Genomic DNA, 121,896 nt, shown 5'->3' with positions numbered 1-121,896 from the left:
GGTCAGTGTTATAGGTGCCCAGCTACACTTTATCATACAGTCTCCTTCAAACAGAACAATGTGCTCTAAAGACTCATTTTATTGAAGCATGTCGTTGTTTTAGATAGCCAATTCCCCCTAACAAATTGATGGTAATTATGTGATATGATCAACACTAGCATACATACATGTCCATGGAATGGAATTATACTCCCAAAAAGTGCTTTATCTCAACAGTGTTTGTTATATTCTTTCTTTCTTCTTGAGATATTAAGCCATTTAATTACCGTTAAGAGCATTAAGGAGCGATTTTAAGTATAATTTGCAGTTCATGAACTGTTTAAAAGAATTACACTTAATGTAATTAACTGCTGTCATTAGGCCTAATCCCAGTAGGATAGGAGTGAATGCTTGCTTTAAGAAATTACATATACGTAAAATTGCATTAATTTCAATCCAACAAAAAGGTTTGGGCTGCAAAGGTTTGGCTCCCTCAATGGCATAATTATCTATTTCCAGAGTGTGCAGTGTAAAAACAGTGTTAAGTCCATTAACTCAGGCGCTTATTCACCGTGCATACTGTAATCATATACCTACCATGTACTAACCTCATAAATTAATTGGCAATGGCCTCTTCAGAGCCAGCGCTAAATGTTGTACAGGGGTTAGAGAGCCCATACAAACATCTGAGCTTCAATCAGTCTAGCTATTAACAATACCCTGTTTACTATCATTCAGGCTGCGTACAAATCATAGCTTGACATCAGAAAGGAGGGCAAGCAGACAATGAGTCTTGCGAGAGTTAAATGACTACATGAACCGTACTTTGAATTACATCGTCCTTTTTTTGTCTGGTGGTGAAGTATCTAATTAAAATAGAGATATTTTCCTGTCAAAAATAGTGGGGACCATGTTTAATTAAGTCAAGAGGACAGTAACATATTAGTGACATGAACGTCTAGGCAGTCATCCACCATTTGCATGATGCCTTTCATAAAGAATGCATGTGCCCATCTTGAAAGGATCACTATAATTTGTGAAGGATTATTGTGCACCATTGAAATTAATATCCCTGGTAAAGTTTTGTACAGAAAACCCTGAAGGTGATCACTAGCTTTCAGAAACCAGGCTATAGCCTTATCACCCTATATGGATAGGGGATCATGTGGTTAACCGTCTCATTGATAAGGTTAAAGAAGTGTCGCTTTGTCTTGGCCAATGGTTTAATCACCTCGGAATCATCCCATCCTTCTATCCTATGGCATCGCAGATTATCATTGTCGTTGGCCGTAACTGACCAGTAATTTAAATAGATATGATTACACCTACACCGGCATGCTGGGCCTAGCACGAATTAAACTCCCCTAGAAATGTGTAATGAGTGATGTTCCCTGTACCCAGCTGAGGCCCTGCAGACACAGCCATGATCCAGCATTCTAATCACCCGTCAGCCAAAGCCGCTGTTGCTTCGCATTAGAATCTGTGTTTGTGCATATCAAAGATTCCACAAACGCATTGGCAAAACACATAATCACTTTCCCATCAGAGAGATGGAGAGAGAGGGGGGGGGGGGGGGTTATAAAGGGGTGAAAGTATGGATGGATAAACTGTGCAGACTGGTGTGCAAGAAAAGAAAAACAAACAAAAAGATAAAAGGAAGTCTTGGTAGAGAAACCATCATATCACAAGACCAACACAGTCTAAACAGCTTACTTACATACAACGCCTGCTGTTCCTGCCATGCCTCCTTTCCATACCACGTCAACTATGCTGCTAGGGGTTGTGAACAAGTGCATCAAATAATACATGCAAAATAATAAAAGTCTATGCATCGTTCTTTGCTCCACACAATGCCCAACCCCCTCCAATTTTGGAGAGCATTGTTGTCTTTGTGCCCTTTACTGCTCGCCTGCCTCCTCCCCGCTCTGCACCTGCTGCATTCATCAGAGTAGCGAATGCAGGCAGGGCAGGCTTGGACCTCTAGTACTCCCTCAACTGAGAGTGAAGGTATTCAGTCTGCTTGTTCTGACGCGTTACCTTGGAAATCAATACGTGAGATGACGTTTAAATAGATCCTAATTGTATTTTATTGGTAAAGAATGTATTGTGATCAACGCATACTAAACATTTACAGTTGAATATAGGTTGGTGTAGTTTTCTGTGTTACAGCCCTTTTGCTAAATCGAGTATTTTACATTATGGGGCAGAAATCCATGTGTGTTAGCATCTTTGTCGCAGATGGTGTAGCCTTTCATGATATGCAACACATTTAAATAGTTGAGAACTCCTTGGCTTGCCACCATTCTCAACAGTGCATTGGAGTACAAACTTCACGATACTCTGCCCTTCAATAAGGATATAGTTCTGGTTGGGTGATTTTCTTTTATTATTATTATCATCATTTATTTTGTCTGTTTTTGTCCCACCACTGGCACACTGGTGCACCACCTGCTCTGGGTCTCTTTCTGCTTGGGCCAGACTGAACAGCTAACAGCTGGCTGCTCTTCTGACACTCTGATTGGCTAATCCCTACTGGTCACTTGTGCTTCTCCTGCCTGCCTGTCATTGAACTTTCTCTCTCCCAGTGCCAGGTCTGGGCCTTCTTCACAGGGGCCGTCCTTCATACGCCCTGAGAATGATATGGGCAGCATATGGGGATATGTAAATAATTGAATGAGGTCAAAAGTCTGAGCTCTCCTCTCTACCTCTCTCACCCTGGATATATCCTGGATCCTATGTGAACCTCTTATTGTTTTTTTTTGCTAAATGTTTACTAAACGTTTTGGAAATAAGCTGCGTATCCTTTATTCAGAGTTAATTCTACTGAATGTACCTTTTATTCAGTTCAGTGGTACACACTTCTATACACACTTCTATTTGAATTTCCTTTTCATCTGAGAACTTGTGCATGCCAAGGGCCATAAAGTTTCCCTACATAATATGTCGGCCAGGTACAGTAGGTGTCGAGCCAATGGCAATATGAAGCAACGTCGCTATAGTAAGACTTGGAGATATGAATGGAAGCAATTGTGTACCCTGAAGGCAAAATCTACACTTAAAGTCTGAGTCTATACATAAAACCAGTGATGAATCATCCAAGTTCATACGTTCCAAACACACCACCAATCTGGCCAAAACATACGGCAATATGACATTATTAAGAGTCACTGTAACAGCATGGTGTCATTGGGTGTGTTTTCCTCCCAAACATTCGACCAGCTCGGTTAAGTATTTTCAAAGGACGTTTTAAAAGGAAATTGTTGTTTACTTCGAAATGATTGACTGGGGTAACAAATAACAATACTAACGTCATGATCTCCCTTATTGTGGCGCAGAAGGGTACTAGAATGTGTCAAATACATTTCACCTGGAGTGTTCTATCGTCCTTGAAGGTATCTTCTTCTCCTTTACCTCTGATCTCTGTGGAAGCGTTGCATTCTTAATCGTCCCGGACAGTTAACAGTACGTGGTTAAATTCAATGGCTAATCGTTTAAGACACTCCTCCCCCTTTTATCTGTGAGATAGCACCGAGTGATCAGATGGCATCAGGATCAATATGAAAATTGGAATATGCAAAGCATGTTCTGTGTTTGGCATTGCTCAACCTTTTCCCTTTCATCTTAGCCTTTTGATGCTGCTTTGAATCTGCATCTGCAGTGTGAGCGGTTAATAGCTATAAGTATCTTCACACAAAAGTACTTTAAGCTGGCATCCACCTTTCATTTGAATGACTTCATTTGTTTCTTTGCTTTTTTCTGTAATGGTAATATGACTGTCAATAATCATTAAGTCTATTGAATGTTATAAAACTTTTGAAAATAATGATAAAAATAATGAATTATTGTGTGATTCAGTGTGTGAAAAATGTAACTCGTACTAGGAAAACTACCAATTTTGGGGGAATGTGGGTCTTTTACTTTCAGACGACTCCTTTTCTGAGTGACAGGTGTAGTTATGTGGTTCTCTAGCACTGCTACAAAAGCATGAAAAAATGTTGAACATAAGGCATTTGTGTTCTGTAATTTGGCTACTTTTATTCGAGCATGGTCATTTCCAAGAGAAATTACAAATTAAAAATTCAATAATACTTTTACAAAGACATTTCAGGAAAGATTTTCTTCAGTCATGGTATCATACATTGTATCTTAACAGTCCCTCTTCATTTTTTTAGCAAAAAAAAAAAAGATGAAGAAAGTGGAATTTGTTTTGTTAAAAATACAGTGTTTTCACAATATTGTATAAAAGTTCCCAAATTTGGAATTTCCAGTAATTGGAAAATAAAGGAAATAAAACAAAATAATATAGTTGAAAATTCGCATTTCACAATTAATGTTTCAAAACACAATAAATGCTCTCTTTACGTAAAATTTGCCCCAATGATCAACGCCAAGTTCATTTTTACTAAAATATATCTATATATTGAAGAACTATAATACTGTACACTACAGTATGAAATAAATAAAATTAGGAAATATAAAATGGGCCACATAAATAAAATGTTATTCAACCTACAAACAAAATGAATGCAATTTTGTTGTTTCAAAAAATTGTTTGGTGTAATACTGACAAAAGTTAATGAAATAAACCTGAAAATTGCACAGACATATGTAAACTAAGGAACTGCTGCCTAGTGTACTAATACTGACATGGGTGCTTCAAAGATCAAGGTGAGCTATCTCTTAATACCGAAGCTGGTGAAGAGGTAACGTGTGTCACCCTCCTTTCACACAATACAAGGATGGCACTTGCAGAAACACACAGATTAAAAGGTTTGCATATAAGGCTTTTTCTTATCAAAAACACCTTACAAAGGCTTTCTCCTTAATTGTTCACACGATCCTTCCATCTACTGTACTGTACTGTCAAACCGTTTTCCCTTCATTTCAAGGTCTCTTTAAGACTTCATTATCTTAAAATCAAACAGGTAATATCTGTTAAGTTCCTTCACAGAGAAATGCTGAGGCCTAAAACTGTGTGGCTAGCTGGCCTGACGACAGGGCAAAACTATAGACAACACATTAAGTGAAAGATAAGTAATACAACTGATGGACTGTAGTGTGGAGACTACTTCTTTTTTCAACACTGTATAAATATATACATAGGCAATACTTTTTTATTATTTTTGTAGTGATTATAGAAGCGAAGTGCAATTTGTACAAGTCACTAGTTTGTGCTATAAAGACTATGGAACACAGAGTTTTTAGGATGTTAGCACCACACATATTTTTAGGCCTTAATACTGTACAATATTTTAAATGTATTAATTTATTCATTTTTCATTTTTGCATAATGCAGCCTCTTCTTCCACAATTCTCCCCCCCCACCCCACCCCACCCCAAAATCAAACTTCAAATCAATGTCTCCTTGGGCAGACATATACAACCACCACCCCTTGAGTCCTTCAATACAAAGCTTCCTAGAAGCTTCAGGCACGTGCATGTACAGCTTCAACAAAGCAGCGTTAAAAACCAAGCAGGTAACAATAATGAACAGAAAAGTAAGATGGGAAGCTTTTTAAATGCAGTAGTTTTATTACATGCCATCCCCCATATTGTCCTCGTGATCCGATTTGGTTTCTGTTTTCCCGTCCAACGAACTATCGTCCATCGAGTGCTCTCCGTTCTCCTCCTCATCCCTCAACGTGTCTGGATCTGTGTCCATGCTCTTGTTCTCGCTCTCCTCTTCCTCCTCCTCAAAATCCTCTTCCCTACGTCCTATTTTCACGTACGTTCCTTCAACTTCCTTCTGACGATCTCTCATTCCTCCGTTCATCCCTCCTTCCCTCAGAATGCCCTCGCGGTCCTCCAGGTCGGGGTAGCCCTGAGGAGTCATGCCCTGTAAGTAGGCCCGGCTCAATAGTAGCTCTGTGGGCTCTAGGTGGCCCTTCTCCCGGGCCTCTCTCTCGGCCGCCTCCCTCTCCTCGGCCTCCCTCTTGCAGTAAGAGTAACGGTGGTTCATGTGCTGGGAGTAAGAGCCCGAGTGAGAGAAGCGCTTCCCGCACTTGTCACACTGGTACGGTTTCTCGCCAGAGTGCAGTCGTGAATGTTCTATAAGGTGGTGCTTGTGTTTGAATGCCTTCTTGCAGATTTGACACTGGTGTGGCCGTTTACCTGAGGAGACACAAAAGGAGAGGAAAGCAGACATGAGTTTCCCAGCTCGCTACGTTGTTACTACATTTAACACAATTAAAAACATCAGGAGGAGAACAAACACAAACTAAAGGTACATTCAGATGATTCGAATGGTATGAAGCAACTTGAACTATCATTACAATATCAATGCTAACTTTGTCATTACTTATTTGTTTATTCTAAATGAGAAGATAAACAGCTTAAATAAACCACAGGGTCTGTCATGTGTTTACACTATGAAATTCCCTCCTATCGCTAAAGCATGGAGGAACAGAATCACAAACACTTAACAAACAGAAAGCTGTGACAAATAAAGAAACAAATAGGAGATGAAAATTGAACAAGAGACTCCTATGGCTACGCTGATAATCTCAGTAGAATAATTCAAGTGTCTAGACGCCTCTGTCCCTCAATTATTTTGGGACTCTACTCTACTCTGCTCACCATGTAAGATGGGATACCCTGAATGCAAAAGTGTGAGACGAGAAACTCGAGCCGCCCTACATTGATGGAGTGAAATTTCATTACATCATGCTACCAAATGATCTGGCTAAATAAAAACTCTCCCAGCAGCCAGCAATGGTGGCTGGTCGTGGTGTATATCATGGGGTGGGGAGTGTGGGACAGTTGCACCCCTTTTGAATTTACTACACCTCAGCACATCCGGAAATATAACAGTCTATCTGACACAAATCATAAGATAGAGTTTCTCCTTTGGCATTTCAATCTTCTTGTGACGCCACGTGTGCCACCAAGCACAGACACCAACACATCTGGCCAATTCCTAGACACAAATAGCCCTGGAATGCCTTCGACACCTTCCATAACTGCTATACTTGCAACACACACCCCCTAATACCACAACTAGATACACCTGCGAGCTACATAAAGCATGCGGTATTCTGCTACGTGCTGCATGTAGTCATGTGTGTAAAGAATGATGCAACTTAGTGAAAGCGTTTCATGGTGAGAAGTGTAAAAAAAAAAAAATGGCGTCAACACACACATGTTCAATGGGTTAAACCGACCTATCACTGATTAGAGTGATAGTCAATAAAGGACCGGTTTGGTCAAGTGCTACTTTCAGCAGTCTGTCTCTGTCTCTTTATTAGTTATATGTGGGTGCGCTTAGTGTGTTTTGTAAATAATAATAGGGTTAATAAAGGAGCATGTGATGGATATAATTAGAAATGGCCAAGGATGACATTTACCTCAGACAGTGCCCTCATGCATTATGCAAAGCAATGACACAACATTTAGTTAGGCTCTTTCTACCCCATTTTGATTTAAGTACGGAGCTTACATATTCAGAGAAAGGTATTTCTGGCATAACCCTAATAATGTAATGTTTTGCTCTACATATTTTAGTAAGTATATCTCCTCACCCCTGTCAATGAAGAAACAAGTTAGGTCTCGATTTACATACAACTGAAAAAGAACAAAGCAAGAAAGAAGTGGGGAATGAACAAAATGAAACAATCGAAAGGGTTTAGTAACACAAAACATTAGAAATAAAAGCAATGGGGTAAGATAAGTGTTCCAGAACAGTATATACCTGTGTGTTCATATTTGTGTCTTAGGAGGGAACTGCTCTTCTGGAATGTTTTGTCGCACAAGTCACACGCGTACATACCACTTTCTGTCTTCTTAATCTTCTTCCGGGACAGACAGGAGTCTGAATCGGTCATGTCATCCAGTCCTGACATATAATCTGCTGTTCCGTCTAGCAGCTCCCCCTAGAAAATGACACATTTATCAATCCACACATGTCAACTAAATTTAGTACCTCCTGATGTTTGCCTGAATGAAAGATTGAATGGAACTTACGTTTTTGACCTAATTACTAGCACTCCAATACAGAGCGCAGGTGTAAATATAAAAGGCAGACTACACTGTAATGGTTGACAATCTACCCTGAATGTTTAAAAAAAAATGTTTATCTGTCCTCCATATATTTGAATCAGTCTAATTTTATACTTGAAAGAGTTTTCATTCCATATGTATCTGTTCTTTATAAGGGAAGATTAACCCGATAGGCTTAAACTTAAATTAATGGCGGAACATATTATTACATTAGAAGGTCATAATAATAAGAGAAATCCCTTTGCGGGGCATATTGTCATATTCTTCTAATTTCCAACTCATAATGATTAAATCAAGAGGTGTTCTAAATGACCAATATTGAGAAGCACAATTGCTCTCATTAAGAAGTGCTCGCTCTGGTCTGACAATGACTCCTTTGGCAGGGACACTTTTTTTCTTACACTGTTTTTAAAGAACAGAGCTACTATCATTCCGCAATCAATTTGAGCTAAATGCCCGTAGCTGTATTTTTAAAATCTAATTTAATAACTTAGAATAGGAAACATTATTAATACTTTTTTTATCAAAATGGTTCCCTCTATGTTAAACAGCCTTCAGCATTCAGTGGGAATGAACATGGAGCCTTTGCATTATTAACCTGCGTGTAGAAACTCATTTTGGCTTTAGAGTGCAACTCTCTTTAAAATAAAATACAAGACAGTGGCAGAGAATTGGAGTTGGAGTCAGATCCTCTGTGCTGTGTGCAGCTCCAGGGCTTACCCTTTGCCTATTGCACAGATCACATACACTTTGTCCCTCACACAATTCACACAAAAAAAATACCTAAGGAATTTTTTTTTTAAAGAAACTAGGCTGAGACAGATTGATTTTAAAGGGTACGTAGTGTAGTCTATGTTTTACTCTGGAATAGACTACACTGAAGAGCTGGAGACGTGATGCTGCCTGCACTCTGTGGTAAGGACAATTGACGGTGGAGTCTGGCAACAACTGAATCCCCCACATCGTAACCTCCTCTGAAACAGCAATTATGTGCTGATATCGCTAATGACGTCTGCTTGGAGAACTGACTCCAGGCGCGTTTGACAGCTGGTTATCTACCTGACTGTGTTTTCTCCACGGTTCAATGTGCTGCAGGTGAGCATTTGAGCTCATTAGAGTACCTTTTAATTAGTGGCACAATGAGCAGATTATTTTTGAGAATTTGAGAGGAGACAGAGAGAGAGAGAGAGAGAGAGAGAGAGAGAGAGAGAGAGAGAGAGAGAGAGAGAGAGAGAGAGAGAGAGAGAGAGAGAGAGAGAGAGAGAGAGAGAGAGAGAGAGAGAGAGAGAGAGAGAGAGAGAGAGAGAGAGAGAGAGAGAGAGAGAGAGAGAGAGAGAGAGAGAGAGAGAGAGAGAGAGAGAGAGAGAGAGAGAGAGGGTAAAGATGGAGAGAGAGAGAGAGAGAGAGAGGGTAAAGATGGAGAGTGAGAGAGAGCGAGAGAGAGAGAGGGGGTAAAGATGGAGGGAGAGAGAGAGAGAGACAGAGAGACAGAGCGAGAGGATAAACCTGAGGCTTAAAAACTCAACCACAAGCGGCTTATCTATTTACCTGGAAACCTGGCTTTCGCTGGTATTTTCTCCTCTGCTGCTGCTGCATTTCAGCAAAGGTAGCTGCTCCTGTTGCATAAGTGTAGGCCATGTGTGGTAGGAAGCCCATCTGATCCAGACCTGGGTATGGCCTCAGCCCAGGCATGCTGGCCTGCATCGGAGACATGAAGGTGGCAGGTGGGAACGCGCTCTGTTGCGGAAGCGACGTGTACATAGGTTTGGCACCGAAGGGGTTCATCCCGAACAAGGGGCTGGTGCTTTTGTTGAGGTCTCCATTGTGGTGGTTCTGGCCTCTGGCTTCAAACTCCTTCTTGAGATAGGCCAGGTTAAGTGGCTCTTCGAAGTGTTCTCGTGGGGAGGGAACACTGGAGTGGTCATGGTGGTTAATACTGTTTAGTTTAGGCCTGCTCTTCACGGTCATGGCATGTTTGGGCTCCTTCATGAGCTTTGGCAGTGACAGGTCCAGTGGTTGTTCAGACAGGTTCATGTTGAGGTTCAGGTCCTCAGACATCAGGCTGTTTGGAGTATATGAGCTACTCTGGGAGTTTTTGGAAGATGTGGAGGAAAGGTTCAAAGGTGAAGGTGTGCTGCTCCTGGACTGGTGGTCCAATTTGGAGTGGTCACCCATGTGTTTGGTGTGTCCACTGAACGTGTTAGCTTTCATGAGTCTGAGCTGGTTCTCACAGCTGCTGACGTTGTTATGGAGCTCTGCAACGGAGGGGGACGTGATACGGTGGTCCCGGTTGCGGTCCCGGTCATTATACTTGATCAGGGACACTGGGGATCTAGCTGCCATTGAGTCTTTAGAGGGAGTGTGGTTGTGGTTGCTTGCGGCTAGAACCATATCTGCATGGTTGCTCCGTTGTTGTTCTAATGGTGGAGTTCTTGGGGTGCCGTACTGGTAAACTTTCCTCTGCTCGAACCACTCTTTGACGAATTCCTGAGGAAGGCCGACTGCTATGGAGATCTTCAGTAGTTCCTCTGAATTGGGCTCCATGTTCATAGCGAAGTAGGCCTTGAGCACTGACATGTGGTCCTTGTACGGGTTGATGGGGATTTTCTCAGACAGCATGGACGAGAGCAGGAGGGCATGCTTCTCTGTAAACATCCCCTGTTTTGTGGGCATAAGGTTCTCGCTAGTCTGGAGAACTGTCTTGATCTCCTCATTCATTTTACACAGGTAACGTTCATGCTGATGCAAGGGAATTGGACCTGGGAAGGCTTCTTTGCAGTATTGGCAAGCAAAGGGTGTAAACATAATGTTGTTCTCATGCATCTTATCCTCTGTACCTAAATCTAGCATGTGGTTGGATTTCTCGCGTTTGATAGTGCTAATTTGTCTCTTTGAGTCTGTGGTCAAGCTCTGGAGACAAGCTTTGGCTTCGTTCACTTTTTCTAATGTGTAGTCGATGATGCTTTTAGTGGCACCGTTATGGCTGACGACTGGAAGACCAACCTGGTGACCCCCCTGTGACGTCAGTCCCTGTTTCTGCTCCTCGATCTGGTTGCCGAGCTCCTTCATGTAAGCTTTGAGCCTGGAGATCTCCTCCGGTTTGCAGTCCATCTTCTGCCTGCACACAGTGTTGTCCACGATCTGGAGCACCTTCTGGACCTCGCTCAGGTTGTTGCTCAGGGACGGGTAGCCCAGGAGCTGTTGTTCGATCCCCATCCCCAGGTGCTGCATGGGGCTCTGGGCTGAGCAGTGGATCCCTAGCGGGCTGCTATTTCCCCCCATCCCTCCGTTCATGAAGGGCCCAGGTGCGCCGAAGCCATGGGAGGCCATCATGAGTTTGTAGTCGTTGAAGTCTAGTGGTTCTGTTTTGATGTTCAGGTGGTGGTTGTTCTGGTCCTGGTGGTGGCCCAGGAGCTTGCCGTTTCCGTTCCCGTTCTCTAGCTTGTGTCTCAGCTGGGTGATGGCGGTGTTAGTGGGGGAGGACGAGGCTGACGTAGGGGATGACCCTGTCTTCATGTTGTTGCGCATCCTCCCGTTGACTGCTATGAGGCCGATGCACTTCTTGCTGCTGATGTGAGAGCTGTAGGAGCCTGAGTGGGAGAAGCGCTTCTTGCAGTTTGGGCATTCGTATGGCTTCTCACCTGAAAAGAGACAACAATGTATACTTTAAAAAGAAATATCTGCCATGAGCGCATTTAGAATGTCATAAGGAACACACATATTCTCAATGATTAAATATAAGTGGGCTAAGGGGAAATGTATCAACAATGAACACCTTTAATGAATGCCAAACTAAAGTGTAAACACTGAACTGCTCAATTGTGAGATTGGCAGATAGAAGGAAACAAAGTAGCTCAAGTCATCCATTGGAACAGTGGGAGAGAGAAAAGAAAAACGCAATCGATTTTTGTACACCCTGTGAAGTTCACCACAGCCTTAAATCAAGGTTATGCATATTCAAAGTGGAGTGCACAGGCCCCCTTGCAACCCACCACTGTGAATCCGCAGGTGTTCCTTCAGATGGTGCTTGTATTTGAAGGCCTTGCCACATTCTGTGCATTTGAACTTGCGGTTGCCAGCCCCCTGGTTCAGCAGTTGGTGCTATAGAGAAAGAAGCAGGTATTTACATAAGTTCCACTAACAACATCACAGGGGGAAAAGAGTTCACTAAACAATCACTATCAGCCCTCGGTGCAATCGACCGACAAGCCAAATGTCTCACATTGCTACACAGCCCATCTTGCCTCTTAACACTTCCAACTCCAACGAGAGAGTACAAGAGTGGCGCTGATAACAGAGGGAATCACATACCTTTTAATTTCCTGCCTCTCGAGCCAAGGAAGCATGCCTTTAGAATTTGGCAGCCAATAAAATAAAATAAATGAAAGGGGCTCTTTTTTTTATATAGTTTCCCCCTCATTAGAAACAAGCAATCTGATCTGCTTTTATTAATTTGGGGTAATCACTCGAAAGATAGTCTGACTATTTCACAAGAAGTCCTTCCCTGTATTTCACATACCTGCAAACAACAGTAATTTTACATGAAGAAACAACACATTTCCCTAAATATTGAAATGTCTTAATTGGAACAGATTTCCCCTAATCATTTGAATCCTCAAACGTCTCTTTAATAATCTCAGACTATAGGATGGGACTAGGCCTCGATTCTCTGTTCAAAGGTAAACCCCAGTTGCGGCCCCTCAAATTTGCAATTCAAAAAGGGGGAGGCCTCTGCCTGTTTCAAAATCCAAATATAATAGTAACAACAACAACGATAATAGCGTACGTGTAAACGGGAGGCACACCAGACGTGCACAATTAATTCTGAGTAGGAGGTGAAACACGTTAAATGCTTAGGCAATACAAAAGATCTCTCAGCAACACACGCTACGCAGGCAGAGGCATAGCAGGAAGAAGCAGCCAGCGTCCTGATCCAGCCTGACAACTGCTGGAGTGTGCTGACTCTACCCACATTCCTGGGGAGACAGATGGCGTAAGGGAGGACACAGGGAGGGATTGTTCAAACGGCAGCAACCTTCAAAGATCGAGCAGGAGTGGGTCTGTCTGTCGGTGGGGCCGCCAAGCGCCAGTCAAGGACCCCACCGCTCGTATGTTGCTGAGTTGCATAAACAAACAGCAACAGCTGCTTTGGCTCCCCCTGCTTCCCTCTGAGGATGGCAGTAAACTTTAGTTGTGCCAATAAGATACAATCATTCTCTAATCCTAATTGTCAATGGCACCAACAACAGCAAATGTGTTTTTGGCAGAGGGGGACATGCTATCCTACATGACTCAGGGAAGGTTAGGGATTGGATGTTGGATGTTGTGGGCGGGGCGCATGGGCTGGGTATTCAAATATTATTGGCTCGTATTAATGACACATTTTCTCTTGATTGGTTAATTGGAAAAGGAGTGTTACAGGTTATTTTATATTTTTTGTGGTGTTTATGGCGAGGGCATATTTTCCTAGGTAGAGACAGTTCTCATGGGACATGGGATTAGGGCTTGCCTCTAAGCGATGACACAACGATTCACTAACTGCACAACACATTTTATTTATTTTTTCTTTCTTTTTTTACCCCAAGAGGACTTCAATTGTCACTACTGGTTTTGTTCAGATTCACTTCTTTTTTTAAACACGGATGGCAAGCAAATGTAACATCTATGAATAGAAGGTTGATTTCTTCCACACAGGGAGTTGGATGTGATGCATGCAAATTGTCAACAAATTCCCAGGTTAGTTTATCTAAAAGAAAAAACATTGAGAGTGAGTGAGACTCAATAATAAGTGTACATGTTGATTCTGACATAAACTCAGCAAAAAAAAAGAAACGTCCTCTCACTGTCAACTGCGTTTATTTTCAGCAAACTTAACATGTGTAAATATTTGTATGAACATAACAAGATTCAAAAACTGAGACATAAAGTGAACAAGTTCCACAGACATGTGACGAACAGACATGGAATACTGTGTCCCTGAACAAAGGGGGGTTCAAAATCAAAAGTAACAGTCAGTATCTGGTGTGGCCACCAGCTGCATTAAGTACTGCAGTGCATCTCCTCCTCATGGACTGCACCAGATTTGCCAGTTACCCCACTATTCCACCAAGGCACCTGCAAGTTTCTGGGGGGAATGGCCTTAGCCCTCACCCTCCGATCCAACAGGTCCCAGGCGTGCTCAATGGGATTGAGATCCGGGCTCTTTGCTGGCCATGGCAGAACACTGACATTCCTGTCTTGCAGGAAATCACACACAGAACGAGCAGTATGGCTGGTGGCATTGTCATGCTGTAGGGTCATATCAGGATGAGCATGCAGGAAGGGGACCACATGAGGGAAGAGGATGTCTTCCCTGTAACGCACAGCTTTGAGATTGCCTGCAATGACAACAAGCTCAGTCCGATGATGCTGTGATACACCGCCACAGACCATGATGGACCCTCCACCTCCAAATCGATCCCGCTCCAGAGTACAGGCCTCGGTGTAACGCCTGCCTTACAACAGGCCTACAAGCCCTCAGTCAAGCCTCTCTCAGCCTATTGCGGACAGTCTGAGCACTGATGGAGGGATTGTGCGTTTCTGGTGTAACTCGATCAGTTGTTGTTGACATCCTGTACCTGTCCCACAGGTGTGAAGTTCGGATGTACCGATCCTGTGCAGGTGTTGTTACACGTGGTCTGTCACTGCGAGGACAATCAGCTGTCCGTCCTGTCTCCCTGTAGCACTGTCTTAGACGTCTCACAGTACGGACATTGCAAGTTCTTGCACTAGCCACATCTGCAGTCCTCATGCATCCTTGCATCATGCCTAAGGCATGTTCACGCAGATGAGCAGGGACCCTGGGCATCTTTCTTTTGGTGTTTTTCAGAGTCAGTAGAAAGGCCTCTTTAGTGTCCTAAATTTTCATAACTGTGACCTTAATTGCCTACCGTCTGTAAGCTCTTAACGACCGTTCCACAGGTGCATGTTCATTAATTGTTTATGGTTCATTGAACAAGCATGGGAAACAGTGTTTAAACACTTTACAATGAAGATCTGTGAAGTTATTTGGATTTTTACGATTTATCTTTGAACGACAGGGTCCTGAAAAAGAGACATTTCTTTTTTTGCTGAGTTTAGTACTGCATAAAGGAAATGCTTGATTTTAAAGAACATAAAATCTACTAGTTGAAGTGAAATTAAGGAGCAGATAAAATGTCTAAATTGGAAATTAACATAATCATTTGATCGTGAACATAAGACTGCAAAATCATATCAGACGGGGCCATCAAAAAACCATTTAGGGCCTCAATTAAAGTTATTACCATTAAAAGATCTGCATCTCCAAAATGCCATGAAAAATTCATAATGATTGCCAATCAAAATGATATATTTTCCTCCAAGGGATCACAGCACATTAGAAACGAAGTAAGTGAGGGGAACGGGAAGGGGAGAGGAATAATAAAGTGATTGAGAGAAAAAAAGAAGGGAGAAGGGCCTACGATCCTGAAAGTGATTGAAAAACAGCAACAGCAACAAAAAAACGAGGGCACATGATCCTCACCTGATCTCTGTCGGGCTTGTGCGTGGCCATATGTCGCTCAAGCTGAGTGCGGTAAGCAAACGTGTAGTTACACAGGGGGCAGGCGAAGTTCTCCTCGTTCTTCTCGTGGCGGTACTTGATGTGCTCCTTGAGCGATGTCAAGCGCTTGTAACCCCGGTCGCAGTAGGGGCAGGTCAACAGTTGGGCGAAAGCATCTGGAGTTCCAGGTGGCAGGTCTGGGTAAGGGAGGTGGGGGGAGAAATGGAGGGGGGGGGGGGTTGGGGGAGAGAAAGCAGTCCAAAAGGTCAGCAAATCAATGACAGCTAATGGGCGTACTGCCCGGAATGGCATGGGAGGTATCACTGCAATCTGCTCTACAGAGTGCCGTCGTCTCAGGCTGGCATCCATGCCCTGACACGCACACACACACACACACACACACACACACACACACACACACACACACACACACACACACACACACACACACACACACACACACACACACACACACACACACACACACACACACACACACACACACACACACACAGACTCTGCCTCCCCCCTCTTTTTTTTTATATCACATACTAAGACACACGTGAAAATTCACACATACTAAATTGAATTAGCTTTTAATTGACCTATAGACTTTAGAATGTGTTGCATAACATACTTTTGGCTTGAGTAATTGTGTTGTTTCTTTGACTTTTGATTTAAGACAAAAATGAAACGTGCTATCTAATCTTACACGGTTTTACACTGATATCGTACAAATGTCAGTCTGAAATAAAGCACCTTGACCTGGTTTTTAAGAACACTACCTCACCCACCCTCCCCCCTCGTCCTTCCTTGCTCCCCTTAACCATAGTCCCCTCGCCTAATTGCTTTTAAGTGGCTTATTTAATACCATTTTTCCCACACTTTCATAATTTCTGAAGTACGTATCATAAATCCATTCTAATTCAATCCCTGTTCCCCCGGGGTTTGAGAGGTGTACTATCTTATTTCAGACCTCTGGCAGCTGCTGCTGCTCAAAGACTGAAGGACCGAAGGTAAACACAGAGGCATCCAGTGAAGAATCTGTGAGACCAACAGCTGCCCATGTCACTGAGCCACAGAGACCAAGAAGAGTCCAGCCACACCACTGCTGCTCTGTTCTCTTCTGGTGACGTACATAGCAAGAGTCTCAAAGGAGGAGTGCTGATCCAGGATCAGCTCCCCCATGTCTATGTAATCGTATTCATTGTGGTCTAAAAGGCAATACTGATCCTAGATCAGCACTCCTACTCGAAAACATTTCAAACATATGGCCCCAGCTCACCCTTGTCCATGTAGTCTTATTCATTGTGATCTAAATGTCAAAATGTATCCTAAATCAGCACTCCTACTCTGAGACGCTTCATACATACAGCCCCTGTCCCCTGGTTCTGTTCTCGCCCTCCCTGGCTGGTCTCTGGATTCTTACCATTTTCCTCCTGGCCGTTTGTTTCAGGCGCTTCGGGCGTGCCCAGACGGGACAGCTCCTCTCCCTCGGGTGCTTCTGGGTAAATGATGGCAGTGTCGCCCCGCTGCAGGTACTCAGCGATGCTGACCACGTGGCTGTGGCTCTCGCTCAGGCTCTCCTCCTGGAGCTTGCTGCGCTTAGCGAAGAACTCCTCAAACTCTGAAGTGCAATCAACAACATTCTTAACTGAAAAGAAGACGAGAAAGAGAGAAGGAGGAGGAGGGAGAGCGAGAGAAAGAGAGAGAGAGAGAGAGAGAGAGATGGGTTTTGAGAAATTGGATTCTTCACTCCCCAAGAGAAATGTGTGTTACAGCAATACTGAGAATGTGTCGGGTCTAAATGGGATGAAGAAACTCCACAACAGACATTAAGGTAGTGGTTGTGGGAGAATACATCTGAATTACTGTGTTATCTTGTCACGCAACAGCCACTAAAACAAGACATATGAGTTCATCTTAGAAAAGTACCACCTTATATCGTGGGAATGTATTTCAGATAAACATATTGTATTTACTTGCAATGTATTACCAGTTACACAATAAATGTGGGGAACACAATTTAAACTGGTCAAATGACTTCTAATTTTTCTTCATACGTGAAATGAAAATAATTTGTATTTTACAATTTTGGATCTTTGAGATTATATCTATTTAATTAAGCCTCGGTGTTTAAGCCTCTCGAAAACAACATTTTATTTTCACATTGTGTAGCAACAGTACAATCTAATTCCCTGTGTATTGACAAGGGGTCAACAAAATGGCTCTGGTTAGTGGATTGGCTGTGGAGCAGATTACAGAGGACAAACCACAATGTTGCACAAAAAAAGCTTTAACCATAGTCCTTAAAATACTTTCTGAAGCTGTCTTTCTGAAATTGCTGAAGTCACACATTGTGTGTTTTCTCATATTCTCCAGTCCCTTCTCTTTAGGGAATCCCAAAGCTGCAGAGTAGAGATAGCCGTGGCTCCAATAGCAAACAAAGCTAATCAAAAGCGGCAACCTTCATTAGTCAACAGCAGATGATAGACTCTCAAAGGTTCACGTTCATTCAAAGCTATACTATACGGCATTCCGACAACCTGAGGCAAGTCTATATTCTATTACCCCCTATCATATCACTGTCATAAAACTTGTCACGTATAACATTTTCGTGCTAAATGTTACAGAAAGTCACGCAAACTAGTTGATTTGACTGGATGTGGGTAGTTACTTATTTAATTAGACATGTCCAAGCCAAGATACATTTTTATATTTGTGATTTGTTTGGCAGTGATTATTTTATGGGTCCAATTTGTGAAAGGTCAAGGTAGTGTATTTGGTTGTCAAAAGTGGCATGGAAATGTCACTGGTGCCAAAGGATCTTGTATTAAATCGTATGAAACAACTGTTAACTGGGCAGCTCAATTTCCTGCATCCTCATTAGGACTTTGTGTGAACTATTTGAGAATCATCTAATGCATTTTAGAGACACAAAACTGTGAGGATGCTTGAGATCTCTATATTGGATTCACAACTCGCCGTTAAACAAATATGTATCTTCAGGTTATAAAAACACATCAAAAAGATCAAATTTAGACTAATTGGATTTTGCAAATGAAATGTCATTTTGGAAGTCACTGTATTGCCAACAAGCTACAAGCTCAACCTCGTGACGCCTCCCTTGAAATTACTTTCTTCTCTGTAATAGAGGAAATCACCTGGATAAAAGAGTTCTTAGGTGGCAAGACGTGATTGCAATTTTCCTTTCTTAAATGTAATCCCGTGGTGGGTTCTTTCTTCCAATGCAATGCCAACACATTGTTTCCATGGCCTTAACGGAAACATTTGCGATGTCTAAATTTCCACAAAAAATGTCACCACACATGCACAGGAATGCGTTTGCACGCACGCACGCACACACATAATCAACAAAATCTATAAATAAATAAAAAGAAGAAAAGAAGATTCCTAAGGAAGTATTCCCCTTGTGTGGTGAGTGTTTACTCAAACGGTGCCGAGGCCAGTTGTCAGCAGCGGTCAGGATGATATCATGGAGGGAAAACTTAATGCCCAAGAGGCTTGTGGGTGGAAATCAGCTTTGTTTACTTAATTAAAAATGGCAGGTAGGATTAGGTTCCACAGTTCTGTGTAGAAAGGACCATGCAGGGACACTAATGCTCTACACGGACACAGAGATACACAGCCACCCACACAGGGATTGGAAGGGCGGTTGGTCTCGGCCTCGTCTTTCAACACAATACAGGTGTAGGATCTTAATTTGAGCCAGTTTGCTACGGCAGGAACATAATCCTGCAGTAGCAGGAAATGTGAATTATTATGTGAATTACAATTAATTCTGGTCCAGGACTATGCTTAATCTGTGTCTGGGAAACCGACTCCACAAGTTTTACATTTCCTGCATTGCAGGAAAGTTCTTCTGCAACAGGCTTATCAAATTAAGATCCTACGTCTGTACATCAAATCTCCTCACAATGGATTAAATCAACTCACCTGTACCGTTTCCAACTGTCTGAAGAGTGGCGTCAGGCCCCAAAGTGTCATAATCATCTTTCATTTCATCTGTGGAGAAAAGAGGGGAGGGAGGAGGGAGTAGGGAAGAGAAGGAAAAGAGAAGTTCAGTTCAATGCTGCAGTGTACCAAGCAAACCCAAGCCTCACAATGAAGCCTTCAGAGGAAGGTACCGAGATATAAAGGGCTTGCTGTGTTGCACTGTGCCGAGGCTTTGTGTGGCATTCTTAATGAATGCTATCATCAGGACCAGACAGAGCCTTATTTACCTTAAAAACAACAACGAGCGGTGGGAAAGAAAGCTGCTCTGCCATTCCGGGGGTAGCGAGAGTCGCCAGAAAGAAAGATTAATTCAAGAAGCCAGCCCCATCCACCTGAACAATCAGAGAGGAGTAACTGGCACAAAAGGCCTTGCAGTTGTTATTCCCTCACTGTGACACTACTAACAATCTACATGCGGCAGAAAAAATGACAAACTATACAGGGGGTTTTCGCAGAAAATCCTGAATTGTGGGCTTAGAATCTATTACCAATCAACGTAATGCATAGTCTTAGGAACGCCAAGGGCAGACTTGCATTTTGTCCTGGCACAGGTAAGACAGCCATAAATAAAGGACCCCAGATTGACAGATTGACAGGCTCATAAACAAGGGAGAGAACAACTTTTGACATTGGTGGGTAAATTCTCTTGCCGTGCAGGCAGCGGCAAACAAGAGGACATTGTTGGTGTTCATGTCCACAGACAATTAACTTAAGGAGTCCTCTGTGACTCCTTCCTTCCGTCCTGTCTTTGAAAATTAAATCAAGGTACTTCCGAGAAGATAGTGGCTGGTAATAAAAATGGCTCCTGTCTCTCTCTGTTTCTCCTTGTTCTAGTCATGTGATTTCTATGGTCTCAAGGATACTGTGTTGCCATGAAGGGGTAAACAAACAAATCAGTGGATTAAGGGAATAGAGGAACTCTCTCCTTTACTGTCTCTTGCACCTTGGACTTAACAGAAAACATTTTGGAAATGAGTTTGAAAAGTACCTGACAAGTTGTGTGAAATCTTCAGAATAACAAGTTGGCTGAATATTTGTCATTGAATTAGTAATCACGAATCATATGCAGGAAAAACAAATATAATATATATCGTATATTTTGGTGCACAGTGAAAAATCTGGTGTTTTAATAGTTGGTCCATTTCAATAATTAGGAGAGGGTTTTTTCTGTTTCTTTCTTTTAAAGTGAGACTTTTTCCTTCTGCACCAAACAGATAAAAAAACTGCCAATAGCTTCAGAGAATAAAAAAATGGACTCTTTTGAACGAAAAGTACTCAACTTTCCCTTGACATGAAGCTTGACTGTGTGGTGGAGAAACATGCCAGACATTTTTCATTTGCATATGAGGGGGTTTGGAGTGCCGTTGTCTTCTCAGTAATGACATCAAACCAGGCTGCACTCTAAGGAAATGGCCCTTTAGCAATATTGTTGAAGATACACTGGAGTATTGTGAGCAATCAAAAAAAATCCTCCACCACAGCCACAAATATAATTCTGGTGTTTAAGAGACCAGCATATATGGATAGTTACTTTTTTTGTCATTTCTAATTTACTGAATGTTAATGAAGCTCTCTTTTCTTCTTTCCCACACGTTTCTTTTTCCTGGAAAGTGGGAGAGTTCGCATGGATGCAGCCATTTTGATTTTCGCAGCCTTTAGTAATCCAATTTCACTGCATATTTTCGATATGACTCAAGGAGCACAAGTGGGGATTTGCTTTTTGTCCCTTTTTGTCCCCTCTTTACCTTGAGCAGTCCCTATTATCTGTATGTGGTCAAGGAATGAGAGTGAGAGAACTTCCAGCAGGAGGTAGGCTAAGACCATTTACACCTACCTCACTCTATGGCCCTTTGCACAGATCCTTTTTGGGCCATTTCTATTGCTTCCGACAGCTACACATCCATTGGAGAGACAGTTTTTATAGTTGAAAGTATGATGTGAGTCAAAAGCCAGTCTGCTCTCTCTGCCTGTCTCTACCTGATAAATCATGTAAGGAGAGGGGGAGTGTGAGAGAAGGCCCGCACTTAACTGAAGGATGTTTAAGTTTCTGACTGCGACCTAGGAGGGGTCCAGAATACCACTCCCCTGCCATAAGTCCACCTATTTACTTAACGCCATTGATGCTGTTTGTTTTGAATACGTTCCTATTTTGTATGGCCAGTTAGCATTGGAACAGGGCGCAATAAAAACAAAGGTCCTCCTCCTCCTCTCTGTTAGTTCTCTGAACGGCCTTGAACAGAGGCCGGGTCAGGAGAAGAAAGAGACACGGGCAGAAAGGGGAGAACGCAGGTGATTTGTTTTAGAATGATAGTGATGTCATGTTTTCCAGCCCACCGCATCCACCGCCCCATTGTGGGATGAAAGAATGTCAAGGACCATTCTAGAACACAGAACTCTGATTGTGCTGGCACCGGAAAGGCACAGCTAAGAAACATGTGCAGTGCTCTTCAATTCAAAACATGTATCCTTTGGACAGAGTACTAAAGCTGACGTAGAAAAGGCAGGGAGAAAAGCACCGCTTATCTCAGGGGAAAGCTATGTGCTGAGGTATCATTGTAGACAGTTAGGCACCGTGAAAGAGGGAAAAAAGGCAGACAAACATTGTGCCCACAAGCTTGGGAAAGAGAAGACTCCCATCATCTACACTAATTAACTACACTAGGTCTCAGAAATATGGCCGGCTACGTTCCATCACGTGAGAAGCAGATTATCTGGGAATTGCAACGTAGTTGAATTACAGACATTAAGGCACCACAGACTTTTATCAAATAAACAATTACTGTACGCTTTGACTACTTGTTTATTTTTCTTTTATCTTGATTTATTTGAACATTTCTATTTTAGAAAGAATCGAACCCCATATGGACTGTTACGGGTGGGGGCAGAAATATAAACATCCGTAAACATCGCAAAATAATGCACCGATTGTCTACGACAGCTATGTTTTACAGTTGTTATGTCGATAATCAGTAACCACAAAGTGAACTTCCTCCTTTTCAATAGATTATCGTTTTTTTGGAGCGCAATAACATTTTAGATGGTGAAATATTTCCCCCCTTTTTTCAGCACTCTACAGAATCCAGTTCATTAGGAGAAATGAATAGCTAACACCGGCTCATGTAAATGGGGTGTCTTACATGAGTTCTCGCTACACTCTGTTTCTGTCACACCGCTGCAAGAATCATTGACTCTTATTATACATGTAAATGGCTATCATAAAAATAAAAATTTCATTTAAGATTGTTAATGACGTTTGCAGCAGTCTGGCTTCCTTTAATGATTATCCCCTAGCCCTAATTAAAAGTATTTATCTTTCAAGCATCCATGACTAGGCTCTCTGCTATCAGTGATGCTCCAAAGAAAAAAGTAAGGCGTCTCCAAAGTTGTATGTATCACCTGCCCAAAATGATCTAAACTAGATTATTAGCAAATTGACCTATATCAATCATATACTGAAGCTCTGATCATTTTGCGATTATAGAGACAATCAAAAGAGGTCATTCTAAGAAAATGTCATGTGCGCTCTTAATTTCATGATTGAAACGCTATCTGTTAACTTCTTGCAACTATAGGGGGTGCTGTTCTGCATTAGCATATTTGGGTCTCCAAATTAAACTGCCTCGTGCTAAATTCTTGATCGTACAATATGCATATTATTGTTATTATTGGATAGAAAACACCTTCTAGTTTCTATAGAAGTTGGAATTTTGTCTCTGAGTGGTACAGAACAATTTCTACAGCACTTTTCATGACAGGTGTCAGATTTCAGAATTTTTTACCCCTGATCTGGAGTCTGTTTTTAAGGCGACAGTGAATGCTATGAAGAAACCGACACTGCCTACGTCTTCCTCTGGGTGTCTGTACGTCATCACGTTTTGAATGGAGTCTATTGCACAATCCCAGCCCATATAAAACCACAAAACGTGGGAGCACCTCCCTCTCTTCTCCGCGCGCCACAAGCAAGATAGGCATCGGACCTGCCTCATTCCAAATCGTTGTTTAACTAGTTAGATTTCTCCGGTCATGTTTTCAGTCGTTATAGTTGTTAAAAACATCATAATGTAGTTAATTTGAACCGTTTTATAGCAATTTATATCCGTTTAGTGCGATTTTGAGGAATTTCTTTGTCGTGCCCTTTTTAGCTTTGGAAACGTTTCGGGGTGTCGGTCGTTGGTGGTGGACATTTCGAAGGACAGAGGACATCTATCGACCAAAAGACGTTTATAACATAGAAAGGATACATTGCCCAAGAATATGATGGAAGAACAGCTCAAAGTAAGCAATATTTAATATGATAAATTGTTGTTCTGTCGAAATATTTTAAACGCATATTTCGCCATTTTGTTTGTTATCGCGTCACTTGGCGAACCCTGTATTGAAAAGTAAGGATAATTTAAAAAATGTAAATCAGCGGTTGCATTAAGAACTAATTTGTCTTTCGATTCCTGTCAACCCTGTATTTTTTAGTCAAGTATATGATTAGCTTTCAATTAAACTAGATCACTCTGATAGATGACGTCAGACATATTGAGGCTTGATTTCCTAGTATTTTTATTGTGTAACCACGGTTTTGTATGGCTAAATATGCACCTTTTCGAACAAACTGTATATGTATGTTGTAAAATGATGTTACAGGAGTGTCATCTGAAGAATTCTGAGAAGGTTAGTGAAAAAATTAATATATTTTGGCGGTGATTACGTTATAGCGCTCTTTGGCTGGAATCGATGCTCTGGTAACGTTTGCACATGTGGTATGCTAACTTATCGATTTATTGTGTTTTCGCTGAAAAACGCTTAGAAAATCTGAAATATGGTCTGAAATCACAAGAACTGGGTCTTTCCATTGCTATGCTTTGTCTATTTTTATGAAATGTTTTATGATGAGTAAATTGGTCATACACGTTGCTCTATCTAGTAATTCTAGTCGATTTGTGATGGTCGGTGCAATTGTAAACTGTGATTTCTACCTGAAATATGCACTTTTTTCTAACAACACCTATCCTATACCATAAATATGTTATCAGACTGTCATCTGAAGAGGTTTTTTATAGGTTATTGGCTATCAATATCTTAGTTGAGCCGAATTGGTGATAGCACCTGAAGGAGTAAGAAACTGATGGAGTTAGAAAAGTGGTGTATTTTGCTAACGTGTTTAGCTAATAGATTTACATATTGTGTCTTCCCTGTAAAACATTTGAAAAATCTGAAATGGTGGCTTTATTCACAAGATCTGTATCTTTCATCTGGTGTCTTGGACTTGTGATTTAATGATATTTAGATGCTACTATCTACTTGTGAAGCTATGCTAGCTATGCTAATCAGTGTGTGGGGGGGGTGGGGGGTGATCCCGGACCCGGGGTAGAGGCTCGTGAAAGGTTAATATCATCTTATGTAATTCTGGTTGACTTTAGTGAGGGTAAAAATATGTTCGAGATTTAGCGCCCGGACAAGCCGAGTGAGTTTCAGTCATGCGGGGTGTAGGAATCTTCACCATACCTCTGCCATCTTAAGTGGCACATCATACGTTTCCTATTTATCGTCAAGTTACAGTAATGTCTCCTGACTCTGCTTGCCTCTGTCAACTCACTGCATGTCAAAACGTGGTTTGATCTCATCCCCTTCTTATGACTGCCATGCACGGTCAATCTCTGCCCCTGTTACTGTGGAGGTGGTGGTGGTGGAAGGGGGAGGAGTTGGCTAGCCTATCATCATTTAGGCCGTGTGTGACGCTCACCAGTACCGTCGACTGAGGCGTGCAGCATGTCGTTGTCATGCCAGACATGGTCTACTCCGCTGTCCCTCATGTCATCGTCCTCATCCTCTTTTGTCGTCAGGGCGTGGCCCACCCTCGGGGATCCAGCGTCGTGGTTATTCAGGCTGGCAGGGCTGCCCACCCCGTTAAGTAGGCCGTCCTCCTCTGATACCAGCAGCTTGTCCTCATCCTCTGTCTCTGAACCAGTATCCATCACGTTCTCATAATTCAACGCTGCAATGAGGGAGAACACAAAACAAAACAAGATGGGTCACTAGAGGAATTCACGTTTGGTGCTCATTGTACTGACCTTGAAATGGAAAAAAGGTCATCGAGGATTATGTCCTTAGATGAAGTCATGATTGCACTGCACTGTTAGGAGCTAGTAACACAATCATTTCGCTGCACCTGTTATAACATCTGCTAAACTGCTCGAGTGACCAATAAACTTTAATTTTATTTGATTACAGGTTAAACCCATTCCCGTTTGGGACATGGGCCCTTTCTTGTGGGGGTACATCCCAGTTACAAGAACACCCACAGCGACAGACTGGAATCTGTAACTTTACCCATCATGGTGTGTGGAGTCAGTCAGCTGCTACATAGACACGCCAAAATAGCCACAGATGTTCTCTCGCAGGTGACCGACTGCCTGAGATGCCAACCTAGCTACACCGTTCCGTTGGGCTCACAGATCTAAAGCATACACGACGTGGCTGAGATACTCTGCACTTCTGATATTTACAAATGTCAAATAGTCATACCGCCCTGCATTGAAACGTCTTAACCCCAAATCGTTTCATCACATTCACCACTCCTAAATAAGTGACGCACCAACTGTACTGCGTTTTTCCCCCCAGAACTTGACAGATATCAACCGTCAAGTCAAATCTTTACAGTGATAAATGAAATAAAACATACAGTGTGAAAAGAACCCTAACTTAACCAAAACAGGACCTGCGCCCCACTCCGTTCCCTCCGTTCCCTCTCCTCTTGTCTTTTTCAGGGAGTGTTTTCAATGAGTCGTGGTTTGCGGAGAGAAATACTGCGCAGTCGAGCCGCACATTAAAATAACTCACACAAGTAGCGGCCCGCTTGATTCCACAACACTTGGTCCCAGACACATGGCGGCTTCTCTTAAAATAGGCAGCCTGTAAATAAGAGCTGTGAACTCAATTGAAGGTGGCTGTTTGGGAATTAGTCTGCCCTCACAAGGCTGGTTCTCGAGCCTCTCCAGTCTACACACAAGGTCCATAAATTGTCTGTCCTACGAAGGAAGTCGAAAGACTTATTAGAGGAATAAACACAGGACATTAGCTCAGCGAGAGAAACAGGGCCGCTACATCACCGCATCGTACACAGACACACCTCACTGCTAGTTCCTAAAACATTATTCTAGAGAAACAGACTCAAAACAACCGCAGAGGGGAAATCATGACACCATGGGAACCAATTTCAAATGTGGCTAAGGGAAGGCGAGGAAAAAGCAGAGTGCAAACATTTTTAAGGTCCGTTTTAATTGCTGTACTGTAGCTGTGTATGACTACTAAATAAAACCTTAAAACCTTTGAAATTCCAAAACTGAGAAGGGAAAATACATCTGATATTTATTTGTTTATATACTATGGAGAGTAATAAGATTACGGTGAGCATATGCAGTATGTTCATGCATGATCTTTGTATAATCCACGGGCCTGCACTTGCCTTCCGAACAACAGGTGCAAATTCAAATGAAAACGGCTACGTAGACAGGGCCAGCAGAATCAGCTGACCTGGTTAGAATACCAATTGACGGGGGAAACAAAACCTTTTCAAGAGGTGTGACCACAAGGGTTTAGGCAAGTGCAGACTGGGTAATGCTCTCAGACACGAGAAAAGAGAAAGCCAAAGAAAAGCTCAAAAGAAAGTGAGACATTCAAACTCATGCTGTGTGGTCCCAGATATACCTTGGCACACAATTGATAACATGTTATTATTATTATTATTATTATGATTACAATTCCCCTTTGGTCCCTTCCCAACTTACCCCGACACCCCCATTTCTTAGCAACACAACGTGCTGTGGACTCCCTACTCCCCTTTCTCCCAGGCAGGTTTCTAAGGGTGGCCTAGCAGGCGGGCGGCAGGGAGTAACAAAGAAGCAGGAGGCCTGGGAAGCTATTACCCCGCCCCTGCAGACCTGATCTCTGGACTCAGCCTGAATACCGACGAATACCCAGGAGGAGTGAATTACATTATCTAAGGATGGACAGGTTTTAAAAGGCCTTTCTTTACACCCCAAACCTCTCATAGAGCATTTTTCAGTGTGCTATAGGTCCATGTATAGCGTATAGGTTCGCGCATAAAGAGAGGCGCTACAATGTGACATCTTCAATATTGAGCAATGGACCTGGAGACAATGGGCCTTGGACATAGAGGAGAGGTGAAGATCATCCCACTCATCCCATAATCCCACTGCAAACCTCTAGACATCTACAATTGTCCAAACCAAACCATAAAAGCTACTAAACTCCAGGTTGGGGGATCTGTGCTTCCATACAGGTCCACATGTTTTAGGGGAGTGGTAGGGAGTAGGAGAGGGGAGCTCACTGGATGTGATCTCCAAGCTAGAACATTGGCTATCAGACAGAACATTACTCACCAAAGAGCTTGGAGAAGACAGAAATGACAGTGTGCGACTTGTCAATCAAAGGAGCAATCAGCATTGACTTCAGAAAGCCGGCTTTGTCTCGGTGACATCTCTGACAGACGCCTCAGTATACTATAAGCACCAGCCTGACGTCGGGCATTGTACTCTGAAACAAAGTCATTTCGAAACCTACTAATGTTAGCCTACACTCTGCCATTATTTTGTTCTATACCTCACCACTAATCAATCTTTTGTGTTTCTAGACGAGATAGACAAAGAAATCATCATGTTTACTTTCTAGGGCTACGTTTTCTTTCAGATAACACTTTCTATTTTTCTCCTCCTTTATTTTAAGTGCCACCCTCAACAAAGGCAATTACAGCTGGCATTTTGACTGATGCTACCTGTTACCAGCTGATTTCACCAGCTCTCTTCTTTCTCCTGATTTGGAGGTAAATAAAGGGAACGACTTTTACAGATAATTAAAATGACACTTGTAATTGCTCGCTTGAGTCTTGCTTAATATCAGGCTTATTCGTGGCTGACATAACCCTTTCACAGCTCTGGTATTAGGCTGTCAGGCATACCAGTACAGAGGGCAGTTTCAAAAGTGCATTGATTATGATGTCTATAACCTTCCAAAATGACCGTTTTTTTCCCGTTGATGGATGAGAGAGCGAGTTATCCTTTCAATGTCTGTGACAAAAAGGAGTCTGATTTGAAATCTCAACATCTTTCTTAAAACAAATAAAGACGTTTGACAATCAATATTTCGACTGTGGCAGTTTCTCTGTACCCTTCTTATAAAAAAGGGCACATAATGTCATCAAAACCGAAAAGTGTTCTTCCAAAGAGAAAAGACAGCACGTTAAGAACCCAAAAATATAACTGTGTTTTACTGTTGAGCTGTTAAACAAACCATAACTCTCACACTACGAAATGTGCGTGTCATACATTCAGACATCAACCACGCAACCCTCGAGTCATACACTGACCCTCTGAACATACCCGAAACACACACTCAAATAAACATACCTTGGGTGAATTTGCTGCAAGCGTGCATCTGTGTGCCTACTCTTCCCCTTCCCCTACACTCTTCCACAAAGCCCTCTCAACAGGCTCCCGAGCTGGGAGGCGCTGGATCTGCACTCGATCCATAATGAACAACCCAGAAGAATATCCAAATAACCACTTCTGTCTCATGGAACAGGTGAGACAGAAGGCGTCAGAAAGATCTATTCCACCCAGTGGGTCTCTATGTCCATCACAGTACCCTCTATTTGGAGGCGGAGACTTTCCAGTTCCCAGCCAGCTTCCCGTGAGATGTGATGGGGAAAGGTGGTAGGTGACTCACACTGAAAGCCTGGCTAACTGGCCGTTGAGGCTTAGCTCCAGGTAATGTTGTGTTTTCTGTGGCTATCAGTGTCGGTAATGGGCAAGGACATTCACCCTATTGGAGGAAAACTGCCCTGTCTCATGAATGAGAAACATGCAGATCAGGTAGAGGTGGAGAACGGGGGAATAGGAGAGGTAGAGAGGCATTAAGGTAAAAAAAAATAGGTCAAAGCCTTGTGGCTACCCCACTGGGAGGGGATTTAACAAGGACCTTTTAACTTTCACAATTCCTTTTCACGACAGAGTTTAGGGCTCTGAGTAGGCCGTTTAGGGTAGGAAGCGTTTGGGGGTTGTAGGTGGGAGGAACGGCGGGAAGGTTTAAATATATTCTTCTGTCTTCGGAATTTGAAATATGTCTAACTTTGGCTTTTTACTCATTAGGAAAACTTGCTGTTTTACATTCATTACATACCGAAAATGCTTTTGACTGTCTGTATTCCAGTGAGATACACAAGAATGCTTGTGACTGACTGTCTGTATTCCAGTGAGATACACAAGAACGATTGAGATCTTGTGCACGTCTACTAGCCTGGTGTTTCACAGGGGCCAGAACAAGCAAGCCGTAAGCAGTAAAAGGACAGTGGCAGAGGGCAAACAAAGAGCTGAAAGGAGAGGGGCAGCTTTGTAGAGGCGATGAATGGTGAAAATTCAGCGATGTGTAAACCAACCTGGGAGTGGGGAGAGTGTGTGTGTGTGTGTGTGTGTGTGTGTGTGTGTGTGTGTGTGTGTGTGTGTGTGTGTGTGTGTGTGTGTGTGTGTGTGTGTGTGTGTGTGTGTGTGTGTGTGTGTGTGTGTGTGTGTGTGTGTGTGTGTGTGTGTGTGTGTGTGTGTGTGTGTGTGTGTGTGTGTGTGTGTGTGTGTGTGTTTGTGTCTCTCTCTCTGTGTCTGTGTGCATGGGAGTGAGTAGTGAGTGATTCTGAGTGTGTCAGGAATGGGTTGGTTATGTTCAATAATGTCTGCCATGAGGCACTCACAGTAGCCTGACTCTAATTGAATTAAACTCCCATTTATTTGCAGAGGCCTGAGCAACAGGCTGGAGAAAGAAAGCTTCAAGGTTTGCTCAACTGCTCAGAGGGCCCACCTTTACTCGCCCTGTACAGATCCACCATCTGTGCATCACCGCGCACATGTTCCTCCTCCTCGACAAATGTTCTGGGCCCCCGCCTCCCCAACGCAGGAGCCAAAAAAAAAGGGGGGGGGGGGGGGGGGGGGGAAGAGGCAAGGCACACAAAAGCTCCCTAGGCTGCCCTCAGGACTCGAGGCAGAAAGCTGGGGAGGAATAAAAAAATAATATTTATAAATAAAAATAACAATCTCCCAAGATCACCGGCTCAGGTGAGATCGATTTCCAGCTAAAGGTTCCTCTGGCTGCTGAGATACATCAAGCAAAGGAAAAGGTTAAAATTAGAAAATTTAATTTATTTGATAATTTCCCAGAATAATTAGTGTTAATATGGGTTAATTAATATGCAAATCTCTCAGCAGATGTTCTGCAGCGGGTCCTTGCTCCGAGAGTGTGTGTGTGTGCATGTGTGTGTGTGTTTGTGTGTGTGTGTGTGTGTGTGTGTGTGTGTGCCTTTGCAGCCTCTACTTTCTCCTGTCTGATTTTGGCTGTCACTTATTGGCTATAATTACTGTAACTAACCAAATACACACAAAACCTTTCGGAGGAGGAAGGATGAAACACTTTCCAGTTTGAGTCGTTCATCGTGGGCAAACTGGTACTTTGCTCACACAATTTCAAATTTTCTTTGACTATAGTATAAAAGCCCCTTTTAGGCTTCTTACCAATTTTCCCAATGAATGCAGCAAGCGGGTACTTAAACTATTCGAAATGTGTGTGCTTTTGTACGTAAATGTGTACAAATGTAAATTGTATAGTAATCACTACTGGGAATACCAAGGGAGCACCACCTGCACATCAATGTCGATGTTGGACTGTTGACAAATCACCTATGCCTGCTCCATTTATGCAGATATTTATAAGCAGATAAATAATGAAATGTCCTGGAATAGGAATAGGGGATCAAATAAGTAAATTAATGGTGCTTTATCAAGAAGAATCAGGTTTCCTATCAAATATTAATGTTACCCCAAAAAGCGCTCAGCTGGAAGTCTCCCCACAAACACACAAACCCTTGCTTTAGTTTTATTCACAATCAAAATATTACATATAAATCCAATGTATATGGCACAAGGAGAATTAATCTTACAGTGCGTATAAATGTAACAAACTTCTTTTGGAATCGTATTATTTATTGTTATTTTTTAGCTTCCTAGATGGTCTCAGCCTGCTAGCTGGGTACAGTGCTCTGCTCTGGAGGCCTGCTCACTCATGAAGAGAGTATCCATGTTCTGGATAGTGGAGTAGTGTGTTGCTATAAGCTGAGAATCTTATCTGGACCTGTCCTCTCTCTCTCTCGCTCTCTCTCTTTCTCTCTCTCTGTGGCCCTGTCTCTGTCGGGCCTCCCGTCTCTCCCTCTATCTCCCTCTCCCTCCCTCCCTCTCTCTCCAGCCCTCCTCACCAGTTGCAAAGGGACACCATGGCTCGCTGCCACAGGTTCACACCCCCCACCTCCACCTCCCCGCCCCAGTGTGCCCTCCCCCCTGAATGCTCTTTTATAAGAGAAATACACACACACACACACACACACACACACACACACACACACACACACACACACACACACACACACACACACACACACACACACACACACACACACACACACACACACACACACACACACACACACACACACACACACACACAGAGAGAGGGAGATACACACACACACACAGTTCCAGTTCCGTTCCAGGTAAAGTAATCTGCTGACGGGGCCAGAGCAGGGCCAGGGCCTGTTGTTGGCTTGATGTGGGGGAGTGGGGGGGGGGGGGGCGGTAGGCAGGCACCAAATTGATAGTCACAGCACAGTGTTATCAGCTAGCTGTTTAATATGACCTAACTCTGTTGCTCTGTCTGTTGTTGCCGTGAGTGAGCTCAGGCCCTCAGAGCGCCAGTGGGGCCTTGTCCCTTGTATACAGCCACCAGCATGATACCACTAGTTCTCCCTTTATGTATCCATGCATCACTGTCATCAATTACAGTCTACTGTACTACAAGTGAGTGAGTGAGTGCGTGCGTGCGTGCGTGCGTGCGTGCGTGCGTGGAGGGGTAAAGCCTGTGTGTGTGCACGTCAGAGAGAGAGACAGAGGGAGGGCAAGAGAGAAAGAGAGATGTGCTTCGGAAAATGTCTTCTATCCCATTTCTATTTATCAGGGACAAAGAAAGGAAAGGGGCATCACGAGGAGTATCATCTACTCTTACCAAGGCCACAGAGCATGACAGAGTGACTGCAGTAGATGTCAGAGACATGCCTCTTCACAATGGAAAGTCTCAACTCTATCAAACTGACAAAATAGAGCCTTTTGTTGTTGGATACGGGTCATATTGATAAGTCATAACCTCTTCATATAAGGCAAACCTAACAGGAAGACGTTTTAGCTGGAGATTTTGCTTGCATAAAAATTGACATGCTATTTAATGCAACTAAAGTGAGGATGTTCTGTGGAAAAAGCAGTGATGTTTTTTTTAGCTCAAGGGCCATATGCCCCATTTTAATAAAAAGGAATCCATGAAAATAAATTACTTGCACTAAGTATATGCAAATTCAAATGTAAGCAATCAGTACAAAATTAATTTAGCCAGAACTGATTAAAAGATTTAATAAATCTATATACAGTATTGCTTCAATCTGATATTGTAAATGTATTACACTTCCTGTAAGATTAATTAGTATGCTACAATAACATATTGCACTGCCAAAATGGATTACTCTAGGTTTTTGTTAATAACAGCTAAGCAGAACCTGAGTTGTAATTATACACTCTTACAAAGTCATTTGATGGTGATTTCCTTTACAATGAGAATAAAATATGTACAAAAAAAGTAACAAAATGTATAGGCCTGAGGTTATTTTTTATGTATTTTTGCTGGCCTGTGAGAAGCTAACAGCTCAAATCCTTTCACAAGTCTGACAAGTTGAGTTGTTTTGTGTTCCCACAAATACTTTTCACCTTTCCTAACTCGCCATAACTATTGTACAGACCCTGAGATAAGTAAATGGGTAAAAACAACAGTTTGATCTGGTCAAGGTTGTTATGCATTCCTGACCAGGCGGCTGTAGCCTACAGCTACATTTATCTCAGGAACACTGAGTTTGCACCTGAAGCCTAACACAGTCTGTCAGATACTCTATTCTCTCTCTCTCTCTCTCTCTCTCTCTCTCTCTCTCTCTCGCTCTCGCTCTCGCTCTCGCTCTCGCTCTCGCTCTCGCTCTCTCTCTCTCTCTCTCTCTCTCTCTCTCTCTCTCTCTCTCTCTCACCCACTCACTCACTCACTCACTCACTCACTCACTCACTCACTCACTCACTCACTCACTCTCTCTCTTCTCAATTCAATGGGGCATTATTGGCATGGGAAACATATGTTTACATTACCAAAGCAAGTGAAATAAACAATAAACAAAAGTGAGAAGAAAACTCTCTCTCTACTAGATTCCATTTCTCCCCCTCTCTTCTCTCACTCTCTCCCCCTCGCTCTCTCTCTCTCATTCTTTTCCCCTCCTATCTCGCTAATAGATTCTAATGGACAAAAACAAGAGAAACATTTGTATTCACACAGTTTTAAACACTGCAGGAGACAGCTTGTCAATCTGACTAAACCCATAAGAGAAACACTGAGCGAAGCCATTGTCATACAGCAAAGTTGATTTATTACCATTTCTTAACTAAAATAATTTACCGGCAGCCAAAACGATGACCACGTTTAATTCATGACCTTTTACCACATAAAATATTAGAGCTCTTTGTCGCCTATGAATGAAATGTATCCAACGTATGAAATAGAGGCTCACTGTCACAAGATAGCATCTTGGAAGACTTCCTAGCAAACCGGCATTGTTTGGGATTCATTGTTAGGGGCCGGGTTAGTAGAATTTTCCTGATGTGTATTAAACACAATGAACGAGGTAAAAAAAAAAACGAAATTGGTGTGAAGGCACACTTTCTGAATCGCATCTGTGCTCTGAGCTGGAGAGAGGAGAGAGACAGAGAGACAGAGAGAGAAAGAGAGAGAGTATAGAGAGGAGAATGAGAGAGCGAGAGGGAGAGAGAGAGAGGAGAGAGGAGAATGAGAGATAGAAGAGAAAGAGGTGAGAGAGGAGAGAGAGAGGTGAGAGAGGGGAGAGAGGAGAACGAGAGAGAGGAAAGGCCGCTCACTGTCATAAAACTCTGCTGGTCTGCCAGTATGTCACCAGCTGGGGGCCAGGGGGAAGGGAGATGGAAGGTAGGGGGGTTTAGAAGGTTGAAGGGATCAGGCCCCTCAGATGTGAAAAAGATCAGAGGGGAGAAGGGGAACCCATCCACCCATCCAGGTGAGGACCAAGCCAGGCGGTGGGAGTAGGCACGGTCCCCCCCATCCCCGGTCTAGTCTGCATAGCCCCCAATCTGATCTGATCCAGCCTGGGTCTCAGGCTTTTCATTCAGATGCTAATGAGTGTGTAAATCACATCTGGTCCCCCCTCTGTGCCTGAATCTTTGTCACCTGAATAGCATCCCCACCAGGTATCAAACGAGCTGCAGGAAATGGGCCTCTTTTCATCCCCTCATCCTCTCTTCATCCCCTCATCCTCTCTTCCCCGCCTCTCTTCCCCGCCTCTCTTCCCCGCCTCTCTTCTCTCCACCTCTCTCCAATCAGCAAATGAGCGGCGGGCGAACCCCCTGACAACAGGCCTCAGCAAGGCTCTGCGTCCTACAGGGAGGGAACAGCCTCGGGAGACTCAGAGGAACACAGACACAGAGCCTGATACTGTTACCACTTCCCAATTAGTCAGAGAGGCCAGGAGGACATGGCTTCCAAAGAGGACTCATCACCTGACACAGATGTAAACGAGGATACCAGGAAACACATTGGATGCAAAAGCTACGACGCTCTTATTTTAACAGAGACACTGTATGACGAGTCACATAGATTTCAGAACCATGTGTACTGTATAAGAGATGAGTTGCATTAGTCGATAGTTCTTTAAGGAGGCAGTCTCTCTCTCTCTCTCTCTCTCTCTCTCTCTCTCTCTCTCTCTCTCTCTCTCTCTCTCTCTCTCTCTTCAATTCAATTCAATTCAAGGGGCTTTATTGGCATGGGAAACATGTGTTAACATTGCCGAAGCAAGTGAGGTAGATAATATACAAAACTGAAATAAACAATAAAAATTAACAGTAAACATTACACATACAGAGGTTTCAAAACAATAAAGACATGACAAATGTCATATTATATATATACAGTGTTGTAACAATGTACAAATGGTTAAAGCACACAAGTTAAAATAAATAAACATAAATATGGGTTGTATTTACAATGGTGTTTGTTCTTCACTGGTTGCCCTTTTCTTGTGGCAACAGGTCACAAATCTTGCTGCTGTGATGGCACACTGTGGAATTTCACCCAGTAGATTTGGGAGTTTATCAAAATTGGATTTGTTTTCGAATTCTTTGTGGATCTGTGTAATCTGAGGGAAATATGTCTCTCTAATATGGTCATACATTGGGCAGGAGGTTAGGAAGTGCAGCTCAGTTTCCACCTCATTTTGTGGGCAGTGAGCACATAGCCTGTCTTCTCTTGAGAGCCATGTCTGCCTACGGCGGCCTTTCTCAATAGCAAGGCTATGCTCACTGAGTCTGTACATAGTCAAAGCTTTCCTTAAGTTTGGGTCAGTCACAGTGGTCAGGTATTCTGCCACTGTATACTCTCTGTTTAGGGCCAAATAGCATTCTAGTTTGCTCTGTTTTTTTGTTGATTCTTTCCAATGTGTCAAGTAATTATCTCTCTCTCTCTCTCTCTCTCTCTCTCTCTCTCTCTCTCTCTCTCTCTCTCTCTCTCTCTCTCTCTCTCTCTCTCTCTCTCTCTCTCTCTCTCTCTCTCTCTCTCTCTCTCTCTCTCTCTCTCTCTCTCTCTCTCTCTCTCTCTCTCTCTCTCTCTCTCTCTCTCTCTCTCTCTCTCTCTCTCTCTCTCTCTCTCTCTCTCTCTCTCTCAAACTAAATGAACAACATCATCACGCGTCCCAGCCCATAAGTTATGGATGATGTGCGTGTGTGTCAACACTATCAGAGACACATTTTCTCACATTTTCTGCCTCCCGCCTACTACTCCCATGTTCCACCGGCCTTTTCACCACCCAGAGCAGAGCAGAAACGACGCCTTTAATTACGTCACAGGAGGGTCTCCCCGTCCCCCCACCAGTCGGAGGAAACAGAGCTGCTTCTTCCAAGTCAATTATAAATCTGATTTCTGACCAACAGAGCGGACATTCCAAAGAAGGACCCACGTGACACTTGGGAACCATTTAAGTGTCTTTTGTCATGCTAAACACACCTTTGTAAGACCTCACCTTTAACCAGGATGCTTAGACAAAACACACCAGCCTCTAGTTTATTACGCAACAGAGAGGTTTTAACATAACAAATAGCCACCTATACCCATCTACATCTGTTTCTTCGTCATTGGAACGAAGAACATCATGGCTTACTGATGTTGCGGTTTCAACACATTGGAATTTCATAAAAAAAAAAATATATAATTATATCACAAATTTACATTTACATTTAAGTCATTTAGCAGACGCTCTTATCCAGAGCGACTTACAAATTGGAAAGTTCATACATACAAATCATAGTTTCAAGTCACACTGTGACATTTTCTAACACGCACTGTAGAACAAATGCAAAACAAATGTTGCTTTTAAAGGCACGTAGTCCATCAAATCTGCAATACCTGAGACAATTTGGTTTGTTCAGTCGTTTTTTTAATAATAAAGCAATTTCATTGAATGTTGCCAAAACATGACCTCTTGCCTGTCAGGCCCCGTGAATAAAATGACCTGTCATTAAAAACAGTTGTTTTCCATGCTACCCACACAAACCCATTTCCCTGTCAATTACATGCATACTTGGGTACGTACTATATGATATATCGTATATGCTCGTGCCCCTTACATAATTGAGCAGTTTCTTTGGCATAGATGATGTGGAAAGGGACCTGGGAAACGTAACGGTGCGTGCGTACACACACTGAGAGTTTCTCTTTTCGTAAAAGAGTATAAAGGAAATTTTGATCTCAGGCTTTCCCCCCCCGCCTTAGCTCTACCCTTGGGTTCAGCTTCCCCGTGTTCCTGTCAATCCGTTTCCTTTTTTTGATCAGGAGCATGAAAGAGTGAGCATGTGTGAATGCTGCAGGTACCTGGGGTAATGCAAGGTGCTAATTAGCTCAGCGGGATAATTGATGTGTAGATCGCTCGGCGAACAAACGCTTCGACTTGTTTGCGCTTCTCACTTTTACCCTGCTCGCTCGCTCCCTCCCTCCTCGCCTCCCCTCCCAACACCCCCTCTTTACCTCAACCTTAATTAACAATTCACCTGCCTTGTTAAGAAGATGGCAGGGCATGCCAGGCTGCCAAAGCAGCAACACAAAGTGCTTTGTAGGAGGAGGAGGAGAATTCAGCTCCAACAGGTTGAGATACCTCACATTCTATAGTCTACGTCAACCCCGGATCTATTCCCTGTGCCAATAGCCCGGCCTGGGGAGAAAAACAGCAGCTATTGCTGTTATATACTGAGAGACGAGAGCATTATAAAAGAGCAAGACAAGCACATGGAAATTCTAAAAGGAAACCATTTCTAAACGAAAGAGCATTCCATTAGAGTGCTTCCAATAGGCCTCTATTGTTATGCCCCCTATAATGCTATTTCCTTCATCTTTTGTCTTTGGGAAACTATTATTAGCTAAAGCACTCACAGCTGCCTGTGAATACGTTCAATAGAGGGGGTTTGAATTCGTTCATTAACAACTGAAAATCCGCTAACACATTTGCTGAGGCTTGCTAATAAACTAATAATGACTGTTACTTTTAATTGGGAAATTGGAATGAGGGAAGAAATGAAAAAGGTGCCTGAGGTTTGGTGAGACAGAGACAGAGACAGAGAGAGAGAGAGAGAGAGAGAGAGAGAGAGAGAGAGAGAGAGAGAGAGAGAGAGAGAGAGAGAGAGAGAGAGAGAGAGAGAGAGAGAGAGAGAGAGAGAGAGAGAGACCGGCCCATTAGCAGGACAGATGTGAAGGCAAAAGGTGAACAGTTGAAATGTCGCCTCCTCACCTCCCTGCCAACCACCAGTAATCTGTCTCCGACTAGTTTACAAGTTAAACACATTATAGTGCTTATATAGTCTCATGTTGAGATCGCACCGAAACGCACGCACGCACACGCGCATGCAAACACACACACACACACACACACACACACACACACACACACACACACACACACACACACACACACACACACACACACACACACACACACACACACACACACACACACACACACACACACACACACACACACACACACACACACACACACACACACACAGGGCTCAGTCACTGCCTGCGAGCTATCCCCATTCCTCTAAGACACCATTAGGACTAAAGGAGGAGCGCTAAGCCAGGCAAAGCATTAAGCTCATTGTTTCTTGATACTTCCTCAAAGTCCCTTGGAAACGTCCTTCTCTCTCTTTAAGAACCCCCAGTGACTTAGCTGGTATCAAATGTTCATCTAGACCGGAAGTCATATTCATTCTACTTTCCCTGTTAGGGCTCTCTCAGGCAGAATGATATGTACAATGTAAACTAGAGGAAATGTGCTGTGGGAGAAGACTTCCCTACTGGCCTCGTTGAACTCTATACCTGCTAGGAAACTGCTTTTCACTACACTTTACACTTTTTCACAGATCTAACTGAAGAAAATAAGGTTGGGACTTATGTCTATGCACACAATTGTCTACAACATAATCCCTAAATACTCTATAGTCATTGTATGTTTTCTTTATATATATTATTTTTCTTCGGTTTTCTTTTCAAGATAAAAGATACGTGGGGGGAAATTAGACTAGATCTATATATTGAATTTTTTTCACCCGTCCCCAATGTGCCTTTTCTCAGACAGATGACTGTTGTCCTCCAAAAGGTTCGAGAAACAGAGAAAGCATATTTGTCCATATTTGAGTCAGATAAACTGGCAGTTTCCGTCACCAACCTGATAATTCTCCCAACATCCCTCACCCACCCTGGCCTTTTTGTTTTCCCTCCCTGCCTTTTTCCTGTCGCCATCTCGGTATTTAATCTAACACAGGCAGGCGGCACGAAGGGTTTACTTTCCCCCTCCAAGACAGGGTCGGCTACGCAAGAAGGCAGGAGGAAGAGAGGGGAGCTAGGAACTTGCTCGGGACAGACAGGGGAGTTTAGCAGAAAGGCACGGGGAAACCTGTCCCGTGGGTGACTTTTAACAAAAACCTTTCATCTTCCCAGCTTTCCTCAAGACAGTGCACTTCCAACAGAGTTTCTCATTTGAACTATTACCTGATAAGGAAACTTCTATTTTTTCCTTCTTCTTCTTTCGAGAGCCACAGAAGGAAAAAGGGGAAAAGTATCCCCCTCTGTATCCACGTTAAACCTCTCATCGCATTGAACACGAGATATATGGCTATTAACTCCTTCAAACCAGGTAATTACAGCTGTGGTAAACAGAGCTGTGGCCGATCAGAGTAGAGCAGCAGCTCAGGACCCACGTCGTAGGCTTGCGTTCAAAATGGCACCCTATTCCCTATACAGAGCACTACTTTCGACCAGGGCCCCGGTCAAAAGTAGTGCCCTATAAGGGGGAATAGGATGCCATTTGGGACACGCATGCTACACTTAGTGCGTTAGGTAGTTAACAGGACAGAGGTAATAATGCCAGGCTGCTGTGGGATCCATTTGCGGATAACTGCTCCGTCTAATCCATTTAAGTCAGGAGGTCTTTGTGCAAGGAGAGGGCTGTGTGTGTGGAGACGGTGAGAGGAGAGAGCACCCGTGGGTATATCTGATGCGTGGGTCATAAATCACATGGAGAGAGAAGTGTGGAGCTCAGGCTCCCACAGTGAGGAGTGGATGTGGGGAACGCCCCTCAGAGGGAGAGGGGAGAGACTCTGAGCCTGAGACAAACACTGGGGCTATCAACACTGGGTTAAAACAGCAGTGAGCCCTGAGGAGTGGAAGGGGAGAACCATTGCTGCATGGTTACACCGTCACCCTCTCTCTCTTTCCCCTTCCTCTGCTCTACCCCTGGCTCCTCCCCTCCTAGCTGCACTCAAATACAGGGAGAGAAGGAGAGATGTTAACCCAAATAAAAAGAGGTGAAGTATTAGTTTGCTTCTCGCTGATCTACAGTAACAGGAACAGCACTTTCAGCGGTGCCCTTCATTTATCTCTCTCTCTCTCCCTCTCTCTCTCTCCTCTTTCTCAATTGTTGTTTCAGTTGATGAAAACAAAGAGCTGACGAGACATTTTATGTTGTTCTTGTGACACACACGACATGCAGAAGACTCCCACATTGGTGCTCAGGGTCGGACAGGAAGGGCCAGTCTGACAAGGTCCCTAAATGTTCTGGTAGTCTTTCCCTTTCTGTTTATGTTGTCAAACCTCCCAGATACTGACGTATATATATATATATATATATATATATATATATATATATATATATATGTGTTACTTTTCTAACATGAAAACACTAAATCCTCTGTAATGGACAGCTAGTACATCCCTGGGGCTTACACAGGGCAAAGATAGAGCTTTCTGTTGACTCTTGTGACAGACAGACAGACAGACAGACAGACAGACAGACAGACAGACAGAAAGGTATTTGATTGGCTCAACCATTTCTTTGTGTAGCTGCTGTGTGGTGTTTCAAAGGTGCTATGTACTGTATGTCTGTTTGTTTCTTTTCTGGTTCTTATCTGTTTTGGTCGGTGTGAGGTGTGACAGAACGAACGGGCAACCAGTTCCCCTTTTAACTGTGTTCACAGGGTGACAACCACCCAGCCGATCTACTGCAGAGAGGGAACTAATCATGCATTGACACCTTGAACCGTTCAAGTCTCTCTCTCAGAGTGGAGCAGCCGCATCTCTCCCCCTGCCCGGCCTGTTCGCTCGCTGTCAGTGCCACAAATTGGCTTCAAACGCGAATCCAAGGTGCCAGAGAACCATTACACAGACAAAGGCTTGAATTCCACCAAGGGCCTAATGTGTCAAAATCCTTACCCTGCACTACAGAGGAATAAACCTCTTCATTATAGCTTGTTATGGACTCTGTTGTACATTTGCTTTGCCAATACCCGAGCATGTTAGACTCAGCAAGACTACAGCTCTTTTCCTATTGCTTTTCCTATGTCCATGCATCACTCCAATATTTGTCTGTGTCTTATTTGAGAAAAGGATATTTGGCCACGAAATCACATGAAAAAACACCTGGGAAAATTCCTGGCAGAAAAAGATGTTGTCATTTACCCACAAGAGCCGAACTATGTAGAAGTAGGAGGGTTTTCCAAACCTCAATTCTCAATAGGGTAAAAAAAACAAAAACAGGAACGCAACAAGGGCATACCCAACCCAAACAGACACCTGCACCGTTCGGTAAACAGTCTACCGCTGACAGAAAGCTGTCTGTAATTAGACAAAGTAGTAATCTTGTTCTGACAGAGAGGATTATATTTGGTCCCGGTGTGACTGGGGAAGCCGATTTCATTTCCTGGAAAACCTTTCCTTCCTCCCTCTCCGCTCCTCTCCTCAGATCCTCTACAGTTACCTGACTCAGCTGCTTGTAGGAATCAAATTCAGTCAACAGATATCAGCTAATCATTTGTCACCCTGAGAAGCAATTCCCTGCAATTGCCAAGGAAGAGTGCGCCACTTTATTCCGGCGCTCTGTCAGATGGCGAAGAAATTGCATTCCGCCGCGCCGCGCCTAACCTCTTGCTCTCCAGAGTCACCCGTAACAACAGTTGACTTCATCAGGAGGAAGCCACCATGGCCAACCCTGAACAGCATCGATTTAGGCGAGGCTCACCCCTGGCCCCCTAAGCTCCCCTACCAATCCCCCACTACACCCAGACTTGGCAACCCAGTGGAAACACAGACAGACTCCACACAGCTGTTCCCTTCCAGTATCCCTTAAGGTGTTACACCGTGTTGCTCTTTCTACCGTCTTAATCAACTGATCGTCATTGTCGTAGCTACGGTATCAAAGTACCAGAACATATTCTAGAAACAGAATCCCATTCCAAATTCCAAAAGAGAATGTGTCCATGTTTGTTGGGACTGGAAGTGGCCTAGGCTGCTTATTGCAGAGAGAACTGTCAGGGCTTTGCTTTTCATGTGACCTGAAAAATAATTTAAGGTTTTAAGAGCGAGAAAAATGAAATAAATTCCCCAGGTTCATTAGGCTTTTAATTTGTGTTTGTTAACTGGCTCCTGGAATACAGCCACACAGCTACTTAATTGCATTATACATAGATAGCATGGAGATGCTCGTAGCAGACAGATGGCGAGAGAAAAAACATAATACTTCCAGTGTGCAAAAGTACCTTTAACAACTAGCAAATGTAGTGGTTTATTTGAAAAGGACTATTCTATTAGATTAGCAATGGCATATTAGCGACAATTGGGTAAAAGAGGCTAACCGAACAAAAGATATTTGAAACGGCAGAGTCTCCGAGAGAGCGCTCATGTTGATTACGCAATGCTACGTCTGTGTGTTGCAGATAAGAGCCAGGTACAGACACAGAGCTGGATGGTTTGTAGCCTACATGTGTCTCAGTGAGTACAGAAGAGAGACAGTTGGAGGGAAGGTCAGAGGAATGAAACATCTGTTGAGTTTTCTTTTACTAAGAAAAGGGAATGAGTCGGCTCCTTCTGTCAAACAAGTGTCTAAGCACAAGCAGGAACTAGAGAACCCGACACCTTCACAAGGCCTCACCGTTTCACGCCGCGGTATAGGGTGCGACATTTCTGTCTGTCTTTACATAGTGTATCTACACTATTGTAGATATTTCTAGTAGATGAGTTATCATAAATCACTCACTACAGCCTCCATGTAAATGATAACTATTGGCTTGCCTTTGCAGAGTAAATGCAGTCAGAAATATAACGCATCCACCACTGAATGTTTAGAGAGGATTTTTCATCCAAAATCTGAATATTTGACTATTTCCACATTTTTCAATCAATGAATTGATGTAGGCTTTAGCTATTGTGCTGGGAGGAAAGCAAATGTCCGCCCCTCTGAAATGGGCTGCAAACAGACACAAATTCCCAGGGAGAAGTCACATTTTCTCAGGTTCGCCTAAATAATGTATGCATACATTTGGCATGATGAAGCAATTTTAGCCTTTAAAACCAGGGGGTACTCAGGAGGAACAAGGCCCAGCTTCCTGCATGGCTGAATAATTCAAACATCCAGGTGGAGGAGACTCAGAATACTTCTGGTTACATAGAGGAGGAAGAAAAGGTTTCAAATGGCTAATACCTAGGAGAGTGTCCAATCAAATCTCACAATATTTGCCTCTTCAAACAGACGTTAGAAGAAGATATTTTGTAAGAAGACAGACATTGACACAAGATAATAATTGACATCTGTGCCAATGACTAAAATAAACATGGTTTAGGAAATCGAACGTAAAAAAAAAAGACTAAAAAAGAAACGACAGACTAAGACGTCAACAGGCGAGGAAAAACACAAACGTGGCGAAATCAAAGGAGTTGTAATGAGAGGAGGTTTGGTTACCTCCCCACTCTGTCTGTCGGTCGCAGAGCGTCAGAAGTCAGAACCCAGATGAAGGTTAAAAATTGAATTCTGACTCAGTGTGTGTGTGTGTGTGAGTGTGAGTGTGAGTGTGTGAGTGTGAGTGTGAGTGTGAGTGTGTGTGTGTGTGTGTGAGTGTGAGTGTGAGTGTGTGTGTGTGTGTGTGTGTGTGTTTGTGTGTGTGTGTGTGTGTGTGTGTGTGTGTGTGTGTGTGTGTGTGTGTGTGTGTGTGTGTGTGTGTGTGTAAAAATCGCATTGTGAGTCAACACCCTGCTGGCTTCTTGTCAGGTTTCAATATGTGCCACAGGGAAATTCATACGCCTTCTCTCTCACAAATCTGTGATGACATGCTCAGGATCACTCACAACTCACTGCTGTCTAGAAGTTGCTGGAGTTCAGGTTGCCTTTGGTGAAAGAAAATGCTTAAAAATACATTCATCCTGACTGAAAGAAAATATATACACAAGAGAATTGAGGTGTTTCAGACATCACACAAGATTGTGTCTGGCAGTGGTACATGGTCTGGGGATGGATGGATGGACACCTAGTTAGTTTGTGCTCTGAACATATGTAGGCCTCCAAGATGGAACTGTGTGGGGCGATTCTGCGACCAAAAGTGAGCGTGTTAAAGGGTATTAAATGAAGGACATAGCTCACTATCTGAATCCCAGGACAGCTCAATCCTATGGTTGCCAAAGTTCAAAATGAGCTGAGGTGTCCAAGAAGCCTTCACAAGTGAGCTCAATAAGGAGAGGGAACACCTCGATTATTACAGTTTAAATCTTCATAACAGCAACACTGGAATTGTGGTTTCATTATTGTTTGAAGCAATACAGAAACTAGAAAGGGAAGAGAAAAGGGAGGAGGGGGAGGGAGAGAACAAATGGAAAAAGAAAACAGCGGTTTCCCGGACTAGAGGAGGGCTGTGGAAGTGTTTATCCTTCTACCTCATACTTAACACCCCACCGGCACTCAGTATTTACTGCCCTTGGTGGCCAAACAAAGAGAAGTATGTCGTCAGAAAGTAATACAAATCAGTAAAGCAGGAACCCCCCCACCTGGCCAAAGGGCCACAGCGATAGGTTTTATTTGTTGCAAGAGCTTGGATCATTTTCCACATCCGGGCAGCTAGGCCCTGGCTTCCTACGCCAAGCCAGAGCAGTGCGAGGAGAGAGGGGCCGCTGCTGCAAGTCCATCTGGGAGGGCCCGGAGCAACATGGTTCATCCCACAGAGTTGTCCAGATGCCAGCTCCATTACATCAGTGGCAGTACCGGAACGCAGGATCACGCACTCTGCATGGAACAACAACTGGTCACCTTTGACCCCGTTCCTTGAACCACATCGCCGCCACGAACCTCGACCCCCAACCCAGTCACCACCTACTCAGCCTGGCAGGTCTGCATCGAACCTTCACCAAGTGCTAAAAAACTTCACAGGTCCCCAGGGATGAGTTCTTGCATGGCGGACTTGGTGGAGGTTGCCCTGGCTAATTTAATAGTCAGGCCTCCACACTCCCCCGTGGTGTGTGACCTCCCTCCCTCCCTACACACACACACACACACACACACACACACACACACACACACACACACACACACACACACACACACACACACACACACACACACGCACACACGCACGCACGCACGCACGCACACACGCACACACACATACTCCTTCTCCCTGCTTAGGTAACAAGGCAACTGGCAACATGTGGCTAAACAACATAAAAAGCTGATTTGTTCCAACAGTGGTTTTAAACTAAACCTTGAATCATTCAAATACTAGACCTATACAGCGTGTATTTGACTAAAGATCAGAGGAACCTTGGCTCAACTCTTATCCAAGAGAGCCTGTTACTGTTCCTGTGTAACCACAACTAAGGGCAGGTGAGCAGTTGGATGCTCTTGTTGAAGACTGTCATATTTTACTTCTCAGTCCTCCGAGGATCCAGACTAATACATTGTGGGGGTGAGGTCAGTACTACTGGGTTGGAGGCTTGGCTTGCTGTTCATTCCTGGCATGCAATCTGTGTTAAACGCTAATCAAAAGGGGAGCATCGCGCTCGCCCAGAAGTTTGGTTGGAGCGAAAAACTTGTAAATTCAGATAAAAAAAGGTGTGATGGTTCGGCACCCAAAAAAGATGTCGCATAAAGCTTACTTTATTTTTTATTATTTTTTATTATTTTCACTGCATCAGGGATAGCGTACAAAGATGTTTCGGCTTTGCAGCCTCCTTCAGTGTGTAGGTGCTAGGTGCTAAGCTTTGTGCAACATCTTCTTGAGGGCGGACCCATCAAACTTTTTTTTGTTTATGCAATCTGTAGACAGTCCTCAGTGGGCTGTTCTTTTCTCTCACAGGATCTGCTTCCCAAATGGCACCCTATGCCCTAGATGGCGGACTGCGAAAGTGGTGTAGCAAATAGGGAATAGGGTGCCATTTGGGATGTAGCCAGGGTCTGGCCGAGGATAAGCCACATTTGCCGAGTGAGATTCCTGGGATTTGCTGGGCCCGCCCACACATACTCTCCTCATCAGGAGTGGATATGCTCGGGTCACAGATATGAACACGACCTCAATTCCGTGGGTCTCCGGAGCTAAGGACATTACAATGTAGGTGGATGTTGTTCTGCTGGAGTCTGAATATCTCCACAGTGCATTGTTGCTCCCCTGTGAACTGCATACAGTGCATTCTTGGTTCACTGTGAACTGTACATTATCTGCATAAATGCTTTAGGGATTTAACGTCATTAGCTATTTACCGAACAGGGGAAAAAAATGTTTTGGTACACTTTCTGGGCATGAGCTACTTCCTTTCATCTTTCTTCATCTCTAAGTGTTACCTGAAGCTAGTAAACAACATACATCTCTTACAAGAAGACGTGAACAGGGATTATTGAGCACGGTTGATAAATAAATGCATCGATAACTAGGTCTATGGACTTTTTGGGTTGAAAAGAAGCAACAGAGGAAGAAAACAAGCTGAACATTTGTATTAAGCACAGAGGCTAAAATATACTTCCTCCAAGTGTATCACATCCCATACAAATATGCATTCATTAAGCCTTCCCCTGTCTTTTATCAGCTGCAGTGGGGAGAGAAAGAAAAGAGATTCAAGCATGATGTCTAATTACACTCCCAAAAGGAGAGCTCCTCGCTCCCCCACTCTCACCCCGCCTCCCCTCCAACCTTCCCTTTCAGAGAGACAGAACATTTTGAGGACAAGGGCAGGCATTTTTTTTGAAATAAACATGACCCTTGTGAATTCTCCCAAGGAAAGGAGTGACTATTTGCTATTGGCTCGGAAGGGCCTCGGAGCGAAAGAGAGGGAGGGAGAAAGGCTCTTGGGCTCTTGACGGTGACACCTCCCCTAACAAAAAGACAAGGGGCTTTATCAGACAGAGGTTGCCCGTGATAGCACTCAGGCTACGGAAGTGCCACTCACTGGCACTTAAATCTGTGCCACTCCATAGCCCCTAAGAATAGCATAAAGTTCAGTTGATAAATGAGGAATTATAACGCAACACAACTCTAGGCCTCCTTCCTTCTTGTAGGTTAGGATTGCAGAGGAGAGGGAGGGAAACTGGGTGAACAGAAGTTGTAAAAAGAAGCAAGAAGAGACTATTTGGAACTCTTCAATCCGATAAAGGATTATGACACAGATAATAAATATATTCAACCTTATAAATATTTTAGCTTGGCTACTCCCTGGGCTTAATGTGCTGTACAGCGTCTAATTAAGCATGTATCTGATAGATGCCACTACATAATGATGTGCTGATGTCTAGGGGGTTGGCCAGGAAGAGAAGTATCCATTGAAAGGCATGATTTGTAATAATGATAGCCATGATAATGATGCTACTACTACTTCAATTAAAAGTACTTACCAGTACAGCTGCTACTACTTCGACCAGTACAAGGCTACCCACGCACGCACACGCACGCACGCATGCACGCACGCACACAGACACAGACACACAGACACAGACTCCAATTGATAGGCATTGATTTACATGGATCAGTTACACTCTCTCCTCGATTATGTAGAAGTACCTTTTCAGCAGTTAAGGGGCAGTGTTATTTCAGTGCACCTATTTGTGTAAATGTCCTGCTAAATTTTGCAGTAGAGAAACTGGTCTGGGTTCTGCTGATCAGGGCAGTTTGGCCTCCAGGACATGCTTGGCCAAGCACTATTTGAGCTGTGATACACTGACGCTGAGGACTAACACACACACGCACGCACGCACACACACACACACACAGACAGACACAAACACAGACACAAACACTCGCTCCAACCAGTGTCAGAATTGGAACACACATTTACACACACAAAACGGGAAGTGTCACGCTAGCAATAACATATCTTGACTGAGCAGGACAGAAGTGTGAAGTCCTGTGCTACTAAGTCACTCTAATAACAAGGACCAATAGCTCAAAGACCCAAAAATGTTTCCTTTTTAGATAACAGATTTTTCAACTGTATGGGTCCTAAAGTCATTGGTGAAAGCCCATAAAAGGCCTAACAATCACAGTAAAGAAAGGAAACCTAGCATCGTTCTTACACAGGATCTTGAGACAATTTATAGTCCCTGATTACATACAAAAATCACCAATCGTTCTCTACTCTGGGGAAAATTCCAATTTGGACCCAAACTAGTTGATTCTTCTGAGCTTCCCTTTGTTTAAGGGTCAACGGGGTTAGCAGGGTAACATTGAGAATGCCCGTTTCAATGCCCTTGGATCAAAATGTTACCTATTGTCCCTTGAACTCCGGCATTAGCTCTGCCCTGAGTCAATTTAGACACCGTGAGAGAACGAAATGCTAGCTAGACAACAACAAACGACACGACTTCATTGCTCAATTATTTATACATTTGATTCATGCGCTAAACAGCTGATCGATGCAGATTAATACATGTAATTGTCATTTTGGCAGCGTTCCACGCCTCCAGCCACCTTTTAAAGAGCTAAGTGAAGCCTATAGACTAGACTGTGTTAGCGCAAGTGATAGACACAGCGATGGGGACTACACTATCCCCCTCCGCTCAGGTAGACCGTACACACACTGGACTTTTTTTTATCACACCAGTGCATTCCACTATTACACTCAGAGTGTAATGCCTGCAGTTGGATGCCCCTCCCTCCCTCTACATTAGTGACCTGGTCTGTGTCTGACAGACTCTGCCCTGCTCTTAATTCCATGCAAACACGGCTACCAAGTGGCCACGAAACAGGCCTAATGAGAACATCATTGTATTTACCTTAGATAAGGTGAGCTGCCTGAGTAGATAAAGCCAAGATAACACTTTGTTTGAACGGAAAACGTATAGGTAGTTTATACGTAGGTCTTTCGGCATTCGAAGCGCTCCTCGCGACTCCACGTTGTGCTGTACTCTATAGTTTTCAGAAATATACATGTGGCATATTAAATGTACTATCATTCTTTTTTCGTGGTGTAAAATTGTGTATCCGGTACATATTGGCTAGGGTATAAACTGGTGGGAAAAAACTGTCAACAATTCAACTAAGGGTCAGTTAGCAGTAGTTTTAAAGCAGTGTTTGTCCATGCGTGTTTGAGACCTCATATCGCCTCTGCGGTGTGCTAATTGCTAACTGATATTTCTCTACCAAGTGACCCAGTAATGCTCACACTGGAGGAAAGGTCATCGGTGAGTCCTTTATTTTATCTCTGGCCGCCCGCAACACATCACCGCATTACTCCCTGGAGCGCTCTCTTCAGATTTAAGGCGTCTCTCTATTTATCCGACGGGGATCCTTAAATGTGTCACCTATTGACCAAGGTTCAGCAGAAGGTCATAAATACATGGATGGACCTTGACAGATAGACAGATGGGACACTTGGAGTGTCTTGCAGCTCAATAATATACATAGGATACAGCCATTCATAGACGAGTAACAAAGCTGAAGTGTGGCACGCTCCATGGAGGAAAAGGAGGTATCCACCGCTGTCAATTTTATGTATTTATACTTCCTGTTTCAAAGTATTTTGTCCCCCGGTGGCACCTATAGTGGTGCCAGATGTGTGCCTCCTGCATGTGACCTGAGACAGCCCTGGAGCCAGGAGCTGGGGTAATTTCTCGCTCTCATTCTACACCGTCGATCGCTGCAGCTTTTTGAGGTGAGAGAAACTGACAGCATTAACTCTCCAGGGCAGAACTTTCCAGTCAAGTGGATCAGAGGACTGAAAAATCGCTTATGAATAGTCATTAGGCCTTCATTACAAACCCCTCACAGCCCACTTCTTCCTGTGCAACACAATGCCTTTTGTCATCTTCACAAGGTGCATCATTTAATTGCCAATTGATTTTTTCCCCCTATATGACATCATGTCACATAACAAAATGCAGCCTCGGATTCCCTTAGGGGCAAAACGGCAGTTGTTACTCTTGGCATCCTGGATGGCTGTTGAATAGTCTTTAAAAAAGATATATATAAAAGAAAGAAGAGGATGCTTCGCTAAAAAAAGCTTAAAGATCCTTACATAATGTTTATAATGTATAACATGTTCTAGGAGGACCAATGCTCGTTTATGTGTCTTTGTGACCCCTTTTTGGTTTCACTCTATTTTCAAGGCATAACCTTCAATCTGTGTTGGCTTATGGTTTTACATAGTGGAGACAGACCATGTCTTGTGTTTGGAGACAGGAAAATGTACAAACATGTCCATTCACTGAGGAATATACCCATCTCCATGACACTAAGAGATGTGGCATACCTATTTGTCGCACCATAAATAAAGGACAAATGCCCTGATCGCAATGGAGGCAAGCCATCAAAAGATGTTCAGGTTAACATTTTGGTGACAATTTATCTGACAGCCTTTCAAATATATCTTTTAGACATCCCCCTTTTCTGTCATGAGCATGCAAGATGGAAAGAGGAATCCAAAAAATTGCAAAGGCAAGTTACTTTCCTCCTGGTGCACAGTGTGTATAAACCTATCTGATATCGCAATGCGCAACATCCTTCTACATCTGTCCTGTTATTGTTATAACCCTACTGGTGTTCTGGACTAAATAATTGGAGTGTGTGTGCTCCCTATTGTAATGACATATAGTATCCAAATCAACAGGGTTATCAGTCAGATGCACTTTGCCTGGCTCCGTCTCCTGGGGACACCGGTATTGTGTCAGCTGGGCAAAATATTATAACATCACCGTATTTACAGAACAATTTCATCTGCCTGCCTGCGCTGAACGGATTGAGTCTGAGCCTGCCTGCGTTTGTCGAGCCTGCCTTCAAATGTGGGTAAATCAACACAGTTCCCCTTTGACACAAAATGCAGTGCGATTACCGAGTTGGTACAGCCTTAATAAGCTGAATAATGAGGGAATTTCAGGAATGCACAAGCGCCATTATAGTCCAACAATAAGAGCTAGGAGTGAGTAAACCAGCGCAGGGCAGAAGGTAGGCGTGGGGATATAATGAGGCCAGTGTTGTAAGTAATGTACTCTCCATTGTGCTACCATGTAAATGCTGCTACCCATTTCTTCTTCACATTCATACACACACAGCCTCGGATTTAAGCCAGTCGCAATCTGAGATTTCTTCTCTTTCTTCGAAGAACGGCACAGTGGTGTCCCTTATGCTTTTCTCTCTTTCTCTTCTCCTTCTCCTTCACCCTCTCTCTCTCTCTCTCTCTCTCTCTCTCTCTCTCTCTCTCTCTCTCTCTCTCTCTCTCTCTCTCTCTCTCTCCTCTCTCTCTCTCTCTCTCTCTCTCTCTCTCTCTCTCTCTCTCTCTCTCTCTCTCTCTCTCTCTCTCCCATTTTTTTCTCTGTTTAGTGACAGGCAGTGACAGAAACTGGCACCAGTCTTGCTTCTTGAAAGCAAACATTAAAGGATGGGATGAGCTGCAGGTGTGTTACTGCCAGACTCGTAAACACGCCACTAATTACATATTTTCCCCTCCGAATGACAATTAAGGTCAGTGAAATAATTGCAGTTCTTTATAATCCTTGCTGCTCTAACTGGGAATGATAGGGAGGAATGGACTTTCTGCTCCTACAGTGTTTGGACTTCTCTTCCTTTGTTGAGGTGCTCCTCCTTTCCCTGGTTTACTACTGTACCTAACACTGTCTGTGAAGCCCTGTGTCTCGTATACCTGACAACCCTCTTCTGATATCACAGGAAAATGTAAACAATTACAACTTGATCATTATCATCATTAATTACATTGACATTTCCCGAGACAATATTTGTCTTACCATTTGAAGTACGAGTCTGCATGATACTAAATTATGTCACACCTCTCACAAATCACGTCTTTGGCCGGCTCAGTCATTTTCTCATTGGCAAATGGTTGGAGGAGTGCCTGCATTTCAGCTAAAACAATCTCAACAATCTCAATCTCAATCTCTTCTGCTCTACTGTCAAGAGGCAGGGGGCACTTTGTGAACAGACACATGCATCCAAAGAACTGTCAAATAATTGTCTGTTTTTATTAATAAGTCCCAAATATTGCTGTTGGACAAGGCCAGTAGAAGTGCCTTGGCCTGCACTTCTTCTTCTTCTGTCCTCCTCCAACAACTTGCCTGTTATTGTAACACAACGTAGGTGCAGGATTTAACAACACATACTTGGTTGGTTGTCTTGACGAGGGCCATAAACTGTGCTTGACTATCAGGACCGCCTGGAGACCTGGATCTATTAAGACAAGCATCCAGCCGTGCTTGAATATCTGTCCTGTGTTTCTTGGCTTGGGCCTACGCCATCCAGGTGGATCACATTTAAAAGCGAAGTTCCACCAATGAAGAGATGTCCCTCTCTTGTCCATAGAATTCCATAGAACTATAGTACCATTCCATAGAACTCATAGAACGGAGGATCAACCTTCCTTCCATGCTGGGAGTAAGGCAGATGCTGCATATGACATACCAAGGAAGTTTTATAGGAACCCAACTAGTACAGAGTAAAACGATAACTTTTGAAAACTGAGGCTTGATTCAATGCACTTTGTTTAAGTATCTCTGTTCCATTTGTTGATGCTAATCTTTGCAGTACTTTTTACAAGCTGTTAATATTGATTGCTGCAGAGAGAGAGGATAGGAGGGAGGTGGTTCAATCCCAATAACAGCATTCCATTACGAAGACGCAACAAAGAACCGTGCAGTATGCAGCGTCTCTCGCTCATATACCGTAAAGCCATGGTGTTTAGAATGTTATCAAGTAGATACTGTCTCAAATTGATTCGGGTAATGAATGCCTGCACCTTAAAATATAATAGCCACTTATAGTAATTACCTTCACAATTATCAAGGTCACCTAACAAAACAATAGCAGACATTTTGAGGACCCTAGCAGACACACATTTACTGTGACATGATGCTATCTTCGTATCTTCATATATTTAAAGTGATACGTGGATTTTTTAAATATAATTTTTAACAAATACATTGGTTTGTTTTCAAGTGTATCACATAACTATGGGTGGTGTATGCTGTACCAATTCGCTTCAATTAATCTTAATTGTTTTAATTGGGGAAATTATTGAACTATGAGAGAAACACATTCAATTAATATTTTTTCTCCTATTCTTTCCTTTCTTTTTTTGAAATTGTGCTTCACTCTGTTTCCTTCACCAAAGCCCTCGACGCATGTCAACTTGTCAGCCAAATTGAGATGACAACAGCGACACAAGTGAACTGTCACTCAGAACACTTCAGCTTGCCCACTCCCAGATATCCGAACCTGTTTGTATCAAATCAAACATTTTCATATAAAATTGTGTACACGCTTGAAGAACACTGCCCCGTTTTAGAATACAAAATATATATTTAAAACTTCTTAGGGATCGGTGTCCCGTCAACTGGACAGTTATAAATCATGCAGCGCATTGTGTCAAGATCGCAGATTTTAGAGAAACAACAAATGTATGTACATACAGTTGAAGTCGGAAGTTTACATACACCTTAGCCAAATACATTTAAAGTCAGTATTCAACAATTCCCGACATTTAATCCTAGTAAAAATGTCATGTCTTAGGTTAGTTAAGATCACCACTTAATTTAAGAATGTAAAATGTCAGAATAGTAGAAGAGAGAATGATTTATTTCAGCTTTTATTTCTTTCATCACATTCCCAGTGGGTCAGAAGTTTACATACACTCAATTAGTATTTGGTAGCATTGCCTTTAAATTGTTTAACTTGGGTCAAACGTTTCGGGTAGCCTTCCACAAGCTTCCCACAATAAGTTGGGTAAATTTTGGCCCAATCCTCCTGACAGAGCTGGTGTAACTGAGTCAGGTTTATAAGCCTCCTCGCTCGCACACGCTTTTTCAGTTCTGACCACACATTTTCTATAGGATTGAGCTTTGTGATGGCCACTCCAATACCTTGACTTTGTTGTCCTTAAGCCATTTTGCCACAACTTTGGAAGTATGCTTGGGGTCATTGTCCATTTGGAAGACCCATTTGCGACCAAGCTAAAGTCTTAAGTCTTGAGATGTTGCTTCAATATATCCACATAATTGTCCTGCCTCATGATGCCATCTATTTTGTGAAGTCCACCAAACCCTCCTGCAGCAAAGCAACCCCAAAACATGATGCCGCCACCCCCATGCTCACGGTTGGGATGGTGTTCTTCGGCTTGCAAGCATCCCCCTTTATCCTCCAAACATAACGATGGTCATAATGGCCAAACAGTTCTATTTTTGTTTCATCAGATCAGAGGACATTTCTCCAAAAAGTATGATCTTTGTCCCCATGTGCAGTTGCAAACCGTAGTCTGGCTTTTTTATGGCAGTTTTGGAGCAGGGGCTTCTTCCTACCTGAGCAGCCTTTCAGGTTATGTCGATATAGGACTCGTTTTACTGTGGATATATATACTTTTGTACCTGTTTCCTCCAGCATCTTCACACGGTCCTTTGCTGTTGTTCTGGGATTGATTTGCACATTTCGCACACCAGAGTCTCTAGGAGACAGAATGCGTCTTCATCATGAGCGGTATGACGGCTGCGTGGTCCCATGGTGTTTACACTTGCGTACTATTGTTTGTACAGATGAACGTGGTACCTTCAGGCGTTTGGAAATTGCTCCCAAGGATGAGCCAGACTTGTGGTCTACAATTTTTTTTCTGAGGTCTTGTCTGATTTCTTTTGATTTTCCCATGATGTCAAGCAAAGAGGCACTGAGTTTGAAGGCAGGCCTTCTGGCCTTGAAATACGTGCACAGGTACACCTTCAATTGACTCAAATGATATCAATTAGCCTATCAGAAGCTTCTAAAGCCATAAGATCACTTTCTGGAAATTTCCAAGCTGTTTAAAGGCACAGTCAACTTAGTGTATGTAAACTTCTGACCCACTGGAATAGAGATACAGTGAATTATAAGTGAAATAATCTGTCTGAAAACAATTGTTGAAAAAATTACTTGCGTCATGCACAAAGTAGATGTCCTAACTGACTTGCCAAAACTATAGTTTGTTAACAAGAAATTTGTGGAGTGGTTGAAAAACGAGTTTTAATGATTCCAACCTAAGTGTATGTAAATTTTCGACTTCAACTGTATAAGTGTCTTATATCGGTTGAAAGCTTAAATTCTTGTTAATATAACTGCACTCTCCAATTTACAATAGCTATTACTGCGAAAAAATGCCATGCTATTGTTTGAGGAGAGCTCCTAACAACAAAACACTTTTTTCACCACGATAGGTTTGATAAATTCACCTCTGAAGGTGAAATGTGTACTTACACACCCAGAGATAACATTAAGTGTCGTTTTGTTAAATAAAATCATTTTTCATATCCAAAAAAAGGTCCGTATAGCATGCACGATTGATTATGTATTTCCACTTAGTTAATTTGCAAAGAAAGAAATCTGTGAAAATCTCAAACTAAACGTTGTTTCAACAAATCAATTCACATTCGTCTGTATTCCTCAGAGATCCTAGAACGTAACAAGACTTCACTATATCATTAGGGGTGTAGTATATCCTATAGGACACCATATTTGGCCTTGATGGCACGCCGATGAATCGGGCGGTCTTCACTTGAACGACTCTGACTTTGTTAAATAAGCACCAATTGGGGTCAAACAAAGCTAGTTAGATAGCCAATGAGCTGTGCTTCATGTGAGTATCCGGAAACCCTGTGTCTGTCGCAAAATGTAGGTGCTAACCTTTCGCGACAGCATGCCTTTTCCTTTTGGACAAAAATTATTAGAATATTCAGAGTTATGAAGTTATGAAAACTGGTTGTTTTGCAAATGTTGAACTTATAATAGGGCTACTAATACTGGAAAAGCTAAATCAAAGTCCAAGTATACAGATTTGACAATATTCTTGTAGAAAAATGTAATATGAATGTAACTGTCTCCTTCACGATTTGCCCAAATGTACCTGGGTGACTTCACGCTAAATGTCATGGAGAACGCTCATACTTCAAGTATCCGTCTGAAACTTTGCACATACGCTGCTGCCATCTTGTGGACACCATCGGAATTACAACCAGAGTGATGGCTAGAACTGGGACCTTTCTCTTGCATTTCAAAGACCGTGGTTGAACAAAAATGGTTGTTTTTTTATTTGTATTTTCTTCTTCCAGATCTATTGTGTTATATTCTCCTACATTCAATTCACATTTACACAAACTTCAAAGTGTTTCCTTCAAATGGTACTGAGAATATGCATATCCTTGCTTCAGGGCCTGAGCTACAGGCAGTTAGATTTGGTATGTAATTTTAGGCGAAAATTGAAAAAAAGGGGGCTATCCCTAATTAAAAAAACAGTCAAACAGCTGAGTCTGACATCTCTTTCATGACACATTCAGAATTCAGCGCAAGGGCAACACTCCATACTCCGGATTTAAAATGTCAATATGAAACATAAACCAACCTTAACTAATAAGCAACTTTTTACAGATTAGAATTAACTAGCTTGTTAGGAAAACCACACAGATAGCCAAGTCAGCTAGCCAATGGCTTTCCCAATGCAGTGCTGGAGTAGAGTATTACTCCCACAATCTTTTTAAGGATCATTTGACCATCAAACAATGTTGGAGTGGGTTTCCTTTCACACACAAAGCCCAGTAATAAACACTTGGCCTTTGTCTCACATACGCTCGGCTAGAAAGATGACCTCAGCTTCAAAACAATAAAGGCCCTGTAATGCACTCTCCAGAGGCCTGTTGCACTAACTTTGTTTCACTTCAATACAATTTCTGAGAAAAAAAAGGAAATACGTTGGACCTTATCAACTCCTTCTGCTCTATCACAAAGTATGTCAAATCTGACATTAGGGCATACCAGCCGGAGAGGCTACAACAAACTGGGACTATAATATGAGTGTAATGAGTTTCAGTGTGTGTGTGCGTGTGCGTGTGTGTGTGTGCGTGCGTGCGTGCGTGCGTGTGTGTGTGTGTGTGAGAGCGAGAGATTGAGAGAGAGAGATCAACATAGAGAGAGGGAGAGCGTGACCGTGCATTTGGTGTGTGGTGGTATAGTGGTATTGGGGGGTGAAGCAGGGGGGCAACCTGAACAGCTAAGAGGATCAAATATCTAAGCAAAACAAAGGCTGTGTCACAGGGGCGTTCAAGTCACAAGCTCTGTCACTCCTACAACAACAGACCCCTCCCCAAACGTCTAGTCCCGTTGCCCCGACAGCGCCGGTCACAAAGAGACCCCAGATATTACAGAGAACAAAACAGCGGACAGATGTAGGTATTGTTATGCAGAGTATCTTCCTCTTCCCCCAGGGCTGACCATTTCCACTAAACGTCAACAGTGAAAAACTCTGATCTCTGCAATCCTTACCACTAAAAACAACAACAAAATATCTTGTTTCCTTTTTGACTTGGGCCTGTTTAGCAGTCTACGCTCTAGATCAAGCTGACCAACTTTCTATTTCTAAATGCTACTTTTTGTCTTGGCCTTACTATCGGCTGATGGAGTCTCGACTAGGACAATACGGCTCGGTCCCCCACCCCCCCCCACCTCTCTCTTCATGGTCATCTCGTAGGATCTGACCCGTGCCTGAAGTGGCCTAAGATGAAGCTGTGTATTATTACAGCTGGGAGCCCAGCGAGACTCAGTGAGACTCGGGGATAGGATGAGCCCTGATTGATTAAGAGCAGATGGGCGTCGCCCACCGTCCACACATGGCAAACAACAGATATATAAAGGCTGTGTCTACATTCCCGGAGTAACACTCACATTGGATGATTTGATTTGATCGCGCTCCTCTATAGTAGTCAGAGCTGGACAAACATTGTCTTCCTTATCCTCCTACTCCCTAAGACCTTTGATCCATCTTTAACAATGAGGGAATATTACTTACAGTCAATCTTGGGATAGATTTGTTTTTTTTAAGCGTACAAATACTGTCCAAGCAAATGGTTTGCTTTAAACCTGAGGCCCCTTATGGTCTTACCAAAGATAGGTTCAACCTGCTAGGTTTCAAACTGACCTGACTGTTGTGGGTCTGTAAGTAAAGCTCTCTTAAATTAGACATGACTCTATCTAATTGTTGAATGTCATGTGGTCCAAGCCACAGTGTAAATCCTACCCCAGTCTAGACAGAATTCTTGACAGTCCTACACGAATGTCTGCCGCAGTCAGATGGGGTAAATGCAGAATGGCAAGGTAATTTGACATAAGGCACTTCTCCCAGCGAGCAATATAACGTGGCAGCAGAAGCAGCTTTTTAAAGAAATCAATTAAGTTTTAAAACGGTGTTCCTGGCTGGCCAGGGTGAGGAGGGTTATTATTCTGGAGGTTTGAAGGGGGTGAGTGGGGGCTGGTGGGTGGCTGGGTGGATTCTCTGGAGGCAGAGCAGACCTCCGTCTTTCAGTGGCAGTGGTCTCCCAGCCCTCACCCTCCTCCTCAAACAGCACCGGGGTTTATTTCCTGCTCACACTGTGGCCTTAAACTGCTACCTTCTCGTTATAAATCTTCTCAGGTTTCACCTCCAAGTGTCTGTGCTCCTGATCTCTGACTGGCGTTCCTAGCAGCTATGTATGACTCCGCGCCTGGAGGGCACTGATGAAGGGCCTTCTGCCCTTGCTCTGTCATACCCTGTTTAAGATGAGCTATCACTTTTCAAAGGGCTGCTGCGATTGGTTCGGAGGGGGGCTTTGTGATTGGGGTGCAGAGGGGTAACAGGGAAAATCTGGACTTCTGGCTTCTGACTCTGTGGAGGGTAAATGGGATAAAGTGGATTCATAACAGTTGGGTTCTGTTGGACTTTTTTTTATAAAACACTCCGTCTTTGCTACATATGAGGTAAAACGAACTACTGTTGGATTTCAATTGGTTACTACATGTAGCCTTCCCTATCAAAGAGACAGACAGCTCACCAGGAAAAAAGGCTTGGTTCTTACAAACACCTTAGCAAGCAATCGCGTTGTCTTAAAGTTTTCTCTGTTTGATGTGCTCATAAACAGATAGTCTACTGCTTCATTGAGCGTAGACACGGTGTGTTGTACTCAGCAAAATAGCCATAGCTTCTTGAGCCTCTCAACCCCCTTTCTGCCCCCCCCCCCCCCCCCTTCCAGTGCTTGCTAAGCTACATGGATACACATCAACCAAAAGGGGAACAGGCTAAACACATAACTCTTATTTATGACGTTCAATTCAGACTCAGCAATTCCGCAATTCATTTTCATGATCAATTACAAAACCTGAAGGCATCTGTAATGCAATTTGTGTGACAGCACACACACACACACACATGCACACACCTACACTGACTAGCTGTTCATAGTGTTTGCCTAGTGTTCCTGCAGGAATACATTCAACTGCCTAATTTTCTTTTATGACATTTGTTTTGTGTTTTTCCCCAGAGAGCTTGAGAGACACCTAGATGTTTGGTAATTACTGCAGGATTTCTGTTCGCTTGAGACTGGTGAGTTTTGAGAGACACCTAGATGTTTGGTAATTACTGCAGGATTTCTGTTCGCTTGAGACTGGTGAGTTTTGAGAGACACCTACATGTTTGGTAATTACTGCAGGATTTCTGTTCGCTTGAGACTGGTGAGTTTTGAGAGACACCTACATGTTTGGTAATTACTGCAGGATTTCTGTTCGCTTGAGACTGGTGAGTTTTGAGAGACACCTACATGTTTGGTAATTACTGCAGGATTTCTGTTCGGTTGAGGCTGCTGAGTTTTGGGAGACTGCTCAGGAAGTAGTCCAAATATTTTGGAATGAGAACGAGGTGAAAGCAAGGAAAGGAAGATAACGTATAAAGGGAGCCAGGTACCAAACTCCTAAGACTTGACCTTCCACATTAATAACGTACTTGTAAGGTAAATATATATATTGGCTAATGTCAGCATTATTCAGTGCTTTATTTGAGATATTCAAATAAGCGAAACTCCCCTGCTGATGTGTTTTCCAACATTACTTCTCATAACATGTTAGATTTTATGAATCATTACTTGGTTGTCTAGGGAATATTCTGCATTGAGAAAGGATGGTCTGAACAGCTTCTTTCTCATGGACAGGAAAATTCATTTCAATATATTTATCTCCATGAATACATTTTTGTAGTGGAAAAATAATACAAAATCACAGAAGTGTGTTGGGGGATGAATAACCCAGATGCATGATGGTAGTTGGAAGCTCCACAAAACATTAGAAAGGGAAATTGCACTCAGCAGGAAGAAAAATCATTGTGTTACCCCAGGTGAAAAATATTGTTGCTTTGCTTAAAAGTGCATGCAAGGCAAAGGCAAGCTACATTATTAGAATGTTTAAATATTAATTATTCTGCTGGGTAGTAAAGATGATCGAGTCACAGTGTCAACTACTTTATTTTCCTTCCAGAAGCCAGAGGAACTCTTTTCTGTGAAACGTGATCCTGTATTGTTTCACCATCTTGGCAAACAAACAAATGTGTTTAAGGTTTTGCGGTTTTACTGTTTTTACAGATTTTGAGTTCTTCAAGGACTAATGGTACTTGCTTTTAATTTCTTCATTTTTATATATCTATAAATGTCTCAATGCTTTTAGCAGGACTACTGCATAATGTATATAGGAGAATGTGTGCAATCTTATATTTGGCTCAACGGCTTTAGTCCTTCTTTCAGGTGTTTCGGACAAACGACTCTACACGGAATCCGCCATCTTAATTTAAAAGAATTTGGAAGGCAAATTAGAATTGATCTGATCTCAGTTGTCAATACTTACAGGTACCAGTCAATACCTAAGTCAGATACATTCATATTCCCTTACAACATCGTTACGAAATGACTTTAGAGGAATTCATATGAATAGTGTCACTCCTTTTTCCTTTTCTAAGGATGTTTGTTCAAATGGCTTCTTGCTATCTTTTGTCAGAAAGGCAATACAAATAGACTCAGATACATAGCGTTTGCCCAACAAAGTCCTGTATTATTTCTGAGGATCTTTTCTAGCTCTCAGGTAAATCAGAGAAAGCTGCTAGTTTCCCCGCTGTATGTCAGAGAGAGATTCAAAGCCGCTGGCTTAAAGATAGGTATTAAGACTGTAAGATCTAAAACACTTTGGGAGCCTTCAGAGTGAAATGGATAAAGATACAGAGGGCTGAGGGCAGAGACTTGAGGGAGAGAAAGAGAGGGGGGACTAGAGAGAGAGAGAGAGAGAGGTGGGGGGGAGTGGTGGAGGGGAGCTAGAGAAAGAAGAGGCCCCGGCTTCAGCTCTCTGAGACTCCTCGCTCCTTGCTGTCACTCATGGCTGCCCTGCCAGTATTCCCCACCTGAGACGGATTGCGATGCATGTTCGAGTCACTCATGCACAAGAAGCAATACACAAGTTTGGTGTAAAGCCACTTTAAAAGCTCATCAGGCGCATACTTTGCTTGTAGGAAATACCTTATTCATGACGGAGGGAGCCGTAGCCTAGGTAATTACTTGAATCAAGGTGGCCTCGGAAATGTTTAAATCTACAAGGACGTGCAGGAGCATGAATAATGCAAAATAATTTGCATCTAAATTTTTTAAGTGTGCTTTATTCAAAAACTAAAATGCGGCTTTGATTAAAGTTTGATGAGTGGAAGCTGAGAGCTCTGTGCATGCTGGGAAAAGCTCCTTATTTGTAGAAATGATTTAGAATGGTGATAAAGGGGCAGGGAGAGGAGAAGAAGAAAGGGGGGAGAATAAGGCCAGAAGAAGAAACTGCCAATAAATAATCATTAAGGTAGAAGAGCATTAGTGTGTCAGAGAGGGAGTATTGTATTGAGAGAGGGATATTGTAATACGCTGCCTTGTAAGAACAGTTCTTCAGACAAGATGTTTATAACCACATACAGTACATACAACCACACAAAGGAGAATACAGTATGTAGCTGTGTAATGCTCTTCCACACAATCATAATTTTGTCTTAAAGATGGCATTGTGAGAGATATTTGTTTTCTATGTGGATGCATGTCATATTCAAATATCTAGGGGTGTATATTTTCTCTAAAATCACGTTTCTTAAAAATAATCGTGCACCCTTTCATTGCATGAAATGAAGTTCACAAAAGTTGACCGTTTACCTTCTGTTTGTTTCACAATACAGTTACAACATAAACCATTTCACAGTGCTTACCTGCTTCTTGACGAACGCACCCCCACAGCAAATTGGTCAGCACCGAGAAGAAAAAGAAGAAAAAAACATTGATTAATAACGTGTCATAGGTCATGTTATTGAGACAAAAATAAGGAACTCTTTCCTTTATAAATAAGGGGGGAAATGATGCTACACAATATTGTATTGACTATTGTGCTACAGAAAGGCACACGACAAGAGACAGTCATTGTAGGTTATGTAGTAAGGTCATGATAGGTGATGATGCCATACAGGTCTAAACAGACATTGTACATTTAGAAAATTATTTACAATGACCTCTTAGCTTTGTCAAATGAGCACGGCACTTGGAAGAGCAAGTGAGAGTAATTTTTGATATTATTCCTTAATAGTAGGTGTTATTTTTTTGGGTCATAGACACTATTTGATGTAATCTCTGTTGTCCTATAGATTGATTTAATGGGTAAATGCAGAAAATACCATCTCTTCATAACTCTGGTCCACAGCATATATATATACTGTAAGTAACATGTTAATTACTGCTATCTGGTACTCCTGTTTAATTTGCATTTAACCTTAACCTAGTCCCTGTTTTACTGCCTAGTGTTCACATTTCACAGTCTCTCATTTCTTCCAAACGTCCTCAATCTGGCTTGGCAGTCACTATTGAATATACTGAGGCTGAAAAAGGAGACCAAGGACTTATTTCTGATCTTAGGTCCCAGTGTGATTCTTACACTAAATATCATCCTAAAAGAAACAACCTGAACCGAGGCCATATTCTCCCCTCTATCCATCCACAGGCCCACCCAACCAACACACACACACAAATCAGCACACAACACACACACACACACAAATCAGCACCCCCCTTTTGTTAAACAAACCATATATCACCACCTTTTTTTCCTTCCTGCTTGTATTGCGTTGGCCAGCCAGACTAAAGAAGGGGGACTATTTTTAACTTGGGCAGTCTAGAAACAAAGGCCTCTCCTGAGGCAGACCCCCTGCCTAGTGGGTCACCTAGGTCTCTGCGACACGGCTTCTTTTCCCACGCTAACCTCAGGGCTCATTTGCATCGCGCTGGCTGTTGGGGCGATTATGTTCAGGTGAGCTGGTTTGTATGGGGCCGGGGCCATAAGATATGACAGGCAGAGAGGCTTGGGGGCTGGAGGCCTGCCGCCTACCCCTGATCCTGTCCTTAATTGCGACTGACTGGCACCCGACACAATCACCCTCTTGATTCAGCAAATTGTCCTCAGAGTAGCTTGTGGTGACCCCGACCTGCGTAAATCATCTCACAGCAGCTGGCCCGAGGTAAACAAGGAGCAATCTCAATTCCCCCAGGACAAAAGAGAGAGCTTATATGTTATACATATATTTTTTAATATTCTATCAGTACAGGTCCTCCTTTATGTAAGGACAGTTCTTGAGAAAGCATAGCACCAAAAGATCACAGCTCAGTGAATCCAACTGTATTTGCAATATTGCAATATAGCGATGCTGATGCCTATACAAATATACAAATGTCCTCATTAGTTGAAAACCAAACCCAATCGAATACAACTACATTTGAGATGTTACATACTAGATGTGACAAGGGGAAAGGTCCTGAAGTAGCCAGTGTGTGTGTATCGTGTACATGTATTTCTCAAATATAATTGTCAGCATCTGGGCCTGTCCCTCCCAGTCTCAGAGTGCCAACAACGTCAGACAGGACAGGGTTCTGTGTTCACAGAGGAGTGTAATTATCATGTTTCCGAAAGGGAGGATGGAGGATGTAATCTCAGGCCTCTGATTAAAGGGGAAAGAATAGAAGTGAGCAAGTGAAGGCTCCCTTACAAATGTGTTTACAGGGAGACAAACCTTTCACAACCATAACACTTCCACCTACCACTGACCAAGGAGATTACACTTACCAAGAAGGAAGGTTAGTTAGCATTTAACCAGAGGTGGAAGTTGGACTCACACTGTGAATAAATATGGCATCCAACTGATAATAGATTACAAATACAAGGTACTACAATGGGATCCTTTGAATATGCTGCTGTGGTATCTTTTTTATTGGCAATGCTAAATCCATGATACTCGTAGTTACCTTGTATTATCAGGAGAACATGGAATTTTAAAGGGAGTGCAGCTTTGCTTCCAACAAGATGGGGAGAGAAGTATAGAAAAACTGGATAACTGTCAACATTGCCCCTGCAAGGTTTTCAATCTGTCAGTGTGTCAAGTTACCTTAATTTCCCTCTCCTCCCAGAGAACTGACCATTTGAACCCGCCCTGAGAAACCGCTCCAACACATTTCCGAAGCAACATCTCCTGTGACAGAATTCATTTTTTTTTTTTTTGACACCCTTTATTCACTCAGTCCAAGAAAAAGAAATCAGCATGAAGAATCGAGCACACTGCATTTGTTCCCAGAACATCGGCCTATCAGTCGTGCCATTTTATCAATGGTACATTTGGAATTAAGTTGAATTTCAAGATGTTATACCATCCCTCCCCACTTTCGAACAACTGGTATTCTCAATCTTCCCCCACAAGTATATCATTTTCTACCGTTTTGTCAGTTTCGTGTCCTTTTCCATAGATTCACCTGCGATTGTGATCTGTTCTCACTCTTCCAGAGAGGTTGGCATTGTGGGGAATGTGATGTTTATCTCTGGAAGACGTGCTAACACAAAGCATGACCAACAATGAGATGGGAAATACAAAAAGCCAAAGTGTAAGAAGTGACAGATAAAACTCTGTGAATTGTTGGGGGACGTTCCTCTTCCTCACTTTCTTTCTTTTTCATGAACAGCTTTTCTTGTTTCACTCTGCTTCAGCATCTATAGTGACATGTATGCTGCCTGTCTCTGATTGGATGAAAAGAGAAAACAACAAATAAAGCAGCCATTTAACCCGTATGCATTACCATGGCTACATCACATGATAACTCTACAGACAGAAGGTCGACAGGATGAAAGCTGAAACCTCGGAGCCAAATCATCCATTTCAGTAGCATGGATGATCAAATAGCACTACTAAAGATCCGTAATGATGAAACAGAAGAGAACGTTTCTTGGAGGCCTCATTTGGTAAATAAATGAGCTGAAAGAACTGTGCAAAAGTTAAAAATTGTCTTTCAAGCTCTTCTAAACACGCCTGGGCTGAGTTACGCATCACCGAGGCTATAATCTTCACTCAATCTCAGAAAATTACCCCCATCCTCCTTCTTCCTCCTCCTTCCACCCCAAAAAAACCTTATCAGCAGATACTCCCCTTCACTTTATTTCATTTATGAATTACAAGAAAGATGCTATTATATATTATTAATTTTGGTGCTGTTCTTTGGCTCTGGCTTCGTTCGGCGGCGAGCTGCGGATGTCAGAGCGGTGTAATTATGTTCTAGCCGGGCAGCCATCCGTTTCCTTTCAAAAATTTACAGGATTCTTAATCACGTTGCTCATTTGGGTGCACAGTAGCGAGGATGGCGCAACACAAACAGGGCACGTCTGTTTACACAGAAACACCTGCTTAGCATTGATAGCAGATGTCAGTCAGTGAACAGAACAAAAAAAGGAGGAAAATGGAATTAAAAAGGCAAGCATCACCAACTTCTTATTATTTACTTTACTGCGAAAATGAACTACTATAATGGTGGATAGAGAGAGAGGAGAGAGAGGAGGGAGCGCATTACAAACGCCAAGAAAACTAGGGCTCATAATTATGCCTAGTTTTTTTTTCTTTCTCTCGTTGAATTTTTTTTTTTCTCCCACCTTAATTTTTTTTCTTCTCCCACCTGCATGGAATGAGAGCAGGCAAGCCAGCATCCTAGACATGATGAGATTTGGAGCCCATTTTTCTCTGCTCTTTTCCGGTTAAGAAAACATCTATGGCCTTATATTTCTCTCCGTTTGCATCAGTCTTTACTGCATTATTCATTTGCATTTTAGCGGGTTGGGTAATTAAATCTCTCCTAGCTGGGATGCTGTTTGTTCATTTGTATTTAAATAAAATGTGAATATTTTTGTGATGAAAATGCCGAATGCTGTTAATCGACTTTCCTCACCTTATAAATGGATGACTATGGGCGAGCAAGCTTTGAAAATACTTTATTGTTCTTGCCAGTCTCACTAAATGGCTTCTTCTTAAGAGCAATAGTCACAAGTCAACAACTGCATTGACAAACATTATTTCACTGGATGAGTGAGCTCGGCCAGGGATATTGGATCCCATGGTGACCTGGCTTCCCCCCCACCCTATAGTAAAATATCAACAACAAAATGGCCACCGAGGACCTTTGTGACACACTGAGAGACACAGACACAAAGATACAAATAGCGGAGACACTGTGCCTTTAAAGCCCATCTGGCCTGGAGACGTAATAAAATTGACGTATTGATTCCTTTGAATTTACGAATGCCTGTTTCATAAACTCCATTTCCAAAGCCTAGCCCTCTTTAGAGCGCTGTCATTTTCCCCCCCAAATGGATCAATTATGTGCCCACGTAATCCCGTTACCTGTGAAATCCACGCATACTTCTCCCATTTGCGGCGGTTCCCAGGCGGACAGACTCACATTAAGCACACATAAACAAACTAGAGGTTTTCCCTGATATTAAGGATTGTTTTCTCACTGTATATTATTCACTGAAGAACAGTGACTCCCTCAGGGTTTAGGAGAATAGGAGAAGGAAGCTCTCTCCTTTTTCTCTTCACATATGAGTAAGGGAGGCATACCCACCTTAATACATCCTATTCAACATCCCCTCCTCGCTAACCCTGCCTTGCTGCCCGCCTCGAAAAAAAACTGAATACAATAATAATGTCTCGTCTTTATCTGCTCACAACAAGTTAGTACTAATCTATGACACAGCAAATAATACATCCAATAAACTGATCGATTTTTTTCTCTCAATCACACCATACACCTTCAATATGTGCCACTATACCCTCTAAACATTTAACATCTATCTTTTCATCACCTTGTTTTGAACATTGTATGAAAAATGACTACACTGTGTTCCTTTGCGTCCATTTTCACCTCCGCTGTGTCCCAGACACCTTACACGAGGCGGGAAGTGATAGCCTATACGGTATCTCCAGAAATGCAACATGTTTATGGGTTTCTGCCTTCTCTGTGTCACATTGAAAACAAAAGGTGGGAAACATCCGAGGTTGTAAAACGTTGGACCTACATTACCCGGTGTGTAGACGTAAATGTAATGTACTGTAGCAAGGCAGGGTAGCTAGGCATAATATGATAGGCTAGGCCCACTCCCTCCCACCCCATCTCCAGCCACTACAAATATGTTTTGATATCTTACATTCTTGAAGTAAAAAAAAAAAAAGCTGAAAAAAATCTGTCCTGGATCTTATTTGCCACACTCCAGCGGGCAACAAGCGGCTCAGTTACACTACACTTGCACTGAACAATCTGTCTGGTAAAGGTTCACAAAATTCTGAAATACCTTGTCAGATACTGCCTGACCTGTTCAGCAGAGTGACTCTGAAAATAATAAAATAAAATAATAATGAAGGGATATTCTGTGAAGGAGAGAGGTGAGGAGGGAGAGGAGGGAGGTGAGGAGGGAGAGGAGGGAGGTGAGGAGGGAGAGGAGGGAGGTGAGGAGGGAAAGGAGGGAGGTGAGGAGGGAGAGGAGAGAGTTGAGGAGGGAGAGGAGAGAGGTGAGGAGGGAGAGGAGAGAGGTGAGGAGGGAGGTGAGGAGGGAGAGGAGGGAGGTGAGGAGGGAGAGGAGGGAGGGAGAGGAGGGAGGTGAGGAGGGTGAGGAGGGAGGTGAGGAGGGTGAGAAGGGAGGTGAGGAGGGAGAGGAGGGAGGTGAGGAGGGAGAGGAGGGAGGTGAGGAGGGAGAGGAGGGAGGTGAGGAGGGAGGAGAGGAGAGAGGTGGTGCGGCATATATGAAAGGAAGCACTTTCTGCCTTTCTACTCGGAAGCTCACTGCTCTCTCCTCACAATCAGCCATGCACACCCCAGCCATTGTGCGCAAGGGGCTTTAAAGATAAATGGCTGCATGTTAACCACATTTGACATGCTGTACAGTGGCAGCCACCTTGGGTCTCAGGATGCAGCCAAACAAAAAAAATACAACAAACAATCCCAGCAAGGATGTCAAACATGAGGAAAAGTACAAGAATTTGTCACATATCTGTAAAAGTTGTGGCTCGCTCGCTGAGTGCACCGGAGGTTGGAGAAAGAAGGGAGGTGTGTGTGTGTGTGTGTGTGTGTGTGTGTGTGTGTGTGTGTGTGTGTGTGTGTGTGTGTGTGTGTGTGTGTGTGTGTGTGTGTGTGTGTGTGTGTGTGTGTGTGTGTGTGTGTGTGTGTGCGTGCGTGTGCGTGTGCGTGTGCGTGTGTGTGTGTGTGTGTTGTGAGGCCAAGAGATTGATGAGCTGGGGATCTAAAGGCACATACTTGAGTAAATGTTGCCACTATCCCAGACTGACAAACTTGGGTCATATCACAAAACCTTTTTGATAAAACACCACAATCAAAAAGTGATATTGTGGGGAACGTCATGTAACATGTTATATCCCTCTCATGCCCGTGCTGACGTCACAAGGCCAGTCAAGTGATGAACACTTAGTTAATTAACAGACAACATATTCAGAAGTACAGGCCGTCAGTAGCTAGCCTGTAGTCTGCTCCTTCCGTGGATTTATCTGGAAAATCGGACTGAGGTAGTAACTGAGGCCAAGAACCTGACCATAGAGTTCTGGAACCAAACCGAATGGTTCTGGAACCTGTAAAGTCCTTGGAACCAAACCAAGTGGTTCTGGAACCTGACCAAAGAGTTCCATCCCAATGTGCGGTGCTGCTAAGAAACTGTTGGATGGAACCGGACAATGGAGAGAACTCATTGTTTTTACAACTGGACAATTCTTCCATTATCCTAATGACACACATTACCTTATTCCTTGGCCCTGCTTCTCTGATGGATTTATCTGGGGAAAAACACCTAAAAGACCTTTCAAATGCCACATGTTCCTATCTCTGGTGTTTATTTTATCAGTAGCAGCCGAGAGGAATTGCTAAAGTGATGCTAACGAAGACTGAATTCCAAATAGGTTCAGTGTTTTGCAAACAGTTTCACCTGCATGCTGGGAACAGGGAAGAGGAGGAGGATGTCAACCTCAGTTTGCACAGCCTCCGCAGTGCTGCTCCTTTTATAAATTACCTCATCAGTGACTGAAATTAACACCGATTCTTTCAGGCAATTTCTCAATTTCCAATGCTAATTACGTTTTTCTCTTTACTTTTAAATTCTGTACCACCTGTTTAGGGGGGGGGAAGACATCTTAGGCAACGGAGACGCGTTTAATCACAATTTTAATTAACCACGGTGTAGATGTAAAAAAGAAGCAATTATAATGCAGATGAATGATGATTTTCCCACATTAAATTGTTTTGTTTCTTCGTTGTGTTGATTGCATAAACACAGGCGGTGAACAATTTTTATCTACTGTAATTTTGTAATTGTTTTACGACAAAAAAAAATTGGGGGACAGACAGACTGAGTTCATCTGTTTACAGATTGTTTCATTTTGTTTAACCCTGTAATTGCTGCCAATACGTGTTTGGGTTAAAATGTAATTTTGACAAGCAGAAGCTAGGCAGCCCTGCTACTGATGTACTTAGACGGTATCAAGCCCAACACCTAATGTCTGTACACATTGTGGCATCTCTGTACACTCATCCTCTCAAGAAAAAAAAAAAAAAACGTAACTACATCTTTACCTCCATTGACCTTATCCAACTATTTAACTAAATGAAAGTCACTCTCCCGCCTCCCTCCCCTTTTACAATTGAGCAGACAGTTGCAAATAAAAGCACAGATGGGTACTACAAGAATGGACTCATAATCTTTACAGGCTCATGAAAATATCATTGGGTTTGAAGAAGACTGGTGTCTTAGAGGACATTTACCGGCTGTGTTCTCAGGAACTTGCTTTTATATTAACGTCACAAGCGCTGCCACCATAAAGACTAAAAGACATCAACATTGCAAAATTCCCCTCAAATGGTATTGTTTCTTTCGCTAAAAGCATTTGTTGGCTAACAAACTCAACTGATATAGAGATGCACCTATAAGGCAGATGTGTTTGGCACAGAGGTGAATTAGATTGACCTGAGTCAGACACACACACGGTCATGGCTTGAAATGGTGGAACCAACATACCCATTAGAGACCAGAGGACTGTTCGCATTACTGCCCACATTTGATGGGGAGAGGAGATATCTGGCATGGCTGATGGCTTTGGGCCTACAGGCCTTTCACCCTGACCTGGCTAGCGTGGTCTGCTACCGGACATCTTTTCCCCCTTCCCCTGTCTACCTTCCCCCACCTAGTTGCCTGCCTCCCCCTCCCCTTCACTAATCTCACTGCAAACAGCTTTCAGTTTGAGCAGAGACCATAAAGAGGAGGAGAGAAGGGAGGGGAGGCATCGGAGTCCTGCAGCCACAGGCAGTGCAGTGAAGCTTCTCTATGAAAAAAACTTCAGTATGAAATAGAGGGTGGGGGGGGGGGGGGCTCAAGTACAGTATGTGTATGCAACTATAATTCGTTGCTTTTGTATGGGTTTTGAAAACTGGTTCGCGAGAGAGTTTGAGCACAGTGTGTAATTCCAAAAAACAACACCAAAATCCGTAATACTGGTCATGAAAATAACCCATATATACTATGCAGTAAACACAGAACTTCTGAGCATACATCAACACTAAAATATTGAATATTTATGAGTCTCTGCTCTTCTGACTTTCCAAGAGCACCTCAAGAGATTCACAGCAACACTTGGTATATATATAATCATATCTTTGGAGAAAAGAGGCAACCCCTTTCTGAATATTAGTGGTGATGGCTAGGAGTAAACAGAGCATAAAATCCTGAGGAACTGTGACAAGGCCCATATGCACGCAGACAATACCAGGCCAGCATCTCCATGCCTTTGTTCCCAGCTTAACAAAACTCTGCCGTCACACCACTTTGACTCAATGCTGCCTGTCGAACGGCCATCAACCCGTCAGGCCCTGGCTGTCACATGCAAAGCTCACAGAGAGAGAGAGAGGGGGAGTGAGAGACAGAGAGAGGGGAGAGATGGAGAGAGGGCAAGAAAGAGAGATTGAAAAAAAAAGACGTGAGAAAGTGTCATACTTCTCCCAGGCTCTATGGCTGTTAAAGGGGGAAATACATTTTAAGCATGTGTGCATAGGAACGATAAAAAAAAAAAAAAAGAGAACATACAAGAAACAATGATAGTCACCTAGATCTTTGACTTCCCCTTTAATAAGAATATATGTTAAGAGGATTTCAACTCTTGCTCCTTAGGGGATTTGAAACATTTTACAGTCGAATTTCCGTCCTGCTTTGTGATGTCGCAGAGACAGAATTGGAGCAGTGCGGAATCACTAAAAGTTTCATCAAACAAATCCTTATCTCGATTTCTCTAAGGGGTATAGAGGAGAGTAATTCAAGACGATAACGGTACTGCTCATCTGTGTCCTGCTACATCCCATTTCTATGTAACTCGGGCGATTCAAGGTGCTACAATTGCACTTGTTCTCTCTCTTTGTGTGTATGTGTGTGAGTGTGCGTGCGTGTGTGTGTGCGTGTGTTTGCACGTGCACGTGTGTCTGTGCATGCATGTGTGTGAGTGTACAACTTTGTCTGATGCACAGAGTAACTCTGAAAGCCTGACGCTCAATATCCACTACTGCACTCACTCACTGAGTGATTTTTAACCTCAGCAAAATCATCCATTGCACTAAACCAATTTTTCCAAGTCACTATTCCAGCCAAGCAACAAATGTTTGTACTCAAATCCATCCCCCCCAAAACCCAATAAAAGACAACACTAAAGATGGCCATTACCACAGAGATTTGGAAGCAGAGGAGAAAAAGGGAAGAAAAAGGTAGAGAAAAAAGGCCTCTCATCCCTTCATCCGCCTAACTTTGCGCCCATTACCCCTGTGACCTAGCTCGCTCAGGGCCCTTTTCTCTCGCTTCTCTCCTCCACCCTGGCCAGCCAGGGAGAGATTTGTCTCACCCTCCCGCCCTGCCACTGTCAGTTCCCTGTCTCTTTCCCCGGTCCCTACCCTGGCTGTCAGGTTCTGGCCTGCCAATTTCAACTTGAAGCTTGACTGAGCTGATTTGATGCAAATACCTCAGGGGAGAATCCTGAAACTGATGAACAGTTATGTCAAGTCGATTTTGCACCGTTGGGAAAAGGTAACCTCTGCGTCGGAGAGGAAGAAAAAAACACAACAAGGTTAAAGAGAGAGAGAGAGAGAGAGAGTCGCTTTTGGTGCACATGTAATAGCGCCCGGCTCCACGTCCCCCCGCCGCCCCGTGTCCCCTCGCTGCCTCTTACCGCTCCTCAGAAATGGTAACTGTCAGTAGAAGTACTAATTGCAGATGTGCCAAGCTGCCGTTATAATAAAATCAGAGGCAGTGTGGACATTAAAAATGGCTGCCTCATTTGCGAGACTGCTGAAAAGGTAGGCATAACTGAATATTTCATGACTTTAATTACTAAGGAATATTCCTTTCCGGCAGTATGGAACGAGTGTTGCTGTAACTAATTATGAAAAGTAATAACATTAGAGATCATGTGATTGCCAGTTTACAAGGTAGCCTACTCGGCATGTTGAGATACTATAATATCCCAGACCCATATAATATTAGAATACATACAGGGAAAACCTCTCTGTTTCTCACACTCTCTCTCCCTCAACCTCACCACCTCTCCACGTGTCCCTGCCATTTGAATGAAAACCGACAGAATATCGAGAGACTTTCTCCTCCTACACATTTTCTTAACAAAGCCCTGATGCAACCAGGTACCTGGACCGTGAAGTGCAATTTGATTAATCCTTTAATTCACAAGACTAAACACCTGTGTGGCTCTAACCGAACTTCCGCGTTACCAGCCATATATTTACACAACTTCATCATCCTGACTCCCTGTGATGTCAGCGGCTCAGTTCGATACGACTCTGCCCGTACATTATTCAGCTATGCTGCTGCCAATGGCACATCGCAGGAGTAATGTACGACCACTGATATGGCCGTGGAGAGAAGGAAAGTACAAGGTCTGCTTTGATGGGCATGCTAATACTAATACCCCTAAGTAGTAAGAATAACAAAGTGATGGAGAATTTATCTCAGGAATGTTGGAACAAGACGCTGGAGTGATAAGAGTGAATCTTCCTTTGGGTAGGAAAGCAGGGAGTAGCCAGTAATTACTGACGGCTGGGGTCGAGCCTGGACTTACAGAGGGTAAACAGTCAGTGATAGTGCAGGTAGAGGCTAGGGTAGTCTAGGCACCGAGTCAGCCCAGGCCTTTTTTAGCCGCAACTAGTCCCAACCCCAGCCCCAACCCTAACCTTAGCCCTCCACCCCTACCCCATTCCCAGCAATATACCCTAGCCCTCAACCCCAGCCCTTTTCTCCTAACCCTGCCTCCACCCCATGGCTCTGGTCCTGTGTGTCAGAAAGGCTGAGGACAGGCCTGTCGGTGTGATTATCCTCCAGCTACCTGAGGAGGTGTTTGTTTGACATTGGTGTTTGACAGCGGCGGGACGCAGGCCGTTCAGTGGGGGCTCCATCGCCAGTCAGAACCTATTAACACAAGAATTCACCTCTGAGTTTTTACAAGGCCAGACTGGTTCTCACACTATCTTTACACGTGTCCTTACTACCGATGACATTTAAAGGGGGGCGGTGTGTGTTTTCTTCTCTCGTCTTGGCTCACTTTTACCAAAGGTTAAATGTATGTTTGAATAACAAGGGGAAATGTAATTTCATACAATTTCCTCTATTGCTGCAGCGTTCAGTTAAGAGCTCATTTGATCAAGCGATAAGATGAAAGCATTTAAAGTGACAAAAATGTGGTGCTACAAATGACTGAATCTGCACGGCAATCAACTGCAATTGCATAGAAATAACAGTGGCACGGCTACCTTACATAATATTCTAAATGGACCCAGTATGTCCTTAATCAAGACAGACACAACCTTCTCCATTTCCAACCAGGCAAAGGTAGGAAAGTAGAAAATCTCTCTAGGTGACTTGGCTTCCAAATGATTCAAACAAATGAAAGGAAATGACCTGGAATGAGGCAACATGTTCTATTAGGTGTTATTAAGGGTAATAGTATAACAGTGTAAAACGCATTGAGTCATATGTGAAAAAGTCCTACATTTCCAAATGTCATGATACCTTAATCTGACAATCTCTTATTGATTGTCCCATGTGTCCATGACCTTGCCAGAAGTGCTCTTCCACCCGACAATCAAACATACAGCAAAGCGTGTGTGTGTGTGCGTGCGCGCGTGTGTGTGTGTGTGTGCATGCATTGTGGTCAGACCTGGTGAAAAAAACAAAATCTACCAACTTCAGAGGATCAAACAGGAAACTGAGGAATAGCTTTTAGCACTGTTTTTCCATAAAGGTGACAACTTTGAACATGCAGATAACGAACAGTGGACCGAGAAATACAGTGCCATTCATACACTACCAACCACATCAAAAGCCATCTGATCAGATAAAGAGCCTTTTATTTTCTAGTGTTGCTACCTTCCTTTTTAGCTTTTTAGTAGACCCCCTCCCCATCCCTGACAGCAGTATGGAGCGCTATGCTCTTAGTCATTATCATTAGCACACCAATATTTCTATAGGCCATAATACAGTCATTATTGAACTTGCAGAATACATGCTGTTGAGGCTATGGGGGATGTGGAGCAGCCACAAATGTCATGCATGTGGGCACTATACTTACTCACTCATGAGCCAAATCCAGATGTATATTGTAAGAGGACAATCAACAGGATGGGATATTTTCATTGTGATTTCCATTGTATTTCTCTTGTTCTGAAGCACAGACGGTGCATTGCGAGAACCGCCGAGTTGCTGTGTATTACGCTGACTGTAAGTCACATGCAAAACATCATAATGAAATGTAAGATTATGTGCACAAAACCCGGTGCCTTTAAACTTGTAATTGTCTTAATTAAGAAATCGAAATGTTAGTTCACACCTGCTATGCAACCTGTCGCGAGTCATATCATGTGTACCTTGCAAATAGGAAAGTTGACACGTGGAACATTTTGACAATCACACGCAAGCCATTGTAAACAACTAGATGTGTGCAAACAGTGGGATGGGAACCGAATGGATGGGCCGAATAAAGACTTCGCATTTTCACTTGAGAAAATGTCAAATGAGGCATGATATTTTTCTAAAATGTATTTTTCTCACCCAATGCATAAAACATTGTGGGCTTAGGATAAGGAAGTACACAGAAAAATCGAAAGCCCAAATGCATGCAATTATTTGCCAGTCCACTGAAGTTTCAATTTCAGTGTTTGCCTTGTGTCTGTATCACACACACACAGAAAAAAAGGAAAAGGAACGAACGAAAGAAAGAAGAGAAAGACATTCGACTGTAATATTTTCCAACTTCAGTTGTGTGTGAGTTCACATCACCTTACAGGGGAGTGGATATGAACTGTCAAATTACAAGAGGACGGTGACAGAGACGGGCTTAGAGGACGAGTCACGGCGGAACGGCGCTGCAAACACCTTTAATTCTGTCACTTCTCCTCCATCGTTCAATCTTTCACACCCGCGAGTCCTCACACACACACAACCTGAACTACGGACAACACACACACAACCAAATACAGCATGATATGATCCAGCGCAGGACAAAGAATTAGAGGTGGATAAAGTGAACCCGGGTCTCAAATCAAGTCAAACTTAAGACTTAAGCCTCATCAAAACATTAGCAAATGTCTATTCGCTTTAAGCATTATGATAATTGAGACATTAAATCAACATATTAAGCCCAGGGGCTTGAGGACTGCCTTCTCATTGGCTATGATTCATGCATTTTTCTTAGTCACTGATGACGCAAGAAACTCAGCAGTACTACTTGCATTCTGTGGTCCTCAGCAGTGACATATGTAAGCAGCACAGAAGACATTGCCAGCAGAACACCAACTAGAGCTGAAGCTATTGCAGAGGGAAGGAATTTCAGCTATAATGATGGGTTGGCTATTCTATAAAGCCAAGCGAGTCCCCTATCCAAGATCTCGCAGCTTTTCCACACAAAAAATACCAAGCAGAACATGGAACAGGCTGTCCCGACTCTTTACTTCAGAAAACGTACATAAGAAGAAGGCATCGGAAGGGAGAGAGGGAAAGTTTTCAACAGAGCTGAGAAAATGGTCCATGCATGAGAAGAGCAGAAACCTGAACTGTCCAAGTAAAGAGTGAGTGTGTGTCCACAAAGAGTTAACCACTTCCCCTGGTATCGAAGCATGGGTTAATATCACGCCTGCCTAGTAAAGAATTATCCCTGTACCTCTCGGAACAAAAGACTCCTTTTGCAAACAGACTCCTACTTTCCCCCAGTGTCCAAAGGTATTTGCTGAAGTAAATCTGTCTAAATCCCGGTTAGCTTGGGAAAGGGGGAAGGTGTACTAATAACCATTTTTTTTTTCTTAAAAAAAAGTTTGGGTTGGAAAATAAAAGAAAGAATATGGAATTCATATCACATGATGCATTTCAAGTTGTAGGCTGAAGCATCCCCCCCTTTGAAAGCTTGGCAACGGATTTGCATACATGATTCTTTAGTCTGATTGAGAGAGAGGAGAGAGAAGAAATAGATCTCACGACACAATAAAGATATCTCGCCAACCAACTTAAGAGAAGAGTGGAGGCATTGCGGTTAAACTTTGGTCCAGATTTCTAGGAGGGGGGGGGGACCAAATCTAATCTTAAAGTAGAAAGAGTACTGAGCTATAAAGTAAAGAGAAACAAAAATGGCAACTCTGTTTGAACGGGTTTTTATTTTAATCTCACAACACAACTACTAAACTTTTCTCAGTAAACCCGGCATAGTGTATCAACTGACATGATACTTTGAAAGATCACAATGCAACAACTCCAGAAATAGTCTCTCCTATTGACCTCGTTCACACCTGCTCTTCTGGTGACATACAAAACACACATCCACAAGGAATCCCTACAATATCATGTGAGAATGCAAATTGACAAATAACAGTAGACATAAGCACTGCTTTGCGCTCCAATTCTTATTTCAAAATGGACAAAAAAGAAACACCCCTAAAAAGTAATTGTGTCTGAACACACCTGCTCCTAGCTAGTACAGACCTCTTGAGTTAGAATCTGATCCGTCTCAGACACGTTTTCATGTTTTTTTCTTTAAGTGTGAGAGTGAGTGTCCATGAATAGTACAGGCATGCCATCTCGTAACACTATCTGACCGTCAGGAGGGCCAGGCCTACCCCGGTAGAGTAGGAGCTATATTAGGCTAGTAACCAGGGGACGCCCAACAAACAGCCACAAACACCTAAGTTATTTTGCTCACCACCCACCCTTCTGCCATTTTTTTTAGTTTTTTTTTTGCTATTGCTCTCCTTTCTTGCTTTCCTTTTTTCCCCCTTTTCATCTCGGCCTTTCTGATGCTGAATGCAAATGTAGCCTGCTGGCGGAGAAAGGGCTGAATTGTGATTAAGAAGAAGAAGAGCTCCTTTCTTTGTTCTCCCCTCGGGGGATGTTTACTGGGAGAGACACGGCGGATCAGATATGAAAGACATTCAGGTCAGCATTGATGTGAGCGAAAGTGAAATCGTACCTAAGGCATTCCAAAGACCGCGGTGTCAGGGGTTCAGCTAGCGGTGCCTCTGCTGTGTGTGTTCTCCCCCGTTAGGCGAAAATATCTTCATAAGCCAGAGAGGGAGAAAAAAATAGAGAACCCAAAACAAAAAAATAAAATGGGAAAGATTTTTTTTTTTAAACAGACAAAATTTTGGGGATAAAGTTGCGTATCGGTGTCCGACTGTAGAGATGGTGATGTTCTGTCCAAATCAGAATAATCTAATACTGCATGAATCTGGTTCATCACAGCAAACACAACATGTGTTTGTGGCTGAATGTGATGTTAAGGAGATCTATGTAGTTTTGAATTAACTAAAACCTTTACTAAATCGAAAGTCACCACACTAGGCAATGGAATGAATATATATATATTTGTATTACTCCTGGAAGTTCTGAAATCTAACAGGTAGAGATCCGGTAACACAAAGTGTTCAGTGGTGTACGTCCGACTACCGTAGTTTGAGCCGAAGGATATATTTAGCTTATGATGACCCCCGTTTGATAAAGAATTATAAACATCAAACTACAGTGATGCATCAACCAAACTGTATCTGCTTGATAAGGGTGAAAAGGGCAACAAAGGTCTCGCATAACGACATGCCAGAAATCAGGATCAGGATGTTGTTTTTGGAAAAGTGCACAAAAACACACATCCTCAGACATGCTGTATCTACCATTACCAGATACCATCAGTCTATGAGTCTTAAGTAAACAATCTAATAATACCTCATCATATGAAATAGCTTTTCTAAAAACCCTGAGTCTGTCTGGACACCTCATGCCTCACCACTGTCACTGCTGCCATGCGAACAGTGCAGGCCCCTGCCCGAAAGGAGATCATTTCTTGCTGGCTCGTAATATCTGCAGTAATTATTTCACTTGCTTAAACAAAATAATCCTTCTCTAAACACTGATGCACCACGGCAACACAGACTTTCCATTTTTGCCCGAGTGAAAAAGCCATCAGGAAAGGTAACTAGCTTTGGCTGCTTAGACAATTGCACCCTTGTGGGAATGGCAGCATGAATGGTACAGTGGACACCCCAGCACTATTGACGTTATAAACATGTAAATGAAACACATTACGACTGACAATCAATTGTCCGTGAGCGCCAGCGAACCTGCCCTCCTTTTCCCTGTGACAGCAACAAAATAGTGCCTACCTTGGGAAGAGGAACAATTTGTGAAAAGGGAAAGGGGGGGGGGGGATTTTTCTCTTCGACTGGGGAGTAAATGCACCTTAAAAGCAAATGAATAATAGAGATGGACAAAATGTTTAGACTGGAAGGAATCTGCCATTGTTTGGGCTGAAAGCAGGGCTGAGGCTAAAGAATTAGTAGCACTCCTTTATATCTTTAGCGTGAATGCACACAGGCTTTTATAATCACATTCACAGCATTGTATTAAACTATTGGAGCCAGAGAGAGAGAGAGAGAGAGAGACAGAGAGAGAAGCTGGAAAGCTTCTTTTTTTTTTATATACCTTCAATTATGTAATCAATATATTCTGGAGCATGGGAACGTCTATGGAGAGGCTTTCTGTTGATTGAAAATGTACAGGTCTTTGTATTGTATTACAGGAAATATCAGACAAACGGACCTTTGGGAAAACTGAATGTCTACGTTTATATTTGAAACTTCCCCTGAAAAAAGTGGTGCCATTTTTATGTACCGCCTCGTAAAATGGCACCACCCAATACAAGCGAAACCACATAACACACACAGCTCCAGCATTACTCCAGAAGTTGAACGTAAACAAAATAGATGAGCGGGAGATACTGATCAGTACCACTGGCTGTCATTCCCCTAGCAAATGTCTCTTTACCCATACTGAGAGGGCAATAGAAATGTGGAAACGGAAAGTGTGCCATTCAAAAGTACTCATTTTTAACAGTATTGATTGACTAATCAAGTTAGAGGGGAAAAGGTTTGTGGAGTACTTTGCCAGCTGTACTTATAAACACACAGTGAGGTAGAGCCCCACAGCTGGGTCTGACTTGCAACACCTGGGAAGGCAGGCAGAGAGAAAACTCCAACAAAACTACAGGGTTGCCAATATCACGTTGCACCGAACTGTGAGATTGACTTTACACTCTTTAACTCTGGATGTGATAAGTATGTACAGTATCATATGTGGGCCTATAGAATCACACGCCAAAGTTCTGTTATCAACAAACAGCGAAGCCAGATACCACCATGCATGGCTAGAAAAGCATTATTACCTACTATAATGTGACCAAATAACCTAATCTGAATGAAATTGACCTGGAATTCCAGAATCTCACTCTAAGGTCAGAATACTGGCTATAAAATTTTGCAGTAAATGTGAATCAAAATGTTGAAATCCGACTAAAAAATATTCTATAACTACAGAGAAATGTCTTCTGGATAACATGACAAACGATCATGCGTAAAATAATTTATTTTTTCTACCCATATAGTAAATAAATAATTGACATCATCGATCTATCAATATTCAAAATATTTCAATTGATGGTCTATGTTTTCTGTATTGTTTACTGCATTCAAGTAATCTCAGTATGTAGGCTATCGACCTGATAAGGATCCTCATATATAGCCATATAGTGGTGTTATCTATCGGCCAGACACACAAGCTCAGCTCCTATGACATCTCTCCATGCATCCAGGGGAGAAAATAAAATCCACTCTGTCTGAATAGCTCAACCACAGCATTCCCAAAGGGAGAGAGCTATTGAAGGCATCTCGTGACGAGAAAATGTAAATAGGGGGGCAACTCCGTGATCACAATGGCATATTTAAAAAATATGATAGAATCAAGAATGCCGAATTTCTACTTGCTCAGTCAGCCTATTATATGTGCACACTGCACACCACATCAGCACTGAGGGGGAAGCGACTAAAATACCATGCTAATTATTTTTGCATTGAGAGTGTGTGAGGCTGCTTGCTGCTGTTTCATAGAGGGAACTTGAAAGGATTCTTCTTTCTGACAAATGCAAATGTCAATCATCAGGTGTGTGTTGGTCAGAAAACACTTACTTGAATGGAGTGTTTTAAAGTAATCCAAACTTTTGTTTACTGGAACAGGTGGGAACTGGTGCTCAGAGGCAAGAAAGGAGGCAAGAACACTCCTATCTCCTAAAAACTACAGCGAAAAGGGGAACTTACTTTCACTCCTATCTTTTGTTATTCAGAACCACAACAAGCTTGAAGCAACGCTTGTAATTGTCAATGACTCTCCTTGTATTGATTGTACGAAATCAATACACAACATTTAATAAGGGAAAGAGCCACATAAAGGGAGACATTTCACAAGTACAAGCAAAATTCATACGCACTTGATAATGCCACTTTGTACAACAACAGAGACTGAAAATACCAGGTACAAAATAAAATGCTAAGCATTCCCGTGTAAGAAAAGATCTCGGGACCCAGACATGTGGTGATGCTGGATTTACTTGTGCACGGGGTGTATTGTAGTCTACAGTCGACAAAAGGGAAAGGGACAAACGTATATTCCCTACGAAAAGCCATCCACGACATGGTTCAATAACTCCAACGTGTAACACAGTTCGGTGGGTTGACAAACAGTTGACAATAGAGTGACAAACGTATCCTTCACCGCTATTTGCTCCATACAAGCACTTTATATTGCTAATAATAAAAGAAATAACACGAGACACACCACCGGTCAATATCACCATCTTAGCGCACATGCCATCATATTTGTTTATAATAAATTAGTAAACTAAGCTACTACAGCATGTTCACAGCGAATTGTCCCCACATGTTCTGTTTCATATTCTTGTCAGTTGCCAACGGTGTGGGACACTAATCATTCCTTACTAAAAGGGGACAATGTTTCGAGAGAAGGTAGATTTAACACTGTAACAAATAATTTGGGTACAACGCGAGAACTAAACATACCAATAACGTTTAGACATATACAAACGAATTACATTACTGGCATAATATACTCAGAAGTGTGAGAATCTAAGCAATGTGTAGCATAAGAACAAACACTTGATGGAAAAAATGTTCAAACAACTAAATCTACAGGTACGTGAACTACAGAACAGCAAAAAAAAATCAGTCCTCATCTAACGGGTTTGTCTTGGTGGACAATAAGGGACTTCGCGACTGAACCGTTATATGGGCAGGGAAACTTTGTGAAATTCCTCTCACTGCTACTCAGTCTTTTCGCGCAACGATAAACTCTCAACTTATTACAACTTCCGTCAAATCGTCTCTGTAAAAATTACGAAATGAGCAAAGACGTTGTGCTCCTAATTTCACAATGAAGGAAAGACAGTCCCGCCTGTGTACACAGTACAATATGGACACATTACGCATTATTTCCCAGTTAGAAGTGTCCCTTTATTTCCTATGAGACGAGAGCAGAGAAAAAACACGCATTTGGTCATTCGTAGCCAGCCCCTCTGAACCACAGTCACAGTGACAACATTACAGCTCTAGATCCACAACAAACATATTTTGCAAATGACAGTTTGTTATTTTTCATGTATCTTCTTACCGTTTTTCCTTCTTGGGTTGGCTTGTTTTCGCCTCTTACACCTGGGGCCATCCGCCATGATCTCGTGCTTCATTGATAAGAGTGGATCAGATGGCAGCTCGCATGGACTCGACTCCTTGAATCAGCAGCAGCAGCAGCAGCAACACGCAGGCTCAATATCTAACAACCAAACACAGGCAGCAACAATGTGGGTACACTGGACTGACTAGGAGAAACGATTTAAATATCAGGCGCTAAGTAAAACAGAAAATATTACAAAACCCAATATACACATTTTATACCTATGCTAGAGTACGATAAGGGGTCGATCAATGTATTGTTGAACTGTATAATGCCAGTGATCGGGATGATGATAAGTGGAAGTGAACATGACGACGGGGAAGGAGAGGAGGCAGAGAAAGGGGGAGACAGGGAGTTGCACCTTCAGTATGAGGCATAATTCACTAAGACATGGCCGTGCTGGGTTAAACACGCGTTATACATTCTGTTAATTCAAACAAGAAAAGTTTTACCATTGATCATTTTCTTTCTTTTGTGCTGTTTTCATTTTATGTTCTGCTTCGATATAAAAAAAAATAACTCGTATACCGCAAACAGTAGTGTGTGTGTGTGTGTTTTTTTTTTTAAATTGAGAGTAACCTATATTGATGATGACAGAGGCAAGGTTAAAGTTATGAGTTCAACAATAGGCTTTGTGTCAAATGTAAATATCACAGGGTTGAAAGAAGAGCAATTTCACTCCGCTAGGCCTATATCACTTACAACACAAAACAATAAAAATGAAAGATGATACAAAAAGCTATGTTGTGAAATACGTAAGGCTAAATGCATAAATGTAAATGTACTCCACAATTAATTTACGAAAATTACTACATTTGTTCGTTTAAGATACATTTTAGATAGCATGCATATTTTACGTTTTAGGCCTATCATGCTGAAAAACGTACATACATAAATAAGTAAAAACAGACAAAACATGAAAACATTCATGCTTTCAATGGACTAATCGTGCAAAATGAGTGGGTTAAATTCTGCCAATGGATTGTATTACTATGGGGAACGACCCACGACAGGAAAAAACAAATAAACACACAAAAACTAACAAATACCACAAAATGATGTGTCAACAAAAATACAATTATCCAGACAGGATTTGAAACATATTACAGCTATCTGAACAAAATAATGTAAATGACGTTGATATGATAAGCGAATATTTACCATATTGTGAGACACACAACTTCTACTCTACGAAACCAAAAGATACAGAAAGACACTAACAAGAACGAGTTGGATACAAAAGGGTGCGTGCTTGGCTCGGTGAAAGTGAATCCAAAGCTGAATAAGACCGGGCTTGTTTTTTTGTTTTTTTCTCGTGGTTTTTCGGCTCGAAGAGTAGGCTTTTCATCAAATTCTATAAAACTGCATCTTCTCTGTTGGAACGCAATTTCAAGCCTAGATACTTAAAGCGCACCTCTACCTCATCCACCTGTGCAGGTAGAGAAAGTTTAAAGTGAACGCAATACTATAGCACCAAAGCCCTTATAAAAGCTCTAAGTCGCAATCTCTAAAATTATAAATGACCTATTTTATAAAGGTTATTAGTCGAGGTAAAGAAATGGACACATACCTGATTTCGTATAGTAGTATCTTTTCGGTTGACTTCGGTTGTAGTGATAACACAAGACTGCAGCGTTAAGCAATTGCGGAGAGAAATGTGCAGGGATCCTTGCAACGATAATAAAGCCTTAGAAATAGTGGTTCGGAAGGACCGTTATTCCTGCTAGGGCAGGTTAGGACTGATCTCTTTCAGACACTCCAGGAAACAAACCTGGGGACGGACTGACGTGTTACGCCTCTTCTAATGACATTTTTTTTCTTTTTCTTTTCTGTAATACGGAGGAGAGGAGAGAACCAACCCTGGGACACGCGCCACCTGTCTTCACGGGAGGGGATAATTGAGCAGGACCAAACGTGAGCATATTTTGGTAAACGTGATACGTTTTTTTTCTCTCTCCCAGGCTGTTTGATCCGAGTGAAATGAACTGTGACTGTCGGACTATGACTACCACGTATAAGCAGCCGAAGAAGCAAGAATATTATCCGGAAGAGAAGAAAAGTTGGAACACTCTCATATTCAACCCACACGACCACAACTGAAAGGGGGGAAAAGGACCAAAATGATAGCGTTGCAAGTTCGACTGACTCGCACACATACCAGGGATGAAAGAGTAAGGGTTGCAGAGTGTTAAGGAAGTGAGCATCAGCGGTTTGGGTTGTTAATGTTTTATATTTGTAAACGTTTATTTATTTGCCTCTATGGACGTGCGTTTATTTTTACTATCGTAATAACCACTGTGAGTGGAGCATGTATAACGGCGCATGACGCATGCACCTACAAGAGCGACAGAGATGTGTATATTGAGGTGTTTCTCGCACGTGCCAGGTGGAGTCAGGTGCGTTCAGGTACTTTAATTGAAGTTTTCCCTGCGTGTTTTAAACAAAGTGTATGTGAACTCATCACTCTGACCAGGATTGAAAGACGTCAAGTGTGTACTTTATTCCTTTTTTTCACAGGTGTTATTCAAGGTTATATCGACCAAAATATTTCACTCTATTGCAACTATATGCCATGGTTATTACTCCAATTAAGGTTTCTCTATTTGATTTATTCATGTATTTCCTTGTGATGCTGTTGTTTCTATTTCTGTCTGTCTCTCACTATAGATGGAGAGGGAGGCTCCACCTTTGCAACGCTGTGATTGGTTATGTAAATAAAGTATTATATTTTCTATCCTGTCCTATGCACTTATCAACTGTATGGATAATTAAATCATCAATCAAGAGGCTCGACTGTTTGATGCCTTTGTCCAAAGCCAATCAGATTCCAGAGAACTCGGAAGCACAGCTCGAGAGGAAAAGGTGCTCAACATCTGGCATTAAATATTCCAAAAGGCGGTCGGTATAGACAGCACAGCTGAAAATAGATTGATATTCGAGTATTTTTCAATATTTTTATCTGCAATTAATTTGAATGAATTATATATAATTGTATTAATTACGATTATGATTATTATTAAGAATATTCATATATTTTTTTATTTGTAATATTGTGATTATTATGTTTATTATTACACGTACAGTATTGTGTTTATTTGTAGCATGCTACTCTATTTATGTTGCACTGTTATATTTTCATTAGGTAGGTATGTACAAAATAACTTTGTTGTCATTTATGCAGCTGTTATTGGTCGCAGCCAGGTGATAGTGCGTTACAGACTGCTTACCGCTTTACTGCAGCTGGTAAGTAGGCTACTCCAAACTCAAGTTTTGCAGCTCCACGGAGTAATCTGCTTTGTGTGTTAATGTTATGTACAGCATGTGTGTGAGATTAAGACTGATGTAGTCGTGCGATTCGCTTCCGATTTTGACAGCAAATAATAGCCTGCAATTGCATGCCAGATAAAGACGCAAAGTCATTCATTTTAAGTGCGCACTGAATGTATGTCAAGCAAGTGCATGGTCTCTGTCTGACTTGCCAAATCCCTCTGTGCTGCCGCTCAACAACTGGAGCGGTGTCCCTGCTCATTCATTCCCGCGCGCTCTGAGTGACACCGCTCCTTGCTTCCAGCTTGAATATTTTATACAAACATATACAGCGTGAAAAGGGATTACTGACGATAGTTGACCTATAGGGGGACCTTAGAGTTAATGAATCTGTTAATTTAATTGAGAGGAAACACAACACACTCTTGTGGCTCTAGAAAGCAAGTGTCTTTAATTTTACGTGCCATGTTTGCTGGTATGAATTATATCAATACAGCAAATATATATCCTTTGTCAGTTTTATCATTACTTATGCATTTAGCAAGGAATCAAATATGACTGTTTTATGAAGCAGTAAACACATATAGTCTATGTCAATTTCAACTAGGTTGACATTTAAATGATCATGTGGTGCAACAATAAAACTGTATAGCTTATATCCTATGCACCACAGAAACAGCATTGGCCCATGGTTTATAACATAGTGTTGCAGTACAGAATACACAGTGGAATCAGTAATGATCCTGGTATTTAACCTGGTAGTTATTCACCCAGTCAACTGGTCTACACACCTGTCAGGTACAAGGATTCTAGCGTTAAAATACACTGCACTAATATATTTAACAAGTGAGGATTGCAAAATATGTCAAAATATGTACTGACCGTTTAGGGTCCCGAAATCATCCTCGTCAGGTGGAACATATTTTGAAAGAAAAAGGGGTTGAAGGTGGAGGATGATGACTGAAGCCAAGACCTTTTTTTTTCTGCCACACAGAGAACAGACGGTGACTCCGTTCAGTTAATAGACTACACTGCTGAAGCACACTACGGTTCATGATTGTATCAGGCGCCAGATGTTACCTCTCACCTGCTATAACAGTATCATAAGCATAACACGTCGTTTCTTTGTATACCAATATGACGTTTTATCCGACCGTTGCCAAGATAACTTGTCGGGTAAAAGTACAGCAGTTACACAAATCCTAGTCTATTGTATAATTACAAAACCAGCCACAAATTATTCTATTTTCCAAAGATATATAATTGATGTTGTCCTCCCCATACAGTCGCATGGAAACACAGCTATCTTGGGATTCCAAGTCCCTGCAGGACTGCTGTTCTGTGCTGGGAAAGGAGCAGCTATCGTGGTGGAATTGCTCCCCTGAAATGTTACATCTGTGCTAAAACTTAGGAGGAGGAGAATGCACAGGTGGTGGTGGGAAAATAATCTAATGGAATGGAATCCCCAAACTAAATAAGAGAGGGGGATGAGAGGAGGAGGAGGATGAGAACAGGACTGTGTCATTTCCTGTACATGAGAACATACCCCAAAGCTGCTCTACATTTCACTGTTTTAATGTCGCCCCTAAATAAGTACACAAACCACAAGTATGGTATACGGTACATCACGGTAAGTACGATTTATGTCGAAGATAATTTAACGTCTTACATAAAGTATGACTACATATATCCTATATACCGCTGACAGCGTCTAACAACGACGGTGAGTATACAGTATGTCTGAGGCCCTAAACATACAGTTGACAGCCTTCTAAAGATGTTGGGTATACAGTACAATGTATAAGGGCCTAAATGATAATGGTGTGACACAAAGCATCTTCTTTACCAGATCACATCTATCCCTCTAGTTTGTTTTTAACCCTCCCTCTCTCTCCCGACACTACAATCACCACAACAACATCGACTGTAGGTCTCTCTATGGGACCCGTTCTGTGATATTTTGATCCCACTGCTGTAGATAGCTGTCGATACTATGCCATTTAATGCTCCACCGTTGCTCGCAGTGTAACAGAGTGAAGAACGTGAGAGATTGATGGACAATTAGAGAACAGAGGCGACCGTGTGTGTGTGTGATCTTCGAGGAGAAGTCTCAAACACGGAAAATTAATTTAGTTTACATTCGCTACAGGCCTTACAGGCAAATGAGCACTTCTCCTTTGCTTGTGCTTTTCTCAAAAACACTTCAGATGTTTCTCGGTGTATATAAAAGAAAGTGAGACAGAGAGAGAGAGAGGAGAGAGAGAGATCGCAAAGTAACAGAACAGATTGCTTCGAAGCAAAAAGCTTACATCAGAAACATATAGATTTTTCTTCTGTTAGTTGCTCTTGTTAAAATCAACAGTGTAAGTGCATGGTGACTCTCTCTGAGACTGTGAACAAAAAGCTGACGTCAGAAACGTATAGATTGTTCTTCTGTTGGTTGCTCTTGTTAAAATCAACAGAGTGAGTGCATGGTGACTCGATCTGAGACTGCGAATTACAACTTGTTCATTTGAGCTGCTCAAATAAGAGACGGATCAGATGTTCTGCTTTACTTTGAGTCTTTCCTGTGGAAAGAGGTCAGGTCCCCAGTGGCCAGAAAAGTAACAGATTGGCGGAGGGAGGCTGTGAGGGACTCAGAAAACCAGCGTTTCTGTTTTAAAATGTTGATATTCCCTCTTTGCGAAGTATTTATACCCAGAAGAGATAAAGACATAAAACACAATAAGTTAATATTTGACATGGACAAAAGTTAGTCCTCTTTCACACAAAGTGTGTTTAAAAATTAAAAAAAGGAAAGCTGCTCAGGGCTATCTTCTGTATACCACCCTTATCTTGTCACAACACAACTGATTGGCTCAAAAGCATTAAGAAGGAAAGAAATTCCACAAATTAACAAGGCACACCTGTTAACTGAAATGTATTCCAGGTGACTACCTCATGAAGCTGGTTGAGAGAATGCCAAGAGTGTGCAAGTTTCACTCTCGACTCGAAAGATGACTTATCGCTCCCTGGAATTAATAAATGAGGGTGGCGATGATGCATTATTAATCAAACATTTGAATAATTGTTGTATCTCTAATCTCTTCCCTATATTTGCATATCAGCCTTTTAATATCTGCTTCCATATATGATGCTAGCTACTTCCTCTTAGGACATTGAAATATAATTAATATAACTAACTTATTTCCTCAAACCAAACCATGTCTACTCTCTCTCTCTCTCTCTCTCTCTCTCTCTCTCTCTCTCTCTCTCTCTCTCTCTCTCTCTCTCTCTCTCTCTCTCTCTCTCTCTCTCTCTCTCTCTCTCTCTCTCTCTCTCTCTCTCTCTCTCTCTCTCTCTCTCTCTCACACACACAAACAGATGTATCAGTAGCTTATTCTCATCAGAGAGGTCTTTGAAACCTTGAATAAGGGTTTAAATTTTAGGGAAATGACACTCTAATTGTTAGACTTTTTTTTTTACATTTCGTCAGGAAATGCAGTTCTGTCTCAGGTTCTGCTGTTGTGCAGTGGTTGCACAGCCTTTCCTCTACAGGGAGCCAGGTTTTCCTGTGTCTACCCTTCTCATTGGCAAGGCTGTGCTCACTGAGCCTGTACTTTGTCAAGGTTTTTCAAAGGTTTTGAACAGTAACCATGGTCAAATAGTTAGCCATGGTGTACTGTCGATTTAGGGCCAGATAACACTGCATTTTGCTTTGTGCTTCTGCTTGTGTTTCCCCATAAGCAATGTAGTTTTGTTTTTGACTGTGTTGTAATTTGTTTTATTCTGATTGATTGGATGTTCTGGTCCTGAGGCTTCAGTGTGTTAGTAGAACAGGTTTGTGAACTCAGCCCCAGGACCAGCTGGATGAGGGGACTCTTTTCTTTGCTCAGCTCTTGGAATTGCAGGGCTTGGTAATGGTATGAGAGGGGGTCACCGTATTTTAAATGTTTCCAAAACTGAATTGCTCTTTTTTGAGTTTTTATTTTTAGTGGATATTGGCCTAATTCTGCCCTGTCTCTCTATCTCTCTCTCTCGCTCAACAATTTCAATACGGTGTGTTCGTTTACACTAACCTGGTGCATAGCAAGGGTAATATGTCTTGGATAAAAACCCAAGAAACTCAAATTGATGTGGCTGAATAACAATACAGAAAATTACATGTAATTCTCCCCACCCTCCCAACTACCAGCCACTGTTTATTTAATGGAATTATGGTAGGATAATTATCAGGTTGGATATCTACCAAGCATCAGTGTTCATCAAGGTTCAGTCCTCCTAAGAGGGGGGGGGGGGGGGGGGGTTACTTTGACTCTCAAATGACCAGGATGTAAAATAATAGAGAATACCTTAGTCATTGTGAGTTGTAACACTGTCTATTGTTTGTGATTTATTTTCATCCTGAGAAAAATAATAGTCCCAGTGAAGCTGCTGGTCACCACAGGGTAGGTAAAGAGCGCTCAAGGCTTTTTATTTGATTTAACAAGGCAAGTCAGTTAAGAACAAATTCTTATTTACAATGACGGCCTACCCCAGCCAAACCCTCCCTTAACACTGGGCCAATTGTGCACCACTGCTATGCAATGGGACTTCCCATCACGGCAGGTGGGGATTGAACCAGGGTCTGTAATGACACCTTTAGCACTGCTATGCAATGCCTTAGACCGCTGCGCCACTCGGGAGCCCCACAGTTAACAGGTATACCTGCAATGGTTTCTCCTACACTGGCAAATTTAAACGGTTTAGGCAAATATAGGTGTAGATATGGTCTTGTTTCGCTTTCGTCAAGAAGAAATTACAATTGCTATTAAAATACTCTGTCACACAATACATAATGTATCAATATGTGAGTCAAGCTTGTTATCAGCTGTAACTGTCCTTTGTATGGAGCACATCAATACAGGAGCACTGTCAAATATCAGGGTTATAGAACTATAATGAACAAATTACTATTGTGATGTGATAATTTCCCCTCTCTCTCTCTCTTCTCTCTCTTTCTGTAAAGCACTGGTCTGGTGCCCTCTCACTCTCACCTCTCACTGCAGTCTTTTTGGCACTTCCATAAATAGAGAGAAATTGAAGGGAGTTGATTCCTCTTTGATCCTGGTGCTTGTTGTCAAAGCGCCTGGGATTGAAGAGACTGTTGGCCACAATTGACTGCGACAATTAGGAGATGATCAGAGCCCTGGAGTGGAGCACTTAAAGGGTAATTTACATGTCAGTTTGTTGAATAAAAAAAAAAGAAGAGGGAACGAAAAAAGATATTCAGCTCAGAATTTGTTTTTTTTTTCATTTTATTTTTCTTCTATGCCCGCCTTGTAAACTGTAATTTGTCCTCTTGCTAAGGAAAAACCTGGCAGAGGAGCTAGGATGCCCATTACCATTTGAAAAGAAGCAATCATGGGACCACTGCTGAGCCTATTGTCCAGTGAAAATGCTGATTTGCAGGCAGTGAGTGAAGGGAAACCTTCTGCTGAGGTAACTCCTATAGTAGCATCCTAATGGTCTCTTCTCTCTTCTGAGGTTTCTATTCTAAACACCTTCAACCCCCAACACTGCCTGTCCCATTATTGGGCTGTTTTATAGCTAGGGGAAGACAGTGGACTCAACGCAACCTCCTGGTCACTGAAAAAGAAGAGAGGAGGGGACGTAGGGAGGGAGGGAGGGAGGGAGGGCGGGGGTGTAAAGCTAACAGCAGGTTGATAGGATAATACCCGTCATCTGTTGCCTAGGATCATTCATATTGTGCCCACCCGTGCGCCTGGTCGCTCCCTTCACTCCACTTCTCCTGACTGCCATGTCAAGTCCTCTACCTCCATCTGACTGGGGTTGTAAACTCAGTGGGACAATACAGGGACTAGGGAGAGAAGGTGGAAGGGCTTCGAGGTGTTTTTGTCCAGTCAGGTCTCCCTGTTTGAATAATCTCCCACAATAAATTAACTCCCCTCTTTTTTTGACTGTATATGAACTAATCCAGATATTCTTCTTTCCTGTCAACATATAAACATATCCCTAATCTGAATCTGTCTAATGCCCATATAAGTGTAAATGAGTAAAACGAGTAACGGAATCTATACTGAAAAAAATACATAAATATAAAATCTAAGCGCAACATTGAACAATTCCATTGAAATAAATGCATTAAGCCCTAATCGATGGGAATACAGATATACATCTGTTGGTCACAGATACAACAACAAGAAAATGGGCTAATGCGCGCCCACACGACGCCATACACATTGTCTGCAGTTGTGAGGCCGGTTGAAAGTACTGCCAAAATCTCTAAAACGACATTGGAGGCGGTTTAAGGTAGTGACATTTATCAAGGCGAGACCCAGATGCAGATACAGGAGGCAGATGGTAGGAGTCTTAAAATGTTTAATAATCCAAAGGGGTAGGCAAGAGAATGGTCGTGGACAGGCAAGAGGTAAAAACCAGATCAGAGCCCAGAAGGTACAGAGTGGCAGACAGGCTCGTGGTCAAGGCAGGCAGAATGGTCAGGCAGGTGGGTACAGAGTACAGAAACAGGCAAGGGTCAAAACCGGGAGGACTAGAAAAGGAGAATAGCAAAAATAAGTGCAGGAAAAACATGCTGGTTGACTTGACTAAACATACAAAACAACTGGCAAAGAGAGACAGGAAACACAGGGATAAATACACTGGGGAGAATAAGCGACACCTGGAGGGGGTGGAGACAATCACAGGAACAGGTGAAACAGATCAGGGCGTGACAGTACCCCCCTCCCCTCCCCCAGTGACGCCACTTGGCGTCCTACCTGGGCGCATATCTGGCTGACCGGGGTGTCAGCGGTGGAAATCGGCAATGAGGACCGGGTCCAAGATGTCTTTAGCCGGAACCCAGCACCTCTCCTCCGGGCCATAACCCTCCCAATCAACCAGGTGCTGGAAACCCCTGCCCTGTGGTCGAACCTTCAGGAGGCGTCTCACCGTATATGCTGGCTGGCCACCGTTAACCCGGGGGGAGGGATGGGCCTGGAGACAGAAGACAAAGGACAGTGAGACACGGGCTTAATCCTCGACACATGGAGGGTAGGGTGAATACGGAGGGTATGGGATAACACAAGACGGACAGCAATAGAACTCAGGACTCTGGAGATGTGAAAAGGACCAAGGAACCCAGAAGACAGCTTGCGGGACTCTACCCGAAGGGGCAGATCCCGAGGGGAAAGCCATACCCTCTGCCCAATGCGGTAGTGGGGAGCTGGGGTCCGGCGACGGTCCGTCGACGATACCTGGAGTTGGTCTTGAGAATAGCCACCCTTCTCCAGGTACGTCAACAGCGGCGGACAAACATCTGGGCCGAGGGTACGCTGACCTCCTGCTCTTGTTCAGGGAAGAGTGGAGGCTGATTCCCCATGGAGCACTCGAAAGGGGAGAGTCCCGTGGCAGAACTGGGAAGGCTGTTCCGGGCATACTCCACCCAGACCAGTTGACGGCTCCAGGTAGTGGGGTTGGTTGAGACCAGGCACCTTAAGATGCTCTCCAGGTCTTTGTTGGCTCACTCCGACTGATCGTTAGTTTGGGGATGGAATCCGGATGACAGACTGGCCGACGACCCAATAAGGGTGCAGAATGCCTTCCAGAACTGAGATGAGAACACCGATCGGAGACCATGTCTACCGGGAGTCCATGGATCCGGAAGACATGCTGCACCATAAGCTGGGCCATCTCCTTGGCAGAAGGTAGTTTGGGGAGAGGAATTTAAATGGGCGGCCTTGGAGAACCAATCGACTACCATCAAAATTACAGTGTCACCATCAGACGGAGGGAGCCCAGTGACAAAGTCCAGAGATATATGAGACCAGGGACGATGAGGGACCGGTAGTGACTCGAGGCCAGAAGGAGCTTGCCGTGGAGTCTTGTTCTGATTACACACTGTGCATACGACAACGAAGGCAGAGACGTCAGGGACCTTTGTGGGCCACCAGAAATGTTGTCGGAGGAAGGCTAGTGTATGACGGGACCCTGGATGACAGGCCAGCCTGGAGGAATGAGCCCATTCCAGGACCGGACTGGATTAGGGACAAACAGACGGTTAGCCGGGCCCCCTTCAGGTCCAGGATGGGAGCCTTGCGCCTCGCGGACCAGGTTCTCAATACCCCAATCCACAGTGGCAGCAAGTCATGAGGTAGGGAGAATGGTTTCAGAGGTCGAGGGTGTTGCAGAGGAACTGTATTGGCGGGAGGGGTGTCAGGCTTCACATTCTTTGACCCTGGGCGGTGGGAGAGGGTGAAGTTAAATCTGGTGAACAGGAGGGCCCACCGGGCCTGCCAGGTGTTAAGGCGCTTGGCTGTATGGAGATATTCCAGGTTATGGTCGGTCTAGACCAGGAATGGCTGTTCTGCTCTTTCCTGCCAGTGCCTCCACTCTTCCAATACCATCTTTACCGCCAGGAGTTCTTGGTTCCTTTCAGCAGGATTGAGACGATGGGACAGGAAGGCACAGGGATGAAGCTTCTGGTCCTGGGCAGATCACTGGGACAGGATGGCCCCCACTCCAACATCCGAAGCATCCACTTCCACCACAAATTGATGCGAGGGGTCCGGATGGATGAGGATGGGTGCTGTTGTGAACCGATGCTTCAGGTCCACAAAGGCTTTGTCGACAGCTGGAGACCATTTGAACGGTACCTTGGGAGAGTTGAGTGCCGATAGGGGGGCCGCCAGGGTGCTGTAGTCCCGCGTGAAACGGCGGTAGAAGTTTTCAAACCCAAGAAACCGTTGCAACTGCACCCTGGACGTTGGTTGAGGCCAATCCACCACTGCTTTCACCTTTCCAGGATCCATCTGAACATTGCCCTCAGCAATGACATATCCCAGAAAGGTGATTGTAGAGCAGTGGAACTCACTTCTCGGCTTTCACGAACAGTTGGTTCTCCAGGAGGCGCAGAAGGACCTGTCTGACATGAAGAACATGTTATTGTGCCGATCGGGAAAAAGAACAGGATGTCGTCACACGAACACAAACCGGTTTAGCATGTCCCGAAGCACATCATTGACCAAAGCTTGGAAAATAGCAGGGGCGTTGGTGATTCCAAATGGCATGACCTGGTACTCATAATGTCCACTGGATGTGTTGAAGGCTGTCTTTACCTCCTCAGATAATCTGTGCAAAAAAGTATCGAAAAGAGACTCCGGATTCCAGGCACTCTTGGCGGCCAACGTACGAAAATCAACGCGTAGTCTGCCACACTACAGGAGTTTTGACGTAAGTCAAGCAGTTTACTGGCCACCTTTCTCCCGGAAATTCAAATACCTTTCTCACTTTTGCCATGAATTCCTCCAGATGACCACAAATGCCACAAATGGCAAACCCAGGTAGGTACAAGGATTCCCCGTATCGCTCCGGAGGTGGTAAGCGGGGTTCTCGGGGAGCCGGGATAGAATGTACAAACTCACCACAGATAGGGGGAAAATTACTGGATGATTGGGGTTTTTCAGAGATGGCAGGTAGCCTCTGAGCTAACTCCCTGATTTGCTCCATAATAGCCTTTAACCCATGGTTGTGGTGTTCCGTCAAGGACCCGAGCCCTTCCAAAAGGCCCTGTACCAATTCCTCATGTCTCCTAATGGTGGCTCCCTGCAGGGAGACAGTACAGAAACAGGCAAGGGTCAAAACCGGGAGGACTAGAAAAGGCGAATAGTAAATATAAGTGCAGGAAAAACATGCTGGTTGACTTGACTCAACATACAAGACGAATTGGCAAAGAGAGACAGGAAACACAGGGATAAATACACTGGGGAAAATAAGCGACACCTGCAGGGGGTGGAGACAATCACAGGAACAGGTGAAACAGATCAGGGCGTGATAGAAATTAACATCAAATTCTCTGGCAACAGCTCTGTTGGACATTCCTGTTGTCAGCATGCCAATTGCACGCTCCCTCAAAACTTGAGACATCTGTGGCATTGTGTTGTGTGACAAAACTGCACATTTTAGAGTGGTCTTTTATTGTCCCCAGCACAAGCTTCACCTGTGTAATGATCATGCTGTTTAATCAGTTTATTGATATGCCACACCTGTCAGGTGCACAAAATTTGAGAGAAATAAGCTTTTTTGTACGGAACATTTCTGGAATATTTTATTTCAGCTCATGAAACATGGGACCAATACTTTACATGTTGTGCTTATATTTTTGTTCAGTGTAGTTTACTAATCCCAGGAAAATAAGATTGATTAATCTCTCTGCTCTGGTTATTAAACTCGGCTGAATTAGGAATATAGAGACAGGTGGAGGTGGGATTACAGATGACAGATTTCCCCAGATTGGTAATATATGCCCAGTCATTCCGTTCACACTCAAACAACCATACTGTATGGATCTACACAAACATACACAATAATAAAGACATGCATGTATAAAAATATCACAATTTGTAATGCATTTATTCCTGAAACACCACAATTTGTGTTAAAGTGTTTAAACTCTTAAATCCTCACCACTTAATTGTGTTGTTAAATGGACTGGCTATATATAATGCTATATTCTAAACAGGCAAGAAGGTATTTTGTAAAACATACACAAATAAATACAAACACACACACACACGCACACACACACACACACACATACACGACTTCCGCCGGAATCGGTTCCTCTCCTTGTTCGGGCGGCGTTCGGTCACCGGTCTTCTAGCCATCGCCAATCCACCTTTCATTTTCCATTTGTTTTGTCTTGTTTTCCCACACACCTGGTTTACATTCCCTCATTACGTGACGTGTATATAACCCTCTGTTCCCCCCCATGTCTGTGTGTGGAATTGTTTGTTGTAAAGTGTTTGTGCATTATAGACTGGTTTGCGACGAGTTATTTTAACCCATATTTTGTTGTTCTGGGTGCCGTCGGTTTTGCCTCATTAAACTGCTCCGGTTATTACCCAGTTCTGCTCTCCTGCGCCTGACTTCCCTGCAGCCAGTTACGCACCTCTTACTTACACACACACACACACACACACACACACACACACACCCACACACACACACACACACACACACACACACACACACACACACACACACACACACACACACACACACACACACACACACACACACACACACACACACACACACACACACACACACACCTCCACCTTCCTTTGCCTTGTTTATCTTTAAAGTCTTATTTTCCTTCGCTGCAAAGGTGACAAACAGAGAGCAAAGTAGCTCTACAGGGGGAATAAAAGCAGACATTAAGACACACACACACACACACACACACACACACACACACACACACACACACACACACACACACACACACACACACACACACACACACACACACACACACACACACACACACACACACACACACACACACACACACACACACACACACAGGGTAATGAGAGCTGGAGACACACAGACCGATATGTGTGTGTGTGTTTGAGTCTTCGCCTTGTTCCGTCAGAGTAGACACAGAGAGGCGCTGGAAAATCTGTATCAAACCTCAGACACAGCAGGAGGTGAAGGTCTCCCAGGTAATGGTTAAATGACGAGCAGATGAACTGTCATCCTATTGATTTAAGTGTTTTGTTCCAGCCAGTCACTATTAACTTTGACTTGTTTTGTCCCTTATATTCACAGTGAGGTACTGAATAAATAGGTGGGTGTAACAAAATACCAGGAATTCAAACACCCTTTTGCTTGTTCGATGTGTGTGATGACAGACAAATAGAGGTGTTTCCTTTACGTAAATGGTTATGTCTGTGCTCTGCGCATGGGGCCTTTCTGCTTTTGTTTAGTGCATACTATATCTGTTGTCAGAGCATTAAACTACATCAACTACTATCCATTTAATAAAACATAACAATAAAGTTAGCCTTTTTCTAATCTCCATACCATCTGCTGAAGGTTAACCATTGCCCCTGACCTGATCTTTGACATTGGGGCTAATCAGTTGTCCCGACACTCATTTTGCAAAGTTGTTTCCAATTACAGGTAGGTTGTGGGTGGCTCAAACCTTATCATCCCTATGTTCACCTCTTTGGTCACGTTGACATGTTCTCCCTCAACCCAGCGTACAAGTCTAAGCCCCGGTATGAGACAGTTCTCAGTAGCCTGGTCTAAGGGACAGTCCTCAGTAGCCTGGTCTAAGGGACAGGATCAGGCCCTGAGCTCGTGGGTTTTGAGGTCTGTGGCCTTGAACCATAAGCATGACCTGGTCACTGGAAAACACTGTTAGAATCCCCCCTTCTCTTTTCTCGCCGTCTCACTCTCTAACTCACCTCCTCTCTCTTTCCCTCACTCACTCCCTCCCTCTCTTTCTCCCTCTCCCCCTCTTTCTCTCCCTCTCTCACTCACTTGCATCACTGCCTGGTATGGCAACTGCTCAGCCTCCGACCGCAAGGCACTACAGAGGGTGGTGCGTACGGCCCAGTACATCACTGGGGCCAAGCTTTCAGCCACCCAGGACCTCTACACCAGGCGGTGTCAGAGGAAGGCCCTAAAAATTGTCAAAGACTCCAGCCACCCTAGTCATAGACTGTTCTTTCTGCTACCGCACGGCAAGCGGTACCGGAGCACCAAGTCTATGTCCAAGAGGCTTCTAAACAGCTTCTACCCCCAAGCCATAAGACTCCTGAACATTTAATCAAATGGCTACCCAGACTATTTGCATTGCCCCGTCCCTCTTTTACGCCGCTGCTACTCTCTGTTATTATCTATGCATAGTCACTTTACAGTTTCTTCCAATTGCAAACACACTAAAATGACATGCACAGCACAATTATTTAAACTGACACACAGAGAGCAAAACTTCTTCTCAAGTCTCCAAAAGTCTAAACACATTTTCTGCTTTACACACATTTTGCAATTCAAAATGGCACTTTTTAAATGCACTGCACACGGTTCTCTGCATAAGACACAACAATCTGACATAAAGTCACATGTTTGCCATTTCAAAACACTGCCATTCAAAATGACACTACATGAACTAATTGGCCAATACATGTGCCACCTGGCCAAACACCTCAATGGTTAATTGTTACCACTTCAATCAGGAAGTAAGCACTATGAAAAGACCACAGGTGAGCACCTTTTGTTTTACAACAATGGAAGCCGTTGCAGAGAGAGGAAGAGGAAGAGGGAGGGTGAGAATGAGAGGGAGAGGAAGAGTGAGAGGTAGGGGTAGAGCTGATAGAGGAGTTCATGGCCAAAGAAGACAACAACTTTCAAATGAAATCAGAGCAACCTTAGTTGATCATGTCATCAACCACGGGCTGACAATGCGAGAGGCTGGACAGAGAGTGCTGCGCTACTTGAGCTGTTTTACTGTCGCCTGTGTCATCCGGACATTTAGACTGGAGTACAGGTATGTAACCAACATTTCTTTCACACTATGTAGTACACCCCATGTCATAGTGTATCAGTTGGGTGACACATGTTTACTTCATGAATGGCTGATGTCATACACTAACTGCACAAATTTCCTGTAGAATTTACTCTACTGTGGGGGAAATATCTTTAGGCTGCATTGTCCGAGCCCTATATTATTATTTTTTTGTTTTTCTAAAGGACTGAGAGACGCAACCATGGTGGAGGAAGGGGCCAAATGTTCACCGGGGTACAGGAAGCTGCCATTGTAAACTTGGTTTTGGAAAATAATGAAATCAGATTACGAGAAATTCAAAGCCACATCATCCAAGACAACACCATATTCAACAACATTCAACGAGTCAGTCTGTCCACATTGGCTTGCATTCTCAAGCGAAACCAAATCAGAATGAAACAACATCATAAGGAGCCGTTTGAGAGAAACTCTCGAAGAAACAAAGAGGTCAGACGAGCATATGTGGATGTAAGTACAATATTGGCTGCAGTACACTACACGCAACATTGTTTCCCAGTGTACTGGATAACACCATATTGACTGCTTTTGTTCTTTGTTTTCAGGGAGTACGGGAAATGGATGCTCATGCAATCCCACATGAGTTCATCTTTATAGATGAGGCTGGATTCAACCTAGCAAAGACCAGAAGAAGGGGGAGAAACGTCATTGGCCACAGAGCCATTATAGATGTTCCTGGCCAACGTGGTGGGAACATCACAATGTGCGCTGCCATCTCCAATACGCATGGTGTCCTCCACCGTCATGCCAACCTTGGACCATACAACACAGCCCATATTCTCACATTTCTGGACAGACTCCACAACATTCTCATACCACCAGAGCGTATGAATGATGCAGACCATCATTCATACGTTGTAGTATGGGACAACGTGAGCTTTCATCGTGCAGCCCCAGTCCAAAACTGGTTTGCTGACCACCCACCATTTCTCGTGCAATACCTCCCACCATACTCACCATTTCTGAACCCCATAGAAGAGTTATTTTCGGCATGACGGTGGAAGGTATACGACCGGCAGCCCTTTGTGCGCATGCCTCTTGTGCAGGCTATGGAAGAGGCATGTGATGAGATTGATGTGGGTGCGATTCAGGGATGGATAAGGCCCTCAAGGCGCTTCTTCCCTCGATGTCTGGCAAGGGAAGATATTGCCTGTGATGTGGACGAGGCGTTGTGGCCAGACCCAGCTGTGCGGCAAGATGCTGCCTAATTATTTTTCTTGCCTCTTTTTTTCTATATATTTTTGCAATTTTCTCTTTCAGTTTACTGTTTTTTTTGTGAGCATATTTTTGTTCAGTCCAATGTAAATATATCTGCTGTGCATATGTTGCACTGACTTGTTTGGTGAAAAAGAAAAAATGAAATGTTTCAACAGCATGTGTGTGTGTGTATCTGCAAATATTTCTGTGCATCTGAAGAATTTTCTACAATTTGAACTATTTTAGTATTATGGCAAAGCATACTAAAGATGAGAGTGCTTTTCATTATGCCCAACAGTGTGTAGTTGGTTAGACAAAAATCTGGTAATATGAATGAAGTGTGTGCCATTTCGTGCAAACGTTTGATTTTGGTAATGCTATATGTAATTTTGGTTGCAGTGCTTCATTTTGCAGGATATATGAGGTATTTTGCAGTGTGGGTGTGTGGTTTTGTGAATTGTGTTAAGTATTTTGATAAAAAAAGCCTAGTTTGCAAAATTGTGTTTTAGCAATTGGGAAAAACTGTAATAACTCTACCTACATGTACATATTACCTCAATTACCTCGACTAACCGGTGCCCCACACATTGACTCTGTACCGGTACCCCCTGTATAAATTCTCGCTATTGTTATTTTACTGCTGCTCTTTAACTACTTGTTACTTTTATTTCTTATTCTTATTCATATTTTTTAAACTGCATTGTTGGTTAGGGGCTTGTAAGTAAGCATTTCACTGTAAGGTGAAATCTCCATACCAGTTGTATTCGTTGTATTCGTTGTTGTATTCGTTGTATTCGTTGTTGTATTCGGCACGTGTGACTGATACAATTTGATTTGATTTGACTTCCACTCCCCCCTCTCTCTTGCTGACCTCCCCCACCTCTCTCTCACCCCCTATCCCTCTCTCTCTCTCTCTCTCACTCACTTCCACTCCCCTTCTTTCTCCCTCTCTCTCACACCCCCCCCCTCTCTCATCACCCGCATCCCTCTCTCACCCCCCTCCCTTCCCTCCTCCCTTACTCTCTCTCTCCCTCTTTTCCTCTCTCCTGTTGGTTTAGCTCTATCCTATCAAATAGGTGTTTGTATCCCAAACAGTGTAACAGTAAATTTATGTTTGATCCTCTGCCAGCGATGGCATGGTCCACGGATATTACGGTCCATTGTCTGACCTGATGCTTTTTTAAAAGGTGGAATGCTTTATCAATTACTATTAATGTTCTGTAAATAGATAAATACTTGCATTTTCTCAGATCGTTTACATAAAAACGTATTTGTTTTATTTCAGTGCGCAACAAAAACATTATAGTTTCACTACCTATAAAGTGCCAATAGGTCTTTGAAAGTGGCAGGGTAGCCTAGTGGTTAGAGCGTTGGGCCAGCAACCGAAAGGTTGCTTGATTGAATCCCTGAGCTGACAAGGTAAAAATCTGTCCTTCTGCCCCTGAACAAGGCAGTTAACCCACTGTTCCTAGGCCGTAATTGTAACTAATAATTTGTTCTTAACTGACTTGCCTAGTTAAATAAAGGTTAAAAAAAATTACATAAATATTTCCCCAAATATTTTGGTGAAATAATTAGGTGACGATTAATGTTTTTTTTACTGAGACTTATCCAATTATATATTATTTTTCTTGACAAAATAAAAAAGCTTTTACCCTAAACCCAAGAATTCTTCTCTGCCCTGGTATTCTGTCTCCCTCCCCAGCTTCCTCCAGCGAGTTATATTTGGCTTTTTTGCCCCTCATTACAGAATTGTTTATCAATAGGTGCACCAAGTGTCAGTCGTTTTTCTCATCAAACAAGGTCTGACAAAGAGAGTGCGGTGCATGGGAAAGAGGCAGCTAGGTGAAACTAATGCCATAGATGTTTGATTCATCAGGGGCTTATTGTTAACAGGGACGTCTGATTGTAAAGGCTCAGTCAAGCAAAAGAGTGCAGAGTAATCAGTCGGATTTATAGTTTGCAGGGTTCAGAAAAATCAACGGCAGAAACGTTTTGGTCTGGCCGAGATGGGTCTGACCAAACCCCCCCACCCTAACCCCCTCACGCACGGGGGCACGCATATGGTGCACACACACACACACACACACACACACACACACACACACACACACACACACACACACACACACACACACACACACACACACACACACACACACACACACACACACACACACACACACACACACCAGGCAGTTCTACTAACCTGCACCCTGCATGCCAAATAAGGGCTTCCTGTCAGGTGGTAAGAGGTACAGTGGGATTGCAGCTGTATGGCGTGGCCTATCAACCTATCATACCTTCTGACTTAAAGATAACAAAAACCTGCTTTGTACTCAGCTGTGTTCTTGTTTTCCTGTTCTTCCTTGTGGACAACGTTTGTATTTTTGTTATTCCTCGCTCACCTCGAGAGATCAGGGGGCACAGAAATAGGGTCAGCGGTGTGGCGGGGGTTGGGAGTGAGTCGGAAGTGTGTGTGTGTATGTGTGTGTGCGTGCGGGTCTGTATTTGGGCATGTGCGGAAGAGAGAGAGAGTAAGAGAGCAAGAAAGAGAGATTAAGAGAGTAAGACTGACAGAGAGAATGGGATAGATGGAGATGGACAGAGGGAAGGAGAGAGAGGAAGTGAGGGAGGAAAAACTGCCAAGTGTATGAACACATGCTATGATGCACTGGATTCCTCAAAGCTGGCTTTGTGTTTCCACATTCTCAGATTTTGAGAGAGAGACAGAGAGGGAGAGAGAGAGAGAGAGAGAGAGAGAGAGAGAGACAGAGAGAGAGAGAGAGAGAGATGGGTGACTACGCCCACTTCATCCACCCACCACCACCCATCCCCCAACAACTGTCACACACTGCCTACCCTGCCCCTGACATCCCTCTCTACAGCTCTGCCCCCTCCCCTTTTCACTCTGTACCTTGCAAATTAGAGACAGGCCTTATTGAGAGGCAGATGCAGGCCTCCTAGCGAATGAGCGGTAAGCTGTTGTACTTTAAGCCTAATGGGAAGTTTTATATGCAAGAGGCCTTGAACTGATTAGTATAATTCCTGCTTTAATACAGCAGTCCCTCCAGATTAAGGTAAACCAAATGTTGCAATCAGAGATTAGTGTACCTTGCTGGTTATTAACATCCCTGCTTGTTCCCAGCAAAGCGCGTCAGAGAGAAGAGAGAGAGAAAGAGAGAGAGAGAGAAGGAAAGTGAGAGAAGGAGAGAGAGAGAGAAGGAAAGTGAGAGAAGGAGAGAGATAAAGAGAGAAGGAGCCTTTACTGAAGCTGTGCATTAATTCCAAAGGAGCCCCCCCCCAAAAAATGCTGAAACTTGAACTTCTGCACCTGTTGGGATCTTGGCGGTGTGTGCTGGGAAGGAGCTTGCTATGGGGGAGGTGTGGGGACTGGAGTGGAGAGAGTAGGGAGAGTGTTCGGAAGGAAGCAGAAGTGTTCTAGCTGAAGTACCTGTGCACCTGTTTGGTCGTGTCACGTCTTCAGGGGAGCTCTGCCAAATGTCACATCCTGACTGGACTCTTAGAACGCTTTGTCCGTCGACTCCGCTCGACACACTTGGCCTCTTGTGTCTCTAATCCCATTTCCTTCCACTTCAAGACACACAACGTTAAACAAACACGGGTCAGCAGCAAGCGGGCACGTCCAAGACAGACGTGTTAGGCTTCATAAACAAGACGTTTCTTCTCACAAATATCCCAAAGATGTGTCCGTGTCGGGTGTCTAAAAACATTTCCAAAAGCATAGACGAGAGAGAGCAAACTTGTGTTATGTTTAACCATTGGCTGTGACATGTTTGCTGGCTGAATATGTGCCAGGCCAGGCATTGGGTATTTGTCTTTTGGTTAGCACTGTTTGGAGGAACATAATTGGAGTTTTGCAGTTCAGTGAGAATGCTGAAATGCCTCTGCAGCATTTCCATAGCTAACTCGCTCGCTAAGAGCATCTATGAGATCTACCAAAGGTTGCAACACCACTCCTTCTGCCTCTCTGACATTGGTTAAGACGGTTCGCTAGCTAATCCTCTATGATAATGCAGGATATCAAGGTCAGCTCTGTGTCAGAGGAGAAGCCATTATTATGGACGCTGACCCAAACAAACAGATAATTAGACTACAAACAACGCTTCACCCTCCCCTGAGTACGTGCAGGAATAGATTTGAACATCAAATGGCATGTTTAGACATTCCGCGCTGCGTTCCAGTTCACCTGAGTATCGGACGGTTGATTGCAGACAGGCTAATAGGTAAAAGGTTAACAACACTTGACTCATCAGCCGCTGCAATCGTCTATGCAGCTTCAATGTCGAGCACAGGCTTCCCACTGTAGATCCCATTAACCTGGCAAAGACCATTTAAACACTCCGACTGAAAAGCCTATTAGGTTCAATTTGAAACGCTTCGCTAACCGGCCTATACCGTTCGACTGAAGTGATCCTTAAATGACCGTGTCATCTATCGTGTATAGTTCAACTTTCCGCTGAAGAACTAACTAAATGTTCGACATGAGCACAGACTTCGTTCGTCCAAGGCGTTCAATGATCGTTACCAACTGACTGTCGCTGAGAGCGTTGTACTATCTGAACCCTTGTCCACATGCCAGTCAACCTGCAGTGTGTTTCAAGTCAATGCCAAGGACAAAGACCTCGCAGAGGTAACAGTAAAAATGTGTTTCCCGTGACGTGTTCATGTTGAAAGCCTTGTTGTAGAGGAGCTGTTATGCCCGTGAGTCTAGATGTAAGAGTAAAGCTCAACATTTGCACCACTGCACTGTGCGCGACTGATTGTATTAAGGTTAGATGCCGGAGTGGAGGTAAGTGAGGATGCCTTTCATGCATCATGCTCCTTCACAATGTTCACACACATCTGATTCAATCTGGGCGACGTACAATAATGTGCGCAGCGCAAGGTAGGCCTATGCTAATGTTCTGCCCCATATTTTAGAATAACATTCTCATGTAACAAGCACAATTCTGACTCACTCTACCGTGCCGTCCCCTTATGACGAGGCCTCTAGGCTACTTAGGAGTTAGGAGTTAGGAGTTAGGAGCTAGGAGAATTGTAATAAGGTGCATCACTCTGGTTCGTTAACCTGTTCCGAGGTGAATAAAAATATGAATGAATGATTCCTTTGATAATTGTTAAGAGAAATATTGTGCCACACTATTCTTATCCTATGTTTGTGCTCATCTGGTGCAGTGCATGTGCTTCTAGTGTCTATTAAAGTACTCTAAATATTCTGTTGTAGTCTTCATTCATTTGCTAGAGAGAAACGGATACAGTTGAGCTCTTCATTTCAGAGCCGTACTGAAACATGCAGGAGAACAATACAAAACCGAGCCCCACGCGACTCCTCACAACATAATCAAATGGGGACATGGTGACAGTACGAGCGTCTGACAGGTCGACAGTTCGGATGGGTGCCTGCCAAGCAAGCCATCGCTAAATATACACAAGGGTCAGTCTTTGGCAGCTCTTCTCCATTGTCAGTTGCTGGGGCTTCAGGTTTTCTGATAAAAGAGGGCTGGTTGCGAAAGTCAAGTGACAGCCATGACAGTGGAGAGGGCGTGGGTTGGGGCCTCCTCGGCTGGGCTGCGGTTGTGGGATTGTGGGGGCTGGTGGTGGACGTGTGTAGAGGGACCTGGTGGTCGTGACCTGTGGGAGGTTAATAGCTAGGCCCAGGCGGCCGGTAGGGAGATAGGACTTGTCATGGAGGTCTCCAGACGTTGTGGCCAGCTAGAGTGATGGTCCTGACTGCTGTGGTTGTCCTGCTCTTTCCTGTCCTGTCGGGGATCTGTGGCTCTGGGCCGCATTGCTTTGATGAACTCAGCACAATGTTGAATGGGAGTGTTTTGGCAGCTGAGGCAGTGGGGCTAAAGCTGCTGGTCAGAGATAACACAACCTTACAGAGCTCCCTGTGTGCGCCCACTAGTGATGGCCGTCCCATCACAGAGGAGGAACAGGAAACAGTCCAACAGGCTGTAGTTAAATAGGCTACACTTCTGGGCCCCTCTTCTCCTTTTGTCTTCCTTAATTTTGGGGGGGTTGTTGTCTAAATGTAGTCTGATAAATAGGGGCAACTCCTCCCCCTGACTGTACCAGTTAAACACACACACACACGCACGCACGCACACACACACAATCACACACAGATGCACACACGCACGCACACACACACACATTCACACACAGATGCACACACGCACACGCACACGCACACACACACACACACACACACACACACACACACACACACACACACACACACACACACACACACACACACACACACACACACACACACACACACACACCACTTTTGGTATTAATCTTAAATTGTGTCACCCAAATACGTCCTTTAAGAAAAGGAAAAGCTCTCAGTATAGTGACGCAGGTCTTGAGATGTTGTACACATGAAATTGTTTCATTATGATCTTCATCCTCAACGTCATATTCCATTTTGTGCGACTCGAGCTGTTTCCCCTGTCCAACTGTTCCATTCTCCGTGTAGCCTGCTGCTAGAATGGACGGAGAGGTTTTGCTCGAGTCGCAACAAAATGGAATATAACATTGGGGATACAGTTCTAAAAGGACATATTTGGGTGGTTTTTTAGAGCCAAGGATGAGGAAGCGACTCGCTGGTTGTGGAAAATTTCTCAAAAATAACAGAAATCGCCATAATATGCCATTTACATTTGGTTGTAAAAAAAAGCTACATTCTCCTTCACCTCTGAAGCAGTCATCAGGAAGCAAGGCCTAATCTCAGTAAGAAAGGTGATGCTTGACTTTTCAGTGGGAAAACAGAGAGGATGTGACGGGCCAATGGAAGCACGCAAGACCTGTCGACCTTGTCAGTGTGTGTGTGTGTGTGTGTGTGCGTGCGTGCGTGCGCGTGTGTGTGCGTGTGCGTGCGTGTGCGTGCGTATGTGTGTGTGTCATCACATGACAAGCCAGGTCTCTAGGAGAAAAACAGAACTGTGTCTCAGTCAGGAAGGAAGTGAACGCAAGGTATGATAATAAAACACTATCAATTATAAATGTGCACACCTATGTAAGTCAACAGTTCATGCCTCTGTCTATGTCTCGTCATGTCCAACCATTGTTGTGAGATTTCATTTTCTGAAATATTCATTTAATGCAGTAGAAATTGCACATTTCACAGAAATTGCAGTGTTTCTCAGCGTCTTGCTGAGTTCTGGTGACCTATAAAAACTCGGAGAAAAGCAGTATTATCACACAAGATTATACAGTGTTTGCCTTGTTGTTCAAGGAAAGCCCACACGTGCTGTATCTATCACACAAAAAACCTGACAAACGTTCAACGAACATAATCTGAGCGACACCGCGCTCACGCTCTGTTTTGACGGCGCCTGATCTCTCACCAGGTATCAAAATGTTGGATTTGGCCTTTTCGCGACAACATAGGAACCTCAATGCTACAGTAACCCGGCAACACAAGCAATGGGATAAGTGCTTGATCTCCCCTCCGAGAGAGAGAAAGAGAGAGAGAGAGAGAACGGGAGGAAGATAGGGAGAGAGAGAGCAAAGGAGGGGGTGGGGGGGGTGGGGGGGGGTCTTCCTGACAGTTCCGAAACTGAATTAAATCAGAGGGATTAAGGTTACCTGTAAAGAGCTGTCAGGTAGATTTACAGGGCCTGCTGATAAGTCGAGCAGGAGGGTCTAAATACATGCTGGCATCCCGTTGCTAACAGCCAGTCAAAGGAAAAGAAAATGCTCTCATACACACACACACAGACACAGAGCACACACGGACACACAGACACACACACAGCCACCACCCACTTTAATATCTGCCTTAATGGGGGGAACAGCTGCCTTGATCCAGGGGAAAAGACACACATTTTAGGCAGAGAACACTGACATACAGGATTGGTCTCCAACGTACACAGCAACACGGCCCAGAACCTGTCCCCCATGAACCCCTGCTTTGCTAGATCCAAGCCCTGGCCTGGCCATGGAGGCACAGCTGCAGTATAAGCAATCATTCAATGCCACCAGATAGCTGCACCATATCACTGTCGTACGGGATATCTTCTTCTATGGGCTTTCAAGGGCTGCAATGAACATTTAGTAGAACTATCAATTCGAAGGCATTGGGGCTATTCAACGTTTCTTACAAGCTAAACACACCGTTTAGTACTTATATTGAAGATACAAGGCAGCAAACAAAAGTAGACTAAACTGTGAATCATGGATTGTTATGTCACGTGTACAGCTAAGACACATGCACACTCTGTCACTGCTTTTGAGAGTCTTCACCTGATAACACACTGTAGGAAAGAGTGATTAACAGTGTTGTGGTAGAGAATGCGCCAAGGGTGGAGCACTGTTACATCACCAGTAGGCCTACAACAACATCCTCGGTCCTCGTGAGGAACTGTACAGTCATCTGAGAGCAAAAGTGACTAAAGGTTCCTCCCACTAATCTTTGCATATCTTGAACTGATATTTTCAGTGAGTCTTTGCTATATGAGTCTTTGCTATATGAGTCTTTGCTATATGAGTCTTTGCTATATGATTCGTTGCTATATGAGTCGTTGCTATATGAGTCTGCGCTATATCAGTCTGCGCTATAAGTCTTTGCTCTATGAGTCTTTGCTATATGGGTCTTTGCTATATCAGTCTTTGCTATATGAGTCTTTGCTATATGAGTCTTTGCTGTATGAGTCGCTGCTATATGAGTCTTTGCTATATGAGTCTGCGCTATAAGTCTTTGCTATATGAGTCTTTGCTATATGAGTCTTTGCTATATGAGTCTTTGCTATATGAGTCTTTGCTGTATGAGTCGTTGCTATATGAGTCTTTGCTATATGAGTCTTTGCTATATGAGTCTTTGCTATTTAAGTCTTTGCTATATGAGTCTTTGCTGTATGAGTCTTTGCTGTATGAGTCTTTGCTATATGAGTCTTTGCTATATGAGTCTTTGCTGTATGAGTCGTTGCTATATGAGTCTTTGCTATATGAGTCTTTGCTGTATGAGTCTTTGCTGTATGAGTCTTTGCTATATGAGTCTTTGCTGTATGAGCCTTTGCTATATGAGTCTTTCCGCTATCTTGAACTGATACTCAGGACAATCATAACTTTCTGTTGGCCGTCATGGACAGAGTTAAGAGAAGTAATTATTTGGAGCTAATCAGGTATGCAGGGTTATCTCCTGAGTAAAGCAAAGGCTTTTGAAAATGTTTTCTTACACGAGGAGGTCAACCCCCACCCTAGCAGTCTGCACAGGTAGTTCAAGATATTTTCCCCAACGTAAAATAGATTTAACATATGGTAGCCCCCAAAAGGCAAAGTAGCAGTTAAAATGTAACATGAATGGCAATGTACAGTATTTGTTAATATAATGCTGTAGTATATTTTAATTACTTTTTCATTAGGTTATTGTTGGCGGTTGGATCTAGTTCTAAAAATACTTCCTACAATCAAATCGACCATGCAGTAATCTACACTCTTAGAGAAAAAGGTGCTATCTAGAACCTAAAAGGGTTCTTTGGCTGTCCCAATATGAAAACCCTTTCAATAACCCTTTTTGGTTCCAGGTAGAACCCTTTGGGATACCCTCTGTGGAAAAAGTTCTACACGGAAGCCAAAAGTGTTGCTACCTGGAACCAATAACGGCTTCTACCTGGAACCAAAAATGGTTCTCCTACAGGGACAGCCGAGGAACCCTTTTGGAACGCTTTTTTCTAAGAGTGTAGTGTGTACACTGCCATAGTATTTTCCATAAGAATAGGGGTGAATTGCATTGTGTAAAATAAAATAAATCTCATTGCAATGACCTGTCAGCTAGTGTCAGTTACAGCCTCACGTTAACCAGTCCTTCAAGACCACTCAGAGGCTATGCGAAGTGGTTCAGGTCCAATTGGGGCAAAGATCTCCTTTGGTGTGTGGCTAACTTCACCTCCACTATATGCTGTCTTCCCCGTGAAACCATATTTCCTCATAACATCTGAGTTATGGCTTGTTGAATTATGCTTCCCAACTGCCACCCTATTACACCCCATGGTATCTGGTCAAAAGTAGTGCGCTATATAGTGAATAGGGTGCCATTTGGGACTACACCGAAAAGCCATTAAAGCTCCGAGCAATGGATTAAAAGGCCTTTGCTTATTTTAGGCATCAAGGGTACGAACCCAACCATTTCTGAGTCATTCTAATTGAAAACATCAGTTTGCAACATTTACAAGGCCTCCGTAAAAAGGGTATTCCCCCGTGCTGTATTAAGTCACTGCACCTCGGTGTATCCACAAAATATATCATCCCTCCTCTCACCGCCTGCCGCTGAGGTTTGTATGGGAAAGCAATTGACGATTGTTGAGCTATTTAGCCTACTTTTCCCACTTTATTTATGTCCTCGGTGTAGCCAAGCATCCTTGCAAGGGTTGGCTTAGAGGGAATTGCTACAGGTCGACTTTCAAAATGCTTGGAAAATACAAGTTAAGATAGAGGCCAAGTCCCTTGTGGAAATGTTCTCACCCCTACACGATTAGGTAATACATAATGTATACAAATTTTATTTTATTTGATATCATGTCAGAGACCTGCAGGTGGGGAATGCTAGCTAGGAAACTAACGTTACAGACTGATTTTGCATCAGGTGGTTTGACTCACACTAAATTTGAGCGAAGCTTGGAAAGATTATTATAAGAAAAGGTTTGTTGGTTCATGGTGTCTCACAGTATTCTAAAGTAATATTTATAAACATAGCCTGTTATAGGTTACAGAACCTGCATAGATTCGCATATTTAGGTGTATTTGGAGACATGATAAAACAAAACGAAACAAAATCCAATACATATACATGAATATCCTCTAGAGCATAACTTGGCAGACTGATACACAATAGGTGGTCACAGGTGAAGAGAACATTCTGTCTTCGTTTTCCAGGATATATCAAGAGCAATACATTACCTTAACAATCACCTCAACCTACAGAACCACCCACCATCCTGCTCTCCTCCCACTTCCTCAGAATACTCTACGTCTGAGAGAGGTAATGTTTTCTAACCACGACAAAACTGTGTTTAGCTTGGACCAGGGAACGTTCTCTAGATTTAACACAGACTAGGAGCTGATAGGTTGGTATGGGTCAGACCCAGTTTTTTTTCTTCTTCTATGAAGATTGCTGGCATCCCACACGATTGGTCATAGAATACTCGACAGCCATAAAATGTTTGGTTTGAATATGACACTGACAGGTATTAGCTGCTGGTACAAAACTGTACAGAGCCTTTAGGACATTTCTTGGACTGCATTTTGACGTTTCAGACAGTTATTTATCAAGAACAAGAAAGATACAATATTGAGGGATGCAATTGTATTGAAGGCATCAGTTATTACATCAGCGCACATGGCACATGCGGTTGGCTATACGACACAGTGAAACAAAGCTACTAGTAGGCCACGGGCGACCATGTTTCCAGCGATTCCACTGATAATCACTGCGACTCAGGAGGAGCTTTTTGAGCCTTTCGGTCTTTGTGGAGCGGCTGGTGGAGACAGATGAAAGCAGCGGGCCAGAGTTCACATCGCACCTGTACAACAGACACATAAACGGTTGCGCGACGGAACACAAAGAGCTTTACGCCGGCAAGGCTTTGCCAACGCCAGGAGCTTCATCAGCGAGCGGTCACAAAGAAACCGAGAGCTAAACGGCCTCTCTCGTTGAAGAGGGAACAGGCATTGAAATGCAGATTGGGTAACTATCAACTGTCACCTGTTCAGAGCACTCCGACTCCGAGGTTACATCCCAAACGGCAACATAGTCCCTATGTAGTGCACTGCTTCTCAAAGGGCCCTGGTCAAAAGAAGCGCACTATATAGGGAATAGGGTGCCATTTGGGATGAAACCCTGATGTAGCAACTGAAATGAGTATATTCAAGGAACACTGTTTGATCTTTATCAACCGGCAAAGTCAATTGGGGATGATAGCTCTATTATTGCTGTCATGACGGAGTAAGGTGTTTTATCCTCAGTCACTATGAGTTCTAGTGCCATTTCAGCTATGACCAAAAGGATAGCCTACAACCATATATCACAAGGGAAACAATTTATCTTCACTATAACGTCATAAACCTTTAGAATTTTTACAATATTAAAATCAGAGTTTTGAGCTAGAAAGCAGTAGTTTTTTTGCATACAGGTTTAATGGTTGGTCTTTACTGTGTTAGCCTAGTGTGTTTTGTCCTTTTTTCAAGTGGAAGTACTTCCAGCGATTTGACACAATTACACCGTCTCTTCCCTCTGCATTACCGTACGTCCCATTGGAAATTGCTCATTATCACGAGGCTTTGCCTTTTAGATAACTTATAATGAGGATGGTGGTGTTACATTTTGCTTTTCTGAGTACACCCGACTTCAAACAGCCCTACTTCAGCCCAATTAGCATTAGCACTGAAATGCCTTTTTTTCTTCCACATAGATATACTGTAGGGGCAAGCCACGGTCAGCCAGTTGCCACTTGATATCGTGACACATTCAGTCAGTCAGTCAGTCATTCATTCATTCATTTGTTTTTTAATTCCTTTGTTTTTATTTTCATGCATTCCTTCATTCATTGATGTTGAATCTATGACACCTATCGTTCATGCCCTCTTGTAACAATCTCATTGGGTGTCATGGTATCTACTCTGATAGGTAGATATTTCACATAATTACAATAATAAAGAGGACCCCCCCTTGCCCTTGTTTGACTTGACACATTTCAGCTTTGCGCTTGAGTAAGTGCTAGGTGTGTTTGGTTCGTGAGCGCCAGATTGTTTCAGTTAAAATGAGCAGCACTGAGCTGGTCCCTGAGCCCAGTGCTTTACCTGCCTGTCTGTCTGTCTGGGACAAGAGCCAGCTTCCTTTCCCATAATACAGTTCCTCTATCCGGGGCACAGAGCCTATAAAGCTGTCAGTGAGCATGTAGGCCACGTCGCCTTTGCCACGGTTTTACAGACAAACAAAAAAATCCACCTTACTCACTCACACACACATGGATGGATGGACTTGCAAACGCCCACACATGCACGCAGACAGGCAGGCACACTCACACACGCACGCACGCACGCACGCACGCACGCACGCACGCACGCACGCACGCACGCACGCACGCACGCACGCACGCACGCACACACACACACACACACACACACACACACACACACACACACACACACACACACACACACACACACACACACACACACACACACACACACACACACACACACACACACACACAGCTACAGATTTCATCAGGTCAATGAATTCCTAAAACAACAAGGATTTTGGAGTCACCTCTTCCCAAATAAGGCCATGCAACACATTTCACTTTCCAAAGAAGTATTGCATTATGAAATGGATTTCATATCAGTGGCCAGTAAAAGTAACTTACGATGAAGCATTGACACTCAAAGGCTAAATCCTAAACTACTGCCATGTTACAAGAACCAAGAGTCAGAATGATCTGGATAGATGAGCTGATAAATGTCTTTCCTCTTTTCCTGTGTTGTAGCAGTCCGTCACACACACACACACACACACACACACACACACACACACACACAGAGAGAGAGAGAAAGAGAGAGAGAGAGAGAGAGAGAGAGAGAGAGAGAGAGAGAGAGAGAGAGAGAGAGAGAGAGAGAGAGAGAGAGAGAGAGAGAGAGAGAGAGAGAGAGAGAGAGAGAGAGAGAGAGAGAGAGAGAGACAGACAGAGAGAGAGAGACAGAGAGAGACAGAGACCGTAGACTAGCAGTCCATCCAGTGTAGTGGGGGAGCAGGAGGGAGGGCAGGAGGCCTGCAGTCCAGTCCAGGCAGAGTAGAGTATAGTATGCAGGGCCAATGGCTCCTTGCCCTGACAGGGGATTATAGAAAACAGATGACTTACGCTTCTAATTTGTGGGCTTAAATTGCAAACAGGGTTTCAGGAGTCTGGGAGAGTAATACATGGCAGTAGCGGAGAAGCCACACACAGCCACATCACTATGTGGTCATTGCAGGTGAAAGTAAATGAGAACAGACAGGTTATGACGGTTTAGCGTATTACCATACACACATTTTGAATTACCACAGTGGCTATGGAAGGTAGGTGAGACGTTGTCGCCGTGAAGGAGACATCAATACACGGAATGGGGGGAAACCAACACTAACAGCAACGATTTACTATCAGTTATGTAAGCATAATTATCTGCTTATTGTCATAACCCCAGTACATAATGAAAGTTAAATCCCATACCAACCGACAGGAGATAGAGGCTAGTAGGATAGGCAGTAGAAGTGCGTCTTTTCCTTGTAGTGTGGTCCTGGTTGCATCTACGTTAATGGAAGTGCTCAAGCAAAGTTGCATTGAAAGTACATGTGAAAATATTCCAGCGATGTGACTTACATAGCTGCAGCATGATTTGTAGGGCGTTAAAAGCCACAGTCAGCAGCACGTTAAACCTCCACCTGTTAGCAATTACCCTCTTTACTGGTCTTCAAGGTATGGAGAGAGACATATCTGGTTCCTGTGGCTGTTCCGCAAGAGTTGCGTGGATGGGACTATGAATGTGACACTGGGGTCTTGAAAAAGGTCTCGGGATCCGAAACATTGACAATAAATGTGAGGTGAAATTGGCACCGGGGGCGGGGGGGCGGCATCGAGTCAGATCGAACTGAATCTTCCAGTTAAACAAGGGCTTGGAGGCTTGAACGGTTGGAGGCCACAGGAGCACAGATCAAGAGGAATGGAAATATACTCCTCGTCTGGGACAGATGCAAGAGGTGGGGGGGGGGGGTGGTTGCCACCTGGCACCTGTTTGGGTCCTGCTGGGGGGGTTACAATGTTGGCCTTGTGGCCAGGGGGTTCCTGGATACACCACAGGATAAGCCCCTAGCCTGCTGCACTGTCTGAATCCATAGTCCTGTGGTAATGGAACACGCCGGTAGGTAAAACGTTCCATAAGCACTTGAGTTATTATGAAGGCTTATAGTCGGTGTTATAACACATGATAGGTGTTTTGTAAGGCATTGCAAATTATGTTGTATGCATGCGCTTCAAATAAAAGTGTTACTGATAACTGTAAGCAGATTGCTTATGAATTTAGAGGAGCTTCTGTTCTGATTCTGACTGAGGAACAGGGGAGAGGGGGAGACTGACTGTGACAAATGATAAATATGTTATGTCTTATGACTGTATAGTGAAGTCCATATGTAGGTATTCTTTAAAAAAAGGGTTACATTGCATATGTATTTAGAGGGCTTCGGATCTCATTGTGAATGAGGAACAGGTCAGGGGAGACAGGCCACATCACTGACTGTCCAGTCTAGTTGTCAGCAGTAGAATGGTTGGGTAGACCTGGATAGACACTAATTTCCACATTGTGCACAACAAATGGCATCCCATCAAGTTGATATTGGACTTGAAATGTCGATTGGGGGCTTGCTGAGAGGGCTGAAGATTCGGTACGAATTTATTTGAACTCCCGGGTTAAAGGAGATGTCATTGTGCTGATTTCATTGGTGTCTAAATAATAGTCTTGGGATAAATATGTCCCAAGCTAAACATACAGTATATTACATCTAGGTTTCATTTGGATTCACATGGAATACAAATGTGGAAGAATAGAGAAGGTATTTGCTAACACACACACACACACACCCCACACACACACTCAAACACATGCATAGGGTAAATGCAATTTACTAGAGTGCCATACTTTATAAATTCAATGTTAAGAGGCCTGTCTTTTTACAATGTTCGTGGTGAATCCTTGACAACCATCCAAACACTGAAAGAGATATAAGACCTCTTTTCGCAGCGTGGGTTCTATATTTAACAGAAGAATGTTGTGCTCTTAGAGTAAAGGGTGGGGGAATAAAGGGCCATTTCAAAGTAGCGGCAAACGAAAACACACCAAATGTTTTACGCACTTATGAACTCACACACACAAAACAACTATAAAAAAAAAAAGGCTTTTGAAAGGGTGACTTGATGTTGAAGCATTTTTCTTAAAACATAATAAAACATCCCATTCAAATATGAGTGGATTATTCAGCCTGGTAAAGTTCCCCGATCATAAGTGAATTAATAAGCAGGAATAGTCCTGTAAAATTCCCCATTAATGTTCCTGGTTATTCATGGCGTACAAGGAGATAACAGAATGCTAATAAAGGAAATATTCATTGGCCAAGGGTAAGCCACATTAGAGCTAGAACGCACGCACACACACACACGCGCGTGCGCGGTCCCGCAGTCGGCCCCGTTGAAAGGTACATTTCTCCAGACATCACACACGCTATTTCACATTGCCCAGACAACACGGCCTGGCCTCCATGGTTAATTGTGCAAAGGTTGGCGGACAATCGCAATGGTGGTCCACACTGTACTTGACACTGGGGGTGAAGCTGGCTGCCTGCTCAACGTAGTCCATTTAGCAGCACAGCTGAAGTGTTTACATTCGGTGTGTCTGTCGCCCCATTGTCTCAGAATGAGGACATTGAAATCACCTGGTGGGAGGAAAAGGGTCCCATAGAAGAAAGCCTTTGTCTGCGCCGGGGGTGGACTGGGGGAACCCAGGCACCTTCCCTGTCGCCCTCTCCCAGGGTATTTTTTTGTTGTTGTTTTAAACCCTTCCTCAGTCAGTCATTAGTCGGCTACAGTGGGGAGGGAAACGTGAGGCCCTTAGCGGGACCTCAGCCTTTTCAAACAGGAGGAACGCCTTTTGTTTTTGCACCCTGTCAAAAACGGTCACCTAATTAAACCTGATATCTCTGGCCAAAGAGAAACCATTTGTTAATGGCTCTTTTGGAATTTACTTAATGAGTTTAGATGCCCATTGTGTTGGCACGGGAGCTCCTGTAAGACGACGCTCTGAACAAGAACGCACACACAAGCGCACACACACATAAATGAGGGGCGAAGATTGAGCAATGGAAGCAACGAGCTGACATGACTGTGGTCTAAGTAGACAAGGTGAAGCATGAGGGAAGAGGGCTATGGAATCAAGGCAGGTCATTAAAAGGGGGAACAAAAGGGTATAATACCCAGAGGCCTGGTTCTACAGTTCCAGCCTGCCTGGCATTGTGTTGGTGCACGGCGGATATTTCAGGAGCTATCTGAACAACACCTTGATCATATCAAGTCGCTGACCCCGTTTTCTTCCGCAAACTCCAGCGGCTTCTTTTGGGGGCCCTATCAGTTGTTGTTGTCCCCCCCCCCCCCCCACGCACTTCTATGCTTTTGTTCATGTCTTAAGGCTTCGGGTCTCTCTTTCTTCTTGGATCTTTGGAGAGGGAACAAGCTTGTTAGCTGGCGTGGATATTTTGACTGGAGTTACACTTTGGCCACTTGCCTATGGAAACAGTGTCAAGGAACAACCTGACATAATTGTTACACGGGCAAGTCCTGGGAGAGGTCTTTGGTGAGGTTCAGCCTGATAAATATCAAAAGATCCTCACATCTCTTTTCTTTATCCCTCCTTTATTTTTCCAGTGAAGGAAACTTGTAAATTAATCTTAGAGTCAAAACAAGATTTATTTATTTTTTGCTTTGGATTCTCTCTCTAGTTATTTTTCAGTTTTTTGTCCCAGAAGTTTTCATCAAAGGGGGATAGTGTCTGAAACCTAGTGTAAGACCATGCTTGCAATTCAAATATTTGATGTTTATTGAGGTTTGCAGGCCACAGTTTATTTAATGAGAGTCAGACTCTAAGCTTCAGGAAAGAAATAAACAAATAAAATGTGGATTTTGGTTTGGAAAAGACCATGGAATGGAGAAAAAGTCAGAAAGAAGGGTGAATGACATTACTGCGGACACAAACAAATAATTAAGGCATATAGTATGAGGATATTTGGAATGTGTAATATACATGTAGATTTATGTTGCACGTACGCACGTTACAGCAACAACTGTGCGTTTTCACTTATGCGGCACAACAAAATACGTTCTGTTTCAATGCCATAATATATTCACAAACATAATATACATAATCAATACACTTTCGACCCTAGTCTTCAATATCATCATATTAATAATAGTAGTATCAAATGTTTTTTCATCATTGCTCTCTGAATGATGGCTGACGCAATACGTCCAAAATATATTTGAACCATTTTAATGTATGCTTCTTAGCATCTTCAATATGCTATTGCATGTGAAGTACATTCAGTGCCAACGTCACAGAGGCCTTGGCCTTGGTTGTTGAACCTGACGCATGTCAACCTATTACTGGCCCGGGTAAAAGCACACTCTGTTGCTGCTGAGGTTTCCGACAGAGACACTATCCTCTCGCAAACAGCCACACCACCAGGAAATGCAACTGAGAAAGGCAGATGGTTCAGATACTTCTTCCAATTAATGAAGAAAGGAAAGCATAGGAAGATTGGAGGGAGAGAGGGAGAGAGAGAGAGAGAGGAAAAGAGGAGTGCGGCTAGGATTTTTTTATAACCCCACTCTTGTTCGTGCCCTTGCCTTAGTTAAACCAGTTAGGCCTGTTACATTAGCCATTGGAATGGTTTATGTACTTGTACCAATTCAATTATTTGTTTCGGCGAGTCAGCTGTGGAGGAAGCCAGGGAAGGCACTCACATAAATTCTAGCTGTTAATTTCCAAGTAATGCAGTGGCCGTGATCATTTAAGACAGGACAATTGATACTGCTGTCAGTGGAGAGGCCTCCGTAAAGGATGTTTTTACAGAACATCATGGTGACACTTTGCTCAGATGAATGTCCAGGAAAGGCGTTTGATGAATGTAATGTAGTAAAATAAATGGGGGGCTAAAATGCCTCCGCACGTCTTGTTAAGAATATTTGATTCATCATATGAAATTCCGAACAGTTCTAGTTCCCCCAGTCGTCCGCCGAGGACCTTTCTATCATTTTCTGTTGTTGTTGTCATCAGTCAATATATGTGACATTGACAACACTTAAAGTCCCCCTCCCTCTCTCTCCCTACAGCATTTTATAGCTTCTCATTGTCAGGGCCCGCCGTAGATATACATTTCCATGTCAACTTTCGGGAGGTGTCAGAGTCAGAGAGATGGTGGTGGATCGTGGGCGAAACAGTAATGTCAGTTCATGTATGTCACTCTGAGCTGGAGATGAGGAGGGTTGGGGCGGAACACTTACATCAAAACACACAAGAAACGCCCCGCGTCGGGAATATTAGCCGACACAAGACGATAATATTCCGTGCTGAAGCACCCATTCAGTTGTGTGACTTGACCCTCGTGTCACACTCATGACAGTGTTTGGACGTGACGTCTGAACCTTATTGATCTCTCTTTGTGACTCTTTGTGGCGCAGAGGCTTGACAAAAAGGAAAGTTCTGAACGTCAACAGAAGGCTGCAAAGCTCCGTCGACTGCCAAGAACAAGAAACTATTTCCATGTCACAGATCTACACCAGGTTGGCTTCTCTCTCTGTTCACTTGCGAAGTCAGTCTGCGCCACTCCAGAAAATGAGCTCCTTTCTTCTTCGCCCTCGTGGATCTGCTTCTGTTAACCAAATTCACTACCAAGATAAATCCCCTCCATTGTGGCTAAAGATTCGGTTTACATTCAAGATGTAGTATACAGTATATCTTGTCTATGTTTGCAGTAGGCAGCACTAACATTTGCTCGCTATACCGCCTCAATGGAGCATGTCTTTTCTTCTGTTTTAAGGGGAGCATCAGCAGACCACTGTGGAGTGGTAACTCCAGCTGTGAAAGTAACTCCAGCTGTGAAAGTAACTCCAGCTGTGAACTATATGAATATGTTACTCATCCGTGCCGCTCTCGCGAATAACTAAGGCCACCGTCCTTAGGTTTCATCAGTTTTGGGGCCTAACAAGTCATATCTTTTTCAACCTGAGTAACTTTTAAACATATCATGTTCATGAATAAGTATTCACTTTATTGAATGTCACCATTTTGCAGCTCACCTGAAAAACAACTAAGGTAAGGTAGCACGGGATGTATTGGCCCGCTGAAGAAGTTACATATTAGAACATAGTTCCATACTGCATCTCAGGTGGGTCTGTTAAATTGTGGCCAGCACCACCTCAGTAATGTCATGATGAAGTTTACCTCGAGACAGCAGGTGAACCATTTTCTGCAGAGATACTGATTGAATATTATCTTCCAACCTACTAGATGTTCCCTGAAAAACTCATTCTCAGACAAAAAATAGTAATCTTGGTATACATGTGTACATTTTACCCAGAGCTAAGAGTTAATAGTACGCCTAGCATTTCCCAGCATTTGGTTCATAACATAGAGAAAAATATACATGTATTTTTGTAGTATTTAAGGTGACACCTTGCTTGGTAATCCACTTACTGTCTAATTTCTGGCTTCTTGTAAACAAATTGATGTTATCAATTGTGATGTTGGCAAATATGGCATCCGATCATCTGCTTGTTGAATGTTTATCTACCCTCACACTCTCCCACCTGCTAAGAGGTGGCACGCTTTAATGAAATTGTTTGAATATCCCGGCCTGGTTGCTAAGGAACAGTGCTTCTTGTTCCTGAGGATGTGATGCTTACAGATTTCTGTCATCAAATAATGATTAGAGATGTGCTAACCTCAAGGTGTGCGGAGCACTGAAGGATGTATTCAGATGGAGATTTGTAAACAGCTCCAAGAAAGGGGGGGGGGGGGGGGGGGGGCTTTGCATGTGTGCGTGTGTGTGTGTGTTTTGCAAGGCTTGGCTTAGGCGCCAGTTCCAGGTCTGGCAATTTCAAAGGGAATATGATGGTTTTCTCTGTGAACCAAGTACCTCTGATGGCTTCATATCCTAATGTCATTGGCAATGGTTTACTGTTGACATTTTTGTAAGGGATAGCTAGACAGATTTCTGTAGTTTACAGAATTACGTTAGTGAGGAATTTGTTCTATTTGTTGACAAGGTTGCTATGAAAAAAAACAAATGTCAACAACATATTTTCAGCGATTATAACTTGTCACGGTCAACTTAACACCAGACAAATTTTTGATCCTTTTCTCATGTTTGATCTCTTCTCTTCAATCACATCCTTTCACATATTCATATAAGAAAATGTATCGCTGCTGAACACAACCTTACACAAAACTGGTACTATACAAAAATGTTGGACATCAGGTATTCATGAATGCATCTATGAATAATATACATTTATGTGTGAATGGTTGGCAAGTTATTATTAAATTTTTTTTCATTTCAAACAGACAGAAAAGGTCTTATGAAATGCTCATGTACTACATATGAATGTGTTATGTATAGCGTATGAATGTGTTAGGAAGTCCTAATG

At 43.1% G+C, this 121,896-nt stretch overlaps 1 protein-coding gene and 1 long non-coding RNA gene across 8 annotated transcripts; one reads left to right on the top strand and one right to left on the bottom strand.

Moving 5' to 3' along the window:
• Positions 1-3,988: 3,988 nt before the first annotated feature.
• Positions 3,989-84,570, bottom strand: LOC139532138 (zinc finger E-box-binding homeobox 2-like). Of its 7 annotated transcripts, none has more exons than XM_071329345.1 (10): positions 84,392-84,570; positions 82,762-82,920; positions 25,287-25,538; positions 19,493-19,561; positions 16,965-17,189; positions 15,518-15,732; positions 11,967-12,075; positions 9,523-11,615; positions 7,667-7,847; positions 3,989-6,090 (listed from the first exon to the last, which is right to left on the bottom strand). In XM_071329345.1, exons 2-10 carry the CDS (start codon positions 82,832-82,834, stop codon positions 5,513-5,515), a joined length of 3,795 nt encoding a protein of 1,264 aa, XP_071185446.1. In that variant the 5' UTR covers positions 82,835-82,920; positions 84,392-84,570; the 3' UTR covers positions 3,989-5,512. The 7 variants fall into 7 exon arrangements, with proteins under 7 accessions (XP_071185446.1, XP_071185444.1, XP_071185448.1 ...); XM_071329343.1 differs by having other exon boundaries at positions 25,287-25,542; positions 82,763-82,920; XM_071329347.1 differs by having other exon boundaries at positions 25,293-25,542; positions 82,763-82,920.
• Positions 84,571-84,965: 395 nt separating this feature from the next.
• On the top strand, positions 84,966-85,608 carry LOC139532139 (uncharacterized). The gene is made up of 2 exons (XR_011666509.1): positions 84,966-85,227; positions 85,489-85,608. It is a non-coding gene; the product is annotated as an uncharacterized lncRNA (long non-coding RNA).
• Positions 85,609-121,896: the final 36,288 nt, after the last annotated feature.

This window comes from Salvelinus alpinus, chromosome 10 (assembly GCF_045679555.1).
Source record: "Salvelinus alpinus chromosome 10, SLU_Salpinus.1, whole genome shotgun sequence".
Taxonomy (NCBI): Eukaryota; Metazoa; Chordata; class Actinopteri; order Salmoniformes; family Salmonidae; genus Salvelinus; species Salvelinus alpinus.
This window is presented reverse-complemented; position numbering and strand designations above follow the sequence as displayed.

Excerpts from the sequence above, each read along its gene's own strand:
- LOC139532138 (XM_071329343.1), bottom strand. The coding sequence starts at position 82,834 with ATGAAGCACGAGATCATGGCGGATGGCCCCAGGTGTAAGAGGCGAAAA. Across the intron at positions 12,076-15,517 it reads ACAAGCCCGACAGAGATCAG|CACCAACTGCTGAACCAGGG; the intron begins GTGAGGATCATG and ends CTTTCTCTATAG. Across the intron at positions 7,848-9,522 it reads AGCGAAAGCCAGGTTTCCAG|GGGGAGCTGCTAGACGGAAC; the intron begins GTAAATAGATAA and ends GTCATTTTCTAG.